At 40.8% G+C, this 109,641-nt stretch overlaps 4 protein-coding genes across 5 annotated transcripts; all 4 read left to right on the forward strand.

Annotated features, from left to right (window-relative positions):
• Positions 1-3,772: 3,772 nt before the first annotated feature.
• LOC307129890 (uncharacterized protein) lies at positions 3,773-36,111 on the forward strand. 2 transcript variants are annotated; one of them, XM_079822689.1, is made up of 3 exons: positions 3,773-3,906; positions 14,310-14,568; positions 34,684-36,111. In XM_079822689.1, the coding sequence occupies exons 2-3, from the start codon at positions 14,472-14,474 to the stop codon at positions 35,628-35,630; spliced, it is 1,044 nt and encodes a 347-aa protein (XP_079678815.1). In that variant the 5' UTR covers positions 3,773-3,906; positions 14,310-14,471; the 3' UTR covers positions 35,631-36,111. The 2 variants fall into 2 exon arrangements, with proteins under 2 accessions (XP_079678815.1, XP_079678814.1); XM_079822688.1 differs by lacking the exon at positions 34,684-36,111 and adding an exon at positions 20,127-22,174.
• Positions 36,112-45,590: 9,479 nt separating this feature from the next.
• On the forward strand, positions 45,591-59,262 carry LOC307129902 (uncharacterized protein). The gene is made up of 4 exons (XM_079822702.1): positions 45,591-45,721; positions 46,745-46,993; positions 56,775-57,749; positions 59,058-59,262. Exons 2-4 carry the CDS (start codon positions 46,909-46,911, stop codon positions 59,102-59,104), a joined length of 1,107 nt encoding a protein of 368 aa, XP_079678828.1. The 5' UTR covers positions 45,591-45,721; positions 46,745-46,908; the 3' UTR covers positions 59,105-59,262.
• Positions 59,263-73,427: 14,165 nt separating this feature from the next.
• Positions 73,428-102,945, forward strand: LOC307129909 (uncharacterized protein). The gene is made up of 4 exons (XM_079822710.1): positions 73,428-73,560; positions 77,063-77,311; positions 96,648-96,896; positions 101,221-102,945. The coding sequence occupies exons 3-4, from the start codon at positions 96,812-96,814 to the stop codon at positions 102,153-102,155; spliced, it is 1,020 nt and encodes a 339-aa protein (XP_079678836.1). The 5' UTR covers positions 73,428-73,560; positions 77,063-77,311; positions 96,648-96,811; the 3' UTR covers positions 102,156-102,945.
• On the forward strand, positions 85,803-87,979 carry LOC307129900 (uncharacterized protein; the record flags this gene model as incomplete). Its single annotated transcript, XM_079822700.1, has 1 exon — positions 85,803-87,979. The coding sequence occupies one exon, from the start codon at positions 85,803-85,805 to the stop codon at positions 87,054-87,056; it is 1,254 nt and encodes a 417-aa protein (XP_079678826.1). The 3' UTR covers positions 87,057-87,979.
• Positions 102,946-109,641: the final 6,696 nt, after the last annotated feature.

A 109,641-nucleotide genomic window follows, 5' to 3' on the forward strand; every position in this document is an offset into this window, starting at 1 on the left:
TTGTCTTTTGCTTGGTTTGCCTGTCTTGTCGCGACTGGCCTGGATATACATACGATTTTCATTCAAATGAACTGAATCAATAAGCAGTGCAGGACCAATAAGTTCAGACCTAAAAGCCTATTATAAACGGATTTCCTCAAATAAGTTAGACTATACGTCAGCACGTTACGGTATTGTTGTCCGTTACCGCGGCAACCACTTGCATGTCAGGGTTTGAAAGTGCGTCTCATGTATGAATCTGTACACATGACGGGCGGCAATAATATCGCAAGAAAATCCTGACGTGTAATGACAACTGCATTATTTATCCGCATTTTCTTCATTACAATGTTAAAGCAAGTGTCAGTCATTCATAATGTTTCTACTTCATGTAACATGACAGTTCATACCGGACAGTCCTTCCAGAAAAATGCGGCTTTTTTTGTGATTGTTGCAGGCAAAAATCCTTGATTATGCGACATGTTTTCTTAAAAAATGCGATGGAAAATTCAGGATATTTATGCAATTTTATGCTAAAAAATTGCGGGAACTTGCAAAAACTGCGGTTTGATGAAAAAGAAAAAAAAAGCACTACATCACAGAAAGTGCTGGGAATATTTAAGTTTTATTGATCTTGTTTTCATCTTGTTTTATTGAAGACCTTAATAAACACATGGCTCAAATTCACAAAACATTGAGTCAACACTAGAGTTCTACAATCATTTTATGAAGCGACGAGAATAGTTTTTGTGCTAAAACCTAAATAACGACTTATAGAGTGATGACCGATTTCAAAAAACAGCATCATGAAGATTCGAAGCGTTATGAATCAGCGAGTCGATTCATGATTCGGATCGCGTGTGAAACTGCTGAAATATGTCTTTGGCGATCCAAACCGCTGAATCGACTCACTGATTCATAAGGCTTCGAAGCTTCATGATGCTGTTTTTTGAAAGCGGTCAACACACCGGGAAACTGCTTTGCGCGGTCTTTTGCTGTTATTTTTGTTGGCAAATGGGAATTTGCGCGCTTCATCATGGTTTCACCACGGGGTTTGCAGCTTTTCGATGATGTTCGCGTCGGGTAATTACGTCACTTCAAAATGTTCCCATGGCAATATGGGGAAATGGCGGCTCTTGTGTGAAGTAAACGAACATTTTTCAACTTTCTGCTAATATATATGACTTTTTTGCAACGAAAATGCGGGGATTATGAAATGCTAGCCCCGCATATTTTGCACGCGGAAATAGGTAATTTACGTGGCGAAAGTGCGGCGTATTGGAAAAAATGCGGCCCCCGCATAAATATGCGGACTTTGGCTGATTATGCATTAAATCATGCGATCGCATAATCGCGTTTTTCTTGAGGGACTGACTGGAGTGGGCGTGGTGAGCTCGTGCCAGGGGCGCGGATAGTGAGCCGTTGGAAGTACCATCCTACGTCACGATGTACCACAACGTCCAATAGGAAAATTCAACTGCAGTAGCCACCATTCAACCTTAAGAGGGCAGCACTTTGGCGGTTTTACACCATATTTTATAGAATTAAAACACTTTATACTCAAATGTCAAAACATTTACTCGAATCAATGAACAGCTTTAAAGGTCCTGTTCTTCGTGATCCCATTTTTCAAACTTTAGTTAGTGTGTAATGTTGCTGTTAGAGCATTTATAATACCTGTAAAATTATAAAGCTCAAAGTTCAATGCCAAGCGAGATATTTTATTTAACAGAAGTTCCCTTTCAAAGCCTACAGCGAACGGCCGGTTAGGACTACATCCTGGTATTTCCTGCTTTAATTACGTCAGTAGAGCAGTATGTCGACTAACCTCCGCCCACAAGAACACGCGAAAAAGGGGGCGTGGTCTTGTTGCTCCAGCGTGGAGAATAGGAAGTGTTGCGTTCGGTTGCGTTCGTATAGTTTGTTTGTTGCCATGTCGTCGAGACGCTGTTATTTTCGTCCCGGAGTCAAGTCACCTTTGTTTGGCTTTCCCAGGGACGCTGTACTTAGAGATCATTGAGCGCATGCATCCCCGTTATGGTGAGAGGCGTGACCTTTCCGGTAAGGTGCGCTCTGCGTGCGCTAAGCTGCTGTCGAATCACAACACGGGAACCGCTGGCACAATCAGAACTCGTTACGTGTTTCTGAAGGAGGGACTTCATAGAACAGGGAAATCTTTCAAGCCGTTTTGAGGACAGTGAAAACAGCAGTATACAGATAAGTAAATTGTGTGAAAAATACTGTTTTTTTACACGCGAAACATGAACACATGTTATATTGCACACTGTAAACACAATCACAGCTTCAAAAAAACACGAAAAACGGGACCTTTAATAAAGCCCCAGTATTACAGATCATTAACTAAAAAAAGTTGGTTTAGGGTTTAGTTACCCTTTAAACTGCTACACTGCTTTATAGAAGTCTGTCCGAAATCAGTTTTGTGAAGTGCCTTCATGCACAAACACTGCCTTACAAGTCAGTAGGTGCGTTTACATGGAGCACTGTAATCGGTTTAAAAGTCCAATCCGAATAAAAATACTCCATATAAACACCTCAATCGGAATAAAAATGGCCAAACCGAATGAAATTGTAATCGGTTTGAGAGGGGTGGGATAAACCTTTTCACGAACCGATCAAACGAAAAATTCCACCATGTAAACGATCTGATCCGATTACTTTGAGTGCACGTCTTTCTGTGACGTGATATACAGCGCGCGCCTCCTCAACTGAAGAGCGCGCGCCGCGCTCACACCAGGCTTTGACTGAGAGGAAAGTTCATTTTTCTGAGGTATTAAACTTTTTATTTCGTAACATGTTATGAACATGATGTTTGAATAATGACACAGACATAGCCAGGCTACACCATCTCATCTTGACAGCGTTTGTCCGAGGCTTCAACTGCGCCTGACAGAATAATTTATTTTTCTGAGGTGATTCTTACACTTTACGACAAATAATAAATAGCTTTTATAAAACTGTACAAGTCCTGGTGGCCGTTGAGAGCTGCCATTTCAACGGGGAACATTCAAGCTGCTCTCTGTTTCTCGTTAGTTAAGTTAGCTATAAAAAAAAATTCGACAACTGCTTCAAATTTGTTAAGTAACATTACCCACAGTCTACTTTAATTACTTTTGTTAATATGTATACCTTTGTGATTATGGTATCTTTCCTTAATCATCTGAAATATATATCTTTAGTACTAGGCCTACTAGTAATGATGCTGAGCACGTCTTGAATGCTTCATTCATGTTTCACCGTATATCCTATGTATTTATTAATAATTTGAGTGCATTTTATTGTTAATTTTGTGTTTTTCAAAATAAATGAATTGAATTCATTTTTGATTCCGCATTCATCATTCACAGCTGTTGAAATAGCCATTTATAGGACATAAATTAGGTTAAACTACTGCATGTCCGCCCACAGAAAAATAAATAAATATTAAAATTACCAACACAGAATTATTGATCCACGATACGTAACGAATCTGAGGCGGCAGACAAACTGTGTGCGCATGTCACAAAATGATTCCTACCGAAAGTCAGCACATGTAAACACCAGATCGGTTTAGATAACGTCTCATGTAAACAGTCCACCCAATCTTTCAATCGGAATGATTTTAATCGGAATGACAAAAAAGTGTGCATGTAAACGTGGCTATTGTCTGAAAAGGCAGCGAGGCAACAGGTCAGCTGTCTAGGTTTTCGGACGCAGCCCGTGATTTGATCCTGGAACCGGGCCTGTTTAAGAATATGCGGCCCCTTTAAGAAAAAATTACGCGCACTGGGCATGCGCAGAAGAGAGAAGCGCGAGAGACAGGACGAGTGCTGAGACCAGTTGAAGCTGAAAGTGACGCTGTTTAAGGATCGTAAATAAAGGACAAAAGTGGAATATTTTCTCCGGATGCCTTATATTTCCAGTCTGCAGGTGAGAGATGTTTCTCAGATTACAGAGTTTAACATTAATCAGCTCCAGAGTTTACATGTTTAAGGACCAATGTAAAGAAATGCGTTGTGTGTCCTGGTTTATTATTAGAGTGTAATAATATGTTGGCAGAGAGTTTTTCACAGACTCTGACTCTATTACACCAATAAAATGTGCTTAATGTGCCACTTTACAGAAGATCTCAGACATCAGCATAATGAATGAGGGGAAAACAGGGAACTTTGAGACAAAGAGGCTTTTCAGCAGCTCAGTTAAACATGATGGTCCTGTTGTTTCTCTCAGACTTTGGACAAGAGTTGAACAAACCTTGTTTTAAATGCATTTTAACTTGTATCAAAATACTCCATATTCCTGACAGAAAACATGTGTTCACTTCATCTAAATGTAATTAAAGGGTCATTCCATGTCAAATCAACCTTTACCCATTGAAAATAATTAACCCATAAGAACCCACAGTGACACGGGTGTCACAAACACTGGTGATTATCTGGAAAGGTCTTTTTAAAGCAATATCCCTAAATTTCAACTCAGGAAGTCCCTAAGTGACATATAAGGAACACCCAGGTTCAGTCATGTGACAATTTGTGCATTTTTTGTTGCCATGGCAACATTTCCTGTCTGGTTAGCACATGTTGCAGTGTGAGCAATTTTTTAATACACTTGTTTTTGTTACTAAAGGTATTTAATAACTTATTTTAATAACTTACCCATGCAACAATTCTAACATTTTAATAACTTATCATAGAGTACACTTAACCTGATTATAATACATTTCTTAAACAAATTGATATAAAACAAGTTACGAAAATATTGTGGTGACATATATGTCACATCGGGCTGTTAACCTTACAACAGTTGGTGGAATTTTGATGTTATGTATTTGTCATATTAAGAAAAATATTAATGAGCTGCTCAATTAATTTAGCAGATTCAATAATTTTTTTAGTGTTATATATTTTCTCTATGTTTTATATAAAATCTGGGACCCAGAAAAATGTTAACAGCACTGTTTAATATAATTGAAATATTGATTGGTATTGATCTGCGCATGATCTGCACAAAATGTCAGGAAATCATGCATACTTGGGAAAATGACAAAATGATATACCATGGTGGCTGACAAAATGTTACGCAACTGTTTTCAGACTCTACTAGCATGTCTACATTTCACTGACAACAATGATTCTTAAAATCAGCAAGCAGGGGATAAGTGTTGGAAGATCCGTCTTTGGCTTGATATGTTTTGTTATTAATTTTTTAATAATATGCATAATTTTGATAAATGTTGTGGAAAAGAAAAGAAACAGAAAAAAACAGCTATTTAGCTAAAAAAATATTTAAAAAAAATTTTAAACTGAGAAATAAATGCCCAATGTGACATATATGTAACATAAAAAATTATCATAAACGCCAAATGACACATGTGTAACATTACAGATCTTTCACAAGGAGGGGTTGTATTTCAAAAACATCTGCAGAAACATGTTACAAGTGGTCCATTAAGCCTGTTTTATATGCCCCATAATTTTCCTATAAGCATACATTGGTCCGGGTTCTTATGGGTTAAGAATAGAAGGATATTGTTGGGGATTGCCCCACTGAATGCTGGTGAATATGTTATTGACCGCTACAGAACTCTGGTCAGGGAGTCGGAGTCATCAGATTGAATTTGGCTGTTTATTGTACAAGATGTGACCATATACACATTAGTGAAGTTGAGGTAATTTTTCATCATGAACTTTCTCTTGCACATAAACGCTGCAGCTGAGTGAGAGCGCGCGATCTGACTCCTCCGCTGGAGTAAGTGAATAGGCAGATACGCTAAGACTGTACGTGCTGGAAACGCTGCACTACGTTACTTACGCAAGTCATAACTTAAACCTCACACACACAGCCAACTTTAAACTTAAAGGAAGAGAATTCACAACAGCCGCCCCCACATTTGAACAGCAAATGGGTAATCAAAGGAATTCTCTAAAGGTCTGTAGTGTTCCCTTCTAATGTTGGCAACTTTATCAGCCGGGCAACTGGTCTGAGGTAAGTTTTACCATCAATGACAATTTCAGCAGTCCGCACACATCCGTCACTACTAGGCAATGTCTTTCGAACTCTGCCTATGGGCCACTGAGCTCTTGCGAGTTGGGGATCTACGATCAATACAACAGAGTCTGCTTCCAGATTTTCTGATGATTTTTGCCACTTCTGTCGAGTCTGGAGAGTAGGCAGGTAGTTTCTCGTGAACTGTATCCAGAATTGGTCCACCATATTCTGGCAGTGACGCCATCTTCGCCGCCCCATATCTCCTAAAGTGTATGCCACCTGAGGAAGTGATGCATCCCGCCGCCCCATAAGGAGAATATTTGGAGTGATAGGATCAATGTCAGCGACGTCTGTTGACACATATCCAAGTGGTTTTGAATTAAGAATTCCCTCCACCTCCACTAGGACGGTGGACAGGACATCCTCTGTGACAGCTTGGGTTCCGACAGCTACCTGGAGAGCATTCTTTATGGAACGGACTTCACGTTCCCATATTCCGCCAAAGTGTGGAGCACCGGGGGGATTAAACTTGAAGTTAATCTGATATTTTGAAAGCTGAGTCTTGAGCTCTGGCTCCATCATTGAGAAAGCTTCCCGTAATTCTCTGTCAGCTCCGCGGAAGTTGGTGCCGCAATCCGAACGAATTTCGTGTGGTTTACCCCTTCTGGCTATGAACCGGCGGAGTGCAAGAAGGAAAGCGTCTGTATCCATCGAATTGAGGAGCTCAGTGTGAACTGCCCTAGTTGTGAGACATTTGAAGATCAGACCCCAGCGTTTCTCATTCCGCCTTCCTATTTTGACCAAGTATGGGCCAAAGCAATCAACGCCGGTGGAGTAGAAAGGTGGACAGAGCAGTCGGAGGCGTTCTGGTGGCAAGTCTGCCATTTGGGGGACCTTTGGCTGTGCTCTCCAGCGCTGACAGGCCAGACAAAGAAGTTGATGGTGCTTTATAGCCTGGCGTCCTCTGAGAATCCAGTACTGTCTTCGTATCTCAGCATAGACTCTCTCTGCTCCTGGGTGTAGCAGTCGCTCATCAAACTCTTTGATAAGTAGCTTTGTTACTGCGTGTCTTGGGTCTAGCACAATGGGGTGGATTTGCTCTGGGTCTAAGTTTTCCAGCCTCCTTAAGCGGCCCCCAACTCTAATCATGTTAGTCAGTGGATCCCATTCCGGAGCAAGACTGACTAACCGACTATGTGCAGGAACTGGTTTCTGCGCCTGGAGGGCAGCAACTTCTTCGGGAAAACTCTGAAGTTGGCATGCTCTAAGCAGAACAGCTTCAGCTTCTCTACTGGTCACAGGCTCACTGTTTGTGGAGTTTGATGTGGACGCGCCTTGACTGTTTTGTTGAGTTGTCTCCACTAGTTCACGCCATGTGCTGAATTGTGTGGCGTCAGGGAGGTTGGAAGCAGTTTCCTGTGCCATTAAGCAGTAGCAGGAGAAGCCTTTCTGTTCAGAGACTCCCTCTGACTGTGCAACTTCAGGTTTCTTAGGCCAGTGCTCTGGGCTCTGTTTCAAGAATGGAGGCCCTTGACTCCATCGACAAGGCTCAGCCAAACTTTGGAGGGATGTACCTCTAGTTATGTCATCAGCTGGGTTCTCCTGCGTATTTACATACCTCCATGATCTGTGGTCTGTTAATTCCTGTATCTCGGAGATTCGTGTTCCCACGAACACTTTATATCGACAGGAGTCTGACTGAATCCACTCCAGCACAGTCATGGAGTCTGTCCACAGAATTGTCTGACCGATGGAGAGAGTCATCTCCTCCTTCACCAGTTTGGCCAGCTGAGCTCCAGCTAAGGCAGCGCAAAGCTCCAGGCGAGGTATAGACTGCTGCCTCTTAGGAGAAACCCTCGATCTAGCCATTACGAAGGAAACATGCATATCACTTCCAATTTGAACTGCTAAATATGCCACTGCCCCATATGCTCTTTCAGAGGCATCGCAGAACACATGGAGGGAACTGTGCTGTTCTGTTGCAGTTGTGGAAGCTGGTGTGTAACAGCGAGGAATGGATACTGCACGGAGATGTTTAAGCTCGCTTTCCCAGTTGATCCAGGAGGCCTGAAGGTTTGTAGGTAGATCCGAGTCATCCCAGTCTCTCTTTTTAGTCCACAACTGTTGGATGATCACCTTAGCCCTGGTGGTGAACGGTAATATGAACCCCAATGGATCATATTGAGATGCCAGCACCTGGTAGGCTGTTCTCATAGTCAGTGCTGCATGCTCAATGGGCCGGTAATGATAGCCAAGAGTATCAGTTGCACAGTTCCACCTGAGGCCCAATGTGGGCTCCACTGGGTCGACATGGGTTTGAACTAACCACTGTTCTGTGGCAGAGGAGCGGGCTTCAGCAGGAAGATGAGCGACCACGGCTGGGTGACTACTAGCCCACTGTCTGAGATCAAACCCTCCTTCTGCTAGCATACTGCGTAGTTGGTCCACTGTTTGTTTGGCTGCCACCACAGTAGGAAAACTTGTTAGGCAGTTGTCCACGTAGAAGCTCTGATGTACCATGTCTTGCAACCCTGGATATTTGGCTTCCAAATTGTGAGCATGATGCTGCAGAGCAAAGATGGCACAGCATGGACTGCTTGTTGTACCGAAGGGTAGAACCTGCCATTCGTATACATCTGGAGGGTTCTCACTGTGTAGGTCTCTCCAGATGAAACGGAGAAAGGGTTTGTCTTTCGGCAGGAGACGGACCTGATGGAACATGCCCTTGATATCTGCACTTACAGCCACCTGATACTGCCTGAATCTTAGCAGGACGCCCAAAAGTGATGGTCCAAGTGCAGGACCTGGCAGGAGTTGATCATTAAGAGATAGACCATGGTGTGTGAACGAACAGTTGAAAACCAGTCTTGATTTGTTGTTATGGCTTACCAGATGGTGGGGTAGGTACCATGACTCCTCTGTCTGGGCTGCTTCTCTTTGGTTGAGCTTGGCTACGTATCCTGCCTCGATAAGCTTGGCCATCTCTCCTGAGTAGATTGAGGCCCTTTCAGAATCTTTCTGGAGTCTCCTTTCAGTGCTCCTCAGATTTGCAAGAACAGATTGCATGGAGCCTTTGAGTTTAAGAGCGCCTGGTTTCCACAAAAGAGGAGTGGCGTAACGTTGTACACCCTTTACACGGACTTGTTTTGTTTGGGACTCAAGCAGCTGTATAGCCTCTTTGTCTTGTCTAGATCGGACAACCAGTTTTTCGTTGTGAAAGGGTAGCACGTCCAGTTGCCATAGCCTTTCCACATTTCTGTACAGAAGATCGTCTGGGTGAGCAGTGGAGAGAAAGAAACATTGCTTTAATGGTGAATGGTCTGTGGTGCACATTACTGCTCCTTGCAGAGCCCACCCGAGAGCTGTATGGACTGCTACTGGACCCCCTTTGGTGCCTTGGCGAATAGGCTCTTCTGCGGTAATGAGGTGAACTTGGTCTGAACCTATGAGCACCAGTGGACGTACCTTGTGAAATGGCTGTAGCGGAATTCCCCTTAGATGTGCATACCGTCTCTGAAGAGTCTGAACAGGGTATGACTGTTCCACCAGATCTAGACCAGAAGCTGTGAATGCTCCAAACACTTGATAGCGTTTCTCTGGGTTACCTCTTGGGGAGATTTCAAAGGTGACCCTGGAGCCACTGAGATGCGTAGTGTCAGGTCGGACGGTACGAAGGGCTAGAGTCTCAGGTTCACCTTTCAGCTGGAGCTGTTGGATGGCATTGGGTAGGATCATGGTGCGCTGTGCTCCGTCATCTAATATAGCATATGTCTCCAATGTCCTTGATTTGTGGTGTAGCAGAACTGGTACCACTTTCAGGAGGACTCTGCCAGATGTAATGGAGGGTAAGAGGTAGATACGACTCTCAGAGGTATCCGATAATGTTTCAGTTGCATGTCTTCGGGCCACACCATGAAGCACCTGAAGGTGGATACCACCACAGTCACTGCAGGGTTTCTTTAAGCTGCATACTTCAGGTGCATGGGAACGTGCACATTTCCAGCAGCGCTGTCCCTCTGAGATCCATTTGCAAAGTTCATCAACTGACCGTTCTTTGATACTGTTGCATCGAGTGATGTAGTGGTCTTTGCTGCTACAGAAGAGACAGTTGACTTTGGGTGGCGTTCTCTTCTGAGACACCTTAGAACTGAGGTAGGCTTTAGCCTCTGTAGGTGCTGCACCATGATACAAGGCTGTACTTTGGCTTCTAGGTTTAACCACAGTCTTCTCCTTTGGACTGCTTAGAGATTTCTCGTATTGGTAGCGCTGCACTAACCTACTGGACAGTCTCTGTTGCTGAGCTTTGACTTGGAGCCATCCCGCAAAGTCTTGTAGGTTGTATGGGTTAATATTTGGTGAGTTGAGCTTCCCTTGCAACTGGAGAAACTCTATGAAGCCATCTCTTAAGTACTTGGGCAGCTTACTGAGCAAGCGATCTACATGCGAGCAGCAGTTCAACTCCATCCCTCTGGGCCCCTCCAAAGACAACAGCATGCTTACTAGGAGATGGACGCGGAGAGCGAAACTCTGGAAACTGCGAGCGTCATTCGATTTTACCTCTGGTGCTGTGAGGATTGCTGCTATTTCGCTCTGAGCCAGCTGGTGTGGTTGACCATATTGCAACTGAAGAGCTTGCATAGCTGCTGAATATGGGTATGGATGGTGGCGACAAGACTGTCCAATCATCTGTGCCTCAGGCAATTTGAGATGTTCCAGCAAGATGTGGTACTTGTATTTTTCATCTAGCTCTGCATGAGGTTCCAGAAGGTTGTCCAGTGCCAACTTCAGGTTAGCAAATTCCCTCTCGTTGTCATCCACAAAATCAGGAATCTTTGGTTGGGGAGCAGCATGTAAAGAGCGGTGAGGCACAAAGTATTCTGGTTGCTTCAGTGGCTGGTTCAATGACATTAGAGAATTGTCTGCACGGGCGGGCATGTTTACAACAGGAACTGAAGCGCTGTGCAGGGTTTGCGGCACTGACACCACTGGAGGCACTGGAGTATAATGAGGAATTGAAAAACGTGTAGGCAGCGTGTCGACAGGTTGTCGTGGAGAAGGTGCCACTGTGGTGTAGAGGTAAGGCACACTGGGATGCTGGTAGGTTGGCGTGGGAGCTACTAACTGAGGCTGCACCTGAGGCAGAACGGCATTTCCAGCATCGTCATAAGGGTAAAACTGTTTATTAAGCCGTAATGGCACAGTCTCTGCTCTTGTAGCATGGGCTACGGCGCCAGGTAACATCCCAGATGAAATTGGCGAGTACAAAGGGAGTGAAGCGACTGGCTGTATTGGCACAAAACCAGGGTTGAAGTGCTCTGCCGCTGCTGCAGGTGTACTTGAACTTATCTGTGTGGCACTCGCACTCTGTGATGCAGAGGAAGAATGACTGGAGGGAGGTGGATGTGAAGGAGTTACTAAATGAGATCTTAGTGATGATGTAGCAGGCTTTTCAACTTGATCATCCTCCTCATCTTCTTCCTCCCTCAGGAACGATGTGATATGTTCCATCAGCTCTTTGCGCCGACGCTGTCGGTTTTCATATTGTTTAAGCTTACTGTGAAGCACAGTCATATCGGCAGCCTCATCCCTTTCCTTTTCAGAAATAGACTTCAAGATTTTCCTCAATGAACTCATGCTCAACATATCTAATGAACTTGTGTCCGGATGCTCACCCTGACTGGAGACTGGTCGTGACTGACTAGTTATGCCCACTGCGGCTGCTGCTCCTCTCTGCTCCGCTGGCACCTCTGCTGTAGGTGGGGAGGAAAGGGCAGGTCGGTGATGGCTATAGTCAAGAAGATATTCCTCCAGATGCTTGGGTGTGCGACGCTGCCGTGAGGGTCTGTCTGAAGTCTCAGCATGAGGGAATGAAGTTGATCGCTCTTCTGATGACATCACTGTAGTAGTCAATAGCTCCGGCTCGAAGGACCAATGTTGGGGATTGCCCCACTGAATGCTGGTGAATATGTTATTGACCGCTACAGAACTCTGGTCAGGGAGTCGGAGTCATCAGATTGAATTTGGCTGTTTATTGTACAAGATGTGACCATATACACATTAGTGAAGTTGAGGTAATTTTTCATCATGAACTTTCTCTTGCACATAAACGCTGCAGCTGAGTGAGAGCGCGCGATCTGACTCCTCCGCTGGAGTAAGTGAATAGGCAGATACGCTAAGACTGTACGTGCTGGAAACGCTGCACTACGTTACTTACGCAAGTCATAACTTAAACCTCACACACACAGCCAACTTTAAACTTAAAGGAAGAGAATTCACAACAGATATCAAGATATATTTAATACTTTTTGAGTGACAGGCTCAAAACTTTGGAAAAAATAATATTTATGGCACTCAGACAGGTATATTCTATGCAACTGTGTTGATAGAAAAAAATGACAAATGAATGAATGACAAAAATGATTTGTCATTACGGTCGACAATAATAATTGCCCGATGGTCCAGTGCCAGCGTGAAAGACACTCGGGCCAGTGCAGCAGCTTCTTCACAGAAGTTGATAATTTGCGCATTTTTAAGCCTTGCCAATTTAAATATTCAAGCGCACATAGACGAGAAAGTGTCTCTCAGTTTGCTATTCGCAAAGCGCAGCAACAACACACATAAACATGGCCATGCGTCTCACAGCACGCGAATATTCACACAATTATATCAAAATGCCTGTCATGTTGAGTATCATCGTAAACTTAGTCGGTTATGTCGTTAACGTAAACTTGAAATTTGCCAGTCACCGCCAGCATTTATGGTCATTTTCACAAGTTTCATGGCCCACAGAATATCTAAACATGCAATATATCAATAGAAAGAACATAGGCCTACCCTCTGCTTTATTCTAGCTTCATACATAATTTTTTTTAATCAACACTTGTTGCAAGTTTCATGAAAAAGCAACATTTTGAGCATAAAGCTGAGAAAATCATGTTTTTGTAAAAGACTACACCGATGAAGGATGATCAAACACAGATGGAGTAGATCAAGTTCATCAACACCCCAAAGCTTCACAGTCCTAGAGCTCGTCGTGGGTTGACATTTCATTCAATAACATTAGGCAGTTTTGATTTATATGCTGTTTAATGTTGATGATCGTGTTATTTTACATATTCATCTGCTTACATATGATATCGTACGTTGCTGCTTCTTCGACTGTGTTTTGATCATATCTCATTTTATGCAGACTATGCAGTGATATTTTACATTTGATTACTTTTTTTGTACCTGACAATCTAGCTTAGACCTACATGAAAATAACTGTTTATTTCACTTGTATATGTTTGTTCTGTTGTATTTATTTGCACTTTTGCTCATTATTTGATTATTTGTTCTTATTTTAAGACTGTCTTTAACAATATAAAAAAATATAGTTAGGATAATAGTTTTAGTTTAGTCATAACCTTATTTATCAAGGTTACATGGATCAAAAATAACAATAACAATACTAGGCCTATTTTATTTTATTTATTAGTTTTTCTGTGGTGGGGCCAGTGAAAATTTTGGCAGGGCAGGAAAAAATTTAACCCCTGGAAAAATGTCTTATTCTTTGAGCCCTGAAATATATTTAAAAAGAAATGGATTTGCGAGCTCCATGTAGAAACTTTAGCGGTAAAAATGTGACAAAACAAAAAAGCATCAAAATCTGGAGAAACAACTCAAGCAAAGCCAACCGCTTTTTTTGTTGTAAATAGTTGTGTGATGTATAAATAAATGTTGTTTATATTTATTTACCAAACTTACCGCCTACTGCACGCCGCGTCTATGACAACACCACGTATCCGCGACACTAGTAGTTTCGGGAGGTCTACCACCGCCCCTGGAAAAAATCCTAGGGGAAACACTGTGGAGCCTTTAAAATGAAGATACCAAAAGAAATGCTTGATAAGAACCAGAATAAAAGAGGATTTTAGGATATCATTAATACTTCTTGAGTTACAGGCATGCAAACCTGGGGCAAAAAACAATAAGTGTTTTTTTACATTTTTGAAAAGTCACTGTTGGCATATAATGCAACAAAGATTGTTAAAGTCGACAGATTTTACTAATAGTCCTACCAATCTCTGTTTAAAAGTAAAATAAAGCTGCCATCTTTTTAAATTTTACCCTCCTGTAATTTGGCTCAGAATCTCAGGTGAAAATTGTCATATTGACCCCCCTCTAAAGAATTGTGGATTATTAAGTAAATATACATCCATGACATTTAATATTTTGGCTTTCATTAATATTTATGTTTGTCTTTCTTCAGAAAAAAATATTAACAAAATAAAAAAAAAATAGCCAGGTCTGGTCAACTCTGGTAATTCAGTATAAATTAAAAAACTTATCTTTGATTTTTCCAGATCTGGTCCTGTGGGCGTCAGTATCTCACAGTGATCACTGTTCACACCTGCAGTGAAGCCCCTCCCACAACAATTCACCAATAAATACTGGGAATATTCACATCATCCTACAAGAGAAGGACAAACCAGGTGTAGCAGCTGAAATCTGTGTGACTGTTAAAGATGGAGGAGATTAAAGAGGAGATTAAAGAGGAGATTGAAGACATGAGTTATCCAGAACCATCCAGAATAAAACATGAAGATACTGAGGAACAAATAGGTTGGTGTCCATTCTTGATTCTTCATTATTGACTACTTTAGTAGCCGTGAAATAATAATCAGTATATGGATGATAAATGATAGAGAAATGCATCTAAATGATCATATTTTATCAGTTTTAAATCGTATTTAATCGCAATGAATGACAGAACTGACCTTTGCACATTAAAGATACTTTAACACTTTACGATAAGTTTTCATTTGATAACATTAGTTAATGTATTAACTAACAATCAACAATACATTACATTTAGTCATTTAGAAGACTCTTTTATCCAAAGCAACTTACACATGAGAGCAATAGAAGCAACTAAAACAGTCAAGGGCAACAATTTGCAAGTGTTGTAACAGGTCTCAGTTAATACAAAACAATACATTGATTATAATTAGGGGTGCTCCGATTGATCGGCAACCGATCTCTATCGGTCGAAAATCGCTTTGGGATGATTGATCGGCGGTCTCTAAAAAGGCCGATCTCATGAACCGATCGCATGCTGACGACACATAAAAACACGTGCCTGCCGTGAGAGCTAGGGCATCACATGCAGCGACACCGTCTCATTCTCCTTCCGGCGCGGGTAAAATAATCATAATGCTGAAGGTACAATTCATATTTCTGTATTAAATAACTTACGAAGTCATTTGAAAACTTTCTGTGAGACGTAAGTTCACAAACAGCGCGAGTGAATCACAGCGTGCGCGTGCTCTCTCTTTCACTTTCAAAATCCTCAAATGGCTTCACATCAGCGCATCACATCTGCACTAAAATCGAGCTGCACAGTTGACAGAGGATTTGCCACTTACACAATTTAGGCAGTGTTGCATCGTCACTAAAGTTTATCATTTGCATTTATTTTTAAGTCTTGCCAGTGTTCAAACTGCTCAGCACTCACATGCTCTGCATGAGACCGTGAGCGCGCGCGTACACACACACAGGCCATCTCACAAAAAGCTTGCGAGTACAAATTGCGCTGAAATGGTCAAATACACACAAATGTATGTACTACATTACCACCTTGATGAGTATGCACGTAAACCCCGTCGTGACTCGCGAGTAACCGTATTCGCTCTTAAAGTGACAGCAGCCGAATAAACTGCTGCTGTCTCTGAGTTTCTCTTTGTCTTGTGTTGTTTGATTAACCTTTATGACACTCACTGCTCTTGAATGACTAACTTTTGCAACCTTAAGTGTAAGGATTAATCTAATTTAATTTATTCAGGGAAGACCAATGTTAATTTACATTTGATTCCTTATTAAATGTCTTTAGTATTTCTTACCTCAATACTAATATTAGACCTACCTTAAAATTTGTCTTTAAAAACAAAAATGCACTTCATGATCAAATATTTAGGTGAGATAATTATATATATTTATATGACAAGAGACACCTAAGGGGGGGATTCCCCCATTGTCAAAAAAATATCTGTAAAATTCCCTATAAATAATTCTACATGATAATAAGAAGGCTTCAAATAGATCGGTATCTGTGATCGTATCGGCAGATACTGCTTCCTGTGATCGGCAATCGGTGATCGGCTCCAAAAATCCTGATCGGAGCACCCTTAATTATAATATTTATTAATCTATGTTAATGTTAGTTAATAAAAATCCAGCTGTTCATTGTTGGTTCACATTACTTAAAGGGCATATTGCAAATTACATTTTCCATCCATCTATCCATTATCTTCCGCTTATCCGGGGCCGGGTCGTGGGGGCAACAGTCTAAGCAGAGACGCCCAGACTTCCCTCTCCCTAGCCACTTCCTCCAGCTCTTTCCCGGGGGAACCCCATGCCTTCTCCAAATCCACAAAACTCATGTGGATTGGTTGGGCAAACTCCTAAGAAACCTTCAGCACCCTGGAAAGGGTTTAGAGCTGGTCCAGTATTCCACGAAAACCACACTGTTACCCCTAAATCCAAAGTTTCCTCAATCGGCCAAATTCTCCTCTCTAGTACCCTGGCATAGACTTTCCCGGGGAGACTAAGAAGTTTGAACCCTTCTCTCCGGTCCCTCTTCTTGAAAAGAGGGACCACCACCCTGGTCTGCCTGTCCAGAGGCACTGTCCCCAACCGCCACCCGATGCTGCAGAGGCGTGTCAGCCAAGACAGCCCCAAAACATCCACAGACTTGAGGTACTCAGGTTGGATCTCAACCACCCCCGGTGCCTTGCCACCGAGGAGCTTTTTAACTACCTCGATGACTTCAGCCTGGGTAATGGACGAGTCCACCTCCGAGCCCTCAGCCACGTCTTCCTCAGTCTGCTTGGCCTGCCAGTACCTGTCAGCTATCTCAGGAGTCCCACAAGCCAGCCAGGCCCGATAGGACTCCTTCTTCAGCTTGACTGCATACCTTACTTCCGGTGTCCACCACCGGGTTCAGGGATTGCCGCCTCGACAGGCTGCAACAAACGATTATTTTAATAATCGATTAATCTAACGATTATTAGAACAATTAATCGACTAATCATTGATTAATGTCATTGACATCGATGACTAATCAGTAAATTTTGAACGATTATTCAGCTTTTTCAATTAGTTAAAACATTGAGTTATACATAATCTACCTATAATATATAAAAAAGAAAGTCACTTCAGCTTTTGAAATGGTTGTTTTAATTAACTTTAGAGCGGTTAGAACTCAAAACACACACACAAATGTTCTCGAAGCATTGTTTAAATATTCTGTTCGCTTTCAATTGAAAAAATAAATGATAATAAACAAAAATTAGCTGCATTACAGACAAAAAAATGTAAACATCTCTTGGCAGCAGTATTAAGAGCTTCATTTGTAAAACAATAATAGGCCCACTGATTTTCTTAGAACTGAAACAGAAAAAGAGGGCATTTACTTCAGGACACAAAGAATGGTAAAAATATTAATCTGCAAATGACATTGCAGACAAAATGACATAATATTTATCTCTTACATGACAATTGAGCTGACAGATTCTCATTCACCTTTTAATTAACAATATGAAAAAGTAACTGACATGATATTCTTCCTAACATCGCCTTTTGTAAGTCTTTATGCATATGGAACAAAATACAGGCAAGTGATGAGACTATAATACCTAATAGTGTTATAATAATAAAAAAGTCCTCCAAGACTCCAAGCTCGATCAAACTTTCTTCTATGCTAAATAAATCATCACATTACTGTATTTATTATATTATTGTTAATATTATTACAATTATTAGTAGTATTGCATTCTCTAATTAAGAGATTTACCGCTAGTTAGTTAGTTGTTTCCTCTTTAAGTGCTCCAACATGCACATTGTGCTCCCGTGAAAAGTTTCGCCTTGCACATCTCAATCAGCCCCCTAGTTCAGTAGTCAGGGCACTGATCAGGACCAGAGTCAATGGGCTGATCCCTGATCAGTGCCCTGACTACTGAACTAGGGAGCTGATTGAGACGTAGCCTTAGTTTGAAGTTTTGTGAAACTTTCCAACATCTTGCTAGTTCAGATTTATTTGCACTCCGTCATTCGCACTGTTTTCTTCTACTGCAACATTTGTAAGGGCTGCATTACACTCTAGCGCTACAGCGCCGTAGCGGTCAAATCGCATTATTGCAGGTGCTTACATTAGGTCACATGAGATCAAATGACTACTCGACAACAAAGATATTTGTCGACAATTTTTTATTGTCGACAATGTCGACTAATCGTTTCAGCCCTACTTACGGCCACAGCTCTGAGCGGCTGCATCGACAATGGAGGTGGAGAACATGGTCCACTCTGACTCAATATCTCCAGACTCCCTCGGGATCTGGTCGAAGCTCCTCCGGAGGTGGGAGTTGAAGATCTCTCTGACAGGGGGCTTGGCCAAACTTTCCCAACAGTCCCTCACAGTACGTTTGGGTCTGCCAAGTCTGTCCAGCTTCCTCCCCCGCCATAGGATCCAACTCACCACCAGGTGGTGATCAGTTGACAGCTCCACCCCTCTCTTCACCCGAGTGTCCAAGATATACGGCCCGAGGTCGTAATCCAGAAATCCAATAACAGAACACCGCTCGGGTTCAGATCAGGGGGGCCGTTCCTCCCAATCACGCCCCTCCAGGTGTCACTGTCACTGCCCACCTGGGCGTTGAAGTCCCCTAGTAGAACGATGGAGTCTCCAGTCGGAGCACTTTCCAGCAACCCTCCCAGAGACTCCAAGAGGGCCGGGTACTCCACACTGAGTGAAGCCAAGCCGATGAAGCCAAGAGAGATGTGTGTGTGGCCCAGACACACAGAAGAGGCAAAGGCATTGCAGGACAGAGTGGATTCAACAGAGCAGGTTGCTCGGTGATGGCTGCTGGGTTGCTGACTGATCCCAAGTCCTGTTCTTATTCCAGACACGCAGGACAGCCAAAACATAAAAGCCAAACACAGCCTTCTTGGCCATGGTAGGACTGACAGGGAAAGTGTGGCTGTAACAGGGAGAGTGGGCAGCTCAGGCATGACCTCTTTGGCATTGACAGAGGATCTGACCACCAGGCTTGAGATCACCGCAGTCAGGTCCTCCTGGACCACCGGACCACTGAAGTCAGGTCCTCCTGTACCACCGGACCTGGGACCACTGAAGTCAGGTCCTCCTGGACCACTGGACCTGGGACCACCAAAGTCGGGTCCTGCACTTGGGAGCTTAAGAGTCGGGTCCTTGAAAACCACTGGAATATGGTTTCAGGTGGCAGATGAGGTGAACCCGTTCTTCCTCCTCCTCTGATTCTGAGTCATAGGAGGGCTGGGGATTACACTGAAGGTGGAAGTGGGAAACAGTCAATGAGGAGAGAATTTGTGTGGCGAAGGGACTTCACCTTCCCACACTGATGTAAATGGCACATCTCCTAAGGGCTGAGGGGCTTTGTGTGGCTTTGTGAGGCAGGTGTTAAAAACCTCTTTAATATCAGGATTATCGATGTAGTCCAGGTCATCCACTACAGCCAGGAAGTAAAGGCAAAGTCTTTGATGTTACAACCTTCTTGTTGAAGAGAGACATACTGGACTAGTTGGATCATCTGGTCTTTCACTGAGACCCAGTTGGAGGGAGATGGGAAAAGTAAGATGCCCAGTGTCTGCTGAGTCCTCTTATGGCGAGTTCGTACTGTCAGGGTTTGGAGTGAGGGATGAGGCGAGGACTCAAATGCGGATCAAATGGGCTGCAAGAAACAAGAAAGGCAGCAAAAACAGTAAGCAAGACTTTTCAGGAACAAGACTAGGCAGGGTCAGGACACATACTTTACTCTTTAGCCTTTTCTGATTATTAAGTTATGGATTAGCAATGGTTTTCTTGATTTTCTTACCATTTATGTAGTTAATTAATATGACCCAGTACTTAAATATAAAATTACACTGTAACAATGACACGATAAAATAAAGTGTATCCAATACAAAAATCCAATACAAAAATAAAATAAAAAAATATTATTATTTCATGTTAACTAATGAAACCTTTATTGTAAAGTGTTTAAGATATGTTATACTCACAGAGACAGTCTTGTTTTCTGCTAAGTGTTTTTAATTTGGACATTTAACCTCATTAAACTGATTCTGACTGCTTAATACATTTGTTTTAGATCAGTTGGAAGTGAAGGAGCAACGACACAAACTAAATGATGTAAAGAAACTCTGTGACTTCAAAACTCAAGAAACAAAAGCCAAAATTCTGCACACCTGCTCTCAGTGTGGACAGAGTTTCACACAAAAACAAAACCTTAACAGACACATGAGAGTTCACACTGGAGAGAAACCGTATACATGCACTCAGTGTGGAAAGAGTTTCCAAAATAAAGGAACACTTAACACACACATGAGAGCTCATACTGGAGAGAAACCGTATACATGCACTCAGTGTGGAAAGAGTTTTTCTCAAGCATCATGCCTCCGTGTTCATCTGCTCCGTCACTCTGGGAAAAAATCATTTAACTGTGATCAGTGTGGTAAAGATTTTATTTTGTCATCAGACCTAAAAGACCACCTGAAAGTTCATTCAGATGAGAAGCCTCATGTGTGTTCTCTCTGTGGAAAGAGTTTTTCACGACTGAAGAATTTTAAACTGCACCAGAAAACACATGATGAAGTGAGAGATCATGTGTGCTTGGACTGTGGAAAGAGCTTTACTACACCTAGTCATCTGAAAGATCACTACAGAACTCATACTGGAGAAAAATCTTTCAAGTGCTCACATTGTGACAAGAGTTACACTCGGTTGGGACGCCTGAAATCACATGAGCGAGTTCATACTGGAGAGAAGCCGTACCACTGTACTCAATGTGAGAAGAGTTTCAGAGAAGCATCAGGTTTAAAAAATCATCTATTTATTCACACTGGAGAGAAACCGTATACATGCACTCAGTGTGGAAAGAGTTTTTCTCAATCCTATGATCTCAAGTATCATCTGCGCATTCACACTGGAGAAAAACCATTCAAGTGCGATCAGTGTGGGAAAGGTTTTAATTCATCATCAAATCTAATACAACACCTACATGTTCATTCAGATGAGAAGCCTCACTTGTGTTCTTTCTGTGGAAAGAGTTTTTCAAGGTTGGACAGTTTTAAACTGCACCAGAAAATACATACAGGTGTGAGAGATCATGTGTGTTGTTACTGTGGGAAGAGCTTTACTACATCCTGTGAACTGAAACGGCACCAAAGAGTTCACACTGGAGAGAAACCGTATACATGCACTCAGTGTGGAAAGAGTTTTTCTCGCCCATCAGGTCTTAGTGTTCATCTGCTCCGTCACTCTGGGAAAAAAACATTTACCTGTTTTCAGTGTGGTAAAGATTTTATTTCATCATCACATCTAAAAGAACACCTAATAGTTCATTCAGATGAGAGACCTCATGTGTGTTCTCTCTGTGGAAAGAGTTTTTCGCGGCTGAAGAATTTTAAACGGCACCAGAAAACACATGATGTAGTGAGAGATCATGTGTGTTTGGACTGTGGGAAGAGCTTTATTACAGCTGACAAACTGAAACAGCACCAAAGAATTCATACTGGAGAAAAACCTTTTAAGTGCTCATATTGTGACAAGAGTTTCACTCGGTTGGCACGCCTGAAATCACATGAGAGACTTCATACTGGAGAGAAGCCGTAATACTGGATGCCAATAAGAGCCAATAAGAGAGGATGTCACGGCCTAAAATGTTATTGCCGCCCCCACTAGTTCCCCCACACTATTTGATCAGAAAACGGTCAATCTGACGATTCCTATATGCCATTGGATCAGAGTACTATCAATTACTGTCAAAAAAGTTTGCGTTTGGACCGCTCAACACCATTAGATCAAAGAGCTTGGTCAATGCTTTGGCAATGCTACAATAAAGCTAAATTCAAACTAAAGGCCAATTAACAAAAAACAGGTACAGTAAAAACTGCACAAATCTGTATTTTGTTAGGGCAGTCCTTGTGGCAGTCGAGAAATCACACCTTGAAATGGGCATATAGCATTTGTGCATGTTAGAGGCAAAATATAATTGTACACTTACTTGTAATTTCATGATTTCAATGCATTGTTAGAAGAATTAGTGTGTTTTGTAATTGTCCCATAAAACTTTAACAGGCAATTTAAAAATGGTATAATAAAATGTGCTAACTCACAACATCAATACATCATGTATTAAATCACTTTGTCGAATTTACTCATCTTTACCATGGTGTTGAATGCTGAATTGATTCATTCAGTTTTAATAGTGCGTAATGCGAGCAGTGTCGTACACACCAAGGGCATAGTGCCGCGTTATTGAAAGGGGAGGTTCAAGCATCAATGAGTAACAAAAACTGCACTGAATCAGTATTTATTCATATTACTTTTATGTGAAATGTAATAATAACAGGTAATAATTATGTAGTTACAGTGGGGAGAACAAGTATTTTTATACATTGCCGATTTTGCAGGTTTGGCCACTTACAAAGTATGTAGAAGTCTGTAATCTTTATCATAAAAAAATCCAGAAAATCACATTGTATGATTTTTAAGGAATTAATTAGCATTTTATTGCATGACATAAGTATTTGATACATCAGAAAAGCAGAACTTAATATTTGGTACGGAAATTTTCTGAAATTCTTTGTTTGCAATTACAGAGATCATACGTTTCCTGTAGTTCTTGACCAGGTTTGCACACACTGCAGCAGGGATTTTGGCCCACTCCTCCATACAGACCTTCTCTAGATCCTTCAGGTTTCGGGGCTGTCGCTGGGCAATACAGACTTTCAGCTCCCTCCAAAGATTTTCTATTGGGTTCAAGACTGGAGACTAGCTAGGCCACTCCAGGACCTTGAGATGCTTCTTACAGAGCCACTCCTTAGTTGTCCTGGCTGTGTGTTTCGGGTCGTTGTCATGCTGGAACCACGACCCATCTTCAATGCTCTTACTGAAGGAATGAGGTTGTTGGCCAAGATCTTGCGATACATGGCCCCATCCATCCTCCCCTCAATACGGTGCAGTCGTTCTGTCCCCTTTGCAGAAAAGCATCCCCAAAGAATGATGTTTCCACCTCCATGCTTCACGGTTGGGATGGTATTCTTGGGGTTGTACTCATCCTTCTTCTTCCTCCAAACACGGCGAGTGGAGTTTAGACCAAAAAGCTCTATTTTTGTCTCATCAGACCACATGACCTTCTCCCATTCCTCCTCTGGATCATCCAGATGGTCATTGGCAAACTTCAGATGGGCCTGGGCATGCTGGACATTCTCATTTGCAACGATTCAGAATCGATCTGAAATGTACAAGAATCGATTTAATAAATTAATAAAATCAGCTGGCTGTTCGCCTCCATTTTGTAACTAGCCTAAACGCGACGTCCGGACGTCACCATGCAGACAGTTTGTGAACGCGAGCGGCAAATCCCTAAAACAGAGAGGAAGCAAATATGGATGAGAGGGAGATCCAACCAGCCCCGTCTTCACTTAAAACTAAAGTTTGGCGTAATTTCGGTTTTTACCGAATGCCTGGGATCACTGCGCTGGACATGACACACACAGTGTGCAAGCTTTGCAAAATGAAGACCAAGTACTTCGGCAGCACAACAAATGCACGGGCTCATATTACTAGGCATCACCTGGTGCTCAGCGGCACGGAGCAGAGTCAGCAGCCAGCTGCAGACCAACGCACACTGCAGTGTTTCACAAAACTCCCAGCACTTTATTTTCATAACTTGTTATTCTTTAAGTTACTTTGTCTGACTGAGAAATATAATTTTTTTTTGTCTTCACCGGTTGTGTTCTACATGATATTTGTGGTAAACTGCAACTTTTCTGGGAAATGCATCTATTTTCAACCATTTTGTAATTTGAAGAAGCACTTTATTTTTGTTCCAACTTATTTTATACCTAGCTACTAATGAGTAGCAATTGAAAACCAGACTTTCCTGAGAATTTAACTTAATAAATGTGAAAAAGACACTTTAATGTCTTCGTTTGTCATTCCGGATAGTAAAGCAGATGAGAGTAGATCATGATCAGAAACCCGATTAGAAATCATTATGGATAAAATCGAATCGTTTTGAATCGAAAATCGATTATGAATCGAATCGTGGCCTCAAGAATCGGAATCGAATTGAATCGTGAGATGGTAAAAGATTCCCACCCCTATTACTATTGGTTTTCTTTGAGACTGGGGTCCCAGCTCTCTTCAGGTCATTGGCCAGGTCATGCCGTGTAGTTCTGGGCTGATCCCTCACCTTCCTCATGTTCATTGATGCCCCACAAGCTGAGATCTTGCATGGTGCCCCAGACCGAGGGAGATAGACCGTCATCTTGAACTTCTTTCATTTTCTAATAATTGTGCCAACAGTTGTTGCCTTCTCACCAATCTGCTTGCCTATTGTCCTGTAGCCCATCCCAGCCTTGTGCAGGTCTACAATTTTATCCCTAATGTCCTTACACAGCTCTCTGGTCTTGGCCATTGTGGAGAGGTTGGAGCCTGTTTGATTGAGTGTGTGGACAGGTGTCTTTTATACAGGTAATGAGTTCAAACAGGTGCAGTTAATATAGGAAATGAGTGGAGAACAGGAGGGCTTCTTAAAGAAAGACTAACAGGTCTGTGAGAGCTGGAATTCTTACTGGTTGGTAGGTGATCAAACACTTATGTCATGCAATAAAGTGCAAATTAATTACTTAGAAATCATGTGATTTTCTGGATTTTTGTTTTAGATTCCGTGTCTCTCAGTTGAAGTGTACCTATGATACAAATTACAGACCTCTACATGCTTTGTAAGTGGGCAAACCTGCAAAATCGGCAGTGTATCAAATACTTGTTCTCCCCACTGTATGTCTGAGAAATTTTTTTTAGCTGTTAGGGATTGCACATATACAGGCTATACAGGCATCTGGCTAAACAATGGTATTACTGGTATTAATTTTTATCCTTATTAACAAATATATACAAATATAATTTGGAATGTATGTATAAATGTATTTGTTAATTAATACCAGTAAAACCAATGTTTCTCTTTAAAATTTGACTGGGGACACCAATAAGGAATTGCTACCAATCACTCACCAATTCCTAACCCCAAAAGGTGCAGAAACTTTATTGGCCCATTTTACTTGCATCAACTGGTGGGCATTTGTCTGGCTATCGCCAGACCAAGCTCAATTTAAGAATGAACATTGGTCTGGGGAGTCTGCTATGTATTTACTACTGCACAAGAGGCATGATAAACGAGCATAAATTAAATGACTCTGTATGCAATTGGATAGTCCTTCAACCAATCAGACCACAAGAGGCGGGATCAACGGGCAACGACCCACCCCTTTTTGGAACTTTATCTTATTCACCGTATCCCCCAGAGTTAGATAAGTCCATAAATACTATTCTCATCTTCGTGCATGCCATAACTCTGTCTGATGCACCCACCGCTAGCCTAGCTTAGCACAAAGACTGGAGTTAAATGGCTCCAGCTAGCCTACTGCTCATTAAGTGACAAAATAACACCAACATTTTCCTATTGTGTACTAAGTGTGGAAAATTAAAAGTTGTGATTTTCTAGACCGATATGGCTAGAAACTATACTCTCATTCCTGTGTAGTAATCAAGGAACTTTGCTGCTGTGCCATCGGTGCAGCAGCGCAGTGATATTACGCAGCGCCTAGTTTTGTGTGCGTCCCTGCACATGTTGGAGTTGATGGGATTGAAAAGGCAGATAAAGGAGCAAAATGGGCTTTGAAGAGTGGGAATAAACACATACACAATATTAGTAAGTCAGAAGCTAAAGTGGTGATTAAAGGACAAATAAAAAAAGATGTGGCAGAATTAAAGGAACAAAGAAAGTAAAGGGAAATATCTGTTTTAAAACAATCCATTACTATTTGGGACAGGGTCTGGAGGGCGAAATAGAAAAGAGGAGAAGGTTATTATAAGAATAAGGAATGGGCATACTGGGCTAAACGGTTCTCTCTACGTGATTGGAAAACATAATGATGGAAAGTATGAATATTGTGGAGAGCAAGAAACATTGGATCATGTTTTATTGCATTGCCAGAAGTGTGATTCAGAGAGAGAAGTTTTAAAGAATGACCTAAGATATATATATATATATATATATACGTATACACTGCAAAAAATGCTCTTCTTATTTAGTATTTTTTTCTTTTTTCCAGTCCAAATATCAAAAAATTCTTAAATCAAGATGCATTTACTAGATAAGTTAAAGGGGCTATATGCGTTTTTCTGAAATTTAAACTCGCGACTGACACCTGTGGCCAAAAAATAGAACTGCTCTTATTTTCTGCTCGCTCTCGCAGCGGTGGTGACGTCACATCCGCAGACAGCGCGGGAAAAGACGACCCGCCAGAAAATAGGAAAAATAAGATACAGGCTTATAGGTGCACCCACTGTGAGCGGACAAGGTGTCAGTATGCTAATCAGGAGATGTTTGAGTCATAAATGGTAAAATAAAAAGGCTATTACGTTTATTTTGGGGGAAAAGTTGCATATAGCCCCTTTAAATGACATAAGATATTTTTTAAGTTTTTGCTTAAAGCTGCACTATGTAACTTTTCTGTCAGAGGTCACCTATTCAAAACAAAGGCGTAGTTTGATGACGCCACGTTTGAGCGCGGAATCTTGGAACATGTGGATTTTAATCTCACAGCCGGTGGAAAAGAATCGGAATAGGACTCGGGCAGAAATCATGTTCATGGATATGATTATTAATGTTACTGTAGTATGAAGCAGAAGCAGGACCGAGTGTTGTGGAGCTGAGCAAGGCGGCTGGAGAGATTGTTAATACGATGAACGCAACACATGCCTCGCGAGCAGCGGGACTTTTATTATGCCACAGTCACCGACACCCCTTCCGCTTTTCCGGTCATGAGTATGAGGTAACGCAGCTCTGTTTATCATATTAGATACATCTGTGTGTTTAAAATTAAGTTATGACGTTACTCTGTGCGTTTGCTCTGCGGCTGCTATGACGCTTGTTCACACTGCAGTGAGAGTAAAGCGTTTCTGCAAAATAAAACTGAGGGTAACGCAGATATGACGCCATCGACAGGCGACTCCCTCACACGTCCCGGTTCCTTGAGGAAAATAGCAATTTTCTCACGATTTACAAATAGTTGCAAACATTTGGGATATTGTAAGTACTCAACTGAACAAAATATATAACACTGGTCTAGTGGTTTTTGGATATTTTTCAGAATTTTTTTACATAATGCATCTTTAAAAAAAGCTAAATTATCTGCCAAAAGAAAAATTATCTTTTTTCTGTTCGGGACAGAAACAAGAAACAAGATTTCAATCAGAAACAATATTATTTTGCTCACCCCATTGGCAGATAATGTTGCTTGTTTTAAGCAAAAACTTGCTTCATTTAGATTTTATTTTCAAGAAAACAAGAAAAGATATCTTGTCATTTTACTTATATGGCAAAACCATCTTGATATAAGAATTTTTTGATATTTAGACTAGAAACAAGACAAAATGACTAAGTAAGAAGATAATTTTTTTGCAGTGTATGCCTATAATTTGGGTGTTTATATAGCATTAGTACGCACTCCAGATAAGTGGGAGGCGGTAATGCACCCGAAAGTTGTTTGCCAACCGCCAATAAAAACAATAGAAGAAGAAGAAGAAAACTGACGCGCACTGAGCATGCGCAGAAGAGAGACGGGACGAGTGCTGAGACTAGTTGAAGCTGAAAGCGACGCTGTTAACGATCATTAATGAAGGACAAATGTGGAATATTTCATTCGGATGCCTTATATTTCCAGTCTGCAGGTGAGAGATGTTACTCAGATTAGAGAGTTTAACATTATGATGAGATGGTGGTTTAGTGGGTTAAACCACTAAACTGATATGCAGAAAGTTGCTGTTTGAGCAGTCGCCGCCACCAGTGTGTCCTTGAGCAAGCCACTTTATTCCATGTTGCTCCAGGGGGATTGTCTATGTAATAAGTGCACTGTAAGTTGCTTTGGACATATTTAAGGACAAATGTAATGAAATGCGTTGTGTGTCTTGGTTTATTATTAGAGTGTAATAATATGTTGGCAGAGAGTTTTTCACAGACTCTGACTCTATTACACCAATAAAATGTGCTTAATGTGCCACTTTACAGAAGATCTCAGACATCACCATAATGAATGAGGGGAAAACAGGGAACTTTTGGAGACAAAGAGGCTTTTCTGGAAACCTGAACATATTTCTATCCTGCTTCTGTTACAAATTTGCAGGGACCAATCACAAACCGGCTTATGTGACAAAATGGAAAAAAAATTAAGGCAGAAACCGAACCCAATATTCGACCGAATCCTGGATTCGATGCATCCATAGAAATAATAATGTGAAGCTTGAGCCAAAGACGAACAAACAAGTTCAGACAAGACTAGGATGACATTTAAGGGATAATAATGTATATTCATTGTACACTTATTACCCAGATTTTCTTTACCACATACATATTGTTTTAAATCTTACCTGTTTATAAATCCATTTTGTACAGTGTGCAAAACAATCCTCCAGACAAGATGATCACAAGAAGTAATAATTATAGTTGTATTAATAGTAAAGTCCTCTGATTTCATTTTCAATACAATCAAAAACAGACACAAGTTGCATTTGAATGAAAGAGAGCGTCCGTTGTGATGCGTAGATGTGTGCTGTTATAATGCGTTGCTATTGACGACGGTCATTATAAGGAAGGAAATGCACAGAAAAGAATCTTGCTTAAAGTGCATAGAGATGTTTTTTTTGCGGTTTGTTGATGTTAAAATATAAAACTTGTTGAAATGTTTTCAGTGTGTGCATCTGTTCTTTTTGAAAACTTTCACCTGATTGGAACAAAACCATGATAATATTGATAATTGTGATCATTTTGGTCACTATAATCGTGATATGAAATTTCATACCATTTCATCCCTTGTTAAAATGCGTCATCACAGTCTGTGAAAAGGGTCTATTGGCGGGTTTCACATCATGACGGATAGAGAAGCAATGGATTGTTGGTCTGATTGGTTGAAGGACTATCCAATTTCATACAGAGTCATTTGAACTATTCCCGTTGATCACGCCTCTTGTGCAGTAAAAATACAGAGCAGACTTTACCTTTTAAGACTTTTCAGCAGCTCAGTTAAACATGATGGTCCTGTTGTTTCTCTCAGACTTTGGACAGGAGTTGAACAAACCTTATTTTAAATGCAATTAATATCTAACTTGTATCAAAATACTCCATATTCCTGACAGAAAACATATGTTCACTTCATTTAAATGTAATTAAAGGGTCATTCCATGTCAAATCAACCTTTACCCATTGAAAAGAATTAAGAATAGAAGGATATCAAGATATCTTTAATACTTTTAGAGTGACATGCACACAAACTTATAAAAATATATTTTTATATAATATAAAAATATATATATTTATGGCACTCCGGTATATTCTATGCAATTGTTTTGACAGAAAAAACAACTCCATTTCAACATTATTTGCTGTTCAGATATTCCTCTGTAAAAGACAAAAGTATCAGCTGTATGCAAAGTGACCCACGTTTGGTTTTTGACCACTGAAAATGTGAACAATTGACCAATTTACTCATGAAACCACATTAAGATCTCCATATCTCTGGCATTTTACCATATTGGGTCTTTAAAATGAGGATACCAACAGAAATGCTTGATAAGAACCAGAATATAAAAGGGTATTAAAATATCATTAATACTTCTTGAGTTACAGGCATGCAAACTTGGGGCAAAAATGTGTAAATGTTTAGCATGTAATGCAACAAAGATCGCTAAAGTCAACATATTTTACTAATAGTCCTACCAATCCCTGTGTAAAAAAAAATTAAGATGCCATCTTTTTTAAAGTAATTTTTACCCTCCTGTAATTTGGCTCCAAATCTCCAAAAATCAAAATCTCCAAATGTAAAAAATTGTGGATTACTCCGCCAAAATATTAAATGTCATGGATGTATATTTACTTTCATAAATATTTATGTTTGTCTTTCTTCAGTAACTTATCTTTGCATCCCCCTCCCACAACAATTCACCAATAAATACTGGGAATATTCCACATCATCCTACAAGAGTAAGACAAACTCCAGGTGTAGCAGCTGAAATCTGTGTGACTGTTAAAGATGGAGTTTATTAAAGAGGAGATGGAAGACATGAGTTATCCAGAACCATCCAGAATAAAAGATGAAGATACTGAGGAACAAATAGGTTGGTGTCCATTCTTGATTCTTCATTATTGACTGCTTTAGTAGCTGTGAAATAATAATCAGTATATGGATGATAAATGATAGAGAAATGCATCTAAATGGCTGTGTAGGGCTGGTCCAAATACCATTTTTTTGAGCTTCGAAGCTTTGGTAGTAATCAACACCAAATATGGGGGAGGGGGCTGAATATATTCTTCTCTCTAATGAAGGCTTGAATCTCGAGAAGCTGCACGCCTCACGCGGGCAGGGCTTATATGCTCCGAGAACGGACACTGCAATAGTGATACAAAACACACAGGTCTGTTACGTCCCAGTAACAAGCTCCTATATTTCACAGCAGATTCATTTAGATTGATAATAACGGGTAATACTAGGCTTGCTGCGATAGTCGTGTTACCAGTGTTCAGGCATAACATCTTGTCCACTGCGGCACAGCCCCCACCGTCATTTTGATATAGTATAGTAGTAAAAATCATTTAGTTCAGTTAGAGAACAGATGAACTACAATTAAAAACTGAACGTGCAGTGTGAGCCGAACGAGAGTCACAGCACATCAGCAGCAGGAGTCAGATCGTATTCATCACGAGAGTGAGGAGCTGACTGACAAGATGAACACAGAAGATTTGATTTCAAAGCGAAATGTAAAAGCGCCTCTTTAAATGAGTTTGTCATTGTACGGTTTTGTTGTTGTGTTTTTCATTAAGAATAATAGGCTAATGAACCCACTATTCAAGCAACCTGCACCCGAATTGGTGCTAATTATAAACCAAAAGTAAAATGCGCATGGTGGCACTCTCATTCATTATCGGCTGCACAAGCACTGTAATGTGACGGTGAGGGACAATTTCCTCACCGTCACATCCCTAACAGGTATGTTGGGGTAACAGTATAGGACCCAGGACCAGTTGTGAAAAATGAAGACCAAGAGTCAGGAGTGCAATTAATTAAAGAGAAATTTACTGAAGAATAGTTTACAGTTTCATCAGCAGAAGCCAGCTTCAAGTCTCACAAGGAGTAGGCCGCGTTCCCTCTATCAGCCTACCCGCCTCCGCCTATCGTACATACAATTTCTTAACAGTTATTCTGTTTTCAAGGTCTAGCCATGTCATTACTGCAAGGTGGATGATTCTGATTGGCTCAGAGAAAATGGACAGTCATGGTAAATTTCCACACATTGTCAGTTAATCAGATTCACGTGTACATCTATCACTTGTTGACGCACTTTCACCCCTGGAAGTGACCTTCCAGAATCTGGAGCAGGCTTGTCCAGAACAACAAGTCCACCCATCTCTTAGGATGCCGTAATCCACCTCCAATGCTGATCTGTAACACAGAATACTGCGCACATACACAGATACACTGTCTTTCCAAGGTTGGTTGGTTGAGCTCTAGTCCTAATCAGAGAAAGTTTCCCAAAACATACTGATAACATGTGCTTTTCTCTCAGTGAGAGGTACAGACAATAGTACAGGCGATATTCATTCAATTCTTTAGGGTTTAAGTAAAAGGAAATATAAAATGAAATTAATAAAAAATAAAATGAAAGACAAATCCATATTTCATCTCTGGAAGCCGGACTAAGTGAGCAAGCACTGATACTGCACTCCTGTCAGGTTAGGGGTGTGTGATACCTCCAAAATCCAAACACATGACAACTTAGATCAAGTGTTTAGTGACACATCACACATCCCTAGGACAAACCCTCAGTCACCACTCAGAGACCAAATACAAACTTTAGAAAACATAGTGGAAGAAACAAACAGTCATTGGTCCTATTGGTTAAGCAAAATCATAACTGGAAAGAATCATTAAAAAATCATCATAATAATATAGGAGGATAAATATTGATTAAGGCTTTGATTATGAATTTAATTCGAATATATAGAGGTATATTGAAGCGGCAGTGGATTTCATAATCCAACCTTTAAGGTACAAAGTCTAATACATTGTGATTCTATTATTCTTTTTTCCACAATGTCAAAACAATGCAGCTTAACCCAAAATACAAGCTCATACATTCTTCCATATAAGCTTGTGCAGTTGTGCGCTCTAGATAGAGTATACTCAGTTGCAGGGAACACTAAGAAGAAACAAATATATTTATTAAGTATAACGAGCTTGGACTCCTATTCAACTGTTTGCTATAGGCTATAAGATAATTGTAAAAAAAAAAAAGAAGAGTATTGTATTTCGCCAGATTTTATAGTGTAAACATATTCAAAGGCGAAGGAGAACCGTTTAGAGGGGGATGCCGGGTGTGCGAAAAACAAAAAAGATTATTCGAATCCCAGAATTGAAAATCGAATACCAACCCACTGAACGAATATGCTTATTATAACGAATAATAACTTCTGTCCCTTTAAGACCTGCCTCACGCATGGATCTCACTGTTCCTGTGAGCTGGTTACAACTGTGTTTACGTTAAAACTCACCAAGATGGGCATTGAGACATTTTTGAGTGTATTTGACCATTAATAAGCTGGAAAAAGGAGCTCAAAATGAGTATCGTATCGTTTCAGATATTTCAGTATCGATACATAGCGAAATATGGATATTTTTGACAACACTAGTAGGCATACACACGGCCCACCACTAATTTAGACGCAACAAATGATATATATTCAGCTACAAAAAAATTGCTGATTAGTCGGAAGTTGGACAGAAGTACAAAGAGTCATTGTGCTATCAAGATGATGCACCGCGTCTCGTTGCATTGGTGTGAACTGTGGCAGCTTTCAGAGCGTTGCAGACCGCAGCGATACTGCCTGGAGGATTCATCTCGTCTCGTCTTTAACAAGGTTATAATCGTTAACGAAAACAAACGATAAAAACGAAAACTAGGGTTGTCGTTAACTGAAATAAAAATAAAAACGAGGCATTACAAAAAAACGATAACTAACCAAAACTGTTTGTGTGTTTGGCAAAACTAACTAAAATAAAATTATAGATTAAATGTCCTTAGTTTTCGTCTTTATCAATGTCTTTCATAGAGCAAATAACGTTCAGCTGTATTTTTCCTTTTCCTGCGTCTCTCACTCACGCTCTCTCTCACATACACGCGCGCCACCCCTACACACACACTGCACACTGCCGTCTCCATGAGAATGAGTGTTCGATGTTGAAAGCTAGTTCGCGAAAAGGTTGGTATCTCGTGAACACCTTTACACAATCACACATTAAAAAGTGGTATAAAAATATTTTTAATTCAGAATATAATTTTGTCAGTGTGTTAACATCGACCCGAGAAGCGATTACTTTAGAAAGTTAACTAGTCGCAAGTTTGAGGTAAAATGCACTTGGGTTGTCGATGTCAAAACACGATATAAGCTGTGATTAAAATATTAAATAATGTTATGTCATTAGGCTATTGTATAGGGTAAATTTAGTATAGGGTGTGAAAATTGTACAGCTGTGGTATTTGTATAGGTTTAGCTCAATTTAGCTTTAGGTTTAGCTGTATATTTGTATTTTAGCTCAAAATGGGTTGAATACATGCGGTTCTGTGTAATTAAATAGCATTCTGTGGACAACTTATATAGAGAGGAATTAGATATAGTATGCTATTACTTTTTCATACATTTACATGAGCAGACAGATAGCATTTAAGTCATTTCTTATAGTAACTCATAAGGAGCAAAGTCTGGCCTAAGTAAATTCCCCCATGCAGCTTTGATGTGTCTAAAAGCTAACATTACAGTAACTTTTCTTTAACAGAGTAGAAATGGAAGAAGACGATATGTCTGTCACGTCGTTTCACTTATTAATCTTGGTTTCTTGACTGGTTGTTGACATAAGTGTAGCTCTAGATGTGAGTGCAAAGATTTTGCAAATGCAAGTTACAAATACCCCCCCCCCCCATCTTCCAATCCCAGTGACCTCCCTGGCGTACCGTCCTCAGATTTGAATCAAAACATGATCAGACATTGAGTTTTATATTTAGGTTATTTTCAGGCCTTTAACATTAAAGTCTCAACCATTTGAGTGATAAGAACTAATCCCGCTCTCCATACACACAGTTTCTGCGCTGCCTCCATCCACACTAGCCTAGGCTACTTGTGCGTGCAGTGTGAAACCGATCGCTGAATCGGAAACTTCACCGCGGTCAAATCAGCATGATCAAAACTTCTGCGATCGTATTTTTCCTTCCAACAAGTCAAGAGAGAGAACAACGCACATCAAGAAGGGAAGATAAAAGATATTTAAGATAAAAAGGGTCGGACAGGGCGGTGATACATTTTGGTTGCCCGACTGGAAACACATAGCCCCGGGATGTCAGGCTAGCGATTTTGCAAGCCCTGCTGTAGAAGTGCAGTTCATTATTAGTTAATGTTAACTAATGAAACCTTATTGTAAAGTGTTACCAATACTTTATACTCACACAGACTCTCTTGTTTTCTGCTAAGTGTTTTTAATTTTCACATTTAACCTCATTGAACGGATTCTGACTACTTTATATGTTTATTTTAGACCAGATGGAAATGACGGAGCAACAACACAAACTAAATGATGTAAAGAAACTCTGTGACTTCAAAACTCAAGAAACAAAAGCCAAAAAGCTGCACACCTGCTCTCAGTGTGGAAAGAGTTTCACAAAGAAAGGAAACCTTAACACACACATGACAGTTCACACTGGAGAGAAACCGTATACATGCTCTCAGTGTGGAAAGAGTTTCAGACAAAAACGAAACCTTAGCACACACATGACAGTTCACACTGGAGAGAAACCGTATACATGCACTCAGTGTGGAAAGAGTTTTACTCAAGCATCAAGTCTCAGTAAACATCTGCACGTTCACTCTGGAGAAAAACCATTTACTTGTGATCAGTGTGGTAAAGATTTTATTTCATCATCAAATCTAAAACTACACCTGGTAGTTCATTCAGATGAGAGACCTCATGTGTGTTCTCTCTGTGGAAAGAGTTTTTTGTGGATTAGGTATTTTAAACTGCACCAGAAAACACATGATGAAGTGAGAGATCATGTGTGCTGTGACTGTGGGAAGAGCTTTACTACAACTAGTCATCTGAAAAAGCACCAAAGAATTCACACTGGAGAAAAACCTTACAAGTGCTCATATTGTGACAAGAGTTTCAATCAGTCTGGAAACCTGAAATCACACGAGAGTGTTCATACTGGAGAGAAGCCGTACCACTGTATTCAGTGTGAGAAGAGTTTCAGAGATGCAAAAGGTTTAAGAAATCATCTGTTTATTCACTCTGGAGAAAAACCATTTAACTGTGATCAGTGTGGTAAAGATTTTAAATCTCCATCATGTCTAAAACAACACCTGATGGTTCATTCAAATGAGAAGCCTCATGTGTGTTCTCTCTGTGGAAAGAGTTTTTCATGGCTGAACAGGTTAAAACGGCACCAGAAAACACATGATGAAGTGAGAGATCATGTGTGTTTGTGACTATGGGAAGAGCTTTACTACATCTAGTCAGCTGAAACGGCACCAAAGAACTCACACTGGATAAAAACCTTTCAAGTGCTCATATTCTCATATTATGTTGACAACTTGTAATAAATACTTAAATGTGCTCACGGTTTCTGGCTTAAATGAATACATTGTTAGCTAACTGCGTGATTTGTATATGTACATTTCTGAAATGCATAACTTGGACACAGTCTCCTCTGATAACAGATCACTCTAAATTGTAATGTAGACAAATGCAGTTTCTGTAAAGCTGCACTGAAACGATACGGATTGTGAAAAGCGCTGTACAAATAAATATGAATTGAATTGTGACGATTTTTTCCACTCAATAGTCAACAACTCTCACATTGTAAATAAAGTCGGATTGGATTGTGTCTAAATAGTTCCTTCTAGAATTAGATATATTCATGTAATTTAATTATGGACTAAATTGTCTTTTGATACATGCAATTATGAGAAATAAAACAGAAACAACATATTGTCTTGATTGATGTATTTAATGAACACTAATCATCACAGCTGTTCGTCATCTAGGTTATCATCATGTGTATTATGCCAAGTTCACACTGCCCGATTTTAGCCCCGATTTTGACTCACCGACAGGTTTTGCGGAATCACCGATCAATGGCCAAAATCATAGGCAAATCGGTGCTCGTGCACGCGAGTGACAATCACGTGTGAATGCTCAAAGACGCGATCAGAGAGAATCGCCGATGAGTCGCAGACGCCCGCGAGATATTTGGCATGCTAAATATCTGGACCTGTCGTCGATTCAAAGTCCTGCTGTGTGAAATTTCTCACAGTTCTGACTGAAAATACATCAGCGATGAACTATAGCCAATGAGAGAGTAATATACAGAGCAGCTGGATGTTCAGGGAGGAGTTATAGACCAGAATATCAGTATTTTAATAGATGTACATGTTCTGTTATATCAAACAGAAACAAAGCACAAACATTTGCTTGACCAGCCGCAGCAGAGGCACGGTGAACAATTCTTTACCTCAAACTCTCTTTGGAGAACACAATCCTTGCTCCCTGTGTCTCCCCAACCATTTCCTCCACCGTAATATTTTTTCTTTTTCTCCTTTTTGCTGCAAATCAGTGCACAGACAATTTGGACCGCAAGTTTCTGCACTGCAGTCTATATTTTTAATAACAATTCCAGTCTCGAGCAAGAACTCCAGTCTGACACACGTGATCTTGCGTTGTTTCCTTCTCACTTCTCGCCAGGGACGTCGTTAGGCCTATTTTAGGGGGGCTGAAGCTACCCCAAAATGTTCCTAAGCCCCCCTAAATGATAATAAGAACAACAAAAACAATTTGATTTATCAATTACCGTATCCTCATTCATATTTAGACGCAACAAATTATATATATATCCAGCTAAAAAAAAAAAAAAAAAATAGCCGAAAAGTCGGAAGTTGGACAGAAGTACCAAGAGTCGTTGTGCTATCAAGATGATGCACCGCGTCTCGTCTCATTGGTGTGAACTGTGGCAGCTTTCAGAGTTGCAGACCGGAGCACTACTGCCTGGAGGATTCATCTCGTCTCGTTACCAAGGTTATAAACGAAAACGAACGAAAAAAAGAAAACTAGGTGGGTTGTCATTTACTGAAATAAAAATAAAAACGAGGCATTACAAAAAAAAAAAACGATAACTAACCAAAACTGTCATGTGTGTTTGGCAAAAATAAAATAAAATTATAGATTAAATGTCCTTAGTTTTCGTCTTTATCAATGTGTTTCATAGAGCAAATAACGTTCAGCTGCATTTCCTTTCCCTACGTCTCTCACTCACGCGTCTCTCTCACATACACGCGCGCCCCGCCCCCCATACATGCGGTTCTGTGTAATTAAATAGCATTCTGTGGACAACTTATCTTATATAGAGAGGAATTAGATATTGTATGCTATTACTTCATCATACATTTACATGAGCAGACAGATAGTATTTAAGTCATTGCTTACAGTAGGCTAACTCATCAGGAGCAAAGTCTGGCCTAAGTAAATTCCCCCTTTGATGTGTCTAAAAGCTAACATTACAGTAACTTTCCTTTAACAGAGTAGCAATGGAAGAAGAGGATATGTCTGTCACGTTTTACTTGTTAACATCTTGGTTTCTTGACTGTTGTTGACAAGTGTAGCTCTAGATGTGAGTGCAAAGATTTTGCGCCGACGCTACGTGACAGTGACGTATGTCAACAAAGTACCGCCGCTGCCGCGAGAGCGATTCAAGAGCAGCCGACTAATACAGCCGGTGCAGTTTCTCCAGAGCAGCTGCACAAGGCTACACAGACTCTGATGACGACACAGCTGTTCCACGATTGGCTGGATTCACCGCATGACAGCAATCACGTGTGTTTCGTGTTTATTCTAAAACCTTCAGCTCCACTAATGCGCACAAATCAGTTTTTTTATAACAGTAAAACCTCCTTTCATGTAGTTGCGATGTTATACTGTCATGTTTATCAAAATAAAACTGATTAAAAACATACACTATCAGACATTGATAGTGTAGGCTTATACGTTGAACTTTATTCTTGTACAAACACATGCTGTATTAAGCAGTACATAAAGTATTACATGACAATAATGTCTCTGAAGCATCTGTGCATTGCCAAGTATTGCATTTATTTCACTTCAGCTGATAAAGTATACAAACACAGCGCAAGCGTCACTGCGCAACATGACATCATGACTTTGCGTAAACATACACGCCACTTTCTAAAGCCAAATGGCGTGTTATCTGTACGCATTTTGAGCTATCCGCGCGTATGTGTACGCCGTGTGATTCCGCGTGTATGTGTACGCCAAAATGAACCGTCATCTCCGCGTGTATGTCTACGCTGTGTGATTCCGTATGTGTACGCCGTGTGATTCCGGGTGTATGTAAATGGATTTATAAACATACTAAATTATGTTTTTTTGAAAATGTAAAAATGCAGAATGTTTCTTGTGATGGGTAGGTTTAGGGGCAGGGGCAGTGTGTATGTGTGTGTGATGGGTAGGTTTAGGGGTGGGGCAGTGTAGGGGGATAGAATGAAACGGCGTTGATAAACACGCTAAAAAGCGATTATTCATCTTGATAGCACGCCAAAATGGCATACAAATTGGCGTGTCATACATACGCCATTTCATGAGATCAGTCTGCACTGCGGGAAGCAGAAAGTGTCAAGGTGCTGATCCACTTGTCCGTGCAACACTTCTGTCGCGCCGCACTCCACTTTATTCCTATGGGTGACGTCAAGCGGCTTTAACGCGCCCGCAAAGCATCCCCGGAAGGCGGCGCTGCATTTGAACAAATGCCGTGCGTCAAAAAAGCTGAACGAAACACAACTTTATGCAAATGAATCCGTTGAACGCGACGCGACTATCCAAAAGAAGTAGAGCACATGGAGACGGAGGGAAGTCTCTCGCCGGTCCTTTGTTTTTCATTCCCCGCTGGCTCAAACGCACGCCCATAGCGGTAAACTTGAGGAACGCCCATCAACATACACATGAGGGGAAGCATCACAACACCACGCTTCAGTCGTGCCGCGAAAGTGGATCTGTATCGTCAAGGTGCTGATCCACTTGTCCGTGCAACACTTCTGTCGCGCCGCACTCCACTTTATTCCTATGGGTGACGTCAAGCGAATTTAACACGCCCGCAAAGCATTCTGGGAAGGCGACACATGAGGGGACGCGTCACACCACCATGCTTCAGTCGTGCCGCAAAAGTGGATCTGTATCATTACGCCACGCTTGCAGTGTGTAGCCGAACTAGGCTCGAGCCGCGCGGAAAACGCGTGCATGCTAGAAATAGAACCGACGCCTATCTTTCACGTGACACGCAAGCGTGTTGGAAGCGTTTCCAGGCAAAATAGAATAGGAAAATATTTGTATATGTCATTTTGACACGAATGCATATTAATTAATGACATTTTGGCGTTTGAAAGTCTCTAGGTTGACATAAATGCATATATAATTGTAATTCTTAAAAAATTATAATATCGATGTTCAAATATGGCACCTGTCAATGCAGAACAAAATATTTTGTAGCCTATTTGGCCGTCAATACTGCCGAGTGCCGACGTTGTCTTTGCTGTATCAGTAGGCTATGTATTTATACAAATATTTCTTTATATATTTTATGTTTAACATGAAGTATAGGCCTTCCACTACGTCACCTAGCAGCTGTAGCGCCGCGTCAGACACGCTTCTGGTGTGCAAACACACAGAAAACGCCACGCAGCTGAAACACAACAAAAACGCCACGCACACGCCACGCACACGCCATGCTTGCAGTGTGTAGCCGGCCTTACGCTCCACGGCTAACCTGCTCCAGGGAAGGTTATGTTCTGGATAAGAGATCTAAAACTGAAATTGGGCCAATCAGCTGTGAGCTAAGTGACACACCTCTGATGCAATAAAGTTTGCATCACCCCCTGTTTCTACTCCAAATGAAATGTCACTACATTGAAAATGTTTTTTAAAGACTAAAGCGTCTGGCTATTAACAATGCATATTTATAATAATAATAATAATAATAATTTTCTAATTTTGTATAATATAATAATATGTAATTATTATACCCTTAATCAATTACACATGTATCATTTTAGTTAATCAATCATTAATAGGCACTTAATATAAATAGCCTATATAAAGGTCATACAAATAAGCTTTAAAATCAATAAATAAAGCTATAATAATTTCTACATTTGAGCTTAAATGTCCAATTATCTCTATATATCAACTAAACTAACTTCATAACTTTTAATTGCATTGACGATTTTTCCTGTAAGTTGTCCTCTTTCATAGACAGCTCTTTTCTTCTTGCTGTGTAAATTTGTTTCAATTATTAATATTTTTAAATCGTGTAATATTCTGCAGAAGAGAGAAGTGAATCTCAGTTTCACTGATCCACAGCATGTGGTTTGCTGTTCACTACTGATGTCACAGCTAAACTCCTAAACTCAGGATCAAAGCCTGAGTTGACAGAGAAAGCTGATGATCAGCATCATGGGACCAACAAAGCCTGAATAGATTGGTTTGGTTTTGTCAATTCGAAACGAATCCTGTAACCCTGAGTTTGTTAAACTACCATCATGGTACAGGCCCCTGACAGCTTCATTGATTATAACGTAACTTTGTGAGATGAACTGACAAAGCAACAGCGTTTTAGTGATAGTAAAGGGAGACATCTTTTATCACAGATGAACACAACATTTATTCATTTTGAAGCCTAAATGCAGTCGCCAGAAGTAAAAAGCTAAAGGTAAGCTATAAACGGACTACACCATGGTCGCTCAACTTCAAAGTCACCATCACTAGTTAGACTAGTTTATAAGAGCACAATTATGAGCATAGTGAGGCTGTAAAAGCGGACTGAACTTACATTTTCGGCATGATGACATTTACAGCGTCTATAGTCCCATTTAGCCACTTGATAGCAACCGCCTGTACAGCTTCAAACAGGGACAAATAATGATGGATATTATTGAATTTGCTGCAAATGCAGATAACAAATTTAATATTGTACTTCTGACACACAGACACACAGAAATGCACTTGATAGTAAAGCACTGATTTTGAGCTAGGATGCATTAAAGTGAATTTACTGCTTTTAAATTCTGTCATCATTTACTCACGCTCATGTCACTCCACCTATGACATTCTCTCCCGTGAAACACAAAAGATGATATTTTGAAGAATATTGGCCACCAACCCATTTTGGTTTGACTACCATTGAATATTGTATGGACAAAAAACAGACTCAAATGATTTTCTTTTATGTTACACAGAAATAAATTAATTCAGGTTTGGAACCATGATATATGTTTTCTAATACGAATAAATAATAATAAACTATTGAATTTGTAATAAATATATATATATATATTGTAAACACATGTAGAAAATACAAAAACAGCCTCTATAAAAGGGATTTACATTCCGCAAAATTTAATGTAAGTAATAATAGTAACATTTTTAATAAATACATTTTTGCCAAAACACCTTATTTCTTCACTTGTTAGTAGCTGCAAGGTAAATTGTGGTAAAATGGGTATATGTTTTCTAAAACTAATAAATAATAATAAACTATTGAATTTGTAAAAAAAAAAAAAAAAATACCTTTTTTACCAAAGTTACCTTTGCCAAGGGCACTGACACAACCCCATACCATGACAGACCCTGGCTTTTGGACTTGTTGCTGGTAACAGTCTGGATGATCCTTTTCTTCTTTGGTCCGGAGCACACGACGTCCATTCCTCCCAAAAAATACCTCAAATACTGATTCATCTGACCACAGTACACGTTCCACTGTGTGATGGTCCATCCCAGATGCCTCCGAGCCCAGAGAAGTCGACGGCGCTTCTGGACACTGTTAACATAGGGCTTCCTTTTGGCACAGTACAGTTTTAACTGGCATTTGTGGATGTAACTACGTATTGTGGTACTTGACAAAGGTTTGCCAAAGTAGTCCTGAGCCCATGTGGTGATATCGCTTATAGATGAATGACGATTCTTGATGCAGTGCCGCCTGAGGGATCGGAGATCACGGTTGTTCAGCTTAGGCTTGCGCCCTTGTCCTTTACGCACTGAAATTCCTCCAGATTCCTTGAATCTTTTAATTATGTAATGCACTTTTAAATGTGAAATATCCAAATCTCTTCCTATCTTTCTTTAAGGAACATTGTTTTTAAACATTTCAATAATTTTCTCACGTATTTGTTGGCAAACTGGCGATCCTCAGCCCATCTTTGCTCCTAAAGGATTAGACCTTTCTTGGATGCTGCTTTTGTACCAAATCATAATTACAATCACCTGTTGACATCACCTGTTTCAAATCACATCATCATTTAACCATTTTACCTCATTACTAGCCCTAAATTGCGTCTGTCCCAACTTTTTTTGAAATGTGTTGCAGGTCTGAATGACAGGATAGGATGCATATTTACAAATGACATGAAGTTGACCAGACAAAACATATATATACAAAATAAAACAATATTTTGTGTTCACATTGTCTGCAATGAAATACAAGTCAAAGTAAATTTAGAAATCACTTCTTTTTTTTTTTTGCGTTTTCCATACTGTCCCAACTTTTTCTGATTTGGGGTTGTACATTGATCGTGCTTTAGGTCTCGGCGTAGTTCTCAAAATCAGGCTAAAGTGTGCATTTCATGGATTCCCGAACCCCGGCGCTACGTCATATTCTCGCGCATGCGTCGTGGAGGCACACACGGAAGACAAGAACAAGTTGGATAAAGGTGTTATTTAGATTTTGTTTTTGCGCACAAAAACTATTGTCGTCGCATTGTAAAATTATTGTAGAGCCACTGTGGTGAGATGGACTTTGTAACGACGTTTTAAGTGCCTTTTATGGGTCTTGGGAGTGTAAATGTACTGAATGCCAATGGAGGCCTATCTGAAGCCTTTCTCAGCCATCAGCTTTCAACAAAAATATCTTCATTTGTGTTCCGAATATGAACGGAGGTCTTACGGGTGTCGAACGACATGAGGGTGAGTAATTAATGACAGAATTTTCATTTTTGGGTGAACTAACCCTTTAATGCCGAAAAGTACATAGAGATTTTGGAGCATAATATGCTGCCTTCAAGAAGACATCTTTTCCAGGGACGTCCATGCATATTTCAACAAGACAATGCAAAACCACATTCTGCACACATTACAAAGTCCTGGCTGTGGAGGAAGAGGGTACGGGTACTTGACTGGCCTGCCTGCAGTCCCGACCTGTTTCCAATAGAGAATGTGTGGCGCATTTTGAAGCACAAAATGCGACAACGAAGACCCTGTACTGTTGCCCACCTTAAGACTTGTTTGCAGGAAGAATGGGACAAAATTACACCTAAAACACTTCATCACTTGGTGTCTTCAGTCCCTAAACGTCTTTTAAGTGTTGTGAAAAGGAATGGCAACATTACAAAAGTGGTAAATGCTTTACTGTCTTAACTTTTTTTGAAATGTGTTGCAGGTCTGAATGACAGGAAAGGATGCATATTTAAAAATGACATGAAGTTGACCAGACAAAACATGAAATATTTTGTGTTCATATTGTCTGCAATGAAATACAAGTCAAAGTAAATTTAGAAATCACTTCTTTCTTTTTTTTTTTGCGTTTTCCATACTGTCCCAACTTTTTCTGATTTGGGGTTGTATATATATATATTGTAAACACATGTAGAAAATACAAAAACAGCCTCTATAAAAGGGATTTATATTCTGCAATATTTAGTAATAATAGTAACATTTTTAATAAAAATGTTTTTTGCCAAAAACACCTTATTTCTTCACTTGTTAGTAGCTGCAAGGTAAATTGCTAGAGTGACATGTTTGTAGTTGTGTGTATTGGTGTTTTCCAATTTACCTTGTCATGTATTTACATGCTCGCGGCTGTTTTCAGCTGATTCACCACAGAACCTGTAATGTTCCCATATCACACGACTGTGTAAAACTAAATTCGGAGTGCCGTTCATCACTTCATAGAGCAGCAGAAACACCAATGGGCCGCTCTCTCTGCATGATGGGCCAGTCCATGGAAAAATAAATAAATAAATAACCTTGTATCGGCCCCAAAGTGCATCGGCCCAACGGGAAAATGCCCGGTATGCCAGATTACCAGTCCAGCCCTGGCTACATGCAACCGTGGTCTATAAACTAAGTTAATCGGGTAGCTGTATGCTATGCTAGAACCCTAACTAAAAAAAAAACATTAAGAATGAGATATGCTTGATGTCACAACTTATAGCTTCGGTTATATACTAGTATATCAAACACATGATTTGCAAGACGTTAAAGATTATTTTAACTCAATTCAAATGACAAAAATCAAAACGAAATTTTGTAAGATTTGTAATCAGATTCTGAACAGATTAGGCCATTGAAAGTTCTTTCAGCCAATAGAATCGCTCTGGGGTCCTAAGCGAACACTATGGGTGCGTTCCATTCAACCGTAAGTGGACTTCAGAGGGTATTCCGCCATCTCAAGTGAGATTCCAATCCAAAGGGAGCGAACATGTTTAGTTCGAAGGGTACTGCGAACGGTGTAGGGAAGAAGGGAACATCGATACATCACTTCACAGGAAGTGGAGAGTGAAAATCGCCCAACTGCCATTGCGAGACGGCGTCGCATCACCTGTCTGAACTAACGATGGAGCAGAGGCGTTGAAAGAGTTTTAAACAGCTCTGCGATGGAGGAGTTTATAGCATTTTAATATTCATAGTTATAATACAAACTAGAGTATTTATGAATGGTTATGGCAATTTGCATATTATATTTTATGAATATGTAAACAAATTAAAAGTGTTGAGAAGCAGCTGAGGGCTGTCATTTTTTTTATATTTTACTTTATTTACCTCAGGAATGTTTTCTACGCAGCTGCGCTTGGGAAAGAAAGCGCGAGATGAGACCACTACAAAGACCATTGATTAAGAATAGCCTACATGTATACATAGTTAACCAAATCAAAATGTATTTTCATATTGAATGACAGGTGCAGCTTCAAATGTGTTCAGTCAATACAACTTATATGTAAACTAATAAAATGAATGTTCTTATTATATTTTTAGATACACAGTGTTTTGAAAATGTATATACTTATTATATGGTTTTAAAAAACCTTTACTTTTTGAAAGTATAGTAAATTAGCCTACTATGTTCATTTATGTTAGCTATATCATAATCTGCGCGACCCCGTCTTTGCCTTTCTTTGAAGATGTTGCAGGGCGTTCCAAATGAGTGATTATTGTCAGCGAAGTCCACTTCAACTGATACACCGTACTCAGGGATTAGGGAGCAGTGAACACTGCGTAGGGACCCTGTCGAATGGAATGCACCCTATTTCACGGTAGGACCCGATTTCTCATGACACCGGGCCTGTTTAAAAATATGTGGCCCCTTTAAGAAAAATGACGCGCACTGAGCATGCGCAGAATAGAGAAGCGCGAGACACGGGACGAGCTGAGACCAGTTGAAGCTGAAAGCGAAGCTGTTACCGATCGTGAATGAAGGACAAAAGTGGAATATTTTCTCCGAATGCCTTATATTTCCAGTCTGCAGGTGAGAGATGTTTCTCAGATTACAGAATTTAACATTAATCAGCTCCAGAGTTTACATGTTTAAGGGCCAATGTAGGCCTTATGAAATGCGGTGTATGTCCTGGTTTATTATTAGAGTGTAATAATATGTTGGCAGAGAGTTTTTCACAGACTCTGACTCTATTACACCAATAAAATGTGCTTAATGTGCCACTTTACAGAAGATCTCAGGCATCAGCATAATGAATGAGGGGAAAACAGGGACTTTTGGAGACAAAGAGGCTTTTCAGCTGCTCAGTTAAACATGATGGTCCTGTTGTTTCTCTCAGACTTTGGACAGGAGCTGAAAAAAGCTGTTTTAAATGCAATTAATATCTAATATCTAAAATACTCCATATTCCTGACAACATATGTTCACTTCATTTAAAAGTAATTAAAGGGTCATTCCATCTCAAATCAACTATTTCACCAATTGAAAAGAATTAAGAATAAAATTATATGAAGATATCTTTAATACTTTTAGAGTGACAGGCACACAAATTTTGGAAAAATAATATATATGGCACTCAGGTATATTCTATGTAATTGTGTTGATAGAAAAAACGAGATCCATTTCTAGTTTCAACATTATTTGTTGTAGATATTACAGATAGTACAAAAACATAATAGGTGTTTTATTCCCATTTTTGAACAGTCACTGTTGGCATATAATGCAACAAAGATCGCTAAAGTCGACAGATTTTACTAATAGTCCTACCAATCTCTGTTTAAAAGTAAAATAAAGCTGCCATCTTTTTTAAAGTAATTTTTACCCTCCTGTAATTTGGCTCCGAATCTCAGGTGAAAATTGTCAAATTGAGCCCCCTCTAAAGAACTGTGGATTACTCAGTAAATATACATCCATTATATTTAATATTTTGGCTTTCATCAGTATTTATATTTGTCTTCGTTCAGAAAAAAATATTATCAAAATAAAAATTGAGCCGTGTCTGGTCAACTCTGGTAATTCAGTATAAATTCAGTAACTTATCTTTGATTTTTCCAGATCTGGTCCTGTGGGCGTCAGTATCTCACAGTGATCACAGTTCACACCTGCAGTGAAGCCCCTCCCACAACAATTCACCAATAAATACTGGGAATATTCACATCATCCTACAAGAGAAGGACAAACTCCAGGTGTAGCAGCTGAAATCTGTGTGACTGTTAAAGATGGAGTTTATTAAAGAGGAGATTGAAGACATGAGTGATCCAGAACCATCCAGAATAAAAGATGAAGATACTGAGGAACAAATAGGTTGGTGTCCATTCTTGATTCTTCATTATTGACTGCTTTAGTAGCTGTAAAATAATAATCAGTATATGGATGATAAATGATAGAGAAGTGCATAAAAAGTATACTATTTTTGTCAGTTTTAATCGTAGTGAATGACAGAACTGACCTTTGCACATCAAATATACTTTAACACTTTACAATAAGGTCTCATTTGTTAACATTAGTTAAAGGATTAGTTCACTTTTAGATAAACTTTTGCTGATAATTAACTCACCCCCATGTCATCCAAGATGTCCATGTCTTTCTTTCTGCAGTCGAAAATAAATAAAGTTTTTTGATGAAAACTTTCCAGGAATGTTCTCCATATATTGGACTTCAATGGGCTCCAAAGGTTCAAGGTCCAAATGACAGTTTCAGTGCAGCTTCAAAGGCGTTTAAACGATATCAATGAATAAGGGTCTCATCTAGCGAAACAATCCATTTCTGCGAGAAACTAAGCGGTATTTATGCTATTATTTTACCTCTTATCAGGCGAACGTGATCATCTCTGAGCTCCGCCATAACTTCCGCTAAGTGAGGTCAAAATACGAGCCTGGTCATAGATATATCGATTGTAGATGCCTCATTGGTCCGTGCAAGCGCTAATGAGGCATCTACGTATATATCTATGACCAGGCTCGACTCATGTGCCTGGAGCTGCTGAAGTTACAGTAAAACACGACTTGGTGGCACTCTAGCACAAAACGGTCTTGTTGAGCACACATTAATACAACGAAGAGGAAGTAGGCTAAGTAGACAAAGATGAGCAGCTAATGCTGCTTGCCAGTTAGCAAAAAGTGTGTGAATGGTTTTGGCAAGCATATAAATACTGGCTCTCTTCTTCTTCTGTGTGACAAGCGAGTGTCAGGAGCGTAAAGTTGCGCTGCACCACCTTGTGTACCGTGAGCTCCATCCACGGAATTTGCACGTTCACTCTGCGCTTTGCCAGTGAAAATCGTTTGGGTGTCAACACAAAGACGCACCGAAAAATGTCTCGAAATACGCTGGCGATAAGTGCGCGCTATAATCATCCCAGTGTGCACAGGCCTTTGTTATGACTCTAGGGTAACAAGTGTTCCCTTTCGTTCAGTCACTCAGAGTTACGTCAGTAAACGAATGGGGGTTTCGCTTCAAAGCCTATCATCTTCGAGATTTTAGAAAATGGCCAAAGGCGATGAAATGCCATGGGCCTGCAGAATTTGCATAGCGTAACTCCGCCCCACCTCGTGGGTATATAAGGAAGTACGCTGGCAATGTCGCATTATGTTTCTGATTCGGAGCCAAGAGTATCTCTTCACTCCTCGAGCCTGATACTGAGTATGTCAGCTTCTTCGAGACGAGCAACTCTCCAGTCGGTATTGGTGTTACGGCCCATTCCAGCAATCGCACATTGCCTGCTGAAACTGCTGATCTGTGCAGGGGTCTGCATCCAGCTGGTGTGTGTTTCCCTGGGCGCTTCAGCACCACTTCTGGGTGTGGTCGGTCTCTGCCATCTTTCGATGGGCACAATCACTGCCTGATGTGTTTTGGCTAACAGCATGCTCAGGCAGCGTCGCCGAGCGAACACGTTTCCTCTACACCCCCATATCCCAGGCTGGGCCCGACAGTTCTCAGCCGCCCAGAAGCAGACTGAGACTATTAAGCATATACTGCGCCGGCGGCCAGCTGCTGCCTCCACCCCGCCGCCGGCACAGTTACCTCAGCCTGCTTGCCGCCGAGGGTGCCCTCCTTCGGCTCCCGCCCGGCCCCAGCAACAGCCTTCACCTGGGCCGTGCCGTGGAGGACGCCGCAGGAAGGCGCTCCAGTCTGCTCCAGCCCCACAGCCCGCCAAACGTCAGGTTAAGCAGCGTTCCTGATGCGGACAGCTCAGGGATGGGCAGTTCTTTCCAGGAGATGGTAGGAGGACCACTCCTTCCCCCGGTGGAGGGCCGGGGGAGAATCTTGTGTTCCGCTGATGGCCCCCGGGTTAGCAGCACCCTATTGTGGTTAGAGAAGGAACACATACCCCCATCCCTGAGCACCCAGAGACCGCAGATGGCAGTGTGCGGTGCCCCTGGGCCATTCCACTCTCATCCCCCTCTGGCGCCAGACTCCTCTCAGAGAAGACCCCAGTGGAATGCACGTCCTTCCCTGGTCTCCTCTGTCAGGACGTGGCAGATGACCGTGCCCCCACACCGGGACGCTACGCCTCCCATGTCTGGGCCGGTCACGCTGCCTCGCTGCTCCACCTGGGGTACGTCTGTTGGTCGCATGACCCTGCTGGTTCAGTTCTTGGAAGCCTGGCTAGAGCTTCCCAGACTGTCCCGCTGGGTCGCCAGGACCATCAGGCTCGGCTATACGATTCAGTTCGCCCAGCCTCCTTCCCGCTTCCGGGGAGTCCACTATACCATGGTGGACCCCAATAGGACCTCGCAGTGGTCTTATCAGCCCTGCAGAGAGCTCCCTTTGAGCCGTTGCGCTTTGGCCTCCATCAAGAGGGTAGGGGACCTGGAGGCATTTTCGGGTGACGAAGCATGCCTAGAATTCAGGCCGACTAATTCACATGTAATCTGGATATGTGCCCAAGGTTCCAACTACTCCGTTCAGGGACCAGGTGGTGAACCTGCAAGCGTTGACTTTGGAGGAGGCAGCCCCAGCTTTGGCACTGCTCTGTCCAGTACGCGTCCTTCGTGCTTATGTAGACAGAACGCGTTGTTTCAGGACCTCAGACCAGCTCTTTATCTTTTATGGTGGGAAGCTGAAGGGAAAGGTTCTCTCCAAGCAAAGGTTGTCTTATTGGATAGTGGTTGTCTCTATCCAAAGGTTGTCTCATTGACTTGGCTTACCAGATGCAGGGTCGTCCATGTCCCCTAGGGGTGAGGGCATACTCCACCCGGAGTGTGGCCTCCTCTTGGGCTCTAGCGCATGACGCCTAGCTGACAGACATCTGCAGAGCTGCAGGCTGGGCGACACCCAACACATTCGCCAGGTTTTATAACCTCCGAGTGGAGCCAGTGTCCGCTCATGTACTCGCCTCAAGTAGTGGTCGGTAGCTGGACAGGCTCAGGTGTCTTCACTTGCTCGCCATTCCACTCCACGGACTGGATACGTGCAATATTTCCTCAGGTGCTTCTCTGAAGCTCTGATTCCTCCAGCACTGTTGATGCTGACACCAGAGTGCATCCCTGTTCGGTCAGTCCTCGTGTTCGGCTGGGTGCAGCCTTGTGCATGGTTCCCCCACTGGGCGACCCCCACATGTGTATTCCACTGTAAGCCTCTCTGAACGTGTCTTTCCCTTGGCAAGCCTTGCCACTCATGGGGTGTAAAAGTCCACCTTTGGCTGGTTAACCAGGGTTCTTCCATATGCAGCCCCTCCGCATGTCTCATGTGTATCCCTAAGTCCTCCCTGCGGGTAAGCACTCGGTGTATGTTTCCACGTGGAATATGCTTCCCAGTGTACCTTGGTATTCCTGTGTTAAGTGGGAGTCCTTCGTCCATACTAGTCTTACGTCAGGGAGCTCACACTTACCCAGGGCACTGGACGACAGCCGAGTGGCGTGATTAGATTGGACCCCCATTCGTCAATCACTGATGTAACTCAGAGTGACTGAACGAAAGGGGACGTCTTGGTTATGTATGTGACCCTCATTCCCTGAGAAGGGAATGGAGATGTTACGTTCCTCTGCCACTTCCGCTGTACCGCTGGAACGGCTGGGAGTTAAGCTCTCGGCTCCTCAGCAGGTAACATAATGCGACATTGCCAGCGTACTTCCTTATATACCCACGAGGTGGGGCGGAATTACGCTATGCAAATTCTGCAGGCCCATGGCATTTCATCGCCATTGGGCGTTTTCTAAGATCTCGAAGATGATAGGCTATGATAAGCGAAACCCCCATCCCTCAGAGAACGGGGGTTACATGCGTAACCGAAAGGTTACCTGTTACCCCTTTTCCACCGAGGCAGTGCTGGGGCTTGTTCGGAGCCAGAGCCTAGTTTCAAATTGGTTCTTTGTCTTTCGACACCCAAAGCACCAGCTCCAAACCAAGAAAAGTGGTTCTTAAGTAGCACCAAAACATTGCTGGTCTAGAAGTAAGAACCACTTGCGTCAGGGGCTGGGGGCGTGGTAACAACAGTGACCAACAAGATGAACCGCCATTTTTGAAATGGCAGCTAATCAAGCTAATAGCTGCTCGATTGTAATCTCAGACTATAAAAATTACGCCGAGCTGCACGAATGCGTTTGTGTTTTGATGCCGATGTAGGATCATAAAGCCATGTGCATCAATAGTAACGCACCGTTTGCCATTGTTGATAGAAGGCTTGTTCGAGATGCATCGGCGCTGAGCAGACCGATTGTCGTATGACATCAAAGTACAACCAGAGCATACGTCTACTTATATATCTTATCAAGATGGCGCTGCGGATGGCAGCCTCGGTATGGAGCTCTTCAGCTATTGTGTTGTTTTTGTTCGTTTGTTCTGCGTTTAGTCATTCTTTTCCGATCAGTTTCACCAAAGATGAACTACTGGACATTAGGAAACACACACCAGACAACATTTCTGCAGTTTTTGATTATTCGGACGTTTTGTTTGATTTTCTCGTCGGAGCCGCAGCTGTGTGTTTAAAATGCGCGGCCAGACGCACGCAGGGGAAGCGAGCAGGCGCGCTAGTGAAACTCTGTGCGTGCGGCCTCCGAACTGCACTCCCTAGTATTCATCTTGCGAATCTCCGATCACTTCCTAACAAAACGGACAAACTTCTTCTCCTCAACCGCATTAACAAGGATTTTTCAAACTCAGCTGCACTGTGCTTCACTGAAACTTGGCTGAGTGAAGCCATCCCGGACAACGCACTATATCTGCCGGGCTTCCAGCTGTTCCGAGCGGATCGCATAAAAACAAGAGGTGGTGGATTGTGTTTCTACTAGTGCTGTCAGTTAAACGCGTTATTAACGCCGTTAACGCAAACCTATTTTAACGGCGTTCATTTTTTTATCGCGAGATTAACGTTCTTTTTGGTCTAACAAACTTTGTAGTTTTTTCACATGCTGTTGCAACAACTAGTAACGTTAGAAAAACTACAACACCACTCCGGGTGTAGCTAGACCGGAAACAAAACATCAGGCACGCTGCGGCTGCCCACACTTGTTTCGGCCATTAAAACAGTAGACGTGGATGGCAAGCGTGAGATGCCGAAATGAGAAACGTATTAAGCCATGGTTTAACTCAGGGGTCTTCAACTAAAAGTGCTTGTCTTGAGCGCTGCTTTCTGCTCTGATGGTGCGTAGCCTACACACCGGACGCGAATGAAGCGTTTTGCGCGAGTGATTTAAGTCAATGCAAAGACGCAAATAGACATTCTGCGGCGCGAATTAAGCGGCGTGCATGTCGCGTCATTCGCGTCCGGTGTGAGCGCACCATCAGTCTCTTCTTCACTGCATGCTTGACCGCGCGTCTGGGTCTGAAGTGAACGTAGTAACAGTGAGCATTGCAACGTTAACTGTTTCATTACGTCAAAAGGCTTCGCGGTCCGGATGGACGCATCTCGCGGTCCGGAGTTCACTAGTTGGCGACCCCTGGTTTAACTGCACTATAGGCGGAGTCCTAGTTTACCTTGCATGTGCACTTTGTAATTTTATTTTGTATCACCCTGTTTTGATCCCTTAGAAAGGGCTGTTGAAGGGGCTGTTTGTGCAACAAAGTATTTTTTTCACCCTTTTATTGATGGACAGTGCTACATTGTGTGAGCGATTATTTGCTCCAAGTGTGAATGACTGCTTCAAGTGAGAATGTTGGTGTGAAATCGAACACTACAGTATGCCAATGTTGTTTTCAATAAAACAAACATTTGAACAAAGCAAGCCGATCCACTTTTCTATGTTGATAAGAGCATTAAAATAAGAAAAAATAATGGGACAAAAAGAAATGGGGCATTTAGAATAAATAAAAATGTGCGATTAATTGTGAGTTAACTATGGCATTAATGCGATTAATCGCGATTAAATATTTTAATCGTTTGACAGCACTAGTTTCTACATTAACGAAAGTTGGTGTTCAGATGTAACAACGCTGAAGAAGATGTGCTCTCCTAATCTAGAGGCGCACTTCATAAACTGTAAACCCTTCTACTCTCCGTGCAAGTTTTCCTCGTTCATTCTCGTGAATGTGTACATCGCTCCAGACGTGTGTGTGAGCGCTGCGCTACAAAAGCTGGCTGATCAAATAACTGAGACTGAACAAAGGTACCCGGACTCTCTTTTAATCATTCTTGGGGATTTTAATAAAGCAAATCTCTCCCGTGAACTGCCAAAATACAGACAGCAGATTACATGTCCCACCAGAGACAGCAATATACTGGACCACTGTTACACCACAATAAAGAATGCATATCACTCCGTCCCACTGGCAGCTTTGGGGCTCTCTGATCACTGTGTGGTTCATCTTATACCTACAGGCAGAAACTGAAATCAGCTAAACCTGTAATAAAGACTGTAAATGGTAAATGGACTGCATTTATATAGCGCTTTTAACAGACCAATGGCCATCCAAAGCGCTTTACACATTGCCTCACATTCACCCATTCACACACCGACGGCGGTGTCAGCCATGCAAGGCGCCATCCAGCTCGTCAGGAGCAGCTGGGGTTAGTTGTCTTGCTCATGGACACCTCGACACTTGGTCAGGTGGAACCGGGGATCGAACCACCAACCTTCCGGTTTGTAGACAACCTACATGAACCACTGCCGCCCCACTGTAAAAAGATGGACTAATGAAGCAAAGCTGGACTTACAAGCCTGCTTCGGTTGCACTGATTGGACTGTTTTTGAAGCTGCTACCACCGATCTGGACGAGCTCACAGAGTCTGTTACATCATACATCAGTTTCTGTGAGGATACATGGATTCCTACCAGGACATTCTTATCATTCACTAATGATAAACCATGGTTTACTGGGAAACTCAAACAGCTTCGTCATGCCAAAGAGGATGCTTACAGAAGTGGGGATAAAGTCTTGTATAACCAGGCCAGAAACAGACTGACAAAGGAGATCAGAGTTGCTAAAAGAAGCTCCTCTGAAAAGCCGAGAAACCAGTTTTCTTCCAACGACCCTGCCTCAGTCTGGACAGGCTTGAAGAATATCACCAATTACAAGTCACCATCCCCCCGATCTGCTGAGAATCAACAACTGGCCGATGAGCTGAATGCTTTTTACTGCAGATTTGAAAAGCCCAGTCTCACACCACACACCCGCTCTGATCTGCAATTCACACGTCCCCCATCACCTCCTGCACCCCCTCTCCTCCCCCCTCCTGCCATCCAACCCGAGCTTAAGGTCTGTGTGGAGGATGTGAGCCGAGTCTTCAAAAAATAGAAGACTAGGAAAGCTTCAGGCCCAGACGGCATCTCATCTGCCTGTTTGAAAGCCTGCGCTGACCAACTGTCTTCACGCAGATCTTCAACAGATCATTGGAGCAGTGTGAAGTTCCCTGCTGTTTCAAACGCTCCACTATCATTCCCGTCCCCAAAAAAAACAAAATCACTGGACTAAATGACTACAGACCTGTCGCTCTCATGTCTGTGGTCATGAAGTCGTTTGAAAGACCCACCTGAAGGACATCACTGGACCCTTGCTGGATCCTCTTCAATTTTCCTACAGAGCAAACAGGTCTGTGGATGATGCAGTCAACATCGGACTGCATTATATCCTGCAACATCTCGACAGACCTGGGACTTATGCAAGGATTTTATTTGTGGACTTCAGTTTGGCCTTCAATACCATCATGCCTGATCTTCTCTCAGCTAAACTGACCCAGCTCTCCATGCCACCCTCAATCTGTCAGTGGATCTCCAGCTTCTTGACAGACCGACAACAGCGAGTGAGACTGGGGAAACTAACATCAAGGACTCTCACTACCAGCACTGGCGCCCCCCAGGGGTGTGTTCTCTCCCCACTGCTCTTCTCCCTGTACACCAATGACTGCACTTCTAAAGACCCCTCTGTGAAGCTCCTGAAATTTGCAGACGACACCACTGTCATTGGCCTCATCCAAAATGGGGACGAGTCTGCTTACAGACTGGAGGTTGAACAGCTGGCTGTCTGGTGCAGTTATAACAACATTGAGCTCAACACGCTCAAAACGGTGGAGATGATAGTGGACTTCAGGAGGAACAGCCCAGCTCCCCCCCCCCCCCCCACTCACCATCATGAACAGCACTGTGGAAGCAGTGGAGTCATTCAGGTTCCTGGGTACTACCATCTCTCAGGACCTGAAGTGGGACAATCACATTGTGATTGAAGGCCCAGCAGAGACTGTACTTCCTTCGTCAGCTGAGGAAGTTCAACCTCCCACAGGAGCTGCTGATTCAGTTCTACTCGGCTGTCATTGAGTCTGTGTTATGCACTTCCATCACTGTGTGTTTTTTTTTTCAGCTACCAAATCTGACATCAAGAGACTACAACGCACAATCCAAACTGCGGAGAGGATTATTGGTGCTCCCCTGCCAACCCTCCAGGACCTGTACTCTTCCAGAGTGAGGAAGAGAGCAGGGAAAATCATCACAGACTCCGCTCACCCTGGACACCGCCTGTTTGAACTGTTACCATCAGGACGGCGACTCCGATCACTGGCCACCAGAACATCTAGGCACAGGAACAGTTTCTTCCCACAGGCCATTTCCCTCTTGAACAGTTAAATACACCCCCTTCCCTAAAGTGCAATACTCTGACTGTTTAGTGCAATCTTCTAAACTCAGGAGATTACTTATATTTTTATATTCATACTACTCAAATACTGTAAATATGTTCATAATCTGTAAATGTTTAGTCTGACTAAACTTAACTGTGACCTTTATATGTTTTATACTATTTTTTAGAATTTGTATTACTATGTTCTTGTTGTGTTTGTTTTGTATCTGTGCACTGGAAGCTTCAGCACCAAGAAAAATTCATTGTGTGTGCAAGCACACTTGGCAATAAAGCTCTTTCTGATTCTGATTCTGATATTTCTGATATTCTGATAGCTTTCCTATAGCTCAAACAGTAGAGCATGGCGCTAGCAACGCCAAGGTCATGGGTTCGATTCCCAGGGAAAGCAAGAATTGAGAAAAATGTAAAATGTGTTCCTTGAATGCAATATAACTTGCTTTGGATAAAAGCGTCTGCCAAATGCATAAATGTAAATGTGATATTTGAAACATTCATGCTGTATTTTGATATCATACGCTCATCGGTCTGCGCCAATGCATCTCGAACAAACCTGGTGTGTTTGTGTTTCCCGCTGCCTCGCTAGCATTGCTGAGAAAGATGAGACGTATACAGTGACGCAAGACATGGCTCTGTGGTGGCTCTCTAGCATGTGGAAAGGCAAAACGGTTCTTAGAAGGCTCATCAGTCGAACCAGAACTCAGAACTGGCACTAGCACTAGCTCTGAACTAGCACCCTGTTCATTCTGGTTAAAAAGGGGTACAAGTGTCTCATTTAAAATAAGACCAGATTTATGAATATAGACCATAGAGTTTAAGAGCTGCAGACATTTTTACTTGGGTTTGTCGTTTTCAGAAAATTCTCAAAAACCGGGGCACAAGTTAAGAGGTTAACTAAGATTAATAAATGCTGTAGAAGTGCAGTTTATTATTAGTTCATGTTAACTAATGAAACCTTATTGTAAAGTGTTACCGATACTTTATACTCACACAGACTGTGTCTTGTTTTCTGCTGAGTGTTTGTAATTTTGACATTTAACCTCATTGAACTGATTCTGACTGCTTTATATGTTTATTTTAGACCAGATGGAAGAGAAGGAGCAAATACACAAACTAAATGATGTAAAGAAACCCTGTGACTTCAAAACTCAAGAAACAAAAGCCAAAAAGCTGCACACCTGCTCTCAGTGTGGAAAGAGTTTTGCACAAAAACAAAACCTTGACACACACATGAGAATTCATACTGGAGAGAAACCGTACACATGCACTCAGTGTGGAAAGAGTTTTACTCAAGCATCAGCTCTCAAATACCATCTGCCCGTTCACTCTGAAGAAAAAACATTTAACTGTGATCAGTGTGGCAAAGGTTTTAAATTATCATCACATCTAAAACAACACCTGATAGTTCATTCAGGTGAGAGACCTCATGTGTGTTCTCTCTGTGGAGAGAGTTTTCCACGGCTGAACAGTTTTAAACAGCACCAGAAAACACACACAGGTGTGAGAGATCATGTGTGTTTGGACTGTGGGAAAAGCTTTACTGCATCTAGTCAGCTGAAACGGCACCAAAGAGTTCACACTGGAGAGAAACCGTATACATGCACTCAGTGTGGAAAGAGTTTTTCTGATGGATCAGGTCTCAGTGTTCATCTGCGCATTCACTCTGGGAAAAAAACATTTAACTGTGATCAGTGTGATAAAGATTTTATTTCATTATCAAGTCTAAAACAACACCTGAAAGTTCATTCAGATGAGAAGCCTCATGTGTGTTCTCTCTGTGGAAAGAGTTTTTCACGACTGAGCAGTTTTAAACTGCACCAGAAAACACACACAGGAGTGAGAGATCATGTGTGTTTGGACTGTGGGAAGAGCTTTACTACATCGAATCATCTGAAACTACACCAAAGAACTCATACTGGAGAAAAACCTTACAAGTGCTCATATTGTGACAAGAGTTTCAATCGGTCTGGAAACCTGAAACTACATGAGCGAGTTCATACTGGAGAGAAGCCGTTCCACTGTATTCACTGTGAGAAGAGTTTCAGAGATGCAACAGGTTTAAAAAATCATCTGTTTATTCACTCTGAAGAAAAGCCATTTAACTGTGATCAGTGTGGTAAAGATTTTAAATCGCCACTAAGTCTAAAAAAACACCTAAAAGTTCATTCAGATGAGAAGCCTTATGTGTGTTTGTGATTTTGGGAAGAGCTTTATTACATCTAGTCATCTCAAATTCATACTGGAGAAAAACAATTTTTAGTGCTCATATTTTCTATATATTGTAATCATTATGTTGAAAACTTGTAATAAATACTTCAATGAGCTCACGGTTTCTGGCTTAAAGGGATAGTTCACCCAAAAATGAAAATTAGCCCATAATTTACTCACCCTCAAGTAATCCAAGGTGTATATGACATTCTTCTTTCAGACAAATAAAATCAGAGTTATATTACAAAAGTCCAGGCTAATCCAAGCATTAGAATTTGATTCATAGTTGCTCTGTTTTTGATGCACATAAAAAGTGCATCTGTCCATCAAATAACTGCTCCACGCGGCTCCGGGGGTTAATAAAGGCCTTCTGAAGCGAATCGACGTGTTTGTGTAAGAAAAATATCCATATTTAAAACTTTATCAAGTAAACTTTCGGCCGACCGCCTTCTGTGGAAAAGTGTTGAATGTTGAAAGTGAAACTCAAGATGCGTACGTGACGTCATGACGAGCACACCTGGTCACGTTAGTCTTTCGATCGCCAGGGGAACTTTCAACAATTTTTCCATAAATTGAGCAGGGAAGTTGGTCGGCCAAAAGTCTACTTTATAAAGTTTTAAATATGGATATTTTTCTTACACAAACACATCGATTCGCATCAGGTCTTTATTAACACCCCAGAGCCGCGTGGAGCAGTTATTTGATGGACAGATGCACTTTTTATGGACTTCAAAAAAAGAGCAACTATGAATCAAATTCTAATGCTTGGATTAGCCTGGACTTTTGTAATATAACTCTGAAAGAAGAATGTCATACACACCTAGGATGACTTGAGGGTGAGTAAATTATGGGCTAATTTTCATTTTTAGGTGAACTATCCCTTTAAATTAATACATTGAGCACGTTTACATGCACACCAGTAAGCTGATAACTCACAAATATCAGCTTGATATTTTTGAGTTAACCAGTTTTCCTAGTTTACATGCAAACCAGTAAACTGACAACGCAAGTAAACCGCGTTTACATGACTTTATTAATAAATCGGATTATTTCCTTTCCGTAGTGACGTCAAAAATAATAATTTCCATATCTGACTCAGAGTATTCCATATGGTATGTCATTTGTGATGTTAAATAAAGCTTACAATGTGTTACAGATGCAGCGTTTTCACTGAACCACTTCTACTACACGAGAGATGAGTAATTTAATTGAATTGTGAGTTTTTCCACTCTACAGTCAACAACTCTCACAGTGTAAATTAAGTCGGATTGGATTGTGCCTAAATAGTTCTTTCTAGAATTAGATATATTCATGTAATTTAATTATGTATTAAATTGTCTTTTGATAAATGCAGTTATGAGAAATAAAACAGAAACAACATCTTGTCTTGATTGATGTATTTAATGAACACTAATCATCACAGCTGTTCGTCATCTAGGTTATCATCATGTGTGTATTAGTTCCTCACATAACTCATCATTCTTTCTTAATACTGTAATAAATATGTTTGGGATGTACAGTATTATTGTCAACCAAATGATTAGATCTTGTATCACACAAAGAGTTCATTTGTATCCTTCATTATTGCTGCATCCAAACCAGAATTCTGGCCACGTCTGTTTTATGATATTTAGGGCATATTTGCCCCAACTGTACCATATATTTGCCAAAAGTGACCCAAATTATTATTAATTATGTAGGTCATATTTGCCATATCAAATGTGGGTCACTTTAGACACCCACATTTTGTACTCGGCCATATTTGCTATGCCATGTGTTGGCCACATTTGGTTCACATTCAGAGTCACCAGTGATTACTGTCCCACATCTTTGCCAAAACTGGCCCAGATATGTTTTAAGCCCAGATAAGCCATATTTGCTGCAACACATAATTTGCACATTTACTGTAAATGTTAAAGCAAATCATGAGAGTAGTTTCATTTTGATTAAAAAAGCAATTGCAACTGATACTGTGTTAAAGTTTTATACACAAACGAGGAGAAGTCATGACATATAATTAGCAAAAACACTTTTTTTAAACACACTCTTTACAGAGGATCTTGGGATCCCAGACAAATCAAAGTTTGCTTCCCTGTAGTTCAAACAATTGACCTATCGGTAAGCCCGCGCAAAACAAGAATGTGTGGACATACAGTAAAAGTGGAGTGCTGCAGGTCATGTCAAGTGTAATGGCAAGTGGGAGAGATAAGGAAGGCTGCCCGAAGTTGGAGGATGCGCCAGCGTCGTATAAACGCCAGCTTCACTCCACTCGCGCAAGCAGTGCGTATGGAGAGCGGGCGCGCGCGTGCATTCACACACTGGCAGCTTTTGTCTCGTGCAGCTGAACCGCGGCTCGTGCCGCTCGTGTATTGCAAATACAGACGAATTTTGTCCATTCTGTCACATTTTCCGGTGTTCTCCTCTGACTCCTGTCTGTGTTGTGCTTTGAATTATGATGGGCTGCATATATCTGCTGCAAATGCGACCGTGTTACCCTCTGTCTGTCCCAAACACACATGCATATAACATTCACATATAAGTAGTTCACATGATAAATGTAACATTAAAGTTAAGATATGCTTCTGGTTTGAATAATTTAAACAGGCCTTTGAAGTTTGGGCAAAAACTTCTGGCAGTGTTGTGTTTTCATGTATTTTATATTTTTTTCACAGCGCTGGATGTCATATGGTGATTGTGAAACACACGGAACACTTCACTACATGATTTCATGTTGAAATTTGTTATTTTTCATGTTAATCAGGTCAGCTGCTCACGCTGAATTAAAGCCACAGTGCATTGTTCTGATCAAAATTAACATGATTAACATGAAAAATGTTACGCCAATGTGTCAGACTTAGACAGCGTAAGCAGGAGACAGCCAGTTAGGAAACAACTTCTACATCATATAAAATACTGTATCCTTAATTTTGGATTGTTGTGTTCGAGGATGAACCGAAGCAGCACTCATCACACAGCATAGCAGGTACGTAACTGAACTTTATTGAACACACCCACAGTCTCAAACCCCCTGCTTAGGGGTGTGGCTCACTCAGTAGCGATCTCACTTATCAGATATCACTACATCTCCCCTTCCCAAAACAATAAACTTTTATAACTCAAAAATGTTACTATTTGTGACATCATAAGCATACTGTGACCATTTTACTCAGTTCTAAGCATATCCAAGCTATGCATCACAAATGTAAAAGAAAATTATGCTTTAAGAACGTCTTTTATCACAGCATTTTGTCTTTCACATACAATTTCACTTTTTTTTTTCATTAACCTTGTCCTCCTGTTGTTTTTTTATTGTTTTTTTTATTTAATTAAATTTTTTTAAAGGAGGTCAGGGTGGACTACCTGAACACTCCTGGCACAGTGAGAGGATTATTCTGCCTCTGTGATCACCGGCCATGAACTAAAGGTTCATTCGTCTTGGTGGAATAGACAAACGTCCCGACCTTGTGTAAGTTCCATGTCGGGTAGGTATGGCAGACTGCAAACTTGTAGATGGTTGACGGACTGTTGGCATCTGACTGTCAGGTACGTGATCATCCTCAAATAACTGGCCAATCAACTGCTTGCTCCTTGTCTGTTTCAGGCTGGTGTAGTCGCACCAATGCCCCTCTGTTGCGTCGAATATTTCCCTGTGAGGTTTTCACAACAAACGACCTTGGGGCCTGCTGTCGGATCACTTTCCCTGGGATAGTTTTGTCCCTAATCCAAACAGTCTGTCCAGGTTTCAGTGGTGACAGAGATCTTGCACTGTGTCTCTTATCGTATGAATTTCTTGTGCGAGCACGTAGACTGGATTCAAACTATTTCAGTTTGTCTGTGTCTGGAAGTTTTGGTGTGAGGAGAGACGGCAGAGTTGGTAAGCCTGTTCTCAGTCTTCTGCCCATTGACAGTTCCGCTGGACTGTAGCTGTTTGCAAGTGGTGTGGAGCGGTATGCGAGCACAGCTTTGAATGGATCTGATGTTTTCCCCAAAAGCTTCTTGACCGTTTGTACCGCTCTTTCAGCTTCGCCATTTCCTTGTGGATACCGTGGGGTGCTTGTAATGTGCTTAAAGTCATACTCCCTCGAAAATTCACGGAAGTCGGCACTGCTATACTGCGGTCCATTGTCAGATATTAGTATCTCAGGTACCCCATTCCGTGCAAACACCGCTTTCAGATGTTCTATAATGGTTGCAGAGGAAGTTGATGATAATTTGGCCACATCGACATCTCTTGAATAGTAGTCGACTGTTAGAAGGTACAACCCCAAATCAGAAAAAGTTGGGACAGTATGGAAAACGAAAAAAAAAAGAAAAAAAAGTGATTTCTAAACTTACTTTGACTTGTATTTCATTGCAGACAATATGAACACACAATATTTCATGTTTTGTCTGGTCAACTTCATGTAATTTGTAAATATGCATCCTTTCCTGTCATTCAGACCTGCAACACATTTAAAAAAAGTTGGGACAGGAGCATTTAGGGCTAGTAATGAGGTAAAATGGTTAAATAATGATGTGATTTGAAACAGGTGATGTCAACAGGTGATTGTAATTATGATTTGGTACAAAAGCAGCATCCAAGAAAGGTCTAATCCTTTAGGAGCAAAGATGGGCCGAGGATCGCCAGTTTGCCAACAAATATGTGAGAAAATTATTGAAATGTTTAAAAACAATGTTCCTTAAAGAAAGATAGGAAGAGATTTGGATATTTCACATTCAACAGTGCATAACATAATTAAAAGATTCAAGGAATCTGGAGGAATTTCAGTGCGTAAAGGACTAGGGCGCAAGCCTAAGCTGAACAACCGTGATCTCCGATCCCTCAGGCGGCACTGCATCAAGAATCGTCATTCATCTATAAGCGATATCACCACATGGGCTCAGGACTACTTTGGCAAACCTTTGTCAAGTACCACAATACGTAGTTACATCCACAAATGCCAGTTAAAACTGTACTGGGCCAAAAGGAAGCCCTATGTTAACAGTGTCCAGAAGCGCCGTTGACTTCTCTGGGCTCGGAGGCATCTGGGATGGACCATCACACAGTGGAAACGTGTACTGTGGTCAGATGAATCAGTATTTCAGGTATTTTTTGGGAGGAATGGACGCTGTGTGCTCTGGACCAAAGAAGAAAAGGATCATCCAGACTGTTACCAGCAACAAGTCCAAAAGCCAGGGTCTGTCATGGTATGGGGTTGTGTCAGTGCCCTTGGCAAAGGTAACTTGCACTTCTGTGAAGGCACCATTAATGCTGAAAAGTACATAGAGATTTTGGAGCATAATATGCTGCCTTCAAGAAGACATCTTTTCCAGGGATGTCCATGCATATTTCAACAAGACAATGCAAAACCACATTCTGCACACATTACAAAGTCCTGGCTGCGGCGGAAGAGGGTACGGGTACTTGACTGGCCTGCCTGCAGTCCCAACCTGTCTCCAATAGAGAATGTGTGGCGCATTTTGAAGCGCAAAATGCGACAACGAAGACCCCATACTGTTGCCCACCTTAAGACTTGTTTCCAGGAAGAATGGGACAAAATTACACCTGAAACACTTCATCACTTGGTGTCTTCAGTCCCTAAACGTCTTTTAAGTGTTGTGAAAAGGAATGGCAACATTACAAAGTGGTAAATGCTTTACTGTCCCAACTTTTTTTGAAATGTGTTGCAGGTCTGAATGACAGGAAAGGATACATATTTACAAATGACATGAAGTTGACCAGACAAAACATGAAATATTTTGTGTTCATATTGTCTGCAATGAAATACAAGTCAAAGTAAATTTAGAAATCACTTCTTTTTTTTTTTTCGTTTTCCATACTGTCCCAACTTTTTCTGATTTGGGGTTGTACTTTTGTCCCTTTAGTTCAAACAAATCTGTAGCCGCTCTCTGCCATGGATATGATGGGAAGTCTGTCAGTTGTAGAGGTTCTACGGTCGTCATGGAAGCCTTTCTACATTCATCACATTGTTGCACCATATTTTGCAATTGTGAACTCAGGCCGGGCCACCACACAGACTGTCTTGCCCTTTGGTGACATTTTTCAATTCCTTGGTGTGTCTGATGGATGTGAAGCAGAACTGAACTTTGGAGTGAGGCAGGGATTATCAAACTTGTTCCATGTAGGAGCAGTCCGTTGAGGATGGAAATCATGTCTCTTTCCAACCAGTAAGGTCTGAGTTTGTCGTTGGCTTGCACTTCTCGGCCATCCATGCTCATGATACCTCATTAATTGGCTGCATACAAGGTCTTTCTTTAACTCCTCCCGAATGTTGTCTAGGCGGCTCTTTGAAGCAGGAAAGCTTTTCCCTATCTGGTAAATATTTGTATCTTCCATGAGAGTTGAGTCAGCATTCGTTACATCACTTGTAGAGGGCATCCTTGAAAGCGTGTCTGGAGTTGTGAACTGTTTTCCTGGAACATGGCTGATCTCGTAAGAGTATCTCATAAGTCTCATTCTGAACCTTTGCAGCCTTGGTGGTAAATCATCCAGATGTTTTGTGCTCAGTAAGCTCAGAAGTGGCTTATGGTCTGTCTCAAGAAGGAAATGTTTCCCAACGAGATAGCAGCTGAAACGTTCACATGCCCAAACAAGCGCTAGAGTCTCTTTCTCTATTTGAGCATATCTCTGCTCCGTTGGAGTTAATGCTCTAGACGCATACGCAATGGGTTTCCATGCATCACTAAACTTTTGAAGAATCACTCCTCCTAGACCAAAGGATGATGCGTCCGCTGCGACTTTAGTTTCCTTGCTGGGATCAAAGAGCGCTAAAGTAGGGGTCGTAATAAGCTCTTTTTTTAGCAACGCGAATGACTCTTGCTGTGGTGAGTCCCAGGACCACAGACTTTTCTGAGAGAGAAGGTCCCGCAAGGGCTTTGTTTTCTCAGCCAGTTCTGGAATGAACTTCCCCAATTGGTTCATCATTCCCAGAAAGCTGCGTACCTCAGACACGTTGGTAGGTTCACGTATATTTTGTACTGCAGCCAATTTGTCTGGATCGGTCTGTAATCCATCTGAGGACAGCTTGTGGCCTAAGAACTTGACTTCTGTCTTTGCAAATTTGCACTTCTTTTTGTTAAGCGTTAGGCCAGCAATCCTAAGCTTCTTTAGTGCTGCGTCCAGTCTGGTGTCATGTTCCTCCTGTGCAGTTCCATATTCAAGGATATCATCCATATGACATGTTACTCCATCTAGTCCTTCCAAAATCTGACACATTCTCAACTGGAACAGCTCTGGAGCACTGGAGATCCCAAATGGAAGCCTTTTGAAGGAGTAACGCCCAAATGGCGTAATGAAGGTGGTCAACGGTTGAGACTCTTCAGCCAAACGGATCTGCCAAAATCCAGAATTGGCATCTAGCTTTGTGAAGATTATAGCTCTGCCTAACTGGCCTAATGTGTGTATAAATAAACTTCTCTCTTCTGACAGCGCTGCTTAGTTTAGTCAGGTCTACACAAATTCTCACCGTGTTGTCAGGCTTAAGTACTGGAACCATACCCGGACACCAGTCACTAGGTCCCACTACTTTCTTGATGATGTCGAGCTTCTACATCCTGGATAACTCCTCTTTGACTTTTTCCATCAATGGTACTGGGATCCGTCTTGCTACATTCACAGAGTAAGGTGTTGCATTGGGCTGTAATTTGATACAGTATTCCTCTTTCAGCTCACCCAAGCCTGTGAAAAGTTCTGGATATTTCTCTTGCCACTGACATTCTGTGATATTATCCAGTCTTGCAATGAGGCCAAGTTTTTCAATGGCATGTCTGCCCAGGAGTGGTGTGAAGAGATTTTTAACCACATAGATGTCTTCCTCTATTTTTTTCTCATTTCTTGAGATGCTGGTAGAAAACACCCCTCTCACATCCAGGACATGCTTTCCTGGTCCCATCAGCGTTTTTTTGTGATTTCTTCAGACCAGTGTTGCTATTTGAGGTGAGCTGTGTGAAGACAGATTCAGGTATCGCTGTGACATCTGCCCCAGTGTCCATTTTCATTTTCACAGGCTGTTTCAAGATCTGGATGGTTGTGCACCAGCCTTGAGCTTTTAACTCTACAGCTCCGCTTGTCCTTCGTCTGAATCGCAGTCCTCTTTAACCTCATGAAGCACTGTCTTTGAATGACATTGGCTCATAAAGTGGCCTGTTCTGTTCAACTGATGACAGACAGCCTCTTTAGCTGGGCAGAGATCCTTTACATGGTATGGTGATTTTCCACATCTCATGCAGCATGATTTCTTTGATTTGTCTTTGCTATTTTTCTGGAAAGTTGTCCAACTTCCGCCTTTCCCTGACTAATTGAACTTTTTAGACGAATCCTGTCTGTACTTTTCTTTATGTACAGCCTCTAGCTTTAGGTCTTCGTCCTCCTCCTGCCTAAGTTCTGCCTGCTGTTTTCTCACCGTCAAGATTCAAGATTCAAGAGTTTTATTTGTCACATACACAGTTATATACACAATATACAACTGGCAGTGAAATGTAAACAGGTCCGCTCCATGGACAGTGCAAATAACAGTTACAAGAAATTAAATAGAAATAGAATAAAATTAGAATAAAAAGTATTAACATAAGTAGAATTATAAATAAATCAAGTAAAAGATAAAAATAGGAAATAAGATAAAAATAAAAATATAAAAAATATGTGGATATGATAAGTGAGATAAACTGTAGACTTAAAAATAAGTGGTTAACATAAAATATATAATATGTATATATAAAGAAGTATAATGTGCAAGGTTTATTACAGGTTGTTACGCAGTAACAATAGGGACGTAAAGTGCAGTGCAATTGCAGTATGTGGATGTTAATGTTAAAAGACTGTATGTTTATGTGTGTGCGGGGGTGAAGTGAGTCACGTGACTGAGTTCAGGAGTCTGATGGCCTGGGGGAAGAAACTCCTCCTGAGTCTTTCAGTCTTTGCCATCAGGCTACGGAAGCGCTTACCAGATGGCAGCAGGGTGAAGTGAGAGTTTGCAGGGTGATTAATGTCTCTGATGATTTTAGTAGCTCTACCTCTGCAGCGTTTGGTGAAGATGTCCTGCAGAGACGGGAGAGCTGAGCCTGAGATGCGCTCGGATAAGCGCACCACTCTTTGCAGGGCTTTGCAGTCGTGACTGGTGCTGTTCCCGTACCACGCTGTGATGCACTGAGTCAGGACACTTTCTATCGCCCCTCGATAGAAAGTTTTCAGGATGGCTGGTGAAACCCTGAATTTCCTCAGCTGGCGCAGGTGGTACAGTCTTTGCCTGGCTTTTTTCACCTGTGTCTGGATGTGTGTAGTCCAGGTCAGATCCTCGGAGATGTTCACACCCAGGTATTTGAAGCTGCTCACTCTCTCTACCGGTGTCCCGCTGATCATGAGAGGGGAGTATGACCGATGCTGTCTCTTCCTGAAGTCCACAATCAGTTCTTTGGTCTTGTTAACATTCAGAGAGAGACAGTTGTCCTGGCACCATGATGTCAGTTGCTCCACTTCGTCCAAGTATGCCGTCTCATTGTTGTTGGAGATGAGACCCAGGACAACAGTATCATCAGCAAACTTGATGATCGAGGTGGAGCTGTGTGTGGACAAACAGTCATGGGTGTAGAGAGAGTAGAGCAGGGGACTCAGCACACAGCCCTGTGGAGCTCCAACACTCAGGGTGATGGAGGTGGAGGTGAACTGGCCTACTCTCACCGCCTGGGGTCTGCCAGTGAGGAAATCTTCAATCCAGAGGCAGAGAGAAGAATTCAGGCCTAGATCCAGGAGTTTGTGTGTTAGCTTAATGGGAACTATGGTGTTAAAGGCTGAGCTATAGTCAATAAATAGCAGCCTGACATAGTTCCCACTTTTGCTGTCGATGTGAGTGAGGCAGGAGTGAAGGACGTGAGAAATGGCATCTTTAGTCGATCTATTGGGACGATAGGCAAACTGAAGAGGGTCCAAAGTGTCAGGAATGGAGGAGCAAATGTTGTTTTTAATGAGTCTCTCAAAGACCTTCATGACTAAAGATGTGAGAGCCACTGGACGATAGTCATTTAGGCAAGAGGGTTTACTGATCTTAGGTACAGGGATGATGGAGGATCGTTTGAAGGAGGTGGGGACAACAGATGTAGCAAGGGACTCGTTGAATATGGATGTAAAGAGCCCTGCGAGCTGATCAGCACAGGACCGCAGAACACGACCTGAAATACCATCCGGCCCAGCAGCTTTCCTGACATCCACACGTTTGAGTGCCCTCCGAACCTCGTCCTCCGAGACAGAGATCACGTGACCGTTGCTGCTCTGAGGGACTCTCTCTGACGCGTCACTCGCCGGAGTCGCGCTGCCGCGATTACCATCAAAGCGAGCGTAGAAAGAGTTTAACTCGTTCACCAGTAACGGATCAGCTCTCACCTCTGCAGAGGATTTAGTTCCAAAAGCACAGATGGTTCTCAGTCCCTGCCACATCCGCCGGGAGTCGTTGAGTTGGAAATGAGATTCCACTCGGTCTTTATAGCGGAGTTTTGCGGCTTTAACGGCGCGCCGGAGGGCGTAACATGAAGCTTTGTACTCCCTCATATCCCCCGTTAGGAGACCGGCATTGTAAGCGGTGGTGCGCGAGTTTACTGCAGTGCGAATTGAACTGTCCACCCACGGTTTCTGATTAGGGAAGGACGTTATAGTTATTGTTTGTGTGGCTTGCTCTGTCAGTGTGTTGATAAAGCAGAGCGCCACTTCTGTGAACTCGCTGACGTCCTCAGAACTCGCGCGGAACATGTCCCAGTCGACGTCATCAAGAGCTGCCTGTAGCGTGATCTCTGAATGGGATGACCAGCGTTTGACTTCCCTCCTCACCGGGGGCTCTTGAACGAGCCTTTGTTTATATTCCGGTGTGAGGAAAATGGCGGCATGGTCCGATTTGCCAAAAGCTGGCTGTGAACGAGCTTTGTAGGCGTTCTTAAACGGAGAGTAGCAATGATCCAGTGTGTTTGCTCCTCGTGTGGGACAGGAGACATGCTGGTGAAACATGCCGTTTCACTCTGTCTGGCCATAGTTACAGCCTTCTCCAAAGTTAGGTTTGCATGTAGTTGAAGGCGCTCTGACAGTTTGATGTCTTTCAATCCGACAACAATTCGATCTCTAATGAGTTCGTCTCTCAGAGTTCCTAAAGCACAGCGTTCTGACAATGAATACAGCGCAGTGATAAAATCATTAACTGGTTCATCTGGCTCTTGTTTCCTGGAGTTAAATTTTGCTCTCTCATAAATCACGTTTATTTTGCCAGTGAAATATTCTTTGAATTTATTCTGCACAGTTTCATAATTTCCACGCTCTTCTGTTGTCATGGCCAATCCACACAAAATGTCATCAGCTTTGTCTCCCATACAATAAATCAGTGTGTGTTAACTTGGTGCAAATCTGATGCTCGTGCAAGATTACTGGCAACTCTGAATCTTTCAAATCGTCTGACCCATCTTTCAAAGTCATTTGGCTTTGTAAAATCAAATGGATCAGGAGGTCGGATTTGATATGAAGATATGGGAGCAGGTGATTCCTCCATTTGCTTTGAAGATTGTTAATTTTTTTGTTTTCTTTTGCAGATCTTTGCGAACTTGAGCGCTTTATTCAGCTTTTGTGCGTTATCACAATTCGCTTCTCAGGGCATGCACCCCTGTTGCTTTTCGACCGCACCCCTCCCCCGCTCTTAACTTACGGTAGATATGCGTGTGCTGACCTGGTGCTGATTTGCTTGCTGACTTTCCTTTTTACTTGTTTTTTACCTTTTTACTATCAGCGTTTCTTCTTCCGCGGCGTTTATTGACTTATTCATCCGTTTGTCATTTGTTGGAGACTGTTCTAGCCACTTCTGACACCATGTTGTGTTCTTGGATGAACCGAAGCAGCACTCATCACACAGCATAGCAGGTACGTAACTGAACTTTATTGAACACACCCACAGTCTCAAACCCCCTGCTTAGGGGCGTGGCTCACTCAGTAGCGATCTCACTAATCAGATATCACTACATGGATAATTAAGCTTTATATCATATGCTGAAGTAAATTTCTGGAGTGTTAACGATTAATAGAAAAAACAACAACAAGAACCGTACAGAACCGAAAACCATGTCCCTAAAACCGTGATACGAACCAAACCGTGGGTTTTGTGAACCGTGCCACCCCTAATTACCATTAACATACACAGCAAATTACACAAAAGCACTCATACAACTAACAGTAAACAAACATTTACACAGACCGTATGCCTTTTCGAAGGTGCAGTTAAAAGGTTAGTTCACCCAAAAATGAAAATTCTGTCATTAATTACTTACCCTCATGTCGTTCGACACCCGTCAGACCTCCGTTCATCTTCAGAACAGAAATGAAGATATTTTAGTTGAAATCTGATGGCTCTGAAAGGCCTCCATTGGCACAATGGCACGGTTCACTCTCAAGACCCTTAAAAGGTACTAAAGACGTCGTTACAAAGTCCATCTCACTACAGTGGTTCTAAAATAACTTTATGAATCGGCGATAATAGTTTTTGTGCGCAAAAAAACCCCTAAATAACGACTTACATAGTGATGACGATTTCAAAACACGGCATCATGAAGCTTCGAAGCGTTATGAATCAGCGAGCCGAATCATGATTCGGATCGCGTGTCAAACCGCCAAACTGCTGAAATTTGGCGATTCAAACCGCTGAATCGACTCAGTGATTCATAACGCTTCGAAGCTTCATGATGCCATGTTTTGAAATCGTCATCACTATGTAAGTCGTTATTTAGGGTTTTTTTGCGCACAAAAACTATTCTCGCCGATTCATAAAGTTATTTTAGAACCACTGTAGTGAGATGGACTTTGTAACGACGTCTTTAGTACCTTTTAAGGGTCTTGAGAGTGAACTGTGCCATTGTGCCAATGGAGGCCTTTCAGAGCCATCAGATTTCAACTAAAATATCTTCATTTCTGTTCCGAAGATGAACGGAGGTCTTACGGGTGTCCAACGACATGAGGGTAAGTAATTAATGACAGAATTTTCATTTCTGGGTGAACTAACCCTTTAAAACTGGTAAACTTTGTATCTGCAAAACAACTCTGAAAAACTGCGTTCGAGCTCTCCCTTTCTCTACCCGTAGACTATAATACCCATGAAAATAGGAGTCCTCCTTAGTAGGACAGATAATGTAGACCTTAAACATATCTAAAATTAAATTAATTTACATACTTATAACCAGTTTAATATGGAGAGGCACTGAAATGTAGACCTTCGTGTTTTTGACCTACAGTGTAACATTACATGACGCAAGAACAGTTAGTTATTTCGGTTTGTATGTTAGCAGGGACTTTAATCGTAACTTAACAAGAGTATGACAAACAGAAAATCCTCTTAGGATCCCTGGAATCAGTGCTACAGTACCTCAGGCACAACATTTTTGTAGCATAAACACCATCAAATCGATGAGAGCTTCGGATTTTCCAGTGTTTCTCTATGGCGCTGACACCTAAAGATGTCCGAGTTCCGGTCACAGCGCAACTGATACTCAACTGCTATTGGCTCATCTGCGTTCGAGGGGAGGGGCTTACCGATATGTCAATTGAGCGTGGCGCTAGCAATGCCAAGGTTTGATTCCCAGGGAAAGCAAGAACCGACTAAATGTGAATGAATGCATGATGAATTTGGATAAAAGCGTCTGCCAAATGCATAAATGTGTAAATGTAAAGTTTGGTCTACTCATGCAATCCCAGTGATTCTTAATAAAAATAGTATTTGGCTCGTTTAGCGTTTATGACACCCTCTGGCAAATCATTGGCTGTAATCATATCAAACCGCTAACAAACGACACAACATAACACAATATACATATAAACTATTGTGCATAAATAACAGTTAGAATATGAGCTTAACTTCGTTTAACGCTGAACATGACCTGTATGTAAGCTGAGGAGCGTGCACTAATATTTTCAGTGGCGCTTTAACACAAAACAGGAAACTCGTGAATATTCATGTAAGCTCCGCCCAGTGTAACCGAAAATCTCGGACACCGAGGGTGCGTTCCATTCGACCATAAGTGGACTGCGAAGTGGACTTGAGAGGGTATTCCGCCATCTTAAGTGAGATTCCAATCCAAAGGGAGCGAACATGTTCAGTTCAAAGGGTACTAAACCCGTCTCTGGCGTGTTGATTCCGATTGTTCGAATATTACAATTAAATAATACTTAAATCGATATGTCATCCTCAATAAACCCGTCTCCAGCATGTTGCCCCCGGTCCCTCGAATATTCCGATCTATTATGACCTCTGAGCTGTAAAGCTGCCAGAATAATAATAATAATAATAATAATAATAATAATAATAATAATACGCTGTTTGTTAATTGGCCAGAGGAGAACTGGCACCCCGACTGAGCCTGGTTTCTCCCAAGGTTTATTTTTCTCCATTTGGTCACCTGATGGGGTTTTAGTTTCCTTGCCACTGTTGCCTCTGGCTTGGCGTGCTCAGTTGGGGACACTAAATTTTTCAACTAAACATCGAAATAAATCTAATTAATAAACTAAATTAACCATTTAAACTAAATTACTGATCTAATTATTGATCTAAAGCCCACACTGTCACTGTATGATAATTGAAACAAACTGATGACATCAGCGTTTTTTCCAGAATGGCTATACAGCTGAATAAAATTATGCTGCATTATTTTCCTTTTTAACACTGTAAAGCTGCTTTGAAACAATCTACATTGTTAAAAGCGCTATATAAATAAAGTTGACTTGACTTGACTTGACTACTGCGAACGGCGTAGGGAAGAAGGGAACATCGATACATCACTTCACAGGAAGTGGAGAGTGAAAATCCCCCAACTGTCATTGCGCGTCACCTGCTCTGCGATGGAGTTCATGTATGAATTTGAATATTCATAGCTAGTTATTATACAAACTAGAGTATTTATGAAGGGTTATGGCAATTTGCATATTATATTTTAGAATAAGAATATTCTATTAAGAATATGTAAACAAATTAAAAGTGTTAAGAAGCAGCTGAGGCCTGTCATTTTTTTATATTTTACTTTATTTACCTCAGGAATGTTTTCTATGCAGCTGCGCTTGGGAAAGAAAGCGCACGAGATGAGACCACTACAAAGACCATTGATTAAGAATACATTTATACATAATGAACCATATCACAATGTATTTCATATTGAATGACAGGTGCAGCTTCAAATCTGTTCATAGTCAATAAAGGTATATGTAAACTAATAAAACTAATGGACAGTGTTTTGATTACATTTTTTAGATACATGCTGTGTGTTTTGTAAATGTATATGGTTTTAAATGTGAAAGTAAAGTAAATTAAAATATACATTTATGTTATATCATAATCTGCACGACCCCGTCTTTGCCTTTCTTTAACGACGTTGCAATGCAGGGCATTCCGAATGAGAGATTATTGTCAGCGAAGTGAACACTGTGAAGGGACCCTGTCGAATGGAACGCACCCCGAATATTTCAGGACACGGGGTTTAAGAATGCGGCCCCTTTAAGAAAAATGACGCGCACTGAGCATGCGCAGAAGAGAGAAGCGCGAGATACTGCACGAGTGCTGAGACCAGTTGAATCTGAAAGCGACGCTGCTTACGATCGTGAATGAAGGACAAAAGTCGTATATTTTCTTCGGATGCCTTATATTTCCAGTCTGCAGGTGAGAGATGTTTCTCAGATTACAGAGTTTAACATTAATCAGCTCCAGAGTTTACATGTTTAAGGACCAATGTAATGAAATGCGTTGTGTGTCCTGGTTTATTATTAAGAGTGTAATAATATGTTGGCAAAGAGTTTTTCACAGACTCTATTACACCAATAAAATGTGCTTAATGTGCCACTTTACAGAAGATCTCAGACATCAGCATAATGAATGAGGGGAAAACAGGGAACTTTTGGAGACAAAGAGGCTTTTCAGCAGCTCAGCTAAACATGATGGTCCTGTTGTTTCTCCCTTTGGACAGGAGTTGAACAAACCTTGTTTTAAAGCAATTAATATCTAACTTGTATCAAAATACTCCATATTCCTGACAGAAATCATATGTTCACTTCATTTAAATTTAATTAAAGGGTCATTCCGGGCCCTATCTTGCACCCAGCGCAATTGACTTTGTACACCGATGCATGTGTCATTCCTATTTTGCACCCGCGCAAAGCGCGCTTTTCCCTCCACAGAAGCACGTCGCTAAACTAGTGAATGAACTTGCGCTACCTGGGCGGTTCAGCGCAAAAAAGGAGGCGTGTTCCGGCGCAAACAATCCCTGGTGCTATTTTGCTGTTCCATTAAACAATTGCGCCACTGACCAGAAAAAACCTAGTCTAAAGTCAGTGGCGCGTTGTTCATTATGCTATTTTAAGGGCGCATGCTTGACCATAATGTATAGCGTGCACAACGCGCATGCACTTTGCTCATGTAACCTACACAAATGCAACAGTTATTTTTGCAAATCATAAATTGTTACACTAAAAAAATATTAACACATGAGATGACGGAAATCATTGTGGTGTGCCACGAAGATGTGAAAAAATAGGCATAAATCTAGCTTACAAATGATTCAGGCTAATTGTAATAATTAAGGATAAGACCTGTTTGCCCAATAGTGGCAAGACATATATGTATATAAGGACATCTGACAAATTGGTTTGTCCGTCAAGAACCAGGAAAAAAAATCGACTGAAAAACTGAAAAAACTGAAAGACTAAAAAAAAAAAAGACTGTGAAATCACCTTTACCATAATGTACAACATTACAACTTCACTTCTCTGTCTTTCACCGCTCTTACAAGAACATCAGTCTCCTCGGCTGTGAACCGCTCCTGGCGTGCGCCTGGTAAATACGCCATAATAATAGCAATCCATAATGGAACTTGCGCACCTGCTTTTAAAGGGAATGTTGGATGACGCTCTGATTGGTTTATTCACGTTACGCCCAAACCACACCTATGAATAATGAAGCTACTTCAGACCAACCCATTTTAGATTTGCGCCGGGCGCAAGAGCCATTTATCCCGCCGGGAAAATAGCAACAGCGCCGAGACCCGCCCACAAAGTTACTTGCGCTTCGCGCTTTGACACTTGCGTTTCAGATCGTTAAAATAGGGCCCTCCATGTCAAATCAACCATTTTACCCATTGACAATAATTAAAGGGGTGGTAAACCACGATTTTCTAACTTTAGCGCGTGTGTAATGTTGCTGTTTGAGCATAAACAACATCTGCAAAGTTACAACGTTCAAAGTTTAAAGTAAAGGGAGATATCTGCTTTTAAAGAAATCAATTTCTAAGGACTAAAGCAAACGGCCGGTAGGGACCACAGACATTCCTCCAGGGTCTCTGACATCACCAGTCCCAATATTTACATAAACCCCTCCTCAGAGAATATTAAATAAGGGGGGGGCGAGGCCATTTTGTATCGCTGCTTCCCCGCAGCTGCGTTGTTGTGGTATAGTTAGTAGGCTGGAGTGTTGTTGCCGCAATGCCACCGACACACTGTTATTTTCATCCGGATTGCAGGTCCACTTTGTTCAGCCTTCCTAGGGACGGGGGTGCGTTTAACATACATGTTATATGCATGTGTGTGTATGAGACAGAGGGGAACAGGTTGCATTTGCAGCAGATATATGCTGCCCATCATAAATCAAAGCACGAGACAGACAGGGGTCGGAGGAGAAGACTGGAAAATGTGACATAATGGACAATATTTGTCTGTATTTGCAATACATTAGCCGCGAGGCATCTGCGCGAGACAAACACTGCCAGTGTGTGGATGCACAACGGGCGCGCGCGGCTCCCGCTGCACATTTCACGGAGGAAAGCTTCCACAATCTTTGCGAGTTCAATGAAGGATTCGCACAACGGCTTGTCCTGAAAGATAGATTTAAAAACAAGCTGTTTACGGGCCACAACCTGTAAGTGTGATTTATTTTTCGGCGATGTGTTTTCCTGTAATAGTTCAAATTGTTAATTGTACGTTGTAGCAAGGAAGTACACAGATGACAACGCTGTTTGGCTCTGCAAACGAGTCTGTTAAATGCTCATTCATACCTAACGTTATCCGACAAACACCTAATGTTACAAACTTTTTTTTAAAAATCTCAACAGCGAACTTGGCATTAGTGTAAATTATTCTTTGATCTTTTATGTATTGTTTATCTACAGGCATGCTAAACATGGTTCTGTGTTTGATTTGGCTACTAGTAAAGCCAATGTTAGTGTTTGTTTTGGGTTAATAGTTCTTGCGACAGATATTTGGCTATAATCGTTCTAAAAATACAAAAGTAACAGTGCCATTCAGTAGCGATCACTAGATCCGCAGTCTTTACTCTTGAGGAATGAACAGGTTCTGCTCGATCATCTTCACTAAAATGTTCTGGGTCTGATTCGGGCTCAAATTGGTATGGTTTTATTTACGCCATTGTTTCTAATACTGCCAAAGCACAGTCTACCGGTAAAGGTAAGGGGCGTGAGGAGAAAACCTTATGGCACTTATTTATATTCTATGTAATTGTGTTGACAGAAAAAAACGAGATCCTTTTCTAGTTTCAGCATTATTTGTTGTTCAGATATTCCTCTGTAAAAGACAAAAGTATCAGCTGTATGCAAAGTGACCAACGTTTGGTTTTTGACCACTGAAAATGAACAATTGACCAATTTACTCATGGAACCACATTAAGATCTCCATATCTCTGGCATTTTTCCATATGAAGAAACCAAAAGAAATGCTTGGTAAGAACCAGAATATAAGAGGATTTTAGGATATCATTAAAACTTGAGTTACAGGCATGCAAACCTGGGGCAATAAACAATAAGTGATTTTTTTTTCATTTTTGAACAGTCACTGTTGGCATATAATTTAACAAATATCGCTAAAGTCGACAGATTTTGCTAATATTCCTACCAATCTCTGTTTAAAAGTAAAATAAAGCTGCCATTTTTTAAAAAGTAATTTTTAGCCTCCTGTAATTTGGCTCCAAAACTCAGGTGAAAATTGTCATATTGACCCCCCTGTAAAGAATTGTGGATTATATACATCTTTACTTTCATCAGTATTTATGTTTGTCTTTCTTCAGAAAAAAATATTTATATATATATTTCTTTTTTAGCCAGGTCTGGTCAACTCTGGTAATTCAGTATAAATTCAGTAACTTATCTTGATTTCTCCAGATCTGGTCCTGTGGGCGTCAGTATCTCACAGTGATCACAGTTCACACCTGCAGTGAAGCCCCTCCCACAACAATTCACCAATAAATACTGGGAATATTCACATCATCCTACAAGAGAAGGACAAACTCCAGGTGTAGCAGCTGAAATCTGTGTGACTGTTAAAGATGGAGTTTATTAAAGAGGAGATTGAAGACATGAGTTATCCAGATCCATCCAGAGTAAAACATGAAGATACTGAGGAACAAATAGGTTGGTGTCCATTCTTGATTCTTCATTATTGACTGCTTTAGTAGCTGTGAAATAATAATCACTATATAGATGATAAATGATAGAGAAATGCATCTAAATGATCATATTCAATCAGTTTTAATCGTAGTGAATGACAGAACTGACCTTTGCACATCAAATATACTTTAACACTTTACAATAAGGTCTCATTTGTTAACATTAGTTATAGAGATGCACGGACTGCAATTTTCTTGGCCGATTCCGTTTTCCGATTTTTTGGATATTCGTGTTGGGGTAACAGCTTAGGACCCAGGACCAGAAGTGAAAAATGAAGACCAAGGGTCAGGAGTGCAATTAATTAAAGAGAAATTGACTGAAGAATAGTTTGCAGTTTCATCAGCAGAAGCCAGCTTTAAGTCTCACAAGGAGTTTGTAGGCCGCGCTCCCTCTACCAGCCCTATCGTACATACAATTTCTGAACGGTTTTCAAGGGCATTGATTACATCAACACTGACAAAAGGGCTACTCCTTATTGGCTACAGAAACATAAAAGTCTAAACATTAGTCACACATGTATAGATATGCAAGAGTGGCATCGTTGAGTCAGGATGCTTGTCGCAACACCCCTAGATTAGGATAGGATGTTGTCCTAGGACTTCATAAACACAGGAGCAATATCATCAATTACACTCTTCTGACGCAAAGGGGTCTAGGTGTCAGAACAGCAGACCTGCATAAAACATGTAACACACACACACAAGAACTAGGGCATCACTGCTTTCCGTCCATGTCAGTGAGGCCTGAACTTTATCAAAAGAACACATACTACCAAAACATAGATAGACTTGGTCTGCATTACTGGGAACGCCCACAAAACGTCATATTCGCCATATGCCGTGGGGGAAAACAAGCCATTAGAATGAATGCACGTAGACCTTGTTAGACGCTTTATCTTTACTCTTTGTAATGATTACGATTTATTTTTGCTTGGTGCAGTCCCGAAATGTTGCCATGTGACGTTCTGCACCTCAAGTAAGTTAAAAAAAACCTGATCTGAAGTTTTATACTGCCAAATAAACAGACGGAGCCGTTCGTCAATTCCAAAAGCCTGTGCAATACGTCCATTACAACTAAACATTTGCTCTACATGATGCCGGTATTATTGTAAAGAATAAAAAACAGATTTCATTCATTGCAGTGGCAAAAGTTTGTTGAACAAAACGCCAATAAAGTCACATTTGTAACCTACGAGACTCGTTAAAGCAGTTTTTCACGATGAGCGATCACATACCCACATATAATGCGTGAGGTTAGTGATGTACAAAACATTCATCACTCATTCGTCTTCTTTATTTCATGATGGGAAGGGCTGGGCTCATGCTTCAAGCTGATAGTCACATTATATATACATTTTCTCGTCAAAATGAAGCTGCTCCCACAAATATTACACAACATAATAGCTAGGCTACTTCATAAATCTTTTGATGAAGACTGTCGCTATATAAAAGTTGAATTTTTTTTTGCTATTGTCAGTAGTTCTAATAATATTGTGTGTCAGTAGCCGCTTTTCCATTACCCTTCAAATTGCGCAAATTGAAATTTCGAATTGAAAATACGCCCAATGGAAACGCGTCAATTTCGCAAAAACTCCCATATATCGCAAAAAAGTTTTTACGCTCGCATGAGGTGGTTTTTCAGGCAATTCGAAAAAGGAAATTTTCGCAAAACTGCAATGGAAACAGTTTTTTCGCATTTACAGGTCACATGGTACGGTCACGCATTGCTCTCACATAGGGCCTACATATAATTTTTTTCCACTCAAGTATGTACTAGATCTTATGTCGTTAAAACAACATATATTTTCTCCTAATAAGGAAAGTGGCGTAACTTTATAATGACGGACCCGGTGCAACCACAAATATCATAACTATCTATAGGCCTACTGTAATTAGATTAGATTAGATTCAACTTTATTGTCATTACACAAGTACAAGTACAAGGCAACGAAATGCAGTTTAGGTCTAACCAGAAGTGCAATAGCAGCAAGTGCAGGATATATACAATGGTTGCGTAAGTGCAGGGCATAAAAATGTTCTGAATATATATAAATATGTATAAGTAGAGAGATGGTTATTACTATAAGTAGAACTGAATTTACAGATGAATATATACAGTGAATAAATATACAGATGGCTATTACTATAAACAGAATTTACAGGTGAATATGTACTATGAATAAATATACAGATGGCTATTACTATAAACAGAATTTACAGGTGACTATGTACTATGAATAAATATACAGACGGTTATTACTTGAACAGAATTTTACAGTTAGAGGTATACAATAATATGTTAGGCTAATATGAGGAATATAGCAGTGGATTAAGTTAGTACAATAAATTATGGACAGAGCTATCCGAAAGAAAGTGTAAAAGTGCAGTGGAAAGTGGTTGCATATTCCAGTTAGAAGTACGGTGCAAAATGCAAATGTAAACATTGTTACTGTAAATACAGTCGGCAGTGCAGATGAGCATTATCCAGTTACGGTGTGGTAGTGCAGAATGCATAAGTAAACAGTTGTTACTGTAATAAACAGTCAGTAGTGCAAATAACAAAGTGAAGGCAGATGTGAGGTAGGAGAGTTATCAGTTTATGAGGGAAGTGGATCAACGGGGGTTTGAGTTCAATAAAGAGACAGCTCTGGGGAAAAAACTGTTCTTTAGTCTGCTGGTCCTGGTCCGGAGGATCCTGAAACGCCTGCCGGAGGGCAGGAGAGAAAACAGTCTGTGGGCTGGGTGAGAGGAGTCCTTGAGGATGCTGCGAGCTCGATGCAGGCAGCGTTTCCTCTGGATGTGTTCGATGGCAGGCAGTGGAGTCCCTGTGATGCGCTGGGCAGTTTTCACCACCCGCTGCAGTGCCTTGCGCTCCGCAACAGAGCAGCTCCCATACCACACTGCCACACAGTTGGTCAGGATGCTTTCTATTGCGCAGCGGTAGAAGTTCACCAGGATAGCCGAGGAGAGCTGATTCTTCCTCAGTGTCCTCAGGAAGAAGAGGCGCTGGTGAGCCTTCTTGACCAGGCTGGAGGTGTTGGTCGTCCACGACATGTCCGCCGAGATGTGGATCCCCAGGAACTTGAAACTGGAGACACGTTCAACAGCCATTCCATTGATGTGGATGGTGTCGTGTGTGCCTCTTGACTCCTTCCTGAAGTCCACGATGAGCTCCTTCGTTTTGGTGGTGTTGAGGAGCAGGTTATTATCAGCGCACCATGTGGCCAGGTGCTGGATCTCTTCCCTGTAGGCAGTCTCATCGTTGTTGCTGATGAGACCAATCACCGTAGTGTCGTCCGCAAACTTGACGATGGAATTAGTTCCATACACAGGCTTGCAGTCGGAGGTGAAGAGGGAGTAGAGAAACGGACTTAGCACACAGCCCTGTGGTACACCAGTGTTGAGTGTGATGGATGTGGAGCAGGTGGATCCTGATCGAACATTCTGGGGTCTGTCAGTTAGGAAGTCCAAAATCCAGTTACACATTGAAGTGTTGATGCCCAGGTCTCCAAGTTTGGCAATTAACTTGGATGGGATGACAGTGTTGAATGCTGAGCTGAAGTCAACAAACAGCATGCGTGCATAAGTGTTTTTACTGTCCAGATGGGTGAGCACAGAGTGCAGTGCCATGGAAACGGCATCCTCTGTGCTCCTATTGCTGCGGTAGGCAAACTGGTGTGAGTCCAATGTGGATGGTATAGAGTCTTTTAGGTGTTCCAGGACCAGCCGCTCAAAGCACTTCATAATGATGGGTGTGAGTGCTACAGGGCGGTAGTCATTAGGGCACCTCGGGCTGGAGTGTTTCGGCACTGGCACAATGGAAGTGCGTTTAAAGCATGATGGTACAGCTGCTTGGGCGAGAGACAGGTTGAAAATGTCTGTAAAAACCCCAGCGAGCTGCTCCGCACATGCCCTGAGCACACGTCCAGGGATGTTGTCTGGTCCAGCAGCCTTGTGCGCGCTGATCCGGCTCAGTGCCTTGCAGACATCTGTGGTGGAGAGTGTGATTGGTGGGTGGTCAGCTGAGGGTTTGAGCTTGGTGGCAGTTTCTCTGTTGTCTCTTTCAAAACGAGCATAAAAGTAATTTAGCTCATTCAGGAAGTTGACATCAGTGGCTGCGGGGGTGGAGTGGGGGGGTTTGTAGTCACTGATGGCCTGGATGCCCTGCCACATGCGTCGAGGGTCAGAGTTGGAAAAGTGACCCTCAATCTTAAGCTTGTAGCAGTGCTTGGCCTTTTTGATGCCCCTCTTCAGGTTTGCCCTGGATGCGCTGTAGGCTTGTGCATCTCCTGATCTGAAGGCAGTATTGCGTGACTTCAGCAGGAGTCGTACTTCCCTGTTCATCCAAGGCTTCTGATTTGGGTATGTGGTGATCTGTTTCTGGGTTGTAACACTGTCGATGGTGGTATTGATATGATCCAATACTGAGGAGGTGTAGGAGTCAATGTCCGTGTGAGCGCCACTGGTGGCTTGAGAAGCAAACATACTCCAGTCTGTGTTTAGAAACCTTTCCTGGAGTGTGGAGTCTGCCCCCGCAGGCCACACCTTGATGGTTTTCATTGATGGCTTCACGCGGTTGATGAGGGGTGAATATTTGGGTCTGAGAAACAAAGAGAGGTGGTCTGACTGTCCCAGGTGGGGGAGGGGTGTCGCAACGTAGGCTCCGGCCATGTTTGTGTAGACATGGTCTAAGGTTTTGTTTCCTCTGGTGTGGCAGGAAACATGCTGGTGAAACTTGGGTAGCACTGACTTTAAGTTTGAGTGATTAAAGTCACCTGCAACAATAAACGCAGCTTCCGGGTGATCAGTCTGTTGTTTACTGATGGCTGCGTGAAGTTCTTTCATAGCAAGCTTGGCATCAGCATCGGGTGGAATATAAGCTGCTGTGATAATAGTGGAGGTGAACTCCCGCGGTAGATAAAACGGTCTACATTTAACCATGAGAAACTCCAGGTTAGCTGAACAATGACTCCCAACAATAGCAGAGTTTGTGCACCAAGCTTTGTTAATATAAATGCACAATCCACCCCCTCTGCTCTTCCCAGAGCCATCTAATGTTCTATCCGCCCGGAGTGTGTGGCGTCCCGCTAGCTCGATAGCGGTGTCCGGTATTCCGCTGTTTAACCAGGTTTCCGTGAATATTAGGACGTTACAGTTCAAAAGTTTCTTACTGTGTGTGATGCTGAGTCGAATCTCCTCCATTTTGTTCACTAGCGACCGTACATTGGCAAGGAAAATGCTGGGTAAAGAGAGCCGATGAGGAGTAAGCGTTAGCTTAGCACGCGTTCCTCCACGTCTCCCTCGCCTTTGTTTACGATCACGCCGCCGTCTGCGTGCACTTCCGCCCGGCCGGGTAGAGTGCAGAGTCACCGGTGTCTTAGCGATCTCAGGAAGGAGTTGTAGATTGTCCATAAAACTGTCGGAAATTCGCAAACCAATATCCAAAAGCTCAGCGCGGGTGTACGATGTAAAGGCACAACTGTTCTGTGCGAACAGACCCGAGAAGAACAGGAAAAATACCGCAAAATTGCAGAATCTGGAGAGACGCTGAGCCTCGCGATCTACTCGCGCCGCCATCTTGGTCAGTCATGATTATGACATATATTCAATTATGACATATATTCAAGAAATGTATTAAAACAGAAAGACGCTATAGTTTCAGCCTTGCTCAAAGACTAGGTCTATCCACTCCCGACGATCTTGGTTTGCTTCTTATTTATTAAATATAGCCTACAGCCAAATAGTTGATTAAACAATGATCAAAATTAAAATACAATTTATACAAAACGAAATTAATTTTAAAGAAAGACTTTCTAGAAAACACAATTCAGTTGTGCTCAAAATCCATGTCTCCAGACATATGCGCATCTGATTATGTAGCCTTACTCATGCTGCTCACTTTTCATAATCAACATATGAAATTAAAAGATTATAATATTTAGACATAGCCTAATGAAACTAAATAGGCTACGTTTTCTTTAACCCTCTTTCCGACGAAGTCGTTGTCGCCTTTTGATGAATTTTTTCCTTATTCCAGCTGAAACTTAAAATACTCCGTCATACAGCCATACAGATAAGTGCAAGACATAATTATAAACTATAAACTGTCTAGTTTTATTTGTGTACACTCACGATAACAGCAAAGGCTGTGGACTCAGGGAACAGATTATTTTGCACTCCACTCCAAACGCTGTCTTCATTTCAAAAATATATTTTGTTTATTAAACGCAAAGTTTTTCATTTCAAAAGCATTTCTAAATTCAGTTTATATTTCCAAAAAACGAAATTCCGAGCCAAAATAACGAAGTGGTAAAAAAAACGTTGAGTTACCACCATGCAAATTCAAACTTTTCGCTCGTCTCTGTATGTGGCAATGCGTCACAATAACCTGGCGTGTGTAAAAGTCGATCATTCTTTACAGATGATGGTATGTTTGGACAGAAGACGAGTTCTTTATTAAACTCATAAAAAAACAATAGAATATAAAATGCCACAATTTACCATAACACCTCATATGTGCCGCTCAAGTATAAGGTGCTTTCCTTGCCATCAGTGCTATAAGACGCACGTCTCTTTCCATGAAAAATAATGCCGTGCGGTGGCTGGGATATACATAAACCTAACAACATACGTAGCATGGTTTTTGGAATGATTTATCACAAGAGGAAAACAAATGTTTTATTCGCATAACATCAGTTAATGGAAACGCTGTCATTTCGCAATATTTTTTTGTCAACTTTTAGAAAATATCGCAAAAGTTTTGCGCAAATCTGTAATGGAAACGCGCCTACTGACAACATATTGTCAACTCCAAATATCATAGCACAAGACATATTTATGATGATTTTAAAACGTTAAATGTATGTAATGCATACTTTTAATCCATTGAATTGAGGAACACTAAATTAACGTCTTCATCGTAAGAATGGGTGATTTAAGAAGTTGGCATGTCATATGTGGGTCTAGCAGCATTTTGATGAGAAAACGACACCTCTGGCCATTGATTCCGTTGGGTCGTTTATCAGTCACAGATACTGTACGGACAATCTGACCCAATATGGCTCAGTTTTTCTTTATATCTTGCTCTGTCGAGCGGCAAAAATTATTCTACACAGGCTATACTGGGTTGACCCCATTCATTTACATAATGGGGGAATGGACTGTTTTTCCCCACGCCGACTCCGCCCCCCATGTCACGCCCCCAGCTATGACAAGACGCCGCCCAAGTCTATACAACAATCTCTCCCCAGAGAGAGAGAGAAGTACACATACACATGATTTTATTCAATATAACAAGAAAATGGGTACAATCGGGGAGTCAAATGGTTCGAAACCCAAGCCCCTTCCGGAACCCTTAAGGCCAATTTATACTTCTGCGTCGAGTGTACGCCGTAGGCTATGCGCGTAGCCGACGCCGTCGTGAGCATTTATACTTCTGCGCTGTTGTCCGCGTCAATGTGCAATTACACATGCAGACGCTAGTAGGCAGTGTCCTCGGGCATGTTGGTGTAATCAAGACAACAGCCGAAGAAGAAGCAGCTTGTTGTGTAGAATGTGTACATTCATGTCGGATTATCAGAAGCAGTGAGAGAGCAGCTTTTCTTGCAGCTTGAGTTGTTGTATCTAATACAAATGAAGCATCTCTAGTTGATTAGTAAAGTGAGATAAGGTGATCTGGCGCTGGAATGCGTTTGTGAAATCATGCGGAGCTCGTGGTTTCGTGGCTGTTTTCACTAGCGGTGGCTCGAGCAATCGATTGCTGTTGTGGAGACTTCATTCACGAAATGTACCCTAATGTGTCCCTGTTCTTGATATACAATTACTGATTAACATCTTTGGTTTTAATGAGAAAATAAATAAACTATACTCAGCGGATCTATGTATTTAATTACTAGCATAAAGAATCGCTGTACTACAAAATATTGTGTTATAGCAGACGTAAGGAACTATCATCCCATTTCTGGACACACCCACACTCCTATCGCAGATTTTTTATTTATTTATTGACCTGAGGGAAGGGTTCTGGCAGACCAATCATAGCGCTTGTGGTCCGCGTAGAATTGACGCGTTGTTACATTTTTGGAGAGGTGTGCGTCAGGGTTCGGCGTAGGGTACGCGCGTATCACGCAGCCTATGGCTTAGGTCCGACGCAGAAGTATAAATTGGCCTTTCTTTTCAGTAAAAGGAAATATGAAATGAAATATAACATGAAATGAAAAACAAATCCAGATTTCAGAGACCAAATACAACTTTAGAAAATATAATGGAAGAAACAAAATCATAACTGGAGAGAATAATTAAAAATTATTATAATAATATAGAAAGATAAATATTGATTAAGACTTTGATTATAAATTGAATTAGGATATATACAATTATATTGAAGCGGCAGTGGATTTCAGAATCCAACCTTTCAGAACTGATTCTGACTACTTTATATGTTTATTTTAGACCAGATGGAAGTGAAGGAGCAACGACACAAACTAAATGACGTAAAGAAATTCTGTGACTTCAAAACTCAAGAAACAAAAGCCAAAAAGCTGCACACCTGCTCCCAGTGTGGAAAGAGTTTCACACAAAAACAAAACCTTAACACACACATGAGAATTCACACTGGAGAGAAACCGTATACATGCACTCAGTGTGGAAAGAGTTTTACTCAAGCATCAGCTCTCAATGTTCATCTGCGCATTCACTCTGGAGAAAAGCCATTTAACTGTGATCAGTGTGGCAAAGATTTTAAATTATCATCACATCTAAAACAACACCTGAAAGTTCATTCAGATGAGAAGCCTCATGTGTGTTCTCTCTGTGGAAAGAGTTTCTCAAGGCTGAACAGTTTTAAAGATCACCAGAAAACACATGATGAAGTGAGAGATCATGTGTGTTGTGACTGTGGGATGAGCTTTACTAAATCTAGTCATCTGAAACGGCACCAAAGAATTCATACTGGAGAAAAACCATATACATGCACTCAGTGTGGAAACGGTTTTTCTGAAGCATCAGATCTCGGGGATCATCTGCTCCGTCACTCTGGGAAAAAAACATTTAACTGTGATCAGTGTGGCAAAAATTTTAGATTTTCATCACATCTAAAACAACACCTGATAGTTCATTCAGATGAGAAGCCTCATGTGTGTTCTCTCTGTGGAAAGAGTTTTTCACGACTGAACAGTTTTAAACAGCACCAGAAAACACATGATGAAGTGAAAGATCATGTGTGCTGTGACTGTGGGAAGAGCTTCACTACATCTAGTCATCTGAAACAGCACCAGAGAATTCATACTGGAGAAAAACCGTACAAGTGCTCATATTGTGACAAGAGTTTCAATCGGTCTCCACACCTGAAAAGACATGAGCGAGTTCATACTGGAGAGAAGCCTTACCACTGCACTCAATGTGAGAAGAGTTTCAGAGATGCAACAGGTTTAAAAAATCATCTGTTTATTCACTCTGAAGAAAAGCCATTTAACTGTGATCAGTGTGGTAAAGATTTTAAATCGCCACTAAGTCTAAAAAAACACCTGATAGTTCATTCAGATGAGAAGCCTCATGTGTGTTCTCTCTGTGGAAAGAGTTTTTCACGACTGAAGAAATTTAAACTGCATCAGAAAACACATGATGAAGTGAGAGATCATGTGTGTTGTGACTGTGGGAAGAGCTTTACTACATCTAGTCATCTGAAACGACACCAAAGAATTCATACATGAGAAAAACCTTTCAAGTGCTCATATTTTCTATATATTGTAATCATTATGTTGACAACTTGTAATAAATACAGTACTGCGTCGTTCGTCTTATTAATATAAATAAGACAAGACACTACGGGGAAATATCCTTTTTCTCCGATTCTGAAGCCTTTATACAATCACGCAGTGAATACTGCACATTGATTGGTTCAAAAAGTTAAAGAAATTGAACCAATGATGGCGCGGCATGCGCAAGCCAATGGTGAGAGCCCCCCGGAATGGGCAGATAACGTCTCTTTGTTGGAACTCGGATTGAAGCCTCCTTCACCTGCAAGCAGCCAGCCTCGCTGCTGATCTTCTAGCCTTCGTGTTGTCGATCAGCCCGCCTCCCTGCTCGCCGCTTTCAAGCAGCTCGCGCCCGCGCAGCCACCGCTTCGAGCAGCCACAGCACTACCAGCTCGCCGCTCAGACCGCCTTTCACGTGCAGTGTTGATCGTCGCTCTACAGCAGCCGGATCAGATCGCCGCTCTCAAGCTGCCCTGTTCTCACACCGCTGTGTGACAGCCTGATCAACGCTTCGCCAACAAGCCGCCTGCAGCCGAGCGAGTGTACTTAGGTTTATCCTTTTAAAAAGAGCTTTAAGAGACAGAGCAAATTTTCTGCGACGTTGTTGCAAATGTCTGAGCTCTGAGTCACTAGAAGCTCAGAGCTATATCATGTGCTGTGAACAGCTCGGTTTAGAGTGGTCTGCGCCTGAGGAACCATGCATAGCCGCTTAGACGAGTGGCTCCTGCCTGGATGTCGTCAAGCTCCCTCTCAGTGGTCAGCGCCCTTCTTTCCAGAAGTGCACGACGAGCTGACAATCATGGCATGCATGTTTTCTTCCCACCCCGTTCAGTTCCGGGTTCCCGAAAAAGAGTGTTTTAGCGGGAACAAAAATCAACATACCCAAAGAGAGCAAATTTCCTCTTCCCCCACACACATGCACTCCAGTCCCTCACAGCAACTTAGTGCCTGTATCAATTCAGCCCCTCGTCACACGGACCGAGGCCTGGCAGGCCATCCCCGGAGTGTCAGCCTGGGTTCTGAACATAATAAAACAAGCCTATGTACCCAATTCGCTCAAAGACCCTCGTTAGTCAACGGTGTGGTTGAAACCTCTGTGGAAAGCAAGGATGCACATGTCCTGCTTTCCAAAGTGAATATCATGCTGACGAAAGGAGCCATAGAAATAGTTCCCCCAGCGATGAGCGAGTCAGGCTTTTACAGCAGATACTAGAGATGCGCGGTTGGCGGTTACAGCCGCGGATAAACCGCGGATCGGGCGGATGACGTGACGAAAAATAATATTTTAATTAAATTCGGGCGGGTGGCGGGCGGTTGAAGCAATCATATTAAAAATATATGTGTACATTGTTAAATATTGTTATCTGACTACCTACATCCAAAAAAATCGAGCTCACTTTGAAATAGTCAAATTTTCATCAGGCAGTAATATGGCTAGTCAAGTCTATGCAGATTGACTGCTTGTTATTATCAGAGATGGCAACACCGGCGAAGGAGGTACGTGAGGGACAAACTCATAAAAGGATAATTAAAAACAAAGGAAATAGAAGGTCATAAAAGTGTTGCCTGGAATAAGTTTTACAAAGTGGTAAATCAGGATGACACCAGTGCAGGCTATGTAATTTGCCAAACCTGCGAAGCAGTTTATGTTCATGACAGCCACAAGACGGGTACGTCTAACATGGTGCATCACAAGTGTGCTGCTAAACCTCAAACGTGTGAGTGAACCTCAAAAGTGAAATAGGCATTTAGTAGTAGGCTAAATAGCAGCATGTTGAAATGTGCCAAAATGCGTTTTCTATTAGGCTACAATGAAAATATTGTACAGTACAGTGCGTTTAATTTAGGCTATTTATTTATTTTTGTCCCTGTGCCCCGATCGGAGACGGAGTTCACTGCTGATATTCTGAGAGCTTTCTAGTCTCGTGGCTGTCATCAGCAGCCCCTTGCATCGCCCAATCAGAGGATGGCGGGCGGGTGCGGTTTTGAAAATTGGTCAAAAACGTTGGTGCGGATGGATGGCGGACGGATGATGAGTTTTGTGATGCGGTTGCGGATGAAATAATAGCCCATCCGCGCATCTCTAGCAGATACTTCCTCGTCCCCAAAAAAGGATTGCGGTCTAAGACCCATCCTCGATCTGAGACATCTGAACAGGGGACATAAAGCACTCGTTCAGAATGATCGCTCTGAAGCAGATCTTCTCACAAAAAACGCTTGGGAGACTGGTTCTTTACCCTGGAACTGAAAGATGCTTACTTTCACATCCAGATAGCCCCCCATCACAGGCCGTTCTTGAGATTCGCCTTCGGGGGAGTGTCATATCAGTATACAGTACTGCCGTTTGGCCTGTCCCTGGCCCACCGCACTTTCACAAAGTGCTGGAAAGCGAGCAATATATCAACCGCCTAGAAATGACATCGGTATATCAAGCTCTCCAGGGCTTTCTTCCTCTTCTGGTGGGGAACCACGTCTTAGTCAGTAGGGCTGTAGCGATACACTAAACTCACGATACGATACGATACACGATATTCAGCTCACGATACGATATATATCACGATATTCAGCCAGCGATACGATTCGATATAATTCGATACACTTACATCATTTTCTGAAAGATTTAAAGGGGACAGAGTGATTTTGGTGACATCTTGTGAGTGTTTCATTTACTTGGATTGAATTAACTGAACTGAAAACTAAAATCATCAATTACACAACATATGTCTCTGACTGGACAGAGAGTCTACAGCTTGCAAATGCTGGACAAAATGAATCAAAGATGTGTTGAGAAAATTAGTTCTATTTATTGAAACAGTGCAAACTGTAGCTTACAAGCCTTTGAAAAGTAAATAAAGTGCAGTATTGCAATTAACAATGGAGTTTAAAAAATTGCAGCAAGTGGCCTGTTCTGAACAGTTTCTTTGACAGCTTTTTTAGCTTGACACTGACATTTGGTAGTATTTCCAGTTTCACGTTTGTGTCACACAGCTTGCAAACCAACAGCGATGCTTTGTCTAAGTCTAAGTTTTTTCATTTGAGAGTTACTTTTTAAAAAAGAAAGTCAAAGAGAGCTACTCATGTTATATAATTCTTAAAACTCTTAAATAATGCATCATAATTCTCATATTAACAACTATCCAAACAGTTTTACACCTGAACGAGTATAGTAGTAGTTCCAGTAGTCGGTACAATATCACTATTTTTTTTTAAATAAATGTTTTATTATATATGATGATAATCATAAGTAAATAATACATAAACATATAAAGGCTGTATGCTGTTTAAAAGTAAACATTGTTTATAAATGAAAGATCAAGTGAAAAATAAGCAACCATTAATAATTATATAATTAGTATTATTCATTTCATAATTATTATTATTAGTAGAGACGTATTATTATTACATAGAGACGTAGCTAAATTTAATGTAGGCTACAATCTGTAGTCAATCTCTTCACGTTAAACCCAACTTTTATTTTGATGGGTTGCCGCGATTGCCAGTGTCTGTGTTCATGATATGGCAGTGGGTGCGCGTCTTCAGCTCCCTTGTTTAGTCAGGGCTCAGCCCATTGACTTATGTCCTGATCAGTGCCCTGAACCAGGAGCTGAATGAGACACACCCAGTTTTCTCAAATGAAACGGTAAATTCTCATGAAGTGACAGTTTATACGTTCGTGTCGGCAGAGACTACAAGAGCGAGTGCACGCGGCGCCCGTCATCCACACAGACACAGAACATACAGGAGTAATATTTAAATAGTATTTTGCAGTTTATTATTTACAGACACTAGTATATATTTGGCTTCAGTCTGGAGCCCTGCGCTTAAATTAACACGGAAGCGACTGAACGCAGCTGCTATGGTGAGCTATTTTTAGAACAGACCCGCGGGCAACTCGTGTGGTCCTTGCGGGCGACTCATGTTGTTGACCCCTGAGTCTAAGTCGTCGCTTTCCTTCTTCTTTTTAAACCCAAAGTGGTCCAACACATCTGCTTTTAAGCATGAAGGTGCTGGATTTATATTCGCCGCCATTTTTTTGAATCTCCTCGCTCTGACTCCGTAAACAAGAAGAGGTAGACGTCTGTGTAAAGTTAGTAGTACGAGTAACTTGCTCTACAGCGACACTAGCGGCTGGCTGACCAAATCGCTCTTCCTGCAACGCAAATGGGGGTAAACATGGGGATTTGAATGGGACTTATGTATCGATACTCGCGGCTTAAAAATCGATACTTTCTTGGGAGAAAAAATATCGATTTATATCGCAGAATCGATAAAATTGCCCAGCCTTATTAGTCAGATCAGACAACATGACAGTGGTGTCCTTCATAAATAACCAGGGCAGCCTCTCTTCAAAACCCCGCTTCACTCTGGTGAAAACCTTCCTAGAGTGGGCTCAGTGCAATCTACTCTCTCTGAGAGCAGCGCACATACTGAACGGAGGGGCGGACATGCTGTCCCGGAGCAACTTTCCGTCAGGGGAATGGTCGCTCCACTCCCACTCAGTTCAGAAGATTTGGAATGTTTTCTGGAAGAAGACAATTCAGAAGACAGTCATCACTGCCCAATATATTTCTTAAAAGCTGGGGATGCGCTGGCCCACTATTGGCCCAGCCTCCTCCTTTACGCTTTCCCCCCGATCGCCCCGATGGATACCCCAGGTGATCAAGCGAACCAGGGAGGGCAAACACAAGGTTCTTCTGGTGGCTGCTCTTTGGAGGACCCAACCATGATTCTTGGAGCTGTCTCGGTTATCGCCCCTGAGGCCATGGCCGATCCCTCTGAGACGGACCTTCTCTCCCAAGCGAGAGGGACAATTTGGCACCCCAGACCCGAGCTGTGGGACTTTCATGTGTGGTTTCTCAATGGGAGCCCCTAAGGCTCCCTGAGAACATTTTAAACACCATGTATCAGGCCATAGCTCCGTCTACAAGACATCTCTATGGCTCAAGGTGGGCCGCCTGTCCTGTCAGAGCCCCGAGGGCGTACATTGATCGCTCAGCCTCTTTTCGTCTGTCGGAGCAGCTCCTGTTTGTTTTGGTGGCCGCATGAAAAGTCTTCTGGTCACAAAGCCTACACTATCTAGATGGATAGTAGACATAGCTCTTGAATACTCCTCCTTGGGCCTTCAATGTCCCTTGGGAGTCAGAGCACACTCTACGAGAGGCATGGCCTCCTCATGGACGTGGTTATCTGGTGTTCCATTGGCATCTGTGCGGCGGTCAGCTGGGCCTCACCATCCACATTTGTTAGGTTCTATAATCTGGAGGTCCCTGTGCTTCAATCGCAGGTCCTTTCTGCATAACTTCTGCACTCATGTGCTTTCTTGTTATATACCCGACTTAGTCTGGGAGTAACCACTGTCTACCCTATATTCATATCTAGGCCCCTAGAGGTCCTGGTAATGGGGTTCTGGTACTAAGTATACCAAGTGTCTTGGAGCCCTTTATTAAGTGCTTCTCACTGTATTTAGTCATCGTCTTACATAGCACGGTGTGATTGTATTATCCCTGTAGCGTCTTGTCTTATTTATATTAATACGAATATTAATGACACGCCGTCATTTGGTTCAATATCTATAACTTTTTGAACCAATCAACGTGCAGTATTAACTGCGTGATTGTATAAAGGAGTTTTCCCCGTAGCGTCTTGTCTTATTTATATTAATAAGACGAACAACGCAGTACTCTTCCGTATCTAAAGGAACTGAGGTTACGTTTGTAACCAAGTACGTTTCTGGCTTAAATGAATACATTGTTAGCTAACTGCGTGGTTTGTATATTTATATTTCTGAAATGCACAACTTGGACACAGTCTCCTCTGATAACAGATCACTCTAATGTAGACAAATGCAGTTTCTGTAAAGCTGCTCTGAAACGATATGTATTGTGAAAAGCGCTGTACAAATAAATATGAATAGAATTGTGACGAGTTTTTCCACTCAACAGTCAACAACTCTCACAGTGTAAATAAAGTTGGATTGGATTGTGTCTAAATAGTTATTTCTAGAATTAGTTATATTAGTGCCATTTAATTATGTACCAAGTTGTATTTTGATACATGCAGTTGTGAGAAATAAAACAGAAACAAAATCTTGTCTTGATTGATGTTGTTGAATTACAAATTTAAGAAAGTACATTGTATTTACAAATTTAAGATAGATAAAAATTCTGGGGGTTTTTCCAGCAGGAGATTTCTGCCGGACCTGTTTTCAGACTCTCACCGTCGTTGCCTCTATGCGTTTGAATAGTTATGCTGATTAGGAGTAGGTGATACTCTGTCTGGGCGGGTTTTTCCCAAAACCTGTATATTTAATTAACATGCTTTGTTCAACCTCAATGTAAATCCCTCCCCCTTTGGAATGTATATAACCATATACATTCCAAGAATGTATATCAGGTATACTGTTAAATCAGACTGTTTTCGGACGACCTGCAGCACAGAGAGTTCTCATTAAAAGAATCACTTCTGTTTGATCCCGACGTCTCCTGGTCTCTACTTCTGAAACAACAGAAGTTCACAACAATGTATTTAGTAGTTTGGAGTTCATTTGTATCCTTCATTATTGCTGCATCCAAACCAGAATTCTTGCCACGTCTGTTTTGATATTTAAGGCATTTTGCCCTAACAGCTCAACTGTACCATATATTTGCCAAAAGTGACTCAAATTATTATTAATTATGTAGGTCATATTTGCCATATCAAATTGTGGGTCACTTTAGACACCCACCTACATTTTGGTGTAATGTACTCGGGACATATTTGCTGTGCCATGTGTTGGCCACATTAGGTTCACATTCAGATTCGCCAGTGACCCAGATATGTTTTAAGATAACTGGGCCACATTTGGTTTGTACACCAGGGGCCCATTTCAATAAGGAGGTCATTGATGAATTAAAGTAAATTTTTCTTATTTTGCAAATGATCTGCCATTGGGGTAAGAAAAATTATTTTGTTTCCATTTGCTTTAGGATTATTTTTCTTACCCCACTGGCAGACAGTTTTACTTGTTTTAAGTAAAATGCACTTACTTTAGATTCTAGATTTAATTTATTTATATTTTTTTTTAGAAATTAAGACCAGCAGTTTGCACTAGGAGGACTATTGTGTACAGGGGCTCCTTCCGAGCCTATTGAAGAAGTTCCTGAGAAGTTTCTCGTGCAAACTATCTTTTTGCTTGTCATTTCGTCTCTCAAGAGAATAGGAGACATTCAAGCTTGGTCAGTGGGACCCTCATGCTTGTAATTCTCACCTGGTATGGTTAAAGCCTTTTTACACCCTAGGCCTGGCTATATTCCTAAGGTTCCTACTTCCTACTAATACTGTAAGACCAGTCATACTGCAGGCCTTATGTCCTCCTCCCTTCCGGACGTCAAACCAGGAAAGACTCAATCTGCTTTGCCCAGTTCGGGTTTTACATGCTTATGTCCACAGAGATACCCTGGGGAGAGGCTGAACAGTTGTTTGTGTTTCAGGTCACCTTTGAGGGGGTGCCCGGCATCTAAGCAGAGAATGAGCAAGTGGGTGGTTGATGCCATCTCACTTGCTTATGAGTCGGCCGGTCAGCCTTCACCTTTGGCTGTACGGGCTCACTCAACGAGGAGTATGGCTGCTTCTAAAGCATTACTTTCAGGGGTATCCCTACAAAAAGTCTGTGATGTGGCGGGGTGGTCCTCGCCGCATAAGTTTGTGAGGTTCTACTAACTTGACCTCAGCTCTATACCGGGTGCACGGGTGCTCAATTCATAGTGCACAATGTTCACATGGGTGGGCATCTGGCTCCTATGGAGACATGGGGATGGCGTTCCCACAGCGGTGATGCAGCGCAAGTTCCCTTGAAATGGAACGTCTTGATTACGTATGTAACCTTAGTTCTCTGAATAGGGAACGAGATTCTGCGTCACTCCGCCATACTTCTTGCATGCCCGTGATCGTCTTGCTTCTCTATTTTGCTGTAGATCATTAAACGGTTACACTGCCTCAGAAGTCTGTCCGAAATCAGTTTTGGTGCCTTCATACACAAACACTGCCTTACACGTCATTGTCTGATAAGGCAGCAAGGCAACCAGTCAGCTGCCTAGGTTTTCGGACGCAGCCCGTGATTTGATTCTGGAACCAGGCCTGTTTAATAATATGCGGCCCCTTTAAGAAAAATGAAGAGCACTGAGCATGCGCAGAAGAGAGAAGCGCGAGAGACGGGACGAGTGCTGAGACCAGTTGAAACTGAAAGCGACGCTGTTTAACGATCATGAATGAAGGACAAATGTGGAATATTTTCTCCGGATGCCTTATATTTCCAGTCTGCAGGTGAGAGATGTTTCTCAGATTACAGAGTTTAACATTAATCAGCTCCAGAGTTTACATGTTTAAGGACCAATGTAATGAAATGCGTTGTGTGTCCTGGTTTATTATTAGAGTGTAATAATATGTTGGCAGAGAGTTTTTCACAGACTCTATTACACCAATAAAATGTGCTTAATGTGCCACTTTACAGAAGATCTCAGACATTAGCATAATGAATGAGGGGAAAACAGGGAACTTTTGGAGACAAAGAGGCTTTTCAGCAGCTCAGTTAAACATGATGGTCCTGTTGTTTCTCTCAGACTTTGGACAGTAGCTGATCAAAATTTATTTTAAATGCAATGAATATCTAACTTGTATAAAATACTCCATATTCCTGATAGAAAACATTTTGACTTCATTTAAGTGTAATTAAAGGGTCATTCCGTGTCAAATAAACCATTTTACCCATTGAAAAGAATTAAGAATAGAAGGATATCAAGATATCTTTAATACTTTTAGAGTGACAGGCACACAAACTTTGGGAAAATTATATTTATGGAACTCCGGTATATTCAATGCAATTGTATAGATAGAAAAAAACGAGATACATTTCTAGTTTCAACATTATTTGTTGTTCAGATATTCCTCTGTAAAAGACAAAAGTATCAGCTGTATGCCAAAGGACCCACGTTTGGTTTTTGACCACTGAAAATGTGAACAATTGACCAATTTACTCATGAAACCACATTAAGATCTCCATATCTCTGGCATTTTACCACACGGGCCTTTAAAATGAAGATACCAAAATAAATGAATATACCAGAATATAAAAGGGTATTAAGATATCGTTAATACTTCTTGAGTTACAGGCATGTAAACTTGGGGTAAAAAAACTAATACATGTTTTTTCCCCCATTTTTGAAAAGTCACTGTTGGCATATAATGCAACAAAGATCGCTAAAGTTGACAGATTTTACTAATAGTCCTACCAATCTCTGTTTAAAAGAAAAATAAAGCTGCCATCATTTTAAAGTCATTTTACCCTCCTGTAATTTGGCTCAGAATCTCAGGTGAAAATTGTCATATTGACCCCCCTCTAAAGAATTGTGGATTACTCAGTAAATATACATCAATGACATTTAATATTTTGGCTTTCATCATTATTTATATTTCTTCAGAAAAAAATATTAACATAATAAAAATTAAGCCAGGTCTGGTCAACTCTGGTAATTCAGTGTAAATTCAGAAACTTGTCTTTGATTTCTCCAGATCTGGTCCTGTGGGCGTCAGTATCTCACAGTGATCACAGTTCACACCTGCAGTGAAGCCCCTCCCACAACAATTCACCAATAAATACTGGGAATATTCACATCATCCTACAAGAGAAGGACAAACTCCAGGTGCAGCAGCTGAAATCTGTGTGACTGTGAAAGATGGAGTTTATTAAAGAGGAGATTGAAGACATGAGTTATCCAGAACCATCCAGAATAAAACATGAAGATACTGAGGAACAAATAGGTTGGTGTCCATTCTTGATTCTTCATTATTGACTGCTTTAGTAGCTGTGAAATAATAATCAGTATATGGATGATAAATGATAGAGAAATGCATCTAAATGATAATATGTTATCAGTTTTATTTGTAGTGAATGACAGAACTGACCTTTGCACATTAAAGATACTTTAACACTTTACAATAAGGTCTCATTTGTTAACATTAGTTAATGTATTAACTAACAATCAACAATACATATGTTACAATATTTATTAATCTTTGTTAATGCTAGTTAATACAAATCCAGCTGTTCATTGTTGGTTCACGTTACTTAACAAATGTTAACAAATACAACTTTTGCAAATAATAAAATTAACAATAAGTAAGATTTAGAGATGCACTGATGTATGATTTTTGATCGATTTACAATCATCGGCTATAGGATAAAAGTGGCTGATATAACGAACCGATGGTTTATTATTGAACTGCGTGAAGGCACTGATCCGTATAATGTCTGTTGCATAATCTAAGATCATAATGTAATATTCCTATTGCGCTGCTGTCTGCGTTTTAATGTTAATCAAACAACAAAAGACCAACAAAAAAAAAAATCGCTCCCTACTCTTGACTAAATAACTTACATAAGGATTAATTTCCTCGATGCAGAAAACGCAGACATAAAAATGGAATTTACTGCATAACGCGGAATTAATTTACTTACCACACACACACAGAAACTCAAAGGTCTTCATAGCAACCCGTCAAAATAAAAGTTCAGTTTAATAAGTAATTGTTACAGAAATATATTAATGTTGTACAGTACAATTTAGCTACGTCTCAATGTAAAAATAATATATGTATTTAATTTATACAGTGAAGAATTTGCAGTGTTTTTTAACATTTGTTTACTTTATTTCTGTACCTGGAAACTGTTAAACCTACCTAAAAAGCACTGTTTATTTCATATGTATCTTTGTTCTGTTGTATTTATGTTGGCCTGCTGAATATTAAATGGATCCAGCTTATGTTCATTAGAAATGATTTGATAATGCAGCAATAAACTAGCTAGTAGGCTAGAAGTTAATGTATGTTTTTCTTTTTAACTTTGCTGATTTAAAACATGATCAATACACTTTTTATTTTAATGACAAAATTTTGAATTAGAGGGCAAAAAAAAAATATCGGAATCGCCAATAATTGTCTATTAAAATCTGTATCGGCCCCAAAGAATCTTATCGGTGCATCCTTACTAAGATTAATAAATGCTGTTGAAGTGCCGTTCATTATTATTTCATATTAACTAATGAAACCTTATTGTAAAGTGTTACCGATACTTTATACTCACACACATGGGCGTCAGAAGCCAAAAAATTTAGGTGGGTCCTCTCTCAGAACATTTTTACTGGAGTAGATGCTATTTACATTAAGTACAAATAGAAAAAAGAAAAAAAATACAAGAACAAACGTCTGGTTGGGCCAGACAAAATTATAGAAATCTCTTAATTATTTACTGCAGAAATAGTGTAGGGGTGAGACACATGGCAGAAAGTTTTGAAGCAAATCAACCTGGGGTTCGAATCCGCCTTTTGCTGAACTCCCTCTGTTCCCTTTTCCCCTCACATAACAGATCGGAAACGCATTTATTTTCAATAAAAATTAAGAAAATATTCTAAATTTGAAACAAAAAACATTGAACGTGTTTAATAATAAGTGTTTAAAGGGGTCATGAACTGGCTTTTGAATTTTTTTATTCTGTTGTCTGAGGTCAACTTATGAAGTTTGCGTGGTTTTTACATTCAAAAACATCATAATGAATAAGTAATAGGCTGTTTTCCTTGGTTTTGAGGCTCTCTGAAGATAGGCGTGCCGCACTGAAGACTTGGAAGTAAACGCCCATGGCTAGGATTGGATAAGATTTGCATATTTAATGAGCTTCAGCTCCCCTCAGTCAGAGCCATATAATTGCCTCTACTTCCTGTTCTCTACTGCGCAACTCTGGTCCCGAGATCGCTACTGCGCAGACTCTGTCCCAAGATGTCAGCGCCGTGTGCGGCCTACGAAAGCTTCAACTCTGGTTAGCGGAAGTCAATGAAGTCGCGACGTCCATATTTTTTTACGGTCTATGGTTGTAGCCTATCACAGGCATTTCTGTTGAAAATAATGACCAGTCATATGTTTAATTTACCAGGAGTGAGAATCCATTTTGATTAAAACAAGGTTTATATAGTCTGAATGAATTTTAGTGCAAGTTTACGTTTTACACAAATGTTCCCATTATCTACAAATCCTCTCATCATAACAAACAAAGCACAGAGACTTTGTGATTTTCCCTACAAGTAGCCTATATATTTAACACTTCAGTACAAATTAAGTAACAAAAATTTATATTTTAATTTTATAATAGTGATTTGATGATCTATAAAAATTCATTCCAAAAAAGAGTAAAAATCGCTAATGAGCCAGTAAGTGTTCCTCTTCCGCCATCTACTGGTTAGTTGTAATTTCTTTTATAATTTAAATGTTGTTAACGTCCGAATGTTATTTTATGATACTCACATAAGCATACACAACAGGTGAATATAAATGATTGATTCTAGCATATAAAGAATTTAACCCAAGAAAGAAGTTTTAAATAATGTTTAAAAAACAGGACAACCATGTGAATTCAACTCTTTTTATCCAGGCGTTATTAATATTCATTAGTCATAGGCGGTAAATGTTATTCCTTGAATGGGCTACTTCATAGAAATGCTTTCGACAGAAAGATCTCAGAGAGACTGAAACTTATATGTACCGATATGACCGATAACGTCTAGATATAGTAGCTGTTGCAGTGCTGCTCACATTATCTAACTGCAGTTAGAGTCTAACAATCTATTATATAACAATAAACATTAACTTAATGCACTTCATAAAATACCACTTCTATCAATATTCCTGAGAGGTCGACTAATACCATAAAATCTCAAAATATGCAGTAATTTCATCAATTTGCCAGCGAGTGTGCTTGAGATACACTGAAATGAATGGGGTTCAATGCTGGAACTACGTATTGGTTGTTTTGAGCTATTGGTCACTCCATGACACGCTTTACTTCCGCATTCCTCAGTTCCTGTGGAAGTCTATGGGAGTGTCGTAACTCTGTTTTTCAGTGGCTCTGCCCTCAGTACATGTGGAAATTGTTTTGAAAGCGTCTAGAGAAACGGGCCCGCAAAATGTCTTTATCAAACAAACACAATGATTTATCTCTCATCCACCCGCGATTGATTGGAATGTTATTTTTTTTATTACTTGGCCAGCCCAATCAGTGAATATAACCATACATATACACACACACACACACACACACACACACACACACACACACACACACACACACACACACAAACGTGTGTGCGCAAAAGAAAGGAATGTTATTTTACTATTTAAGAGAGCGCGTCGGCAGGCCGGTGATATGTTTTGGTAGCCCCTCTGAAAAACACATAGCCCCGGGACGTTGGGCTTTGCGAGCCCTGGCCCATAACGTTACAAGTCCGAGTCTGATCAAGAATTAACCAATAACACCTCAAATAAAGGATTTTCCATCCTGTGACTGCGTGCTAAGATATGTAATCAATAGATATCAAACGATCTGTAACAATACAATACTAACACATATAAAAAACATGTTTTACTCACATAAGTGTGTTGCACCGTTCCTGTCAGATCCAATATAGAAGGCACAGCATTGTGTTTTAATCTCAATATGTCTGCAAATCCAGTCTCGACCTGCATCTTGTTTACAATCGATTCTGCGATGAAATGAAGTGAAAAAAACAAGTAATGTCTTACGTGAGCTGGAACCGGCATGTTTATTGCTCGATAGCGCGATCCGTTTAGCTCCACGAGTCGGTGGGCGGGCTTGAGGCGGCGCTTCTACATCCTATAACGTCAATGGTCGACATATTCTGAGATCTCTCGTTTTCTGTGCCTGTTGTCAATAAAAGCTTTTCTTTGACTAACAAGGACGTTTTCAGCTCCAAAACGTACAGGATATTCTTATATAACAACAAACTTTTATATATCAAAGGCTCAACGGAAAGTTGATTTCTCAAATCATCACTCCTTTAATAATAAGTGGTTATCGGGTAGGAGTAAGTAAACAGACATGCTGAATTAGTTAGGATAAAAGTGAGTGGGTCCAATATCATTGGTAGTAAAAAGTGGATGGGTCTTGTCCACATACAATGGTTTCGACGCCCATGCTCACACAGACTGTGTCTTGTTTTCTAATGTGTTTTTGAGTGTTTTTAATTTAGACATTTAACCTCATTGAACTGCTTCTGACTACTTTATATGTTTATTTTAGATCAGATGGAAGTGACGGAGAGAAGACACAAACTAAATGACATAAAGGAACTCTGTGACTTCAAAACTCATGAAACAAAAGCCAAAAAGCTGCACACCTGCTCTCAGTGTGGAAAGAGTTTCCAAAATGAACGAAAACTTTACAAACACATGAGAATTCACACTGGAGAGAAACCGTATACATGCACTCAGTGTGGAAAGAGTTTTTCTCAAGCATCAGGTCTCAGTTATCATCTGCTCTGTCACTCTGGAGAAAAACCATTTAACTGTGATCAGTGTGGTAAAGATTTTATTTCATCATCAAATCTAAAACAACACCTGATAGTTCATTCAGATGAGAAGCCTCATGTGTGTTCTCTCTGTGGAAAGAGTTTTTCACGACTGAAGAGTTTTAAATTGCACCAGAAAATACATGATGGAGTGAGAGATCATGTGTGTTGTGACTGTGGGAAGAGCTTTACTACAACTAGTCATCTGAAACAGCACCAAAGAATTCACACTGGAGAGAAATCGTATACATGCACTCAGTGTGGAAAGAGTTTTTCTGATGCATCAGGTCTCAAATATCATCTGCTCCATCACTCTGGAGAAAAACCATTTACTTGTGATCAGTGTGGTAAAGGTTTTATTACATCATCAAATCTAAAACAACACCTGATAGTTCATTCAGATGAGAAGCCTCATGTGTGTTCTCTCTGTGGAAAGAGTTATTCGCGGGTAAAGAGTTTTAAACTGCACCAGAAAACACATGATGAAGTGAGAGATCATGTGTGCTGTGACTGTGGGATGAGCTTTACTACATCTAGTCATCTGAAACAGCACCAAAGAATTCATACTGGAGAAAAACCTTACAAGTGCTCATATTGTGACAAGAGTTTCACTCAGTCTGGATCCCTGAAATCACATGAGCGAGTTCATACTGGAGAGAAGCCATAATACTGTACTCAATGTGAGAAGAGTTTCAGACATTTATCAAGCCTTCACCCTCATATGAGAAAATGTTGCAAGTGAGCAGCATGTGTTTTATGTCAAAAAGCTCACAAGTAGACTGAGATAAAATATGAGTTTTTTCCTGAAAGCACAAAATCATCAGCATTAAAGACTTAAATAATTTTAGCTCAAAACTCACTTTCAGACTGCAGTGAGTGTTTGAATAACTTCTGTGTCTGATCTGATTCTGATCACTGTATAAGGCAGAAAACACACACAGGTGTGGGAGATCATGTGTGTTTGTGACTGTGGGATGAGCTTTACTACATCCTGTGAACTGAAACAGCTCCAAAGAATTCATACTGGAGAAAAACCTTTCAAGTGCTCATATTTTCTCTATATTGTAATCATTATGTTGACAACTTGTAATAAATACTTCAATGAGCTCACGGTTTCTGGCTTAAATTGATACATTGTTAGCTAACTGCGTGATTTGTATATGTACATTTCTGAAATACATAACTTGGACACAGTCTCCTCTGATAACAGATCACTCTAAATTTTAATGTAGACAACATTGTGTAGACAATGTAGACAAAATGTACCAAATTGTATTTTGATACATGCAGTTATGAGAAATAAAACAGAAACAACATCTTGTCTTGATTGATGTATTTAATAAACACTTATCATCACAGCTGTTCTTCATCTAGGTTATCATCATGTGTGTATTAGTTCCTCATGTCACTCATCATTCTTTCTTAATACTGAAATAAACATGTTTGGGATGTACAGTATTATTGTCAACCAAATGATTAGATCTTGTATCACACAACGAGTTGGAGTTCATTTTTGTCCTTCATTATTGCTGCATCCAAACCAGAATTCTGGCCACGTCTGTGGTATGATATTTAGGGCAAATTTGCCCCAACATCTCAACTGTACCATATATTTACCAAAAGTGACCCAAATTATTATTAATTATGTAGGTCATATTTGCCATATCAAATGTGGGTCACTTTAGACACATATTTACACAACAAGTTAAGTTAGTTAACACAAGGCATATTTGCTATGCCTTGTGTTAACCACATCAGGTTCACATTCAGAGTCACCAGTGATTACTGTCCCACATCTTTGCCAAAACTGACCCAGATATGTTTTAAGATAACTGGGCCACATTTGCTGCAACACATGTGAGCCACATTTGGTTTGTACACCAGGGGCCTGTTTCAGAAAGGAGGTTCAACCAACTCTGAGTTTAAACCTGAACTCTGAGTTGACTTACTCTGAGATGGGAAACTCTGAGTTTTGGGTTTCAGAACAGCTGAATTGAGGTAGTTTAATCAACTCTGAGTAGACTGACTCTGAGTTAAGCTCATGCACTCCAACTATGAAAAGCCACGATCAATGGAGCTCCGAAATTACGATTCACCATGGCAACAGCACCCAACAAAAAGACGTTTGCATACTTCCGGGTCAATACACAAGTTTAATTCTTAATTATTTTAATTAAGTTTAATTTTCATGGTATCCAAAAGGCAAACAAAGAATTTGGCAGCAGCTAAAAAAAAACACCAAAAAAAAACATAATTCAATCAGGAAAAGCTTTAAGCATAAAATGTTCATGGGTGTAGGTTTAATGACTTTACAAACATTTGACATATTAAATAAATATCATTCAGTGTCCAATGTGCAGCAGCTTTTCCCACATAGACCCTTTTCACAGACTGTGATGACGTGTTTTAATGGTCATCAATATCGTAAATCCTGCAACGTTTTTTGTATTTTTTTTTTTTTGATGTATGTACATTTATAACACTAATACTTTGTATTATATTACTTTTGCATCAAATTACAAAAATCAAGTTACCGCTGCTGTGAGAGTGTTTCTAATACAGCGTCTATGGGAGTGATAGTTAAAATTAACATCTTTCTCTCTTTTCACTTCCGTTATCAATCTCACTCTAATTTTTCCATCTTTTTGAAAGTTGTTAAATCACTATTGTGGAGTTTTTCTTTTGCAATTTGAGCAAATGGAGACACAAAAATATATATTTAATGTATTCTCTCATTCACCGCTATAAAAGTTAACCCAACTATGACGACTTCAGCTTCGGAAACCCAGAAATGTGAAAAGGGTCTATGCTCTTTTCACATTATGAAATGTTCTCTAATCCCACCTGTTACATTTATTAATTATGGTAATGACATTAAACAGTTTACTTCTACTCAGGCCAGCCAAACACCAGCACCACTGACAGATGAAGAGGAGATGGAGGACGAATATTAACACCCAACAGGAAAAACAATAAAGTATTTGTAGGAAATAAAGATGACTATAAAAAAATGTAAATAAATGTATTTAACAGCTGTGGTGGTGGTTATGCCATATATCTTGTACTACCATCTGGCAGCATCTTTCCATTCCATACAATAATCCGTTTTCAGAAAGTGTGATGATGGGAATATGAGTGTCAATGCATCCAACCACTGGAAATCCTAAAGGAAACTCTAATTATTAGGTTACTTCTAGAGGATTATCAAGTGAACGTCAGGATCCTGTATAAAAGGACATGCCATTTTTGTCACTTTGACAGTGTCCTCATGATGAAAATATGAGCAATGAATGAATGTTCCTGCAAAGAATGCTTTTCTTACTTTGCATTTTTGTCAAGTGGTAGATAATTTAATTTGTTTTAAGTAAACTTCGTTTACTTTAGATTTAGATTAAATTCATAATTTTTTTTATATTTATACTTGAAATACGACCAAAATACTCAGTAAGAAAAGCATTTGTGGCGTTTGAAGGAATGAACGAAGTATTTAAACACTGCTGGTGCTTTAAAAAATGGGAGGAGAACGAAACAAACTCTGGGTTTACCAAAGAAAACCTGCTTCTGACCAGGTTAGGTTCACAGAGTAAGTTACCCTGGTAACTGACTCTGAGTATAAGTTACCTCTCTTTCAGAAACGGGCTTGGCTTACCCTGCTTTCTCGGGTTTGACATACCTCCCATTCTGAAACAGAAAACCCAGAGTTTCCCTTATTTCAGGGTTAACCAACTCAGAGTTTTCACTTAACCTCCTTTCTGAAACGGGCCACAGATTGGCCAAATCAAATTTATTATTTACAATGTTTTTTTTGCAGAGGTGTAGCCGTTTCACAGACATAGTTGTTTATCTGTTGAAACTAGAGCCCGACCGATAAAGGATTTTTTAGGCCGGTACGATACAAATATTTGGTGATTTACAAATCCGATATTCCGATATATCGGCCGATATATATATATATATATATATATATATATATATATATATATATATATATATATATATATATATATATATATATATATATATATATATATATATAAACCGAAACGCGTAAAAACATAAACAGATTTCCCTTATTTGTAGTTATTCATGATCCCTCAGCCTCTCTAAAATAATATGATAATGCAGTTTTAAAATAAACATAAAGCATAAAAATATATTAAAGTTCTGATAAATAAAATGTATAAAAGTACAAACTTAAGATATGAAACTTAAAGTCCTTTGGACGAAAACACAATAACAAAAACAAAACAAAAAATCTAAGTTACCAGTATTAATAGATGTGGTAAGCTTCATAAGAAAAAACTTTGAGCAAGACTGGAAAAAAAAAATTCTGTTAAGTTCTATAAGTTCTGATAAATAAAAACAACAACAATAAAATATTAACTATATACAGTATAAATATGAGCTACCCTATAATTACAATACATCATTAAATACATCCTTTGGTGCCTGCCTTCTAAAATATACTACTTAGTGATGCAATAAATGCATTATGTGACTTGTTAATGCTGCGCTGGAATGCAGCAATGCACTTTTTTTTTTTAATGCCACAAATGAAAATGTAACAAATACAACAGGAACAATAAAAAAAGACATAGATCACAAAAAGTATACAAACAAAATAAAGTGCCAGAGGAAAGAAAAAAAATTATAAAAGGTTAAACATTGAAAGCAATCTTTTGCTTTTCAATGATTTTTGGTTTTTTATGCCCATCAAAGACAAAACTCATTCCAAAAAGCTTTAACACAAACACATTCACAAAAAAGATGTACAATTCAGTGGCGGCTGGTCAATAGAGGGCGCTGGGGCGCCGCCCCCATCAAAATTACAGAAATATACATGTATACAAAAATGATATAAAAGTGAAATAAAAATAAAATAGTTTACTCATACGATGTGCTGGCTGTTAGTAAGAGCCTCAGCATTTAATAAAAACTGGCTTCGATTGGTTAACTATTTTATATGTTCTTAAATATGTTTCATGCGGTTTCATGGGTGAGGGACGCCCGACAAATGGACGTCTATCTGAGTCCAAAAATATACGAGCAGCATGTGACCTGAAGCTGGTCTCTAATTGGTTATTAAAGATCCTCCTCCGGACGCAGGTCGTTGCGTCCCTGGCGAATCAGAATTGGATGCGTGTTATTTTATCCAATCTGATTGGTTCTCGTCACCTGTCATTCAACTTTCCGCTCTTGGCCACTAAAGCGAAAGTGCGCGGGCGACACCGTCACTCCGACTCCGCCAAAACCTTATTAGGATGATCACTTTCGTAGAGATGGCAGCAGTTAAACCAAGTTCTTTCACAAGGTGTTCGTTGGAAGAAAAAAAATGATAAAGGATCCCGAACCGGACCAATGTGATTTACTAATCCAGCAGCAGGCCAGTGACAGAGGACGAAGCTGCACTCGGAGTAGATGGCTGGCTGGATGTGTTGTTAGCAATGCCCTTTATTGCTTTCCCTGTCTTTTTTTTCTAAGTGTCGGTACTAAAGTTTTGTGGACAACAACGGGGGTAAGAGACCTTAAATATCTGACTGAACAATGCAAACGTCATGACACTACTGAGATGACTGACTTTAATCAGAGAGTCATTGAGAAATTTGCTGGCCAGAAAGAAAGGAGAGCAAAATGTATGTTCAAGTAGTCAACATGCTTTTTTATTCTTTTGTTTTTCCTTTCCTCATTCAATTATATGTGGGAAAGAATGTGTAAAAAGATAAAAGTGAAGACACTGTTTTCTCTTTAATGCTTGAATTTAGTCAGCATGCATTAGTCAGCAATAAAACTGACCATTGTCATCCATCAGCTGATTAACAATATATATGTTATTTAAATACCACCTCTCAAAAAACAATGATTTATTTCCGTAAATAATATTCTGATTTTTCCAAATAAAGACAGTGAGGGGAAAAAATATGTTTGTAAACCAGTAACCACGATAATAAAACCTGTTGGTGAAATTTTGCGCCTCACGTGCCTAACTTACGATTTACAATGCAGGGACTGGAACTACAAATATACAGTACTAGTTATAAATACAGTAATCATTACTTTATTTAGGCAGAATAAGTTTGTTGTGATTTCCAATCGCATTAATGTTAGCGGTCTTCCACTGATAGCCATGGCATTAGCTAGCTTTGTGGTTAGCTAAAGTCTATGATAAGTCATAATTTAGAAATGTACTGCAAAATATTGTAAAACATACTTTTTCAAAATAACGGGCAGGGGAGAGATGATATACGTCTCATGCTGTCAAACTGTCACGCTATTAAAGAATCTTATTCAGTCACATTGTCCGAGTTAAACTGACAGTCAGTCAACTATACTGTAACAACCTAACGTAAGCTATTTCCGTTTCACTCTTGGCTTACATGTAACAGCAAAACTGGACTTGGCAGTCACAAATTTTGTCATGCTTATTTGAGTTAAGAGAACTGATTGGGATGTTCTTTTAATTGTTATTCAAGCAATGTATGTCTCCTGACAGTTGCCAACTTACATGCACTTCACGGATGATCTCAGTTGTTAATGTTCTTCGTGGCGTGCAGCCAGAGCCGGCCCAAGGCATAAGCGAACTGAGCGGCTGCTTAGGCCATGAGTGCACATTAAATGATTTATTGCTGTAGCCTATATGTTTTTTTATGATGATTGAAATCGCGAAATGGCCTTAAACAATTACTAAATAAACTGCAAAAAGTTAAGTTTTCTAACATATGCACTGATTGATTCTGACAGCGCTGCACAAGCTCGCGGCGCCATCAGCCAGACACTATTCGCTTGTTAGCCAGGGTTCAAAGTCCAAAGTGCAAGAAAACAAGCGCTAAAACGTACTCGTCAGTTGCCCGGTAACCTTTTTATGAATGGATGGATTTGAGAATGCGCTATGGTTTAGTGTGAATATCTTGTCTGACGTGCTGCATGTTTTGTAAGGAGTACAGCATAGCTTCCAGTTTCTCAGAAGATGTTTTTTCTGCAAGTGCTATATCGTCCCTTTGGAATTATAAGTTGTGTAGCCTACATTTTGGAAGTTTTATTTAGAAAATGTAAAGGTTCTTTCTACACAGTCGAATGGAATGCAAAAAATAAAATTATATTTCCACCAAAATAAAAGCTCTGTTTAATTATTTCTATGTGATTTGTCGATTTGAAGTTTGTGGAACGGTTTTCTCTTTTAGCTGGTTGATTAGTTAGAGATGCTTGTGAAGTTGAGCATGTGTTTTGCTGCTGTGTGTCTCTGTGGTGCTGAATTCAACTGTTGATATGGTTGCTTGCAACAATCTTTTGGGCTTGCTTATTTGGTCATTTTGTAAATGTTTGCAATATTTTTTAGACATGGTTTTGCATATACTCCTCCTCATACATGCCATTTATGATGGTAATAAAGATGTTTAGTATGGCATGTCCATGTTGCACAAGCATGTGAGCTGTATTGGGGTGGGGTGGGGGTGTTGGGCACTTCAAATGTGGTCACTCTAGGGCACTATACTGGGTTAATCCGGGCCTTTTAATGTGCCACTTTACAGAACATCTCAGACATCAGCATAATGAATGAGGTGAAAACAGGGACTTTTGGAGACAAAGAGGCTTTTCTGCAGCTCATTAAACATGATGGTCCTGTTGTTTCTCTCAGACTTTGGACAGTTCAACAAACCTTATTTTAAATGCAATTCATATCTAACTTGTATCAAAATACTCCATATTCCTGACAGAAAACATATGTTCACTTCATTTAAATGTAATTGAAGGGTCATTCCATGTCAAATAAACCAGTTTACCCATTGAAATGAATTAAGAATAGAAGGATATCAACATATCTTTAATACTTTTAGTGACATGCACACAAACTTTGGAAAAGTAATATATATGGCACTCAGGTATATTCTATGCAATTGTGTTGATAGAAAAAAACGAGATTCATTTCTAGTTTCAAAATTATTTGTTGTTCAAATATTCATCTGTAAAAGACAAAAGTATTAGCTGTATGCAAAGTGACCCACGTTTGGTTTTTGACCACTGAAAATGTGAACAATTGACCAATTTACTCATAAGATCTCCATATCTCTGGGCCTTTAAAATGAAGATACCAAAAGAAGAAATTAGGATATTATTAATACTTCTTGAGTTACAGGCATGTAAACTTGGGGCAAAAA

The sequence above is a fragment of the Gobio gobio genome (assembly GCF_949357685.1).
Source record: "Gobio gobio genome assembly, chromosome: 8".
Taxonomy (NCBI): Eukaryota; Metazoa; Chordata; class Actinopteri; order Cypriniformes; family Gobionidae; genus Gobio; species Gobio gobio.

Bases quoted from the DNA above. Each gene is read 5' to 3' on its own strand.
- LOC307129890 (XM_079822688.1), top strand. From the start codon at position 14,472: ATGGAGGAGATTAAAGAGGAGATTAAAGAGGAGATTGAAGACATGAGT. The intron at 14,569-20,126 runs GTTGGTGTCCAT...CATTTGTTTTAG, and splicing joins AGATACTGAGGAACAAATAG to ATCAGTTGGAAGTGAAGGAG.
- LOC307129902 (XM_079822702.1), top strand. From the start codon at position 46,909: ATGGAGTTTATTAAAGAGGAGATTGAAGACATGAGTGATCCAGAACCA. The intron at 46,994-56,774 runs GTTGGTGTCCAT...TGTTTATTTTAG, and splicing joins AGATACTGAGGAACAAATAG to ACCAGATGGAAGAGAAGGAG. The intron at 57,750-59,057 runs GTTTAAAAAATC...AATGTGTTACAG, and splicing joins GAGTTTCAGAGATGCAACAG to ATGCAGCGTTTTCACTGAAC.
- LOC307129909 (XM_079822710.1), top strand. From the start codon at position 96,812: ATGGAGTTTATTAAAGAGGAGATTGAAGACATGAGTTATCCAGAACCA. The intron at 96,897-101,220 runs GTTGGTGTCCAT...TGTTTATTTTAG, and splicing joins AGATACTGAGGAACAAATAG to ATCAGATGGAAGTGACGGAG.